At 30.7% G+C, this 143,004-nt stretch overlaps 14 protein-coding genes and 1 non-coding gene across 28 annotated transcripts; 8 read left to right on the top strand and 7 right to left on the bottom strand.

Moving 5' to 3' along the window:
* Window positions 1–4,009: 4,009 nt before the first annotated feature.
* On the bottom strand, window positions 4,010–7,133 carry LOC137807613 (uncharacterized). Of its 3 annotated transcripts, none has more exons than XR_011080560.2 (4): window positions 6,627–7,117; window positions 5,311–6,541; window positions 4,880–4,925; window positions 4,010–4,288 (listed from the first exon to the last, which is right to left on the bottom strand). XR_011080560.2 is itself a non-coding variant. In XM_068608333.2 (2 exons), exon 1 carries the CDS (start codon window positions 7,017–7,019, stop codon window positions 6,699–6,701), a length of 321 nt encoding a protein of 106 aa, XP_068464434.1. In that variant the 5' UTR covers window positions 7,020–7,133; the 3' UTR covers window positions 6,478–6,541; window positions 6,627–6,698. The 3 variants fall into 3 exon arrangements, 1 of the variants encoding a protein (XP_068464434.1); XR_016519091.1 differs by lacking the exon at window positions 6,627–7,117 and adding an exon at window positions 5,120–5,172 and having other exon boundaries at window positions 5,311–6,018; XM_068608333.2 differs by lacking the exons at window positions 4,010–4,288; window positions 4,880–4,925 and having other exon boundaries at window positions 6,478–6,541; window positions 6,627–7,133.
* A 5,550-nt stretch (window positions 7,134–12,683) lies between these two features.
* CRR6 (chlororespiratory reduction 6) lies at window positions 12,684–14,556 on the bottom strand. Of its 3 annotated transcripts, none has more exons than XM_068608339.1 (4): window positions 14,230–14,556; window positions 13,392–13,523; window positions 13,095–13,303; window positions 12,684–13,009 (listed from the first exon to the last, which is right to left on the bottom strand). In XM_068608339.1, exons 1-4 carry the CDS (start codon window positions 14,429–14,431, stop codon window positions 12,803–12,805), a joined length of 750 nt encoding a protein of 249 aa, XP_068464440.1. In that variant the 5' UTR covers window positions 14,432–14,556; the 3' UTR covers window positions 12,684–12,802. The 3 variants fall into 3 exon arrangements, with proteins under 3 accessions (XP_068464440.1, XP_090155579.1, XP_068464441.1); XM_090299453.1 differs by having other exon boundaries at window positions 13,392–13,537; window positions 14,230–14,526; XM_068608340.1 differs by lacking the exon at window positions 13,392–13,523 and having other exon boundaries at window positions 14,230–14,549.
* Window positions 14,557–18,969: 4,413 nt separating this feature from the next.
* LOC137807618 (protein RGF1 INDUCIBLE TRANSCRIPTION FACTOR 1) lies at window positions 18,970–20,734 on the top strand. The gene is made up of 4 exons (XM_068608341.1): window positions 18,970–19,309; window positions 19,437–19,682; window positions 19,811–19,951; window positions 20,230–20,734. The coding sequence occupies exons 1-4, from the start codon at window positions 19,301–19,303 to the stop codon at window positions 20,575–20,577; spliced, it is 744 nt and encodes a 247-aa protein (XP_068464442.1). The 5' UTR covers window positions 18,970–19,300; the 3' UTR covers window positions 20,578–20,734.
* Window positions 20,735–26,359: 5,625 nt separating this feature from the next.
* LOC137807612 (uncharacterized) lies at window positions 26,360–29,495 on the top strand. Its single transcript, XM_068608332.2, has 9 exons — window positions 26,360–26,541; window positions 26,617–26,822; window positions 27,358–27,545; window positions 27,711–27,998; window positions 28,083–28,141; window positions 28,231–28,267; window positions 28,372–28,443; window positions 28,577–28,886; window positions 28,980–29,495. The coding sequence occupies exons 1-9, from the start codon at window positions 26,364–26,366 to the stop codon at window positions 29,319–29,321; spliced, it is 1,680 nt and encodes a 559-aa protein (XP_068464433.1). The 5' UTR covers window positions 26,360–26,363; the 3' UTR covers window positions 29,322–29,495.
* A 10,979-nt stretch (window positions 29,496–40,474) lies between these two features.
* LOC137807616 (uncharacterized) lies at window positions 40,475–42,234 on the top strand. The gene has a single exon (XR_016519095.1). It is a non-coding gene; the product is annotated as an uncharacterized LOC137807616 (transcript).
* Window positions 42,235–56,764: 14,530 nt separating this feature from the next.
* LOC137807610 (protein NUCLEAR FUSION DEFECTIVE 4) lies at window positions 56,765–59,995 on the top strand. The gene is made up of 4 exons (XM_068608329.2): window positions 56,765–56,832; window positions 56,932–57,370; window positions 57,734–58,638; window positions 59,081–59,995. The coding sequence occupies exons 2-4, from the start codon at window positions 57,047–57,049 to the stop codon at window positions 59,565–59,567; spliced, it is 1,716 nt and encodes a 571-aa protein (XP_068464430.1). The 5' UTR covers window positions 56,765–56,832; window positions 56,932–57,046; the 3' UTR covers window positions 59,568–59,995.
* On the bottom strand, window positions 58,957–61,363 carry LOC137807611 (uncharacterized). 2 transcript variants are annotated; one of them, XM_068608330.2, is made up of 2 exons: window positions 60,290–61,363; window positions 58,957–59,778 (listed from the first exon to the last, which is right to left on the bottom strand). In XM_068608330.2, the coding sequence occupies exon 1, from the start codon at window positions 61,165–61,167 to the stop codon at window positions 60,322–60,324; it is 846 nt and encodes a 281-aa protein (XP_068464431.1). In that variant the 5' UTR covers window positions 61,168–61,363; the 3' UTR covers window positions 58,957–59,778; window positions 60,290–60,321. The 2 variants fall into 2 exon arrangements, with proteins under 2 accessions (XP_068464431.1, XP_090155578.1); XM_090299452.1 differs by having other exon boundaries at window positions 58,957–59,732.
* Window positions 61,364–64,151: 2,788 nt separating this feature from the next.
* Window positions 64,152–67,851, top strand: LOC137807608 (calcium uptake protein, mitochondrial-like). Of its 2 annotated transcripts, XM_090299450.1 has the most exons (7): window positions 64,152–64,706; window positions 65,225–65,292; window positions 65,459–65,682; window positions 65,791–65,874; window positions 66,368–66,575; window positions 66,999–67,295; window positions 67,384–67,851. In XM_090299450.1, the coding sequence occupies exons 1-7, from the start codon at window positions 64,379–64,381 to the stop codon at window positions 67,588–67,590; spliced, it is 1,416 nt and encodes a 471-aa protein (XP_090155576.1). In that variant the 5' UTR covers window positions 64,152–64,378; the 3' UTR covers window positions 67,591–67,851. The 2 variants fall into 2 exon arrangements, with proteins under 2 accessions (XP_090155576.1, XP_090155577.1); XM_090299451.1 differs by lacking the exons at window positions 66,999–67,295; window positions 67,384–67,851 and having other exon boundaries at window positions 64,246–64,706; window positions 66,217–66,386.
* An 872-nt stretch (window positions 67,852–68,723) lies between these two features.
* Window positions 68,724–70,203, bottom strand: LOC137807607 (LOW protein: nuclease-like protein). The gene has a single exon (XM_068608327.2). It carries the CDS (start codon window positions 70,143–70,145, stop codon window positions 68,892–68,894), a length of 1,254 nt encoding a protein of 417 aa, XP_068464428.1. The 5' UTR covers window positions 70,146–70,203; the 3' UTR covers window positions 68,724–68,891.
* Window positions 70,204–86,453: 16,250 nt separating this feature from the next.
* ABCI8 (ATP binding cassette protein 1) lies at window positions 86,454–89,216 on the top strand. Its single transcript, XM_068608326.2, has 2 exons — window positions 86,454–88,072; window positions 88,745–89,216. The coding sequence occupies exons 1-2, from the start codon at window positions 86,675–86,677 to the stop codon at window positions 88,961–88,963; spliced, it is 1,617 nt and encodes a 538-aa protein (XP_068464427.1). The 5' UTR covers window positions 86,454–86,674; the 3' UTR covers window positions 88,964–89,216.
* A 6,783-nt stretch (window positions 89,217–95,999) lies between these two features.
* PHOX3 (Octicosapeptide/Phox/Bem1p (PB1) domain-containing protein / tetratricopeptide repeat (TPR)-containing protein) lies at window positions 96,000–100,108 on the top strand. Its single transcript, XM_068608325.2, has 3 exons — window positions 96,000–98,701; window positions 98,814–99,043; window positions 99,715–100,108. Exons 1-2 carry the CDS (start codon window positions 96,679–96,681, stop codon window positions 98,960–98,962), a joined length of 2,172 nt encoding a protein of 723 aa, XP_068464426.1. The 5' UTR covers window positions 96,000–96,678; the 3' UTR covers window positions 98,963–99,043; window positions 99,715–100,108.
* Window positions 100,109–100,698: 590 nt separating this feature from the next.
* On the bottom strand, window positions 100,699–110,583 carry LOC137807604 (uncharacterized). 5 transcript variants are annotated; one of them, XR_016519093.1, is made up of 16 exons: window positions 110,353–110,425; window positions 109,693–109,977; window positions 109,471–109,599; window positions 109,150–109,357; window positions 108,623–108,769; window positions 108,161–108,235; window positions 107,171–107,242; window positions 106,859–106,930; window positions 106,519–106,590; window positions 106,330–106,401; window positions 105,606–105,677; window positions 105,017–105,088; window positions 103,624–104,452; window positions 102,541–102,612; window positions 101,632–101,778; window positions 100,699–101,202 (listed from the first exon to the last, which is right to left on the bottom strand). XR_016519093.1 is itself a non-coding variant. In XM_068608324.2 (16 exons), exons 2-16 carry the CDS (start codon window positions 109,867–109,869, stop codon window positions 101,018–101,020), a joined length of 1,716 nt encoding a protein of 571 aa, XP_068464425.1. In that variant the 5' UTR covers window positions 109,870–109,977; window positions 110,474–110,583; the 3' UTR covers window positions 100,699–101,017. The 5 variants fall into 5 exon arrangements, 4 of the variants coding, with proteins under 4 accessions (XP_068464425.1, XP_090155582.1, XP_090155581.1 ...); XM_068608324.2 differs by lacking the exon at window positions 110,353–110,425 and adding an exon at window positions 110,474–110,583 and having other exon boundaries at window positions 104,309–104,452; XM_090299456.1 differs by lacking the exon at window positions 110,353–110,425 and adding an exon at window positions 110,474–110,525 and having other exon boundaries at window positions 104,309–104,452; window positions 109,057–109,357.
* Window positions 110,584–115,211: 4,628 nt separating this feature from the next.
* TIP1 (Ankyrin repeat family protein with DHHC zinc finger domain-containing protein) lies at window positions 115,212–122,362 on the bottom strand. 3 transcript variants are annotated; one of them, XM_090299454.1, is made up of 13 exons: window positions 121,883–122,362; window positions 121,317–121,457; window positions 121,001–121,113; window positions 120,175–120,254; window positions 119,864–120,027; window positions 119,524–119,662; window positions 119,302–119,401; window positions 117,320–117,377; window positions 117,133–117,210; window positions 116,907–117,005; window positions 116,248–116,326; window positions 116,007–116,155; window positions 115,212–115,926 (listed from the first exon to the last, which is right to left on the bottom strand). In XM_090299454.1, the coding sequence occupies exons 2-13, from the start codon at window positions 121,329–121,331 to the stop codon at window positions 115,477–115,479; spliced, it is 1,524 nt and encodes a 507-aa protein (XP_090155580.1). In that variant the 5' UTR covers window positions 121,332–121,457; window positions 121,883–122,362; the 3' UTR covers window positions 115,212–115,476. The 3 variants fall into 3 exon arrangements, 2 of the variants coding, with proteins under 2 accessions (XP_090155580.1, XP_068464420.1); XM_068608319.2 differs by having other exon boundaries at window positions 121,895–122,362; XR_016519092.1 differs by lacking the exon at window positions 116,248–116,326 and having other exon boundaries at window positions 121,895–122,362.
* Window positions 122,363–122,504: 142 nt separating this feature from the next.
* On the top strand, window positions 122,505–125,392 carry LOC137807603 (uncharacterized). Of its 2 annotated transcripts, XM_068608321.1 has the most exons (4): window positions 123,229–123,510; window positions 123,904–123,978; window positions 124,760–124,815; window positions 124,908–125,392. In XM_068608321.1, exons 1-4 carry the CDS (start codon window positions 123,388–123,390, stop codon window positions 125,242–125,244), a joined length of 591 nt encoding a protein of 196 aa, XP_068464422.1. In that variant the 5' UTR covers window positions 123,229–123,387; the 3' UTR covers window positions 125,245–125,392. The 2 variants fall into 2 exon arrangements, with proteins under 2 accessions (XP_068464423.1, XP_068464422.1); XM_068608322.2 differs by lacking the exon at window positions 123,904–123,978 and having other exon boundaries at window positions 122,505–123,510.
* A 3,433-nt stretch (window positions 125,393–128,825) lies between these two features.
* Window positions 128,826–129,904, bottom strand: LOC137807615 (adenylate cyclase). The gene has a single exon (XM_068608337.2). It carries the CDS (start codon window positions 129,618–129,620, stop codon window positions 129,012–129,014), a length of 609 nt encoding a protein of 202 aa, XP_068464438.1. The 5' UTR covers window positions 129,621–129,904; the 3' UTR covers window positions 128,826–129,011.
* Window positions 129,905–143,004: the final 13,100 nt, after the last annotated feature.

Raw genomic sequence — 143,004 nt, 5'->3', positions numbered from 1 at the left:
AACTTAAACTATAATACTATTTTACTCCCTTTTTATTAGTTGTCTTATGGCACCCCTCAAAGTGCCAACTGCCACCCTATATCAAAGGAAATTGCTAATCATTTCAACCTCCAATTATTTAAGCAAAGGGATAGAAGGTTTTGAAGTTAAATGAAATAGAAAATATTAAGTAATTAAAAAAGGTGCTATAATTTCACTGTTCTTTTTTTTGTATTATATATCAGTTATTACTTGTATTTCTTTTCTCTTTTCTACTTTAGGTGTTAAATAACATGTAACTTTTGGTGCCTTTCAACCTAAAAATGATACATTTACTTTGGGAAACGGCACAGGAAAAAAAATTCACGAACCCCATAATAATAATGTATGTAAGATTGTCTGTTTGTACTGTTCTTTTTCTCTTCTCTACATGAATGCAAGCATCAATGTTTGCAAATTTCTATGATGCCAAACTTTTGTTCTGTCCGGTTCACTTGAGCAACCTGAGTACAACAAGACCACGTTTTCCCAATATTCATTTCGTTGCCTTTAGAATACTGTCTCTTCTAGAACACAACCCTTAACCATTTTCAATATTTTGTTTCTAATATTTAAAGAGATAAATTTTAAGTCTAATTCATATTCTCGGAAGTTTTAGTGGACTTTATAAGCTTTCATTTATAAATGTGTTCCGAGCCGCAAATGCGTTATACTGCTCTGTTTAATAAGTTGACAAGTCTTGACATGAGAAAAGTGTGTTAAAAATTTCACATCAACTAGATAAAGACATTTCATAGTATATAAGTGCAAACTTCACCTTATTGAATAAAAGACATTTTATAATATATAAGTGTAAACTTCACCTTAAAAACAGATTTTATAAAATTGAATCACATTTAAATACATTTTTTAATAAAATCACCAAAAGTTTTTTACTTCCTCTACCTAAGTAGGAAGGAGGAGTCCAATCTCAATCTCAGTCAAGACAGCTTATATATCCTTGCTATATATGTATATCAACACTTCTTCTTGTAGTCCTATCACTTCTTCTTCTATAAATAGTTATATATTATCTTATTTTTGTGAATATTATGAGAAAAAGTGGTCTTGGTTAATTTAGTTTCAACATGGATCCATCACTATTGAATGAAATACCTACCACTGGAAAAAAAATTACAGTTACCTGACTAGTTTGTACTTCTGAGATAATTGAAGTTCCATTCCAACTCTATTTTACAGTGTGTCTCAAATCTCATATGCCACTTGTTAGACCGAGTATTTATTGTTAGACCAAACATATAAATGCCAAGCTACACGCATTTCAGTAGCTTTACATCTGAACCAACGATTGTTATGAATAAAAATGTTTCAAATTTAATTAGAGTTTGATCCTACCATCAAGAGAAATGTCGAATTGAAAACATAAATACGATGGAAGTGTGAAGATTTCACAGTGACAGAGAGAGAGAAATGAGATGATGGACATAAGTAGGTGCTAATTATGGCAACTGGTGCATTGTGCTTCCGCAGTTGCAGCCACTAGGCCATGCAGGAGCATGAATGAGGCAACATTATTGTTCTGAGAGAGGAGGTGAAAGAAAGAAAAGGTTTGAAAGTAAGGGTTTGTGGGGTGATAATATTAATGAAGAGTGATGCATGATGGGAATGGTTACGTAGGTTTTGTCGTTTAGTTGCCTTAGGAAGAGAAGGAAAAGACCAATCCACGTGGAGGTCGACATCTCGGGATGAAGTGGCACACCAGTTACAACGTGGGCACCGCAACTTCACGCACCATGTTGCTCCTGTGGGATGCAACAAACACATTGGTGGTCATGTTTGTCAGAATTTGTCATATGGGATTCCGGAGTCACTTCCTTTTATTCAATTCACTCTTCTTCCTCCTTCAAATCTCTCTTTTTTTTTTCTTTTTTTTTTCTATTTATCTCCATTCTTATGGAAAGTTACTTGTCTGTTCATCACATATCAGTTTCACTCCTCCTTTTTCTCTCCTCTTTCATACACCAGCGCATACAACACTCATGTGAATATAATATATATCGTCTTCTGAATCAACAATCATAATCAGGTAAAGACAAATAAGAAAATTCATCAACATTCACGCATATATCTTGATATGTAGGATGATATATATCATTGATATATTTGATTTATGGTGTGCTCAAAATGATTAATTTTACCAAACTACAAACTAAATGTTTGACATCTACTAAAAAAAATATGATATGAAATAAAGTATATAGTTTGAGATTTTACATCTACTAAAAATATGATTTGAAATAAAGTATATAACTATATAAAACTATTTTAATCCACTAACTCTATTATTAATATAATAATTTTCTTATATTATTTAATTGTTAGTAATCTTATTGTTGAGATTTTGGACAATCTGTCTAGATAATCTGATAAGTTTTAAACAATCTAATGAATAATAGATGGTTTATGAGTTTATGTTGTTACGTTTTGATTATAATAAAAGTTGTTTGAATGATTTATTTGTATATTGAAATATCTAAATAATATTTATATAACTGCAATTCATTAGACGACACAATCTGAGTGTCTACAACATAAATTCATAATAGATTAAATGAGTGTCTATATCATATTCATTATATGACATGATAAGTTTTGTTAAGTGCATAACATAATTCAGACTCAATGTGTTACTTTCTAACAATTATTTATACAACTATAATATAAAGTAGACCCTTGAAGTATCTATAGTTTTGTTCATAATAAACGGTCTGACAACCGTATTAAATGAATACATGTTTTGATTATAACAGTTAAACGAAATCTTTTCAATTCATATATATATATTGAAAACACATTCATTTAAAAAGATTTTATGTCCTAAAACAAAAAGTTTTGAATAAATGCAATGACTTTATTCAACCTTATTTTTCGTGTATATATATATATATATATATATATATATTTAAAATTCATCTTTTTCTAAGGAGATTTGTTCAAATAAATCTTGACAAAATATATTTTTTAAAGTATTGTGAATATCTTCCAATCTTCTTTAAACAAAATATTTGAATAAATTGAAAATATCAGAGTACTCTGTTTTCATATCATGTATTATTTGAAATGAAATGATTTTCTGATTATGTTTTGATTTGTTCTTACTAACCCATATATTTCAAATATTTTTGAAATAGTTTCTTAAACAAATTCAAAACAAAAATAAATTGAAAGATTGCAAATGCGAACTTTTTGTTGATCATCTAGCACGAAACAGATGACGATATTGTAATATCCAAACTTAACCAATTCAGGTGCCCAATACAAAGAGATTCAAAGTGGAGAACAAAGAAAAAAAGGCAAGCCAAACAACAAAAAAGATATACTATAATATTGCTAAAAAATACTAAGAGTTGCACTAAACGTATACTCTAGTATTTAAAACATTTATAATCTTTTGGATTGAGTATGGAACCATTCTAATTATTTACTTTGTGATTGTGTGAGCTTTCTTTGTATTCTCTTTGAGAGTGTTTTTTATTTCTTTTGAGAGTTCTTAATTTCAATGAAGGTTAAGGTATAACTTGAAAAAGTGTTAATACTCGTTGTAACATGAAGGTGAGAATACTTGTTATAATCAGTTGGTTAGCAAAAACTCTTAAACAATTGCTTAAGAAGCCTTAATATAATCCTCATTTGGATGAACCAGGAAAATATATATTGTGTTGATTTCTTATTTACTCTTGCTACTTATGTTGTAATCCACTGTAAAATAACAAACTACAGTGTTGTTGGACCAAAAAAGTGATCTTGGCTCAAAGAAAATTAAAGAATAAAGCAAAATCTCAAATATTTATCACCTGTCTCTAAATATTTGACGATTAAAAGGTTATAAATATTTTTTTATCAATTTATTTTAAAAAAAATCAATATTTTCCTTATAAAAAATTGTTAAATAAGTTTTTTTTGTCTCAATATTTACTCAATTTTTTTCAATGTAATTTTAATATTTTTAAAGTTTTCAATTTAGTCTTCATTTTGATTAAAATGAGTTAATGTAATTTCTTTCGTTGGATTCATGTTAACATTATTAAGAGGGTGGTGGTGTGAGACCACAAATATCCAACGTGGTATTTGGAGTTGCATTCATTTCCATTATGTATTCCAAATGTCACTCACTCTTTGTTCCACCTTGCCTTCAAAGGCACCATTCTCAGTCATTCCCCCAACTTGCAAGCTCCCTCTTACTTCCTTTTACGAATATCAATTTAGTGGTTCAACATATGTAGGCTTAGCTCCAACAGAAAGCCAATACCTATAAAACATAACGGGAATTGATGCTATCAAACAAATGGAGATGGCAGTCCTGTTAAATTCATAAATATAAATATGGGTTGTCATTCATGCAATCAGAAACAATTTATTTTCTTCCTCAAAGACAATTGATATAGGTAATTTAATCCTAATCTTTGAATTAAAGAAATATATGAAATGCAACTTCAATTATTCAATATATCTCATTATACTGCCAATGGCCTTCTGCACAATTGCACAAACCCATTACCACCATGAAAACTTCTACCTAGTAATTTAGCAAAAGTATATGTATAAAGAAAAAAAAATATTTTAAAGACAATTTTATTGTATTAAGGAAATGTCAGGAGAGTAAAATACAAAAAATTGAAAAATTTGGAGCTAAATTATTTTGGTCGGGGAAACAAAAACTATGTGCCAATTTTAGTATTTCATACATGTTTCATCTACCTAGAAGCCTACACGCTACGAGAATTAAGATGACCCCGATAAGGTTCTGCCAAGCAAATAATGAAAGCATGTTCCTGGCAGTAACATTATTTTACCTCGCTGATATACTCACAACTAGACAACATTAGAGAAAGTTACTTACTTCACTCTTTCCAATTTGAGACGCATTTTTTCTTCATCATCCTTGCCTGCAAAAAAGTAATACATTGAAGAAAAAATAGTGCCAATTTCAACCATCCTCCCTCATATTTCTAGTTCCAAACGGGTAAACATTAGACATAACAGTAGCAAATACACATTACATTCGCAGCAGGTTTTCGTATTAATGTAAAACAATGGCTTAACCGTAATTTTAGTTTCTTTTAGGAAAGAAAATGTCTACCTTGTACTGAAGAGCAAATTACAATTTTGAATGGTATAATCCTGTAAATGTTTCTTTTGAAAAAGGAAATTTGAAAACAAACATAGTCAAATATTTGAAAACCAAAAGGAACAAACTACTAAAATTGGGGACAAGAATATTGTTTTCTAAGATTATAATTTATCTTGAACCAAAATCTGATATATAGTTACCTGAGATTCTGGTTGCTTCAGTAGCTGGGTGAATGACATTATATCTGCTAGCATTATCAGTGTGTGCTGTCATGACTTTGATCCATCTTGGCTAATTTGATGCTAGGCATAGGAATCTAGTCCAGTATCAACATTATCATTTTCCTCTTCTCCTTCTTCATTCTGCTCTTTTTCTTCATTATCCTTTGGTTCTGTGGATAGCGGGGGAGTTTACACTGATGCACTTTTTTTCTCTATAGTTATGGTACTGTTTAATGGGATGGCTGATATTTCTATGAATGTAGCAAAGTTTCCTATATTTTACAAGCAAAGGGACCTCCTATTTTACTCTGCATGGGCATATACTATTGCCAACTGGATCCTTAAAATCCCTATTACATTGGCTGGTGTAGTTGTCTGGGTATCTATCACCTACTATGGATTTTCTCTAAACCAATTTGTAAATAACATTATATAATTTTGTAAACTTTTTTTTAACTTAGACTTAAATTAACTTTAGTTTACAGAATTTTTTATTCAATGTTTATGAAAGTTTTGTCCAAACATTAACGGACAAGTTATCATTAACAGTTGAAAGAATGTTTTACCTTTACAAAGAGAAGGTCCATCCAATGATAAATGTGACAATCCCTAAGATAGTCATCAATCCCTTTCCTCAAAGGTCAATATCATGTATTAGAAATATACATCTTAAGATGAACCTGGAAACTGATAATTTACATGGTTCAAATATAGACTAATACCTTTTTCCTTATATATACAGACAAAATTGCTGCTAATTTATCTAACATATAGCCACTTTGTAAATTCAATTGCGTAACCACCTTGATGTATTCAGGTTATTGTAATTATTATGTTGAGCCTTTTCAACCAACCAACTTTCCAAAGAAACATATAAATCCTTATTATGAGCTTAATAACATCAAATATAGTATTTGCAACGTAAAACCATTATAGTTCAATTGTATTCTTCTCCTATTCTCACTAAAATGTATTCTATAATAAATGTGGAGCACGTAAATCAATAATTAACAGAAATTTTCTACGCAATCAAGCTACAGTGATAACAGAAATGGCTAAAATGGCAACCGTTTTTTGTTTTGTAAATTTAAGCAAAAAAGTGTAATAATAGAATGAATTAAAAGAATAAATGAATGAAGAGACTGATTTTTGCGGAAAGGCAAAATGTGACTTCCTTCAACAGCAAGAAGAAGATTCAATCATTTCACGGCTACAAAAACAGGAAGCCTAATCAAGCCCTAGGAAGATTTACAAAACTAAAGAAATAACGCGTAAAATTAAAAACGCAGGTTTACCGAGACGAGAACCGGATTTCGTGATCCAGATCAGGAACCGGTCATCGTCAGATCCGTGATTGGGAAGTGGAATCATACGCCGACGCCGGATCGATAGCGGTAGAGCTTGCCGAACACGTGCAGCGCGGTGACAAAGCCGATGAAGCAGAGGCTCATTACGAGCACCACCGTCGGCGAGATCTTGAGGCCCGGAGCATCGTCGGTGTAGAACCGCAGCATGTTGCTTCCTCCGCTGCCGGAACCGCTTCCTACCGAAGCGGAGCTGCTACCGGCTCCGAGGCGGCGACGGCGCATCCCGGCGGTGGCGGCAGCGGAGCCGCGCGGAGCCATCACGCCCGGTCGCGTGGTGGCCGCGGACGCTGTTGATTGAGATTGCGATGCGCCTCTCGCCATGTCGAAGAAATGTGAAGATCACGAGGGAAGAGAAAGAACCGAGTTGGGAATGGAGATTTGTGAGCGATCGTTACAAGCATAGAATTATTATGTTGCCCAAAAAAATAACATAACAAATTAGATTTACTTAAATATCAGTGGCTTCACTTATCCACTTGTTAATTAATATATTAATAGTAATAAGATGAGATTTATTTAAGGATCAGAAATAGGATCAGCACCTACATAAATTTACAATGGATCTTAATCTTCCACATTCAATTTATAAATAGGTGTATAAGATATTTCTATATATTTTAATTGAAATTGTTGATAAAAGTTCGGGTTACTTTCAGAATGACTTTTGTAGTTTCTCTCTTCTCGTCCTCATAACTCTTGTGTTCAGCGTCTCAAGTCAGTTTGAGTACAATATGTCGATGAATTAAGAGGAGGGAAAGAATACTTTTGACGCTGAGTCTGCTCTAGTATTTATAACTTATGGATCTGCTCTTGAATTTCAGACGATGACCTAATTGTACCTTAATCATAATTTATACCTAAACTGATTTAATTACAATTAATCATATATTTATTGTTTGTTTTTAGATTTATTTAGTTTCGTCGACCATTTTGACTCTGGACCATAGAGTAGAGAAACTAACTTTAATGCATCATTCAAATCTTTCACTCAATCTATGCCCACAATTGAAGATCACTTGTTTTTTCTTCTTAGATGTTCAAAAGGGAGTTTCATTCATTATTAAATAAAGGGTTTGAAAAGATAACTAATTGTTGTGGCAATAGTTTGAATTTGCTTTTAAAAAACAAAAATCCGACATTGGGACGTCACTTTTGAAAGTTGTAGACACCTTTCTTTGTCTCTCTTTCTTTTGTGTTTGATAAAGACCAAAACTTGTACGTAATTTCTGATTACGTGCTTCTTCATAACCAAACAATCCAACTTTCATGATGTTATTCCTTTGTTTATACTCCAATTTTCCACGACAAAACTTAGCTAATTCATCCAATCCTATCATAGTTTCGTTATTAATTTATATATAAATTCCATTTTACATATTATACATTAATTGTTGTTCATTATTTTATGCAGCAAGTAAATAGTATATACTTATCGATATTTGTGTTGTAGTTCCAGATATTCTGGATGTTGATTAATTTATTCATTCCAATGCCCTTTGGACAAACTAGAAGAATATCATTTTCTGCTCTCTCTATATATATTCATGTTTCTTTTTTCTTGGACTTATACGAATTGACCCTTTATTATTAATAAACAAACTCAACATACCAATTTAAAGTTAAACTCCTAATTAGTTTTATATACATCCATATCCAGCCATGGGCTTCTTCTTACAACAATCTCTATCAAAACTCTGTGCCTGCTTCGTGAAGATTAAGGTTTTCTAATAAAAATTGATTAACTGAGTAATTATTGGAGATTTTTTTAATGGATGTTATTATTAAATGAAAGGGACAAGTTCTCCTTCATCCTCCGTAACTTTTTTATAGTAATGGTGAAAAGTGAATTTTAACATTTTTTTAAAAATAATCTTAAATAAGTATATTTTTATTTTTTAAATATGCAACATTTTTATTTTTCTTTCGTGACAACGTCTAATGGACTAGTTATATCATTTGAGTGTGTGCGAGAGAGTTGACAGGAAGATTCACTCTATTTAACATTTCCTAATGTGAAGATAATTTATTTTAGTTTTGTACTCTATTTTTTGCATCTCGTTGATTTTTTTCTGAGTTTTTTGGCTTTAAAAAAAATTAAAAAAGTAAACAACAACCACCACCACTAAAAACACCACAAAACTTGTGCATCGACTATTTTAGCGAAAGTTTGTTAAACTTATCATATCAAATAACCCATGAAAATATAGTCTCTCATACGAGTTGACAACCTCTCGTGTGAGGAGGTGTTGGAGATTTCACATCGCCTAAAGATAAAAACTATTCATATTATATAAGTGGATCCTTATTTTATAAACTTGTTTTAAAAGATCGAGATAAGTTTAAAGTTCACTTCTTAATAAAAAAATTTCTCATCCACCATCACCACAAACAACTACCATCACTTGAAAATGAAAAAAAAAAAATTACGCTTTTCACTATACTAAGAAGAGTATTATTAAAATTAAAAAAAAAAAAATATATGAAAGTGAAAGAAAAAATTGCCAATAAAAGGTGATATGAATATTCATTTGCTAGTTGCTAGAGCCTGTCAAGCTCTATAAATTTGTCAATAACGAATTAACTTATTGGGCTTTTCAGTAGAAGGTTAGAAAATCCAGCTAATTTCAGTATTGGACTTTGTTACACTGAACCCGTTAATTACAGGTCCAATAAGTTTTTTCATTTTAATTAAATATAAAATTGAGACCCAAAAATTAGATGAATAACACAATATATAGTCCATGGGTATTGATAAATTTGGTGTGTTAGTTTCTTATATGGGTTATTCATAATTTATTAATTGGTGTCGAATTTCTTCTAAAGAATCCAACCACAATACAAGTAAGTTTACTTGATTTTAAAATAAATGCTTCTGATAAGGAGAGTGTACCGGTGTTGAAAAAGCTTAATTTTTTTAAGAATCAAACTATACAATCTCCAATATTATAATTTTAATATTTTTTCACATTATTTAATTATAATTTTATTTTTTATTATATATTTATTTATAAATTAAGTACAAAACTATTATTTTAATATTTTTCACATATTATTTAATTAAAAATTTATTTATTATTATATATATATATATTTATTTATAAATTTGTCACATAAAAAATTTATTTACAACTCAAAAGATTATCAAAGTATATTTTTGTATGATAAATTGGTAGGATAGAATCTCACATGACTTGTTCACATCACATCACCACATGCCTCAATCACCGTTCAACAGGGCCCCTCTCACACAACACCCACTGTCCCTAGACATTGCTCTCAACAAACAAAATTAAGTACCTACCAATGTTTCTGGTTAAAGTTTAACACCGAATGAAACAATTTTTCTTATTTACTGTCCTTCCCATTTACCCATCTCAACTCAAATATATATATATATATATATATATATATATTATTTTTTATTTTAGAGTATTGGTTAGGTTTATTAATTTTCCTAATATTTCATATGTTTATCTATCATTTTTTTTAATTTAGTCTCGTCATATCTATATTAACAATTTAATCTTTTGTTAGACAATATTTACAATAACAACATTTTTTAAATAGTTAAAATATTATAAATGATTTTAAGGAGATTTAAAGATTACGTGCTCAGTAATTCTTGCAATATCCTCTTTATGGATTGTTTTAAATAATAATTTCTAAACTATAGGTTAAAAATCCTACATCAATTAGAGATGAAAAATATTCATTTTATATAAATGCGTGTAAACCTTACTTCACAAACTGATTTTGTGGAATTGAGTTAAGGTTAAAGTCTACTATATAATACTATAAGAAAACATAGAATAAGATTTGAATAAAACCTTTTTAATATAAAAAATCAATGGATAATATTTTCATTTAGTTGGTCTCTTCCATATTCATAAATTTTCCTTTTAATTAACAAAAACATTTTAATGATGATTCTTATTTTTATTATGGTTTACACAAATTAGACATGTTTACTTGAAATCTTCATTAGGAAGACTTTCGATAGAAGGATTATTTTATACTGTATTTGTTAAATTAATCATTAAGACAAATCATAAGTTTGATACCACTATTGGAAAACAAATCAAATTATGTAGAGGTGGAAAATTTTCCCTCTATCTATGTAACTTAAAATAGTCTTGCAAGAAATAATAATAGAAAAGACAACATAAACAAACTTTTTAATGTGGAAAACATACTGAAAAAGAAAAACTATAAGAGTTTTACTATAAAAACGAGATATAACACTTACTCACTTTTCTTTGGATGACTTACAATAATCTACTTTTATCTATTTAATTGATTTTAACTTACTACCATTCTTCAATTATAAGTTGAAGTTGACATTCTCTAGTACTCTTGTATCCTTGTACTCCTTCAATACTCCTATTCATAGTAAAAAGTTGAGGTTTTTCCATTGAAAACTAGAAGTAGATATTAAATATACCCCACTTTTTCAAAGATGAATAGATAAGTTAAGAAAATAATTCAAACTAATATTTTTACTTTCCACGCATAGACACTATTCTTCTTAACTAAGGAAGAAGGATATTTCCTATATTCTCTCTGATTTGATATGTTAATATCGTTGATGTGCATTTGTACCTTGATTTGATATGTTAATATCTGTGATGTGTTGTCATGTTTGTTGGATCCCCAGTCGGTTGGGTGCTAAGAATCTTGATTTGAGATTTTTATATAAGGATTGGGTCACCCTTGAAGTGCCTCAGTTTATTTTATTTTATTTATTATTTATTGATTAAAAAATAGTTTGATATTTAAATAATATAGAAACATAAATTTATAATGAATTAGAATGTTTGAGTATGAATTTATAGTTGATTTTAATAAATACAAATATATATATATATATATGATAATGATAAAAATAAAAATATGGATATACAGTAATAATATAAATAAAAAATGTAGATACATGATAATAAATAAATAAAAATACAGATACACAATAATAATAATAAAAAATATAAATACATAATAATAAAAATATAAATATAAATACATAATAATAATAATAATGATAAATATAAATACATAATAATAATAAAAAATATAAATACATAATAATAATAATAAAAAATATAAATACACATTAATAATAAAAATAAAAAATACAAATAGATAATCACTCTCGTGCCTATTTTTTGCTATAGTAAATGATAAAGTTGTTTAATAAAAAAATATCCTTAATGTTGTTAGAACAAGTCTGTCTCCTTTCTATAATAGTATAAATATATTCAAAATTTAAAATATATAATAAAATAATATTAATAATTTAAAATAAAATTTTAATTTTCCTGTACTTAAAAATACAAAGTAAACACTCTTCCTTAGATGCCTCTCCCAACACTCACGTACTAAACTTTCTCTTTCCCATAAACTCATAATCTTACTTTGTTTTTCAGGCTTTTCTATAAAAAATTCCATAAGATTAACATAAACTAGAGAAAGTATGGTGAAGAGAAAGGTTAAAGGGAACACAGAAACAAAGAGAGGAAAAGGGAGAATAAAAAGGGAGAGAGAAAAGAGCATACAAAAGAAGGATATAAAGGCAGGAGAAATCGTTTAATGAGACTTTTCATAGTGTTTTAAGGCTTAATTATTTTAGCAATTATTCTGTTTTTATATGTAGTTATTTTAGTAAGTGATCATGATTAAGAGAAAATGAGGAAAGAAGCTGTGAACTTTCACCAATGAAAAATGAGAGGCTTCATGTTCACTTATCATGAGGATTGTAAGTTGGACAGCTACAATAAAGAGAAACAAAACTTACTTTATGAATTTAAGGAACACAAAGTTTAAAGTAATTCAAGGATAACTTATTTAGACAAAACTAAAATCCTCTTGGTTGTACAAAGAAAAAAATTATCATAATCACAAGAAATCACTAATCTGCCTGTTAAACTTTTACTTAAGTAATTACTCTCTTTTTCTGTACTACAAATATAATCTACAAAAACATATAACACATTTAAAAGTTATAAAGATAAAATTGATTAAATCAACTTCTAACATGATATATTGAATCAAACCAGAAAGAAGAAAATTGTTATTCTCATTCTTGGGGTACTGATTCAGAGTACTGTTTATTAAGATAGATCAAGTGGATGCTTATCAACAAAGTCATATAGTTCATCTCCAATTCTAAATCCAAGCATTCTGGCCATATCATTTGCCTTCAATTTAGGCTTGGGAATGTTGTGATGCTTCAACCAGGAATACACAATGAAAACTTTCTTCATCACAAACAGTTCCAACGCCTCTGGGTTGAAAACAATTCCCATTTTCAAATTCATCTGCACCATAACATATAAATACTGTGTCAGAATCAAAAACATGTTTTCCCTTTTCTACACAAAAACATGCAGTTCTTAACATCACCTGGTGTGGAACCATCATTGCAGCATACCGAGCCAGTTCTCCAGCTCTCCAATCCAACAAAACTGGCAACCATGGATAGGTAGCATCAAGTCTCACAAACCACACTCTAATATCAGGATACTCTGATAATTCTCTAGGATCATGGGGATCTTCTCTTGTATAGTTGATGGTGAAGCCAATTGAGCGCTCAAGAAAATCTTTTGGTTTAACTGCAACATTAACACAAACAGGTAGCATCCAAGTTAACATAAAAAAAGTAGCTAAACAGTTTTGAAGGTTGATAATGAGCATGCCTACCAGATAAAGGGGATTTCATTCCTGTTGCAGCTTGAAAAGGGGACAAATCAAGACGAGTAATAATATCATTGTCAATAACAACCTCAAATCGCCCTTCACTTGGGGGCAGAGGAGGTGCAACTTTTGGTTCATCTGCCAACCAAAGTCTGTTCAAGTGTAGTATAATACATTCCATTAAATGCATGGAGCAAGTTCATTATTATGGTTTTCCTAAGTGAGATGAAATTAGATCTTTGATTTGAAATGGATTTAGGCCCTTTAATTGTACATATCTTCCATTTTCATCATCACAATTTTATATTTTAGTTTAACTTTTATCCACTGTCAGTTCAAAATAATTTACAGTCTCAGTCAATCAGAAACCATTATTAACATGTTTTTTAAATAACTATGGTAAAAGTTAACAAATATATACACTATGGTATGACTTTTTTTCTTACCAAATCTAAGATTCAGAACCTATAATAAATAACCATACATAAATTCATCCCAAGTCTATATATACTAGAGTCAATCAGTTAGAATTTTATTATAATTTTGTTTTATAAGATATCTTTGATAATCAAGGGGTTGAGGGAGATATTTTTTATAATTAAGAAATTAAGGGAAAAAGATGTATTTAAAGCGTTATAAACTATTGAGACTATATGATGTGGGAGTATTGTACAGAAGAAACAGTTTTGAGTCTTTTTATAGCATTGAATTTCATGTGAACTTAGTTGGTTAAAAAGAATCCTAGGAATTAGCTTGTGGTGTATATGTGAATGTGTGTAGATTGCAGTGATAGAGATGAATGAGAAGATGAGTAAAATGGATGTAATGATAGTGTTTGTGTTACCATCATCAGGAAACAAGGAGAGGTCGAAGTTGCCTTGGGGGTTGTAGGCAACAGAGACAGCAGCAGGTCCTCTCTGATGCAGAGGAGGAGGAATTGGAGAAGTAAGGGAAATTGGTTTGGAAGAAAAGCATGAAGTGGATGGTTTTGGCAAAGAAGAAAGTGGAAGCAATGGTTTGCATTTGATTGGGGTAGCAGCCATCATTACTCTGCAATTTCAGAGCTCAAGTGATTGCAGTTGCAGGCAGAGAAGTGCTTAAGCGGTTAATACAGTTTCTATCCACAAAATTCTCTGACCTTACGTTTTCTCCATACTTCTATCCGCTTTTTTAAAACCGGTTTTTCGCCCTTTCAACTTAAACCGTTAAACCGGATCAAGATAGGTAAATAAATTTTAGAATCAACAATATTAAAATATTAAAATATAATTTAGGTAAAGTAGTATAATGAATTATGTATATTAAAATGGGAGAAATTTCTTTTTCTTTCAATACTATCTTAGTAAATTGTCTCTCCAATATTAACATGCTATAATTAATGAGTTCATTTGTCTAATTTCATTTTTCTTTTGTTTCCACATGGTTGTATACAAAGATTATACAATTTAAAAATCCTTTTGAGAACTTAATGTAATTGATGCTTATGTGGTTTGATTCAATTGATATATTTTATGAATAATTTAATTACGTGATGATTTATTTATAATCTTGTTTTAGTTTTATGTGGTAATGTTTCAAGTTTGCCCACAAAGCTAAATATAAGCCCAGAGACAATTTATGTCTCTTTTCACCAAAGTACAATGTTTAGTTGGTGATAGTAACGTATGTTGATAAGAAGATTACCAAAATTTTGCTTCACATAATCTCCATGCAAGGCTGTAACAATTAATATAAAAAAAAAACACTAGCTTGTTAGTGCATTACACATTTGTCAGTGTGGTGGCTCTCACCTTTGACATGTTCTTCCACATGTCTGTGTAACTGTGTTGCACCACTTGATTTTGTATTCATCCACATATCTGTGTCAAGTCTAACAATGACATGTCTGTGTTAGTTATAGGAGAGAGTAAATTGATTATTTCCCAAGACTATGGTTACAAATTTTATTGGTTTCTCTTAAATTTCAAGGTGATTGAAGGGTCTTTTCAGTTGCATGGAGCTATGGAAATTTGACAGAGGAGGAGATTGTAGACATTTGCATAAGGAAGGAGTGGTGAATGGGCCAGATGTAAAGGTTGTGTGTGTAAAGTGCATCATAGATGAGTGTATGGGCATACATCATAATGGTGACAATTGTTATGAAGAACATGATCCACATTGTGCAAATGCGAAATTAGATATTTGGATAGTGTGGGTCATATTAGGATATGCTGATAGCTGAGTAGAAATAGGAGGATCCTTTATGAGGGTTTAGTAGTTTCGTGAAATCGTAAAGGTGATCACGCAACTCAACCGACATGATTTTAACATTGTTTCTTTTAGTGTTGCTGTCCCACATGACATGCTTTCATCAAGAAACCAATCTCATGCTACTACATTGACCTTTATAAAAGTAAGGAGCAATGCCATTGACACAATTATTGCAATCACAAATTCACACCATTTTATACCTCACCTGACTTTCCTGTTTTTAGTTTTAAGTGCTCCTACCCTAATATTTTTCAATAAACTCACGTGCACAACATGTATCTGTACTCTAGTTCAGCAGTGTCTATAGATTTATGCAATCATTCATAACATTATGTTGTACTGCTAGTGATGAAAATGATACTAATCCCTCCCAAAACTGACTTGCCTGTGTGTTGAATCAAACAAAGATGAAGTATGATCTTCATCAGAAAGTTGTGAGTTGTGAAATGTGTGAATGGAGGAAGGTGAAAATGGCACATCGTCCTCTGGTCATTGAAAACGGCTCTGCACGTGAGAAAGGGTTTAAAAAATAAGGGGTGGGAAATAAAATAGAAGATGTGGAAGGGAGTGTGGGATTAAAGAAGGAGGGGAAAGTGAGGGTGAGGTAGAATTGCAGTGGCCTCTGCAGATAGATCCCCTCGTGCGGCTCACCCGCTGACCCACACTTTCTCATTCTAATCTAACCTCATCATCTCTGCCAACTTCTGGATCTTTTGACCTTTGACTGCCACACCATACACACAAACTTTATAACATTGTATTCTATCATGGAAAAGGATCCTCTACACTCTTCAATTTTGGTCCTTGGATCCCTTGCACGTGAGCTCCTTTGCTGATATGATACCATTCTGCTTTTCATGGCACGTGGGGTGGGGGTGACAATTCTTTTCTTCTGTTAACGTATTTCTCAACATTTTGGTATCATACGATATTAACCATGGTGCTCATTTTGTTGAACCTGTTATGCACTAGGTTTGCGTTCATTATCATACAATTTATGCATCATGAATATAGCTATATTATACACGGCTCTGAGTTTCCAAATTGCCTTAGAATAATGGCTAAAAGAGCTTAGGAGCTACATAGAGCTGAAATTTCAAGATAAGTTAAACCAGGAATCAACTTGTTTTACTAGTCTTGTTGGTGAAATTGTTTTTCCAAAAGTGACACCACGGACTGTCAGGTATCACGCCAAGGCTAAGGATCACGTGAAACGGGAATTAGGAAAACCACATAGCAAGGGTAAAGGGTAAAGAAGGAAAACAAAAAAAGAAAGACTTATCTCCTATTCGTTCAAACCCCAAGAATAACTCTTGGTTATGGCCTAAAGGCACAAGAAGCAAGGTCCTCAAAATTAGCACTAAATTAAGCCCATAAATTAATTTGTCGTTAATTTTGCTGGTTAGTGCTTAATGAGTTGTGCCTGTCTGTCAAACGTTTGTTAGAAATTCTGATAATTATTGTAGTGCACAGAAATTGGGTTAGTGGAGTGGTTGATTGGTTAATGTTGCCCATATTTGATTCCCCAAAAAACATGGGATTTCATCGTACATGTCTTGTTTCAGATTTTAGTTGGCTCAGTTTAGGCGATGCTGCCATCTCTGTGAGGCCATATGCACAGCACATAGCACTAGGAACCAATTTTTGCACTGAGTGGATGAATAATTTGGTTTGGAAAGCATGTATCTTCATTGTCATTGTTTTAGTTAGTCAGAAAATGGAGGATGGGAAAGTTTGCACAATAACTATATCATATTCTTTTTAGGATTTGGTTGTCTTATTAAAACACAAAACTAGCCATCATTTTAGTGTTCCTACACATTCTAAGTCACCTGCAGTAGATTTAGAATTTTGGTCTGCAGCAAAAGAGAAAACTGCCAAGCTGGGACAAAGTGCTAATTCCTACTACCCCACTTCCACTGTTCCATAGAATTTCATGGTGTCAAAAATGAAACAGTCAAATTGGTCCCATAGATTAACAAAATCTTTAAATTGTTTGTTGTTAGCAGCAGTAACATTCCTAGCTGGATTTGAGGTTCACAAAACGTGACTTTTTAAGTACATGTCATAATCGTGGCTAGTTACCTAGCTACAAGCCTGCTCAGAATTGTTGCCAAATCAACTCTCCGATTTATGGTCAGAATTCAACATACTGTTCTCAATACTTTAGCCTCTTCAAGCTGCTACACTGGTTATGCATGTGAGTTTATATTCCTTTTAAAAACAAATTCAAGCACTTGATAGGATGGACAATTGGTTTTAGAAGCGTAACCACAAACAATAAATTAAGACACAGGGGAGTGAGTGATCACAAATGTTATACAGGTTTTTTTTGTCCCTTAATATTGTATAAATGATTTTCAATATAAATTAAAAAAGTTTTGTCAAAATTCAAAAGTTGATACATATGCAAAGCAATGTTATTTTTCAATTCATAGATTGAGACATACTTTATTGCTTGAATATCAAATTATTTATAACTAGAATCAAATAAGTTTTTCTGTTTGCATCAGATAAATGTGTGAGGTCAATCCCTATTATAAATTTCCACCTCTGAAACAAGTATGGTCTTGATTTCTGGTACTATGTTTCATGCTTTGTCTTGCTAAGTAGGTTGATGATTGGTGTCTCTATGCTCTCATTGCTTAGCTTTGAAGCCATATAGTAATCTACATTATTAATTATGCAGAAGTCCAACATATATGGCACAAAGGAAACTAAAGAAAGCTTAAAAATAGTGTTTGGAGAAAAGGTGGCTCCAAGTTCTGTTCTGCTTTCTCAACTAAACGCTCTGACCCTTTTCTTTCCCTTTTTCATTCTGTTTTCATTTTTAAACTTCTGCTGAGCAACTGACCGACTTCTCCAAATAATAATAAAAAACAAGGAAGATCTAATTCCATTTGCATTATTACCAAAACTAATGTTATTTCGTGTAGATGTATTATATATATGTCAATTAAATTTACCCTGGTTTTAGTTAAGCATATGCCAGGCACTTTGTTACTAATTTGTCAGCATTCATTGAGAAAAGGTTGAAGAAAGAAGCCAAAAGTCTTATAAAATGAAATTGGAGTGTAAAAATTGAATCAGCAATGACATTTGCACAAAAATAATGAAATATGGCACTCTATTTCAAAGTCCAAAATCAAGTGGCTATTAGCAAGTGGTTGTTTCCTAGATATAGTGAATCAGAGAGAGGTGGAGATTAATATGATATGGAAAAATAATAATAAAAAGTGCAGCGAGTTCAAGGAGAGAGAGAGTAGTTTTGTTTAGCAATAGAGCTCTTAAGCCAAGAAGATGAGCAGAGAATAGTTTAGTTTAGGGGCCTAAGAAGAGAATGGGAGACACAGAAACAGCGCCCACGTTCCCCTCATAGCTTAACTTGTTTCTTTATGGCTTTCGGTTTCTCTCTCTTTTATTTCTCTGTCTATCATATCACAACCCTTCCTCTATACAAAAATTGTTTTCTATCTATTATTATTATTATTACTACTATTATTCAAACAATAAATGTTTATGTTCTCTCCTCACTCCTCTTGTGAACCTCCATAAATACTCTTCTATTTCTCTCTCTGTGTGCTTCTCTCCTTAGTTACTACTCGCCATAACTTGATCACAGCTCGAGGAGAATTCTAAGAGGCTCTCTTGCAAGCTTAATTTCCATGATCATGGTCAATTGAATTCCCTTGATTTCGCTCTCTTTTCTGTTTACATTCTTATTGATGATGATTATGCATGACCCTTTTGGTTGTAGTGATGATTTATCAGCTTTGTTTTGGTGATGATTGATTATTGTAGGGATACCAAAAGCCTGCATGGTTGGAAGCTCTTTACACACAAAAGTTCTTTGTGGGGTGCTCTTACCATGAGAACGCTAAAAAGAATGAGAAGAATGTCTTCTGCTTAGATTGTTGCACCAGTATTTGTCCTCACTGTCTGCCATCTCATCGCTTCCACAGGCTTCTTCAGATTCGCCGTTACGTTTATCATGATGTTGTTAGGATGGAAGATCTTCAGAAACTCATAGACTGCTCCAACGTTCAGGTACACACACATACATAAAGCTAAATAAAGTAACAGTAATACATTGGATTCCAATTCAGCTTTTGTACCATAAGAAAAGCGAAAATTCAATTTGATATGGTTAATTTTCTGATGAATTCTATTGTTAGGCCTATACCATCAATAGTGCCAAGGTGGTGTTCATCAAAAAGAGACCTCAAAACCGGCAATTCAAAGGGTCAGGAAACTACTGCACCTCCTGTGATAGAAGTCTTCAAGAGCCTTTTATCCATTGCTCTCTTGGATGCAAGGTACATACACTTCAAATTTATACTAAACAAGCAAAATTCACTTGTGTGTGTGTCTGGATATGTAGGTTATTGTATAGAAACTGATAGTTTTCTGTCCAATATAGCATAAAAAAATTCCTGTAATTTGCTCATCACTTGTCCAATATAGCATATGTACAATGATTCAAAGATACCAGTGAACTGAAATTGAACTTCCATAAATTAAGTGCATGCATATAAACTTTGGTTGTTGAATTGTTAAAGAGTGGCTAATGTTTCCTCTGTGTGTGGACATGTAGGTTGATTTTGTGCTGAAACACTATAAGGATCTCTCTCCATACTTGAGAACATGCAACTCCCTACAACTAAGTCCTGACTTTCTGATCCCACAAGAGATGGGGGATGAGGAGATGACTCGTTCAACGGTTGTGGATTGTGATGAGCCAATGAGTTCATGTTCAGGGTCATCAGGGTCTGAGAACAACATGAGCATGTCTTGCACAGAGATTGTAAGGAAGAGGAGGAGTGGATGGAGCACTGTGTGTGCAAAATTCATGGCCAATAGCAATAACAAGGTTTCGGATGAAGATATGGCCACCAGCATGAGTAGAAGAAAAGGGATCCCTCATAGATCCCCACTGTGTTAGCTACACTAATGAACAAGCACCACCACCCAAAAAAAAAATAAAAAAAAATAATGGATTATCAGTTTAGTACTTCAATTTTTAATTTTTTAATTACTGTGATATGATATTTTGACTGAGGTGAAATGTTCAAAGTTCTCTTTCTCTTTCTCTCTCGAAATTGAAGATTTTGTTTAATTAATCACTTGGTCGGGGGTTTTGTCTTAATGGCATCACGTGGTTCCCAATTCCAAGTTATGTCTGTACATTGATAAAAGATATTATTATGATCATAATAATTGTGGTTAAATCATAGTCAAGAATCGTGCTTTTGACTAGACAAAATGAATCTAGAAAAGGAACAAAATTGTGAAGCTGTTCATTGATTCACTAGGATGTGCTACATTCTATGTCCATATCTAAACCAACGGTCATTCTACAGTTAAAACATCAAATAATTGTGGTTCCTCATCTTCAGCGTAATTTTAAATTTCAATGTATTTTATTTTCATCCACTTGCATTACGATTAAATTTTAGATTAAAAAGTTTATAATATATAAATGATGTTTTAGATTTGCACAGAATAATTTGGATTTTGACACAAGGTAAACAATTTTAGAAAGATAGGAATTTTAATAATAAAGATAAAGAAAGGTAAAATGAAAGAGACAGAATTAAGAAGGAAAAGTATAGATAAAAAGGTAGTAAAATTGGAGTTTTAGTTAAATTTATTATAACTAAAGAATTGAACACAAGTATATTAATTTAATTTAAGCCAAAACCCTCAATATTATTTCCATATAAGAAAAAACAAAAGTCATCCATATAATTGAAAAGTGAGATGAAATTAACTTATATATAGAGAGATTCAGAAAATATTATCAATATATTTTCTATTTATACTATTATATAAAGATGATATATTATTTGGTAATTTTTTGGCTGTCATTTTTTATTTGGATAATTTTATCTTTTAATAAATTAAAAATTATTTATTTAATAAAATAAATAATTGTATAACTCTTTTTTATTTCAAAATAATTAAATAAATTTTACTTTTTAAAAATAACAGCTACGAAATTTTTTGTAGTAATATTATTATAAAATTATATGTATATTTGTGAGAATTTGTACTATTTTTTATTTTAATTAACTACTCCTACAAAAGATACATCTATTTTGTATATACAATTTCTTACAATTTTACTTTTTAAATAATTAATTTTCAAAATTCAAATAACTAACTACAATAAAAAATTACCTACACAATAAAAAAATACCTACACTAAAATTGAATAAAATTATTTATTTTAATTAATTTTAATAAAATATTCTATAGTTTAATAATATTTTTTTTTGTTTCAATAATTATTATAATAATTTTTTTGTCAAAATAAAAAAGTGGATAATATTTTGATTATTTCCTTTAATAATAAAAATAATTTCTTCAAATAAATAATTGAATAATTTTTTATTTCAAAATAAATAAATAACTTCTCTTTTAAAAATAACGGTTATATATAATTTTATTGAAATAATTTTTTAATTTAATACTATGGTCATTTTTCTAGTGTCATTTTTAATAGAATAATTTTATTTTTTAATAAAAATAATAATTTATTTAATAAAATAAATAAATGAATACTTGATTTTAATTTTAAAAGTAACGGCTATATAATTTTTTAATTTATTTTAAAAAAAACTATATATATGAATTAGTTATACAATTTTTTAAATCTAATAAAAAGGTAAATACATGTGACAACTTTTTGCTAGTTAAATATAATATCATTAATAATTTAAATAAAATTGATTGAAAAACAATAATTTTATATCATCGGAAATTATTATTTATGTTGAATAATAATAATTAAATGATTGAAAACTCAATATTATATTGATTTTTATTTATATAATCAATTTTAAAATAATTTTATTTTAATACATGTCTTTGTAGATGAGAATTTTCAATTTGATGACGAGTTTTGAAAAAACAAATTGAATATCATCCTTTGCTACACTAGTATTTTCATCAATTTAATATAAAGACTTGTTATGGTTTTTTAAAAGGATGAAACCTATTTGAGAACTTAAAAATTAATAATGATTTAATACGACAAATTATACTTATTCTTTTTAGATCCGTTATAAAACCAGGGCATTATCAATTCAAACAACGTGAAAGGTAAAAACGTTTTATATTGATTATTAAAAACTTCATTTTTTTTACATTGTTTATTTGTAAGTAATGAAAAAATATTCAACTTAATTAATATTTATTAACCTCATAACCCATGCTTTACCTCGATTTTGAAATCGTATTAATTATTGGGTCCAAAACCTTCTTCAAAACCCCTTTTTAATTAATACTAAACTTTCGGTACTATAAAATCAAATGCAATCTTTGCCTTCCACTTGGCTTTTGTTCTTGAGTGACGAAAATGAAAGAGTCAATAAAGAAAGAAAAAGTAAAAAAAAAAGAGAGAGTGAGAAGTGAGATAAATTAATTATTTTATTTTATTTCTATATAAATTATTTATATTATAATAAAATTATAAATATTAATAAATACAATCGATTATTTAATTTATTTTTTATTTGAAAAATTTAAAACTATAATAAATTTCTTAATTTTAATAAAACATTTTTAAAAAAATCATTTACATAAAAAAAATAAGTATATATGTAAGTAATTAAGATTAAGTCAAATGTAAGATTACTGATAACAGTTAGATAACAGAGAGTAACAAATGTTATTTTCAGGTTTAGAAATAATAGTTAAATAAAAATTAAATAATATTTAAAAATGTGATACTAAAAAAAGTACTAAGAGCAATAAATTATTAATAATATAATCTATTACTTAAAATATAATTAATATTTTTTGTTTTCCTTCTATTTTTTTAAGAGAAATATGTAACGTCTTTCTCACTCTTTTTTCCGTAAGTTGCATTTTTTCATGCCCATTCTCCTATTTTCAGAAACAAATAGTTATGGTTTTGAAACCCACTCTCATTAATTACTTTACCACGGGTATGGGGAAGTATACACGATTTAACTATTTTATAAGTAACTACGATACTATTGAGTCAATTACCTTCACACATATAATTATTACTGAAGGAATTAAATTTTTTGAAGTAGATAACTTCAAATACTTAAAATTTCAGAATGTAAGACACATTTTTTTGAGAAAACTTGTGACAATAACTTTAAATTAATAACATGTATATTGAAGTTATATCTATCAATTTGTCTCAACTCATATGGGTCGCGAAAAAATAATGTTTACTTGACCAAAAAAACTCAAATAAGAAGTTCGTAAAGCTAAAATGCTAACAAAAGTCCTATGGGTAAGGATCAACCCACCCATGAATCATTTTTTAAATTTTAAAACTTATTTAAAAATGAAAAAATAAAAATAAAAAAAATTATATACAAATAAAAAATATTTATCCAATAAATTATCAAACTTAATATCAAACACGTAAAACTTATGTCAAGTTAAACTAGATTGACATCATCTCAAGTTGGTTAATACGGGTCAAGTTCACATCAGATTCGTGTCACGTTGAATCGAGTTATATTTGAGTCGTGTCAATTTCACATCAATTTGAGTAAAATTGGTTTTATTTATGGATAAGTCGAGTCAGACCAAGACAAATCTAACCCATGTTGGACCAATTTCAAAATCACATAATGTTAATTCAAGTTGAGATAGGATCAACCAAGTTAGATCCATGTCACACAAGTTAGACCCATGTCACACAATATCGTGTTAGTTTGAACTCAAATTGGATTAGTTCGATCTAGTTGGACAAGTTGAATTGAACTATAACCTTCTAATTAAGTTGAAAATAGTAAATATTAATTGAAAACCAATTTATAATTAATATAAAGTATTTAGGAGTCAATTTATCATTTATAATATTTTAAGAACTCGTGTAATCATATAAAATATTCAACGATTAAATGAAGTCTTACTTTGACCTTCACCCAACCCACTTTATGGGGGAGGGGTCACTTTGAGGATTGAACCAAACCCATCCAACAAAAATTAAAATATTAGACCATTTTATTTACGATTTTCATTTTTAAATTTTAATTTATTTATTGTATGCTCCACTTTATCACATCATTTTTATTTTTATTTTATATGTTTTATTCTAACATAAAAAAAAATCTTATAAGAATTATACTCTAATATTTCGTTTGAGTGTTGACACAAATATATGTTTCTAAGATAGAATTTTTATTTTATTTTAATGAGTTAAGACCCTGTTTAGCACCTAAGATGTTAAACTTTACAATATATCAATATATTTCAATGGTGAGGTTTTACAATAGTTATATCTTAAGTTATAAAGATTACCAACCAAAATATAACAATTGTATTCCTAAAATATTGTTAAGTAACAATTATTAATGGTGATAAATGTAGCATTCATTTTATCAAACACTTCCACAACATCTCATATATATCTTTATTGAATGGGTATTATAAATGTATTAGGTGTACAGTTATTTATTTTTCCAACCATTAATTATATACCATAAATCAAATGAACATCATAATTGCCAACTAATTTTTAAAAGATTTTTTATTTTTATTTGTAAAGTTCAAATTATATTTATTAATTATATTCTTATGAGTATATTTTAAATTTCAAATATTTTATACATTATATACATTAAATAAAAAAATTAAAGAATAACAAAATCATGAGTCCAACTTGTTTTGATCTATCTCTTTATTGATTCGTAAAAGATACATCAAATCAGATTGATTTATTATAGTTAGAATAGACTAAGAACCTTAACTCATACTTATAGAGGGCGAATTTGGTCTTTTTTTTATATATTTTAATTTATATTTTTAACTTTTAAAATATGTACATTTAATTATATTAATATTTTTTAAGATTTTAAGTTTAGAATGGATTAGTCAATATATCTAATTATATAAATTGTGAGAATTATTTTTATATGTTAAATTATTCTATTATAATTAATAATTATAACTTAATTTTTAGTTTTTGATGCTTTAAGTTATAATAATACTACTGCATGTTTATATATTTCAAATAATATAATAAAAATTTATTTATTTTTTAAATATTTTAATTTTAATTAAAAAATGGGTGAATGGATTAATTTACCACACCTCTAATAGGATGAGTTGACTTGCTAGATGGGATGGTGAAAAACAAATTGAAAATATAAACTCATCTTGTTGTAAATTTAGTATTGATTGATATTCACAGATGTTTTAATTACTTGCTTAATAAAATTAAAAAATATTTTACTAAACTAAGAAAGTTATTATCTTAATTATTGGAAAACCACCTTAAAATTTAATAAAAAAATGAAAAAAACTATTAATTTTAAAACTATTAACAAAAAAAAAGATTAAAAATTTCCGGTTAATGTATAAATTGAAATTATTATAAATATGTTTTTTTTATATATAATTTTAATAAAATAACCTCTCATTCTCTTAATAAATATATTACATTTATTTCACTCACTCATTAATTATTAAGGTGATTTTTGTGAGAGCAAATTAAGACTATAATATTTCCTTTTAATAAAATGTCATATTTAAAAAAAAACGTTTTTTTTTCATTTAAAGATAATATTAATTACTTTTTATTCATTTATATTCTTATTATTTTACATTTTTTTTAATTGGTTGAAGAAAGAATTTTACTTTTCCTATTTTTGAGAATAAAACAATAGTGAAAAAATAATAATGAATAGATTGGATGAATAAAAGAGAAAGATGTAGTGGTATTTTGGTTTTGCAAGCATGTTGATTGTCAGTAGCAGAAGCCACACGCATGCACGCCATAGCCATAACCATAACCTTAATCTCGTTACAATCATGCTCCGCTTCACATCAAACTCCAATCACTCTTTCTTCCTTCTCTTCTTCTGCCTCTTTCTCGTTCTCTTTCTCTTTTCCGCTTCTGCAGCAACACCTTCAGGTTATTTTTCTTCTTTCTTTAATTCTCATTGCTATTATTTTCATTATGTCAATTCAAGATTCTTATTCTTTTCAGATGGCATTGAAGTTGTTGCCCAGGAGCTTTACGAGGAGGTGGTGCTGTTGCCGCCATGGACGGCGAGGAGATCAACGGCGGAAGGTGCAAGTCCAAGGAATGGGACTCTGGTGCTTGCTAAGGAGAGAACTCGCCGGAAAGATTGGTTTAACGGTTTTAACCGTTACACCGGTGGTTGGAATATCAGCAACGTCTATTATATAACGGTTAGTCTCTTCTTCTTGCAATGCAATTACAACATTCCTCCATTGATTACTCTAATTAGGCTCTCCAATTAGTTTCATCTTCTCTGGTATTTGCGTCACGCGCTTTTGCCATGTGTTCTCCATGCTTCTCAACTCAATGACGCGTTCGAGCTCCTATTGGTTATTTCAAGTTTTTCAATTTAGAGAAAGAGTGTACATCACTAATTAGTGCTATTTTGAGATAACTTGAATTACCTTGTGATAATTTCCACTTAGTTAAGGTGTGAAACTTCTGAATCACTGATTAAGGATTTTTTCTTGGAATATTATATATAACATTAAATGTAACCATTTTTTTCTGCATTTTTTTTATTCAAATTCCAATTTCAAATTGAGAACTTGATTTTAATGTTGACCTTTATTTCACTGTGTTATATAATTTTAGTAAAATTAATTACATATTTTTTTATTGTTGTTTCTCTCGTTTTCTTAGCTGAGAGAAATATTGATGCATAATTTAATTTGCTTACGTGGAATTGTTCTTGCGACGGTGCAGTCAGTTATGTGTACTGCGATTCCTTTTTTCGCTGCGGCTTTAGCCTGGTTCGTGATTTTTGGAGTCCTTTTACTTATCAGCTGTGGGTGTTACTGCTGTTGTTGTAACGGAGGAGAACCAAGCGACTATTCTAAATTAGTCCATTATTTGTCATTGTTCTTGCTTATCCTCAGCACCGTTCTCACAGTGTATCCTCTCTCCCTTTTCATTCAACCACTCTTTTTTGTTTTTCTAATTTTGTAGTTTTCAATCGATTTCAATTAACACTGAAAATTGTTGTTATAATCTCTCTTAGAACAAATATAGACGTCTTGATGTGTCATAACCAAGAACATTTATTTTTTTACGATTAGAGGTGGATGCGCTCAGTTGTACTCTGCCCAGGGGAAGATCGGTGGAAGTACTTCCAACACACTTGATTACGTTTTGAATCAGGCTCAATTCGTATCTGAAAACCTCAACACCATGTCAACTTATTTTGATTCGGCTAAGCAGATTGTGAGTGGGAATGCTCTGCCACTACACATAGATCTCGGCTCGGAGCTTGATGACATCAAGTTCAAAATCGTTCGTGCTGCTGATTCTCTCTCCGACAAGGTTAAAACAAACTCGAAGACCATACACAAAGTCATAGATGGAGTGTGAGTACATAAACTAAGATTTCATTTGTTTATTTTGAAATATTTCTTTTGCTAACCATCAATATTTGCTGTGTTAATCTGCAGAAGACTGGCGCTTATTATTGTTGCTGTTGTTTTGTTCTTTGTTGCATTTCTCCGACTCTGTATGTTTGAGTTTGTCTTATTCGATCTGGACTCTATGCTAAGTGTTTATCAGATTATATGATCTCATTTTGGTTTCGTGTGTATGCAGTCTTTTCTTTCCTTGGGTGGCGGTGTCCCGTGTACTCGTAAGTTTAATCCATTTATTTTTCTTCAGGATGTTTAAATCACTGGTGGATTTGTCTCTGGTTAAAGTTTCTGTTCAGTAAACAGTGTTTTCTTGTGGCTGCAGCTTGGTAGTTACTGGATGGATTCTTGTCACTTGTACCTTGTTACTCTGTGCTGCATTTCTTTTTGTTCATAAGTAAGTTTATCCTCATGAACTTGTTATGATTGTTAATATATTTCAACCAACGAAAAAGCATGTATTAAAAAAGAGTGAGTTAAAAATTGTACTCCTTTAACATTTCTCATGCATGTATGTTCTTTTGTAACAGTGTGACTGGAGATACATGTGTTGCGATGGATGAGTGGGTTGTGAACCCCACTGCCCACACTGCATTGGATGACATTCTTCCATGCGTGGAGAAAGCAGCTGTTCTGGAAACATATTTACAAAGCAAGGTCCTCACATATAACATCATTAAAGCATTTGACCAAGTCATCTCCAACTTCACAAACGCAAATACCCCAGCAAACTACAATCAATCAGGTCCCCTCGTCCCTCTTCTCTGCAATCCATTTAATTCAGACCTAACACCTCGCAACTGCGCCTCAGGGGAAGTCACATTCCAAAACGCCACCCAGGTATGAACCACAAAACATTCATCCATTCATATATTTACACCATGTTGAATTGAAGGCATATGTATGCAACTAGTTAACATTTGGAATTTTCAGGTTTGGAGAAATTATAAGTGCAAGGTTTCGTTGGCTGAACAATGTACGAGTGCAGGTCGTTTGACACCGATCATTTACACGAAACTGGGAGATGCAGTAAATGTGACGCATGGTTTATATGAGTATGGACCATTTTTTACTGAGTTAGTTGATTGCGCTTTTGTTCGGAAAACGTTCAATGACATTAGCAGCACTTATTGTCCACCTCTGCGAAGATATAGTGAACAAGTTTATTTGGGATCAGTTGTGGTTTCTGCAGCAGTTATGATCTCTTTGATATCTTCCGTCGTCTTTGTCAGAGAGCAGTGGATGTTTCTTCACAGCCATGGTGTGAGGTCTTAGAATTGTTGTGAGGTCTTGAATCATTCATCTTCTTGAACTTCTGTTTGTCATGTTCAAGCTCGTAAATGCATTAAATGATGTTCATGTAGTATTAAATGTGTATATTTCCTTTACGCAAATACCTTATTTCCAAATTTGAGTAAAGTATAGGACAAAATGCAACTAATTGTCTTTGTAGAATTAGAAAGTTATTTTCATGGAGCATTTGAGCATGTTTTTCAAGAAATATTTGATAAAAATGCTTTATTGAGATGTTACTGTAATAACTTACAAAGAGACTAACATTCTCTACAATCACAAACTATTCAATATATACTATGAATGTTTCAGGCTTTGTATTTACATCATTTATCCAAATAAAAACTTATCATATCAAATATATAAACAAAAAATTTACCTATCTTTACACAAAATTATAACAAAAACATTGGCATTTATTTGACAAGACAAAACATTTGCATCTATTGAAACCTGATACTTGTAAAATTATGTGTTGGAGATCCCACATCGAATAAAGATGAGAGCTTTTCATAGTATATAAGTGGGTGCAAACCTCATTCCATTGAGCTGGTTTTATGGGGTTGAGTTAGGCTTAAAGTTCACTTTGTAATAGTATATTTTATATTTCATTATTAAGTAAAAAATCAAAAGTGATGAATATTTTTTCTATAACAAGATTAATTTATATTTAGGTAGGATGGATGGATAACTAGTGATGAATATTTTATACATTCTCTTGTTTTTTTATTTACAATTAACTGCTGTTTTTTTTTATCTTCGTACTACTTGTGTGTCATTGAGGAATGGACCACTCTTAACCTCTAAAAAATACCTCTTACTATCATGACAAGTTCATTGTTATAACATGATTTCAAATCTTTTGATTCTTAAATATTTATATACGCTATAAGTTTGTTTTCGTACATAGAAGGGAAGTAACACTGTAAGGATCTAAAAAAATTTTTTTTTTAGAAAAAAATATAAAACAATAGTTTTTTTCCTTTTCCTTTATTCCAATTGTTGATGGTAAAATAGATTTTAGATTTTTTTTTATTTACTAAATTTGAAACTCTAAGCACACAAGTTCAGTCATTCAAAAGTGCAGGCAATACTTCACTATTTAGATGAAATTTCAAGAAATTTTCTATGATTTTTTTTAGTTTCGATAACTAATGCGAAGTGTCATATATTTTCAAAAAAGGTAAAAATAATAATTTCGTCTACTATTTATTTATTATCTGTGCATGATTTCTTGGGTCACGGAGCCTTTTTGTTTTATAGCATCACCTCTTTTTTTGGTGATGTATGGGTTTGGTCCAACCATGATTTTAGAAAAGGTAAAAGAAAGGCAATTGCTTCCTGCACCCAACACAACACTTTTGAAACTGCATTCCAACACAATTTCAAAATTTTTGAAAATACCTTTTATATCGGAAATAAAAATCCAGAATTAAAAATATACATTCTGAAAAAGTAGATACAGAAAAGATTATTGTGTTCCGAATATAAAAATTCGAAAACAAAAAATTTAAATTCCATTCTGGATAAAAATGTCCTGAAAATAATACATTCTAGAAAAATTTATCCAAATAGATTATTGTATTCCGAAAAAAAAAAGTTTGGAATGTAATTTTATTTGTACCCATTTTTTAATGGTATTTTTGTCTTTTCCCCTTGTAATTGGGTACAGTGCTACGGTGCAGAATGCCTAAAAGAAATACCGCGGGCCTTCTGTGCGCACCACATAACTTCCACTGGCATCCCATACTTCTTAAAATATTAAAAATATTTTTTATTCTATTGATTTTTTTTTCATTTTCAGAATGTATTTTTTAAGAAAAAAAGATTTTTGAAATTACAAAATTAAGAAGATATTTCTGAATCCAAAAATATATTTTAAATTATAAAATTCAAAAATATTTTTTAAGTTTTAAATGTATTTTCTTTTAAGAAAATGTTTTTTTTGCCTTAAATGTGTGAGCTAGCCGCCTTCTGTACGTGACTTGATGCATACCCTTAATACGACCAATGGCTTGTTTGCGTGGATATCTATATTGTCTCTCCTTTACTTACAACAATATTATCCTGTAATACTATGATTAAATATTCTTTTTTCAATTTAGTTTCGTGCTCTTGTTTTTTTAAATACAGTTTCTTTCATCAAATTAATGAAACCACGTTATATAATACATAGTATAGTGTGAATGTCAATCTAATAACATCGTCGTCATACATTTAACACAAAAAATACATTAACACATTTGTTAAAAGATAAAACTAAAATTATTCAAATAGATTAAATTGAAAAAACACTTACAAAAATTAGTTTTGTCCAGTTAGAAAAATAGGTAGAAACAGTAAAAAGTTGTGGAAGTTATTTGGACCTGTTCTTCATCTTCTACTGCAAGAAAGGTTAGTCAACTGAATTTGACCAAAAAGTCCTCTACATTGGATACTTAATGATTGGACCATCCACCATTGCTTCCTAAGTCTACGTTCAACGAATGACTTGTTCAACTAAACAAAAGATAACACACTTCACTTCAAACACTCATTTTTCCTTCCAAAATTATCTTTCTCTTGTAAACTTCTTTTCACACCTCACCAAATCATTTTCTAATATAAGATTGTGACTCCGATTGTTGCAAATTAAAGAAAATAAGTTTATTAAAAGGTAATACTATAGTATTTATTCTTTTGAGGTTTTAAAGAAATAGAAGAAATCTCCTTGTTTGTAAAAACTGTCGATTTTGATGAGAAGCTACTGAATTAAGAATGGGTGAAGGAAATAAGAGTCTCCATCCAAATAGAAGGCCATAAAAGAGTTTACCTATTAAAATAACACCACCCACTCTATTAAGCAACCCTTCCTTTGCCCTTAAAACCATTCACAACATTGTTCAATGGCAACAAAAAGTGTACTGACATCAGGTAACCAATTTGATGGGATGTTTAATGGTTTTCACTATTATAATTTAGATTAGAATCATAAATTCTAAGATATTATGATGTGGGGCAATTTTATTTAACTAAAAATGTATAAAAACTATAACTTACATTTGAAAATATTGATCAAGAGACATGTTGTTTGAATTTAAAATTATGTATATGTGAATGGTAGAATTTTGGCAATTAAATTACTTTGAAATTTTATGGATTGATTATTACGTGACAGTCTTATGAATTGATTTTAAATTTAAATTCATAAAAGTTTAATTGATATGCATCCAAAAATAGTTGATAGTATTGTCAAATTGTTAAAGATTTATTATAATAATTTTATACTTGTCTTTTTTTCTAAGAAGGATGAGTATTTTAAATATGTTAAGCATATTAAATTCGTTAAAGAAGAAGTTCAAAAATATAGAGTATCAATAGAACATATTAACATTGATTTTATGATTGTTGACCCTTTAACAAAATTGTTACAATCCAAAGTATTTGAATAAAAAATACGCATTATGTCTAAGAAATGTAGAATGTTAATGTTGTTATTAATGCGTATTTGACATAATGAACTCTTCAATGTACAAGTTCATGAAGTCTGTGTTTTTTATTTATGCATGTAAATTATGCAAAATAAAAATAAAAATGATATTATGTTTGAATTCATGATGAAATTAGAAAGTTTAGTGGTATATAAAAGAAAATATGTTGATTGAATGATATCTAATCATCATGAATCTTATTATCTTATTACTTTTCTATCAATAATTACTTTCGTATTAACATGGCTATAGTTGTAATTTTGTACCTAATACCAGAACTATACCGTATCCAATCAAAATACGTAGGTTGAGATTAAGCCCAACGGTTTTCCATTTTGTCTTTTCCACAAAAATCTTTCCAATACGATTGTCCAATCTGTTTAATTATTGCTACCGAGATTGGAAATTTAACAATGCAATGAAACCCTGGTTTTTCAATGAACGAAAAACCGTAGTTAAGGAAACAGAAACAAAAGAAGAGCAGAAAAAAACAGAACAGTGACCACAGTTGGCAGGGATATCTATATTTATTAAAATCGGTTTAAATAGGTAATATCGTGGTGGATAAGATCATGATTAGTATTAAATTGGACTGATGAGCTAACATTATTGGTGAAACTTGAAACCTAATTCACTTTCTTCAACACACAATAAATATCACTTCTTGGGACGGTGACTTAGCCCTGTTAAATCCAAATATCTTCACATCAAAATCAAAATCAAACACAAGCAAATGCAGGCCAATGTTATTTACAAAGATTAGATAAGACCAAGGACATTAATATATATATATATATATATAACTATTATATATGTCAATTTGCACTCACTTTTGTGAAGTTTTTATTCATTGGTGTCCACTGAAATGAGAGACTTTCATTTCATATGTTTCAAGAAGTTTCACAATTAGCCAGTGAAAATAGTAAAATTGATTAAACTGGTGGTTGAGAAATAAGTTCACATAGATGAATGAAGAGTAGGTACAAGAGTATAAGAAATTGGTGAATTAAGGTATTAAAATATTCTTAAACTAGAATAGTTATTTAAATTAAAAAGCATCACTATTTCACACACTTGAGCATATCAGCATGTAAATTGATAAACAAAAAATTGATAGCAATGCATATTACGGATACTTCTAAATTTATTATTATTAATTAAGTTTATTAATGAACTAATTATTTGTTTTTTTTATGAAAAACAGGTAGAATTAAATTTTATATTACGAAAAAGTACAAAAAAGTGGGGAAAATGAAAAAAAAAAAACAGGTCAAATAAAAAAAAGGAGATTTCTAAAACTAAAAAAAAAGTTGTACAAGCACAAATACTCCCCTTAACTTATTAAAAAAATAGTGTTAAAAATGAGCAATGAGATACTTTAATAAATATTAAGTATTAATAAAATTGAAAAGTATTTGAGTTGAATTTTTCTTTCTCATGGATGAAGTTTGAACACGAGTAGGTTGACCTTGAGCTGGGAAAAGATGACTGCTAGCCGCAACATAACTCTCTACGCCAATAATTGGAACCAAAAAGTTCCAAATTTCTTGCATCTGTCACGCCACGCCACCATTGTTGAAAACAACACCACACGATTCTATACTATTACCAATATTATTGCTATCAATTAGCTACCACAGATTCTTGTTGCCCAATTATATGATTTACAGAAAAAAAAAAAGACAGTAAAAAAAATAATTAAAGTGAAATTATGTCGGAAATAACGATGGTGCATTTTGCTTAAGCCTGAGTATGAATAAGTAGTGATGGTTCATGCTAATGACTAATGCTGCGAATCTTCTTACACAACACTAAGATCTTTACCTTCAGATTTGTTGAATACTTGCTCGTTGGTAGTTGCTGTGGACATTTCTACGCGTTAGTCAATGTTTTATTGAAGAATTCTTAGGAGAAATAGTGTGACATACCATTCTTTCATTTCATGCTTCCTTCAGACAAAGAAGATGGGTTTTGCCACTTTGTCTTCTCCGTACTATATTTCGGGAGTGAAAAGAAAAGACATGATAGAATAGAATGTCTCTTTAATATTCATGTCCCTGTCATTTTACCCATGATTTATTTTTCTATCGTCATTCTTCAACATAAAGCAAAAATAAAGAAGTAATTTTCCAGTTTGATTAAATTCTGAGAATTAATATTTAATAAAATTATTAAAAATGTAAGGTTCTGTTGAACAGTAACAGTGATTTGCGAAACCATGGTGGGGTGAATGTGAAGTGGATTCCAGCCGTGTGAACTGTGTTCTGATAAAATATTAGAACAACAGAAATGAAGAAGATTTGCAGAGATGGCGTAGATCAATAACAGTGTGTGTGTTTCAGATAAGCGTTGACCCTCTGCCACAGTTACAAGTCGTATTGTTTAAGATAACCATTTGTGTTTTCTTTCTCATCCTTCATAATCCACTATTAATGTCTATCTCAAACTACAACACTACCTAGCTAACCTATTTGCCAATTCGAATACGGAAGATTATAAAGCATACTATTTATCATCATCATATTATTAACAATTAAAAATTAATTTAATTTTATGGATAAGAAGTGCTTAAATGTATTATTAATTAAACATCTTTGAATACTCCGTATTTATTTATAATAAAAAGATAATGTATAATAGCTGGTTTTTAAATTAATGATGAAACTCAGAAATCGTCCACGTAACACGTTTTATCTTTGGATTGGAGACCACAATTTTAAAAGGTTTTTGCTTCACGACATTTTTTCTACTCAAAACTAAAAATCGAGCAATTTTGGTGCTGAAAGGCATCCACATGAATAGGAAAATTCAGTGTTCCCATTGAGTAGTTGTGGATATTTGTGTGTTATAGTATTTTTTGTTTGAGAATCTTCCGAAATGAAAAATAGGGCACAAGATATAAGTTTCAGTGTCATGCAGCTGGCTAGTGTGGATATGAATAATTTCTCCCTCTTTAACCAACTCCAACATGCCTTTCAGCAATTTGCATAACGATCAACAAATTTCAAATTTCATAAATAAGAGTAGCCATGACCCATGTGTCCACAATATCAAAACCCTATTTTAGTGGAGGACGTTTGCCTTTGCCTTTAGAGGGTCCTACTTTGGTTTATGTGCTCACAATTCTTCAACACAAACGCCTATTTCCATTGGTCCAATTAATTCTTGGAACTTTAACTCAATCCAAATTTGAGAACTCAAAAAATCCACAATTTTTCAAAATCCACAATTTTTCACTAAAAATACATCAAGATAGTGGTGTAGACTTACACGAATAGGGATATCTAGATACGTAACATCCTTAATTAGGGAGCTTTCTTCACCTTGCGCAGGTTTTACTCTGCTAACAAAAAGCTTTCCCTACTTACGCCTAATGTTCTAGATTAATTCATTGCGTAAAAATGCAAGAAAACAAATGTTTAAGACCCAAAAAAATATACCATGAATCAATCATAAACTCTCTTAAATAATCATGCTTACTAAAAACACTTATAAATCAAGTTTTCTTGTGAGTGTAATTTTGAAGATAAATTATCGAAATAGGTAAGTTTTTAAAAGTTTACTCATGTAAACATGTTTTTATTGTGAAAATGGTAAAGTAGACATAACTTTGATTAATTCATAATTTTTTATTATTATTTTAAATTAAGAGATGGTTCACACAATTTCAGTATATTTTAAATTATTACGCTTAACATAATTTTAGCTTATATCATCATACGTTAAAGTTATGTCAATTTTCCACAATTTTATTAAAATAAAATACAACTACAAACAAAATTACGTGTGATCAAAATTGTGTTTAACCTATGGTAATTTATATTTAAAAATACCCTAAACAAATCCTATAATTCTTACAATTTAAAAAGCATCATATCAATATGATTACATATATGGTATTTTTCATATAATATAAGTAAAGTATATAAATATAAAATAAAAACCTAAATGAAGGGTAATAATAACTTTATTTGTGGAAGAAATTATTATCCCGAAATAACAATTGCAAAATAATTAAATTTTAAAGACCCTTCTTGACTATATTTTAATTCAATGTCTTAGATAAAGATGGTATAAAAAGGATATTCATTTTTATCAACACGGAATTTCAATAATAGTTATTTTCATAAAGGTTACATTCAAATTTTGGGACAACTTATAGTTAAATAAAATTTCAATCAACTAATAATATTATCATATATGGACATACATTAATATTAATTTAAATATACAATTATTTTTTTTTTTAAAAAAACTTATTAAATCAATTTTCTATAAATTTTATAAAGTCTTACAAAATATTTACAGAAAAAATAATTAAAATAAAATATTTTTAATAATATATTATCATTATGATATTTTTGTGTTGATTGTCTATGGTTCAATTTTACACCATCTTAAAACTTTACATATATAAGAAGTAATACTAGTACAGTCATTTGTGAAAAGAATGACTTGTTCATAAAATAATCACATATATACAATATAAGTGATTTATCTCATTATCTAAAACAAACTATTTAAATATATAAAAAGTCAAAGCCAGTTAATTTGTAAACATTAGATTTGGAACAACAAAATTGGTATTTTATTTTGACATTTGTTTGTGATTGGACATATTATGCTCAAAATGAACTTTTTTTTAAAAGGATGTAATAGTAGATTTTCCAATTTTTTATTAAATTAACACTTTTTTTTATCATTTACTTCCTCCAGTAATATATTATATATATTTATCTAAATAATATATTATACCAAATAATTATTTAAATAATATGATTTACTTAAAATCTGGTTCCATTTCGAACTTAGATTTACTTTTTACTTAAAAAAATTGGTTTAGAAAATAAATTCTGAAAAATTATTTAAAAATAATAATTATATATAATATAAAAAGTTAGAAAAATAATTTATTTAAAAAACACATATTTTAAGCAATCATTATTTAAAAAACATATATTTTAAGCAATCATTATTTAAAAAACATGTAAATAAGAAAATTTGTTAACAAAATTAACATTTATAATTGTGAAATAGTTTATTTTTTAAATTTTGCTTTGCAAAAATTATAGAAAGAAAAGAAAGACAAATTTAGAAATACTGGAAACTGTTTTATATATTTTAAATTATTGATTTGTGAATAATAAATATAATATTATTTTTATAAAATAATTATTCAAAGAAAAGTAACAATTTATATATGAATATTTTCTATAAAGAACATTATTTCTTAATTTGTATCGTATCATAATTATCACTAAAAAAAATTATGAAATAAAAATTAATTTTTAGATATCAAAATAATTAGTTGTAATAGTAATTAAATTAGACAACATTTTAGAAATTAAAAATAATGATTTCTAAATTAATTTCTATTATTGTTAAATAGTTTCTGAATTGGTATCTAATTAGCAACCAAGGTTTTAACTACCAATTATTTAGTTTCTAAATTTGGTATAAAAAACCTTGGTTGCTAATTATATACAAATTTAGAAACTATTTAATAATAATAAAAACTAATTTAGAAACCATTTTTTTTAGTTTCTAAAATGGTTTCTAATTTAGTTACTATTGCAACTAATTATTTTGGTCTCTAAAAATTTGTTTCTATTTCATGATTTTCTTGTAGTGTATATTTTTTTTTATAAAAATATTTTCAAGTTAATCATTATTATGCAACTTGATATATCAAATCAAATAGGGCTGACACTTCAAGTAACAACAATCATATATGTCATTCCATGAAAAAATATTATTAAAAAATAAAAAAGAAAGAAAATACAAAAATATTAATTATGTATATTATTAAAAACAAATTTTATAAATTTATAGATAAAAATTGAAAATTTATTTAGAATTTTTTTTTCGCATTTTTTACATTTACATCTACTTAATTCGTATTTTATTTATAAATAAATAACTATTTTAATAATATATTTTTTATATCAATACAAAAGTAAATAATAATTTATTTAAATATTAAATTTTCTAAAAAATTAAATTTGCACATCTTCAAGTTTTCTTAAAATAATTAATTTTCTAAAGAATTTTTTTTTAAATAATTATTTATTAATATAATTAATTTTCTAAATTATTATTTTTAAATATTTTGTTTCCAAAATATTATTCTTCAGTATAATTATCTTTCTAAACATGTATCTTTTTTTATAATTTTATTCAAAAATAATTAATACTTCCCTTTCTTTATTTTTAAATAAAAAAAACAAAAAAAGTCAAGTTTATAATGAGAAATGTTCCAATGAACAAAGTCAGGTAATTATTTGACACAATGCTATTTTGGTAAATATTTTAGGATATTGGGAAAATACTAAATGTTTTATTTTGTTCAACATTTTCTAGATTTTCATGTTATGATTCTTTTCATATTTACTTTAACTTTTTTGTTTTATTTGTTGAACTTTTTTTAAAATATTTTGTAGCTTTTCACTTTAGTATTTTTTAATAAAATTTATATTTTATTTAATTATTCTTATAAATATATTTTAAAGATAAAGTGATGATTTTTTATTTTTATCAAAATTCTTAGTTTTTTTATGTTAACATATTTCAATGAGAATATATTATAGAATTCAGGTTTTAATTAAGATGTGTATAACTTGTATAATTAAGATGTTTTAAATAATAGTTTTAACTTGTATACTTTTAAATTGATTCAAAAACACTTCCAAATTTAAAATAAGTACAAGTTCTAATATAATAGAAAGAGAAAACGAGAAAATAATAGTTATGTTTAAAAAAAAGTTAGAATTAAGTGACTCAGAGAGTATGTAAAAAAAATAAGTTCAAACTATCTATACGTAAATTTTTTGAATAAATTAATCATTCTCAAGAGTCTAAAAATATTAAACCATTTTTTAGATTTAAACAAAAATCTGTTTCGAAGTCAGACCCTCCAAATTTATTATTTATGAAATTATCATGGTAAAAAAAAAGGTGGACAGTTAATTAAATAGTTTGAGTTATTTTTTACACTTGAAAGAAAAAAAAAATGAAAAGGGTAATTTGGTGATTTAGTAGAAGTGAGAGAGTGGAATAAGTTAGAGTAGTACGTGGAAGAAGGATAGGGAATTAGGAGGGGAAACGTAGAAGAGGTGTCAGTGGAATTAAAACTGTTCAATATTTTTTTGTCGTCTTTTATTATTATAGGCAGTGCTGCCCATAGCTTTGTGAAACTCAAAATCTCAATTCCGAGGGCTCCTCAACACTTTTGGTTAACTAACCCAACCCCATCACCACTTTTGGTTAACCGCTCTCCTACACTCTTCTTCACTTTTGCTGTTCCATCCTCCTACTTTATATTCATTTCAATATGTCCCCACAAACCACTTTTCTTTTCTTTTCCTTTTTCATTCAAATTTTAAACTACTATTTCTTATTTTTCTAATTATAACCATTCCATTATTTTAATAAATTTAAAGCAAATTTTACCTTTTTAAATTAACCTCGTCTTTTTCAGCATTAATCTCAATTAATAAGTGTCTAGAAAGAAATATTCACTTCAATGGCAAGAGACACGCAACCAGGGGCACCAATACAATTCCGCAAAGTAAATGCCCCAAACAGAAAATATAGCGAATATTTGGCTACTCCAAACACATTCATGCATACCCATTGCTCTTCTTGAAAATTCTATATATACATCCCTCGAGTAAAGCTAGGTTTGCCAAACCGAAGAGCCGAACACGGCCTTAGGGAGAAAAAAAATCCTGCTCCTTCCTTCTTCACTTTATTTTTTCCCTCTCTTGCGAATTCTCTCCAACAGAGAAAAAAAAAATGGCGGCAGCTTCTAGAAAACCAAGAAGTGCAGTAATTGGATCCCTCTCCTCTACCCCTAGATTCTACAACTCTCACTTTCGCTCTCACACTTCATCTTCCTCTTCTTCATCCTCAGCTTTTGCCTCTTCCACTTCTAGCTTCTCAAGTTCAACCACCTTTTTCCACCGCTCTTCCTCTCCCACACGTGTCAACCTCTGCGGTTCCTCCGCCGCTCCCTCTGTGCGCTTCTCCCTTGATCGCTCCGTCTCCCCGAACCGCTCTATCGCCGCCGCGTCCAGGCAGGGAAGTATTAAGCCGCACCAGCCGAAGCGTACATGCATGTGCTCTCCTACGACGCACCCTGGCTCCTTCCGCTGCAGCCTCCACAAGAAGAGCCACGCGCCGGCGCCGTACTCGCCAAACCGACTCAACGCGCGCAGATCCGCGATGACGAACTCGCTCGTGAGAATTCGCGGCGTCGAGGGAGATCTCGTCAAGCGTGCTCTAGCAGCGTTGATTCGACCTTCCTCGCACCAGCAGAAACGGCGCGGAGACTTTCACCCGAGGCCCAGCCGGCTCTCCGTTATGACTAAAGCAGAGGACCTTTGAATTCAACCACGCTTTGGTTACCTTCCTTGTTCCCGGCCACAGCAGTCGGCAGCGACCGGCGGATCCTGCCGTTCTGGCTTGGGATCTGACGTATTTCAGAATCTAACGAAAATTGATTATGTGATTTGTCTGTGTGCGTGGGTATCTGCGTGTATATAATACAGAACTTATATGAATCAGTTGCAGCCATTGATGGCCATTCATGGAGCTTCTGGACCTAATTTTATGAAAATCGATTTTGATTCAAAATTTAAAACAAACAAGCAATCCTAAATTAAAATTCAATACTAGATCCAGTTTAAATTTTTGTTCATAACAAACCCTCTTTGTCTTTGAATTTTTTTCTCTGTTCAGTATAGCTTCTCTATTTTTTTATTTTTTTTCTTTTTGTTAAGTTTTTGTCATAAACCGTGGTATTTTCATTTCTCACTTCTTCGTCTTAACTTTATGTGTTTTTGAAACTGTTTGTTTTCTCTCTCTTTTTTGTTATATTATGTATTCGCTTGCTTTGCTGGATGTGAATACGTATTCTTCTTGCACGTATTAATTATTTTCTGTTATGAATTTATTTATATTAATTATTTTTCTGTTATGAATTTATTTATATTAATTGTTGTGTTATGAATTGATTTATTTATATTTATGTTGTTTCTATGCTTGGTGGTTTGATATTAATTAATTGTTTGTTTTGCAGGGAATATTTTTTGGGTGGCGAGTGGGGGAGGCAACATGGAACAAGATAACACATAACGGGATTGGGTTGGGTCCAAGAAGATGATAAAGTTATGTTGAGAGTGTGATGTGATTGTAAAACACATAATCTTTATCCTGAATAGAATGATTGACGCACTGTATATCATTTCATGCCGGTGCCTGGATGAAACCATGAATGCCAGTGTGAAATCCGGCACAAGAATTGGAGTAGAAAATGACTTGACCCTCAAAAGAAGAAAAACATCATGGGATCATTATTTCTCATGCTAAAGGAAAAATATAATTCTTTAAATAAAAAAGAAGAAGAAAAAGTATGTGATTTTAAAGTGTTTAAGGCTATACAACTTTAAAATTTAATGTTTTGAAGTGGAATACTATTTGATTTTTTTTTAAGATAAATTTTAAATATATAAAAATTAAAAGTTTATAAATAGAAACTAAATATTTATTTAAAAATTATGTCTTTTAAAAAATCTATTTAGACTTTTTTCTAAGACAATATAAGACTTTCCTAATTATTTATTTGAGTAATTATATTCTTTTACCAAGGTTTTAATTTTTATTTTATTTTGAGTGATTTATTTAGAATGGGTCTTGGTACAATGATTTGATTTTTACCAACTTATCTAGATTTGATTTAATATCTAGAACTTTTGAGAAAAACTCAGGATATATTGAGTTTAAAAGGTTGAAATAATTATTTTTTTATTAAGAAACTTTAATGAAAGAGATAATTTAAAGCTATTTTGAAATGATTTAAAGTTATGAAGCTTGTCGATAGATATTCAATACGTCTATGTCATCTAATAGTTGTTCAAGTGATAGATTCAGCTTTGGAATAAGGAAAAAGGAAAGTATTAGTTTACTCTTTTAATGAATCTTATTATGAGATGAAATATATATGTGAGATTGTATCTTTATGTTGTTGGAGTGGTGTGACTTATGTAATAAGTGATTACTGTGATGTTAACTTGTTAAATAGAGAAACTATTCAATTCAATTCAGATTTAAATATAAGTAAATGTATAAAAACCTACAACAAGTGTCAGTCTCTAACTAGTGAGACAAAATATTAATATGACTAAGGATTTTAGTAACTTAGTGACAAAGTTTTAATTGAGACTATTTATTGGGGAATATGTGTTGCTAAATCATGAGTTATGAAAGGTATATAATAATATTTATGAGTTGTTATATATGATGTATGAAATTTTAATTATATCATTATTATCTTTCAAAAATCACTTGTTTGGTATTTGGAAATTAATTTATTTCAAATGACTATAGTGTATTTGTTCAAAACAAAAGTTTATGTTTTAATATATAATAATTTATTTTTAAAAAACTGTTATAATTCAAAACTTAAAAATAATTACAACATTATTTTTACAAAATTAAATTAAAAATATAAAATATGAAGTTGTACTTAAAATAAAATTTTTATATAAAATTTTGTTTGTGAAATGAGGAGTAAAGAATCACTTAACAAATAAGAGAGAGTCAAGTCTCATTATGTGTTTTTCTCCTTTTTCGACTAGTGTATTGACTCTCTGGTCTGTATGAGAATGGTTTATTGATGTTTCTTCCACATATTTGTTCTTGTAGGTGGAAATGTATTTAGATATTTCTTTTCAACTTAACTAAAAATGAATTTTTTTGTTACATACATGAATAGTTGAAGGAAACTCTCCAATCCTCTAGGTCCTATAGGTCCAATCAATTGAGTTTTTTAATTTATTTTTGTAAAAATAATGTTGTAATCTCCAAAATAGATACATAACAAGAAATAGTTTAGGGTTTGAATATTTTTTATAAGGATTGAATCACCTCTTAAATGGTTCACATTTATTTAGTTTTTAAAGGATAACATGGTTCACTGATTATGAGTCAATACCGATTAACACTCCAAAATAGATACATCACAAGAAATAGTAAGTAACATATATACTCTCACTTCATGTTCACATAATTCTTAATTTTTTTAAAAATATATACTCCACTAGTTTTAAAAAAAATTAAGGAAAATGAGAAAAGAAACAGTGGAAAAATAATAACTCAGATCATATCTGTAGTGTGAAATCCCATGCTTTAGAACAATAGTAAAATTTACTACCACCAATAATAAATTTCATTTGTATTAATTATAATGTGTGATTGATAGAAATGATAATATTAAATGTTAAATTATTGATCATAATTTATCTATTACGTGCTGGCTTTCATATTAATAAAAATATATTAGGACCATCAATAATTAAAAAAAGTTCATTACAAATACATAGAAATATATTCTAAACTGTATACTAAAAACTTTATTATTCTTCAGTATTGTTTAAATTAAATACATTTCCAGTAACTTATTTGTTGATATCTAATTTCATTTTTATATAACTTATGATGTTTTTGTTTAGGATGGAGAGTTTGGAACAAGAAATATATTAACAAATTATTTATATTGAGATTTTAAAGTAAAAAAGTATTATTATTATTATTACAAGGTTATTGAAAAATAATTTATAAAAAAAATTAAAATAACAAAATCTAAATGCATATTAGTATAATTTTTAAATTGTATAATTTTTGTATGTCAACAATCTAATAAGCAAATATTCAGCTCATTTTACTTTTTTTATGCATTTATTACAAACAATTAAACGAAATATTTGAAATCATACTTATTATACAAAAACTATAGAAAATATTTATATTGTTTTATCCCTATATTAATCTCCAATATTTTTTAGTTTATTATTATTATTATATATATACATATTTATATCATTATTATATCTACGAGACTAAAATAACTAATAATATATCACAAATTTCACACAAAAAAAAGTATTTTTTTTATACAAAGTTTAAGAAACAGTTAAATTATGAATATTACAAATAGGAGGTAACATAATAAGTGTTTTCCAGAATCCTTTTAAGAAAAAATGCATTACATATTTGTTTCTCTATAAACAAAAATAGAGACAAGTGAGAAGAAGTATAAACTAAAGAAAATGAAATAGTTGGATATTAGTCATCAACAAACCTAGATTATGAATATATTTTAAAACATTATATATTATCATGAACAGAAGAAGGGTTGAAATTATTAATGTCTCAAAATTTGCAATTTAATAGTAGCTATAAGCTTCTATACAACTGTGTATATAATATAAAGACATAGAGTTGAATTTAGTGCATAGTTGAAATACCACTTAAATTGCTAATAAAAAAATACCATCATATTCATGTAATGATAACATTTTTTATTCTAAAAAAAATACGAATCCTTTCAAAATAAAAAATATTACGAAATTTTCAATCAATACTTATTGAAGAGAAAAAATGAAACTTATTTATATATAAATTAAAATTAAGAATGTAGATACCATGTGAGAGAATTTCTACTAATTCACTTATACATAATGTTATTTTATTTTTCTTGTGTTTTTTTTATAGAATTGCTTACTGAAAGTTTCTCTAAACATAAATAAATATGAAATTGATCATAAAAAAAAAAGATGAAGTCAGAGTGATTAATATACTGAAATGAAATAAAAATGGTGAGTGTTGGTTTAAGTTGAGAAGATTGAAGAAGAATCACTAGAATTGGAAGTTTGAAAGGGTGAGGGGAAATAAGCCCTTGAGATACTGAAGGGGCCATTAATTGGAAGAGAAATATTGTCTTTAAGTTTTAAAATTATATATATATATATATATATATATATATATATATATGTAGGTTTGAAATAAGTAAGTGGGAGTTGCAAAATGGTAGAAAAAGGATATAATAGTGACGCAGATTTGGTGCAGGAGTCAGCAACGGCAAATTGAAGCCATTGATTCATGAAACTAAATAAAGTCAGTGGTCATTGCTCCAATCTCTCTTTCAATTACAAATGCATTCCTTGTCATGACTTTTTTCTTCAATTTTTTCAATAATATATTCTTTTCTCTCAATGATATTTTGCATAATTTCATGTCACTTGTAATAATATTTTTTCAAGCTAATTATTTTTCTCATTTTCATAATTTTGTTTACAAAGATCTCATGTTTACTTAACAACATTTAATAATAAATAAATAGATGCAAATTTCGTCTTATGAGTCGGTTTTATAAGATTTAGTTAAAGTCCACTTCTTAATATATGTATTGGTCGGTATCGGACGACGAGCCTGGCACCGACAGTCCGAAACAAGTAACAACGTAAAGAGCATCATAAGTAACGGAAGTTAGTGACAGTTACCGTTAGCATTGAATAACTAATGAGCATCATTGATAGCCATCATGAGCGTTAAATGAATAACGAATATCATAAATAGTGATCATTAACATTAAATAAGCTGAAATGCAGTATCTCCAAAAGGTAACGGACGAAGACAGGAAACAAACTCATACAAAGGGGGTTCAAAAAAGGGAAAATGTACGTTTTCAGATCCCACCACAATATATCTCTGGTTGGAGTATAATTGCATGTACTCCAACCAATCGATTACCAATGTTGGGAGAAGGAGACTTGTGGACGTTCGAGCATCGCCAACAATCCTACGACAAGTTAAAGGTAGTGTCGGGGCTTCTTATTGTCCATACAGGTACAACATGGTAAAAAAAAAAGTTTGTTAGGTTTATTATGTCACTCGCTATCAAACTACTCGTAAATATATAGTCTTACATCATTTATAATCTATTTAACAAGAATTTGTTGAACTTGACAATTTACCCCTATCAAACCATTCATAAATATATATAATATATAAACGTAAATATATATAATATATAAACGTAAAAGAGGGTTCACATGTCAACTCTACTAAAAATTATATAAGATTAAGGGTATACTTTTTTAACATTTCTCTGGTTTGTTTGGATACTTTGCTCTTTCCTTCCTTTTTTATTACATATCTGGTTTGTTTGGATACTTTTTTGCTCTTTCCTTCCTTTTTTTTTACATGTGATCATTTGTAAAAATATATTGGAATTGTGTTTCTAGATGTACGTACATCAAATGCATGTTGTTAAATGTCTATTCATTTACTTTTATTCGTAAAATATTTTATAATTAGTTAGCTAATGTTTGTTAAGGGTTGTTTAGTAAAGTGTAATGATGATTAAAGTGTGCATAATAATGGAAACTAAACTAGTATTTGGAATTTAAACGGGTATATCAATATGAATGAGGAGCAAATTTTTTTTATCTTTTTCTGTAATTAATAATTATTCACTTCCGGTTCTTTTTTAGTAATGTTTTCTCATTATAGAAAAAATATAATTTAAAAAAAATGACCATACACATCAATCATCTTAATTTAAGAAGAAAGAAAATACATAGATATTATAGAAGTACCACTTTGTTTGTGTTACTTTACTAATAACGTAAAAAAGTGTTTTTAGTTTTTTTTTTATCGATAATAAAAATTGAATTAAATATAAATTACTTAAGGGTGGTTAAACCCTTATACATAAACATAATCTTTAACCTCTTTTATTAGACAAACTCTCAAATATACCTAACAGAATACTCTTAACTGAATCCAGGAAGAATTACTTAAGGCGTTTAAGTCTACATCTAAAAAAGATACATGAAACCATTTTTATAAAAAAAACTAAGAATGTGATTTGTTTTTAGTAATAAAAAGTAAGTAACTTTAACATTAATTAATCTACCATATTGTAAGAGATTAACTCTTTCTCATAAATTCTACACCCACTACTCATTTCGGTGTGTAGATATAAGCATATTATTTTTATTTTTATTTGTTTTTAAATTTGAAAAGGATTGTTTGTAAATGCCTTAATATTCTGTGAGTATTTTTTAGTATTTTATGAAATAAATTGTTTAAGACATCACTAAATTTTTAAGTATAATTAGTAACTAGTTTTATCAAGAAAAATCGCATATATATTCAAGTATTGATTGTCAGCTTTATTTTAGTTTAATAAAAGATATAATTTAATAACTGTAATATTCTTAATTATAATAGTTTGTTTTATTTTTTCAATATAGACATTGTTGACTAATCTTATAAACAGTTTACTTTAATTCACTACTACCAATAATTAATTTAGTTAGTCTTGCAGAATTATTTTAAAATTTTGATTAGTTCTATTTAGTTTTTTTTTTCTTTTAAACAATGAACAACCAATATTGGGACCACGACCCTACTTTTGAATTAAAAAAAAACTATTGAGATTTTCAATATCTCCTAAGGAGCCAAACTAATATTCTTTATCTAACTCATTAATTTTCCATTGACAAAACATATTTACTAAATTAGATCATTTATATAAATTAATTAAAATTAAAAAAAGTGTTATGAAAACAATTTTAAATAACTTGAACCATAAATTAAGTGTTGTAAACGTCAAATCAAATAGTGAGCATGGATTTACAAAACGGTGTTAGAAGTTGCTGGTTTTCAAAAGAAAACAAAAGGGAGGGTCCCCATTATTGATTCATTGAACTGGGCATGCATGGCATAATAAAAGTTGCAGGGGAAGAAGATGATCTGGAACAAACAAAAGTGGATAAGCAGATAAGGTTGAACCTCTCGAATACGACGTGTCTTTATGGACAAAGCTTTTGTTTCCTTATATGGATATCTATCGTTTCTGCTATTTCTCTTTCTGTTTCTACGTCTCCTCAATCTGTATGGAATGATTTCATAAGTAAAATCTAAACAAGTGTTGGATCATAACATATAAGTAATATCAGATAATGATAAGAATGTTATAATGAAAATAAAAATAACAAAACAATCACTATATTATATTCGTACAGAAAATGACAAAAGAAAAACCATCACTATAACTTCTTGTAATTGCGCAACGAAGATAGAGTTGTTAGAAAAAAAAATCTTTATATACAATATTGGATTATTTATTCTAAAAATTATAGATATTAACAAAAAAATAACAAGTTTGAAAGTTTGAATCACTTTTTACTTCAATAATAAAAATAAATAAATATGAATTATTTTAGGAGTGATTCAACCCTTAGGCATAAATCTAACCATAACTTTCTTATTAAACGTTATATATAACTTTCCTAACTAATCTGAAAAAAATATCTTAAACAAACAATCATACAATTTAAATGAATAAATTATATAAAAAAATAAGATAATGGAAAAAAAGAAATCATGAGGATGAGGATGGTGTTGTAGAAGTAAATAATTGAGAGTACATGAGATGCTTCCCGATATGATTCATCCTCTGCAGAGCAATTGATTCGACACCAGCATAATTAACAAACTATTTGTCGTTCTATGCTTAGAATGGAAGCCTAAAACTCAATTTCCTATGTGGTCGTGTCGTCGAATTTCAGTATACGTGGTAATGTTTGTTTTTTTGCATTTCAAAATGGAAACCGTTTGGTGGGAAAACTTTACAAATGAAAGACGGGGCAATATATGACCCACTTCTTCAACAAACTCACTAATAACTCACTCATTTGCATATCTATTCTTTTTTTAGTACTTTTTTTCGTATAATTTCGTTACTCACTCTTTTCGACTCTATCTTCTTATTATAGATGAAGATATTTTTTATTCAATCTTTTTAATATATAGTGATACTCTTTTTCTTTTGATAAATTTTTGTGAACTTCTAAAAATATTGTCCAACAACACTTATATTATTCTTTTCTACATAAGGAAATATATGATTCCAGAATTATATAGTAATTACTTAGTGTTAAAAAATTACCTCCTTTTTTTTTTGTTGGCAGTTGGGTGGGTATTTACTTCCTGCACTCCCACAATTTCTCGATGCACCTCCACAATTTTCAAAATGATCTTTTACTCTCTTTTTTTAAGTGACTTTCGGACTATTTAATCTATAAATTTTCCAGAACTTGCTTTTTGGGATTCTAGCACATCATTTAGTTCTAGATAGACCAATTAGAAATCTAAACCCAGAACATTCAAGGTAATCAAGAACAAGTGTGTTCTTAACCTAATTTGTGATCTGTCTATATGTGAGATTTTACCTAATATATATAGAGTAAGTCTTAACCCTTTGTCTGCCGCTATGATTCTCTCTTTACTGCCTGGTTAATATTAATTAATATAAATCTTCATCCTATTCTATTTTCTTTACATTATTCATTTACATCGATCTCCTACTTAAATGAGAAAAGGTTGGCCAATACCCATAACCCAACAATTTTCAAAACAAAATTTTGAACGGGTTTTCTAGAATAAGATTTTCGTAACAGATTTTCCGAATACATAAAATACATTCTAAAACAATATTTCTAAAATAAGCTTTGTGACACTTATATAATAATTTATGGAATACGTTTCCTCAGATGAATTTTTTCTAAACGAGCTTTCTCTCTCCTTCTTTCTCTGCGGCGTTCTCGTTCTCTTCTTTTTTTTCTTCTTCTGCAGCGGCGATGATGCAGTAACGACAATGATAACGGCAGAAGTGATGCAGTGAGGATTTTAATCGTTTTTTGTTAATGGTGGGGGTGCAGGAAGCAAAAACTGGTTGGGTGTGGTAGGATGAAAGGCCCATGGGGCCCAATTAGTGTTAAGACCCAACTTGTTTTTTTACGAATGTATATTTCTAACTCTTTGACAATCTCATAATATAACAAAAACAATTTTGTATCGTCTTAAATTACTTTTTTAATTGATATTGAATCAATTACGATGAAATCACTCTTATTGATAATAATTAAGCTAATCATTATATAATTTAATTGTAATTAAATTATCTATTAGCAGCAGCAGCAAAAACAATACAGCTTAAACTAAAACTCCATCAAATATTGGCTTCACAACATTTACTATATAAAGGGTCCCTTTAACTGCACGTAATGTATAGTTTTAAAATTATGAAATGGTCACTTACATGCACGATATGATTTAGGGTAGGGAGTCACTTTAAAATAATACTAGAAGATTCTTTCGATTTTTTTAATTGTTCTCAAATTTTAAGAATTGTAATTTAAAAAAATTAAAATAACTATCAAATAATTGGCCTTAGAAGCTCACACTCCAAGGTGACAAAATTGGGTAATTGTGTGTGTGGTGGGTCCAATTTTCTTACCGGTTGTTGCCCTGAAAAAGCAGTGTATATGTTCACATTTAGGCAATTGCTTCCTGCACAATAGGACTGCATCCAAATTACAGGAGTAAAGACGAAAATACCCTTAAAAATGGGATACATTCTGGATTTTTTTTTATAACACAATAATTTCTTTCAGATAAATTTTTTTGGAATGTATTATTTTCAATTTTGGATTTTTTTTTTCTGGATTTTTATATCTGGAACACAATAATATGCATTATTTTCAATTCTGAATTTTCATTTCCGGAATAAAGGGTATTTTTTCGGAATTTTTTGAAATTGTGTTGGGTGCAGTTTTAAAAGTGTTGGGTGGAGGAAGCAATTGGCTCATATTTATTTAGAAAACCCTGATACTAATGGGCCATTGCACATAAATCTTACCGAACTTTTTGGTGGCCCAAGATTGCATTTGGATTTAGGGTTTTAAAGCATAAACATGGGCAATTGCTTTCTTCATTCCTGCAAATTTAAACCTTCACCTCCTCAAAGGTGTAAAATATAATAATTAACCTTATGCTGTTTTCAAATTTAACCCTAATTTTTTTCTCCCTTCTTTCTTCCCCTGGTTTCCCCCACGCTTCTGAATTCTCCCTGCGTTTTTATCCCAATTTCTCCCTTCTCTGTTTGTTGTCCTTGCGATTCTGCCCCTCTCTCTGACTTTGACAATCTACCACAACCTCCATCAACGCTTGCCGGAATCATTTCTCCTCCTTACAGCAACCACCAGAATGCACCGTTTCCATGAACGACACCAGTTTCAAATACAAGTCGCAGGGGCAAAATTAGAATTCCAAAAAACTGAGAGTGCAGGTCAAAATTAATAGGGTGCAGGAAGTAATTTCTATAAACATGTTTTATTCAAAACCCAACTTTTAACTGTCTAAACCAACCAACCCTACATACTATTGTAAGAAAAACCACATATTTGAAACCAAGGGCTGTTCACCTTCAACTGTGTTTTGAAATATTAATAATTTATTATATTTGATTAGTCCCAAAAACCATAAAAGTTGATTTGAAAAAAAAAAGGTAAGAAAGTAAAAGAAAACTTTAAGTTAAAACTGAATAATTTGTTTAAACATAAAAAAAAAATAAAAAAATCAGTTTTTAGCATATCTGTGAAAATTTGTTTAAAACAATATTTCTTTGAATTTTTTATAGTGAGTTTGGCAGAGTGAAAAAAGAGGGAGAGTGAAAGGAAGAAAGTGAAAGCTAATAATTTTCTTTGTTTTTCCATAAAAGTTAAATATAGGTCATAAATTTTACCATAACTTGTTTTCTGGATTGAACTAGACTCCCTCGTTGACAAGTGAGAGGGTTGGAAGGTAAAAGTGGAAAAATAAAAAGAGGAAAAGTTTTCCATGTAAAGAAAACACTAAAAATTGTTGACATTTAAAAGAAATATTTTCTCTTGAAAACAATTGATTATAATAAAATAATGAATAACAAATAAATAAAAATGAATAACAACTAAAGAGTTGGTGGTTCCCGTGACGGTGGTTTCCAGTGTAGGTCTGAACCAGAACGAGTTGCATGTAAATTTTGGACTATCTCTGGTTGAAAAAGACTGAAATCTACTCACAATAAATAAAAATATTCAAAACTTCATATAATGTGTTAATATATTTATCTCTAATAAATTACTGAGTTATGTATTAATATTCAAAGAAATTTGAAAAAAATAATTAAAACTATCGGTAAAATACAATTTTATATTGTTAAATCTAGCCTAATCTCCATAAAATTTTCCTGTGCATCAAAATGAGTAAACTTCAACGCTTTAAATACCTAATGATAACAATATCTAACCCCATATATTTTCTGTGAGGTTTTCCAATGAAAGGCCCTGATAATTATTCCATATATATTATACCATTCAAATATTTGATAATTTCGAAAGTTTCAATTTCTATTGACGGTGATAAATGTATATTTTAATTGTAAATGTTCTTCTTTCAATAGTTCTTTTTTTAATATGTATAGTTTCTGCGCATGCATACTATTTTATGAGCGACAGTCTTTGAAAAATGTATCAGAGTTAAAAAAATATATGTATATAAACTAATTTTATTCTTGTCTCCTAAGAGTGATGTGTAAAAAGTTTTCTTAGGATATTTTTATTATTAAGAATACCTCATAGGATTAAAGAAGAAAAAAACGTGTATTATATATATATATATATATATATAATTTTATTATTTGTTCTAGGTAGAGATCCCCTTCCATATCAATAACAAAGTGCTTTCTAAATAACTGAATTTTTTCTTTTATTACACGTGAAATATTTTCTAATTTTTCTGGATAATATCTTAATGTTTCGAGATTCTCGAAACTTATGCGAATTATTATGACAAAAATATAGTTTAACTGATAATTTTTTATGGGTTAAAAACCGAACTCGACCATTTTTTTTCCCACGTTTATTGGCTTATTAAGCATAAAATGGGTCTGATTTATATAGTTATTTTTGTTGAACTGTTAGGTCTTATCGTACACTTAAATTTAAATTGACCATGACGGACATAAACCCAACTAGCCAAGGGTCATAGGTCATCCTCGAACCGATCATAATAAACGTATATTAACCGATTCTAGGAATTGTCTTCAAGTCACGTGAAATAAATAATTATTTTATAAATTTTACGATTATTCCATAATTGAATATGAAATATTTTAATCGTTATTGATAACATTATCGTCACAAAGACGCAAATGATTTGGTGATCTCAATTTTTCTTAGTCACTTCCAGAACTTAATTCACTTAAAGGGAAATAATTTAAGGTGGAGGTGGCTAAAAGTAATATAGAAAAATGACGAAACTATAGATGAAAAAAAGTTAACTCAAAATGTGAAGAAATACAATGTTTTAGGAAGTTTTGAAGATTTTTTATCTATTTATCAAATATCCAATTAATTTATCTAAATTTTATGTTTTTAATCAAATATGTATGTAGAAAGATTCTTTTATTTTTCATTGAAGACTTTAAAAAAATGGTGTTCATTTCATACACACTCTTAAGAAGTTAGCTCAAGAAAACTATTGTTATTTATTTATTAGGATATTCACTTGAGGTATAACTTTTTTTTGTCCGATTTATGTAACTAATATAATCTCACATTTCCAATATATTGATCGATAATGAAAATGATTACTCAAATAACAAACTTTATTTATTTTTATATAAAATGTTTAGAAAACTCTAATTAACAATTATTTGGAAAAAATGATTTCAAGACGAAAGTCGTGAAGTCTTTTATTTAGGAGTTTGTGAAGGATATTTGATTAAAGGTGTAAAGAATGTCTATTTATTATCATTATTATTATTTTAATTAATATTATTTTTTATAATTTTATTATTATTTTAAATATTATTATTTTAATATTTATATTTAAATTATTATTTAATTTTAATAAATATATAAATTAATTAATTAGTTTTTTTAAAATATAAAAATAATTTTAATATTTTATTAATTAAAAAAAAAATTCAATCACACTTATCACATTAATTACAAACTTATTATATTTATATGAAAAAATTTCATGTTTCCAGAATGATAAGAAACTCGTATTCTTTTAAAAAATAATTATTCAACCATATTTAAAATAATTAAAAAAAATTAATTAACTCAAATTTATACAAAAATATTTTATATTTTATTATTTAAATATTTTTAAAGACAAAGATAAATTTATAAACTTACATTTTATATTTTTAAAAATATTTAAAATTTTCTCACATCCATCTCATAATTCACAACCTTTAATAAACTTTTCTCACACATTTACTCTAACATACCTTACTCCAAACACACTCACTTTCTTCACATTTTTCTCTCAAATATTTATCCATCCAATTTCTCAAATCTCCTCTCCAATTCAAACACATCCTTAGTTATTCCTAAAAGAATAAGATAATAAATTGTTCATATTTAAATAAATTATTGTAATTTTGAAATTTTTTTAGTTATTTCTTATAAGAAATTGTTGATGCTTGAGTAAATTAACCAATGTTAGATTTATGAATGGTAGTTTTAAATACGATCTTAAAGAAAAAAAAAATATTTTTATTGAGTTATAAGAGAATGTGATAGAAATATCAAAGCGAGTGTTGAATTAAACATCTATTTAAAAAAAATCGAGATGTTTTGTAAGAAATACACAATTAAAATTCAATTATATGTATTGTTACTAATACTAATCTAAACAGAATAAAATATTTATCCTTCTTGTATATATCTTAAAAGACATGCCAGTCACAAGACTCGTGATTATGATACTAATATTTTTATTTTATAATAATATATACTAAAATGAAAATATTATTTTAATAATAATAATAATACTTAATTACCCCTTTAGCCCTGTATTATTAATATGTCAACTAGTTATAAATTATTTGTACTCATGATATTTGAGTCTGAATTCTCCAGTAACAAAAATTATTAATGTTTCAGAATTTAGAATCTAATTTAGATTTTTTTAAATATAATCACCAAATAATTCCCGAGTAGTAATGGATATAATTATACATATACATTTATATATATAATTATAATATATTTATACATTTATATATATATTTATATAATTATCATATATTTCCTAAAAGACGAAATATTTTATGGTTTCAAGTTATTATTATACTAAATGGTTCCATTTTTTATAAGTTTTTTTAGAATTTAAAAAACATATTTTTTTTATTATATCCTGGAGTCATTATACTGATTTTTACTTGCGTTTATCATCACAAATGAAGAGAGAACTAGGTAAAATAAAAAACATATAACTCTATTATTCGAATTAATAAAATTTATTGTACTTCTTGTTTCTTAAAAAATATATTGGTTTTAAGATTCTTTTCATTTAAGGAAAACATTTAATTATTTTATTTTTTTATTCAGCTTTAAATAAGTTACGTGTTATACACTTATTTATTTATTTTCGCTTTATTGTCATACTCAATTTTTATTTTTTTATTTAATTAAATTAAAAGTGTAATTCAAAAAGATTATTTTAAAATTTCAAAATGATCAATAAAAAGAATATTTTTTATTAAAAATCCACTATTGAAAAAAGAAGTGAATGCCATATTCATTATTACGAGCCAATGAAAATCATGTAAGGTGTTGTGGTGTGTATTAACAATTTATTTTTTATAAATACTCAAAGATAGTACTTGAAAAACTTAATTTGTGTAATTAAAATAGAAAATGAAATCTTATGATAATTGAGTTAAAAAAATATGAAAATAAAAGTTGATGTTCTTTTTTGTATTGGAAATATCAAAAGGGTGATTGAAGCACTTGACTCATTCCATTGAAATGTCATACTCATCAATTTTCTGTGGATTCAGGCTGTTAAATCCAAATTCAACCCCATTCATTCAGATTTAGCTTCTACCATCTATTTCTCATTTCTCTCAATTTTTCAAAATCGACGACCTAACTATTTTATTTTGCTGTTGAATATCAAAACCAGTACATAATTCCAGCAACATGGCTATGGTTTTATGTAAAATGATAATTATAGAAAAATGAAAACAATATATTGAAATTTATGTAACTTTGAGTTATTTTAAAGAAAAAACACTTTTGTGACCAGCCATCTTATACGAATAGGAAAGATCCTAAAATCACTTTACACATAGCTTGGGACAGGTTAGTATTTTGCCCAAAAAACAAACAATCCAAACTAAGCGTAGGAAAAACAGCTTTCAAGGAAGGTGCATCTCACCAACATCAGCACAACCATATTTAAAACACTTTTGTACCCAACCCAATTACTTACTACAGACACGGTCTCTTCACGGAAGTGTTGAGGAATATAATAAATCATCATTTTCCTCAAAAGTAAATTCATCACAAACCTTTGCTCCAAACAAATTGTATAATATTATTTTTTTACTTCTGTACTGAACTTTTGGTCCTTTTCCATTGTGACCCCCACAGGTTTATTTTCGATTTATTCTCACCATATGCTTTCTTTTGGTTCTCCATTTTGGGAAGGAACGGTCTTTGGTGTTTTGTGTTCAGTGTGTGCTACTGTTGAGCAGAAGTGAGGGAAATGTTGAGAGTGAAGGGAGGGAAAAGGCCACCTTGGGTGGGACTTGGAGCTGCAGTGTGGGTTCAGATTTGTTCAGGAAATGGCTACACTTTTCCTCTCTACTCTCATTCCTTGAAATCCGTTTTGGGTTTCAACCAGAGCCAAATCACCCTGCTTGGTGTTGCCAATGATATTGGTGAGAATGTTGGCATTCTTCCGGGTCTTGCCTGCAACAAGTTCCCCCCTTGGCTCATTCTTCTCATCGGCGGTCTCTTATCATTCCTTGGTTTTGGTTTTCTCTGGCTTGCTATTTCTAAAACATTTGATTCCGTTCCTTTCATACTGGTAACTATCTTCATATCTTTTTAACTTTATGTAAAAAATATTCTGTTTTTTCTTTTCTGTGAGTCAGTTCTGTTTTATTGCCTTATTGATTGTTGGGTATTTAATATCTATATACAAACTTGATCTGAGAAATGAAAGGAATTATGTAGGATAGAAAAACATAGTATCAAACATTTTATAGTTTGTTTGAAATTGAGATTCCATGTTTGCTTGAAATTGAGATTCCATGTTTGTTCTTTTTTATTTCTAGTTCATTGTATTATTATTTAATAATTGTTATAAATAGAAAATTGTTTGTTAGGCTGTGCATGCTATTGAAATGGCCTAGTTCATTATCACCTCTTTTTATCTATGGTGTTGCAGCTATGGCTTGCACTTGCTGTAGCTACCAACAGCTGTGCATGGTTATCTACTGCTGTTCTAGTCACCAACATGAGAAATTTTCCTGTCAGTAGAGGCACAGTTGCAGGAGTCCTGAAAGGTTATTCGGGACTCAGTGCTGCAGTTTTTACGGAAATTTACAGCATGGGTTTTCATAATTCTTCACCCAACTTCCTGTTGTTCCTTGCCATTGGTATTCCTGTTTTATGCTTCAGTACCATGGTTCTTGTTCGGCCTTGCACTCCGGCTTCTGGTGAAGATTCTTCTGAAAACAGGCATTTTCTGTTCATCCAAGGTTTTAGTGCAGCCTTGGGTTTATACTTACTTGCAACAACAATACTTGACAACTTTGTCTCCACGAGTGATACGGTATCATATGTTATACTGGCTGTGATGATTCTCCTTCTCTTGGCTCCTCTTGCTATCCCTATAAAGATGACACTGTGTCCCAGAAAAGCATCTATATCAGAAACACCAGAGCAACATGTTGAATCTTCCGACTTTCTGGTTGTCGATGGCAAGGTGGACAACATAGAGCCCTTGCTATCATCTTCATCAACCAGTGGCCTTGAAGGTTTTAACGATGTGGATGGTTCAGCGGAGGTGGCCATGCTTCTTGCTGAGGGTGAGGGGGCAGTGAGGAAGAAGAGAAGGCCCAAGAGAGGGGAAGATTTTAAGTTCACTGAGGCTCTCGTAAAGGCAGATTTCTGGCTACTGTTTTTTGTTTACTTTGTTGGTGTTGGAACCGGGGTTACTGTTCTGAATAATTTGGCTCAAATAGGCATTGCACAAGGTATTGAAGATACCACAATTTTGCTGTCACTATTCAGCTTTTTCAATTTTGTGGGTCGGCTGGGTGGAGGAGTTGTTTCAGAACATTTTGTCAGGTAAGTAATTATTCTCAGTTAAGATTTTACTCAACCATATCAGTTAAGAGATCACTTTGTAAAAATTTCAGATAATTAGATGCCGTGCTACTTTTGACTAGCACCATTTATCTGCAGTTTTGTCCACCACAAGTAGGTAGCAATTGTGTTGTTGAAGTGTATGTTTATTTTTAGAGGCTATAGAGTAGACTTTTCTAATTTGTGAAAGTAAATGTAGGTAGTGATTATGTTGAGTTGAAGTGGATGTTTATTTTTAGAATTTAATAGTTATATATCAGTCATTCATAAATTGTTATAATATACTTTTTAAGACAATTATTATAAAACTAAATAAATATATAATTTACAGTAACTTTTTCTATACACATGTATTCATTTTTTTTGTCATCTAAAAATCAGTGACGACCCATGAATAAAGTATGATTATTTTGACAACTTTCAGGACAAAAACTATTCCAAGGACAATTTGGATGACATGCACGCAGATGATTATGATGTTCTTGTACCTTGTGTTTGCCTATGCTATCAATGGAACCCTTTATCCTGCAATTGCAGTTCTTGGTATCTGCTATGGCGTGCAATTTTCCATAGTGATTCCCACTGTTTCGGAGCTTTTTGGTTTGAAACACTTCGGTTTGTTGAGCAACTTCATGGGATTGGGGAATCCACTTGGTGCATTACTTTTCTCGGCTCTTCTAGCAGGACACATATATGATAATGAGGCAGCAAAACAACATGGTGAAGGTCTCATTGCTTCAAGTGTTGCATGTATGGGTCCAAGTTGTTTTCAGCTAACCTTTTTTACTCTGGCTGGTGTGTGTGTTGTGGGTACCCTCTCCAGTATTATCTTGACTATAAGAATTAAGCCCGTTTACCAAATGCTTTATTCCGGGGGTTCTTTCAAGCTACCTCAAACTCCAGGCCACTAAAAAGTACTGAACTTGAAAACAAATAAAGCACACCACAGTTTATTTTATAGACAAACCTGTGTTGTGTAGCTGCTTTTTCCTGGTCTGCCATTACATGCTCAACATGTCCAACATGCCAAGAAATGTTGGCTTCAAACGTGTGACCGACCATGTTGGGATATGATGCTGGCCAGTCAGAATTGTAAAGGAAAAAGCATGTGTGATACGTGATCTGTATACACATGGTTGTAGGGTAATTAATCTATCAGATATGCTTGGAACAATAATTTATTTATGTGATGATAGTTATACAAAGAAGGAGCTTAACATGTGTTAGTTATTATTAAATGTAACATGGTAGCTTTTACTTTTAGTTTGGTGTCCCTGAAAGTGATATTTGGACTTTAGCCTTAATTCCTTTGAAGGAAGATTACGTTATCTTATCTCAATGTGTGTCTGTGAAGATAAATTTTTTCCTATTTATATATTTGCCCAAAGGTAAAACCCATAACATAAATAAACTTAAATGTTGGTTGTCTACATCTAGGAGTTACCTTGTAGTATGAAATGACGACCTTAATAACAATGTATTAACAAGTGGTCGGAGAAGCAGGGACGAGGAATAAAAGAAAGCGTTGTGACAAAAACATGAGACTTCATATGATAATTGGTGGTTGTTAAGTTTGTATCATGATATACCTATGAAAGAAAAAGAATAGAATAATAACGTAAGCTGCACTCACCATCGACGAAAAAAGGAATGGCAAAAACAAAATCAAGTTGGTTTCAGATCTTGAAACAGTGAAGGCCAGAGTGTGTGATCATCATCATAATCAAAATCAGCTTTGGGCTTGTTATAAGGACTGTAAGACACTGGGCTTTCAATGTCAGCCCTTGTGAAATCGGAAGGCCTTGGCAGTCTTGGGCTTTTGATCTCAGCAGCCATGAGTCTTGGATCCAGAGGCCCTGAGACTCTTGGACTCTTTGTTGTGGCTACAAATCTTGCATCCAAAGGCCTAGGTATTAAAGGGCTTCTATTAGAGTTGATGATCATTCTCTCATGCATTCTTCCATCAAGTGGTCCAGATAGCTTCAAGGCCTTGTTGTGGAGCATTTTGTCTTGCATGATTCTACTGCCATCCAAAGGTCCTGAAAGTGCTATGGTTCTGCTTCTGTACACGGGGGGCACAGGCAGAGGCTTCTCTTCCTTACCATCTTCACTCCCTTCTTGTTGCTTCCTCACAACCGTTGACCCTCTCAGTTTCCCTTCATACCAATTAATCTCAGGTGGTGCCATTGACACATGCGTCAAGGAGGGCACGCCTTTCACTACATGATCATCATCACGAGAAACAAACTTGTTCATGCACTTCCTAAGGCACTTCTTGATGACCCCAGAGAGCTTCTTCGGACGTCCTCCTCCTCCTCCTCCTTCCTTCTTCACAAGCTTCAGAATCTCTAGCCTGTGCTTGGCAATTGAGATGCCCATGCTCTGAAGAAACTCGTGGTTAAAGTAGCAAGCATCTTCCAATTGAAGCTCATTGCGTGCAAAGGTGAGGCCATAGTCGTAGATTAAAGAAGGCTCAAGAGTGGTTCTGGATAGCCAGGAGAACCAGTCCATGGGTTATGATGGTGATGGAGTAGTGCCAAAAGGGTAGGATATGCTAAGGTTTGAGGTGGGCATCGCGATATATAAGGAATATAGATATAGATAGATAAGGAGGGGTGGAGTGTGGAAAATTGAGATATGAGAATCAGTGTATAAATGATAAATGTGGTCGGTATAAGGCTATTTATTTTGGTTTTTCAGACCATTTGCTTCCACTACCTGCTTTTTTGCTTTTTTTTATGATGATGAAATTTGGATGGTAGTTGACATTGAGAGTGACAACAGCCAATAATTTCGACTGTAGAATTTTTTGACATATTATCGTAAGGAAGGTTCACGGGCATTAGAGTGTAGGGGTTATGAGAATATTACAAAAGGTCCTAATCCTCAAAGTTAGATCCTATTGCAGCCATATTATGCAGGTAACAACTACCACCCACTTAGAACTAGGAACTAGGAAGTGAACATGAACATGAACTGGGTTAAAAATATCCAATAATAGTGTATCTTTGTGGTGCTTAGTCACTTAGATTAAGACAGTGCTTGGCTTAAGATTTGAGTAACATGGGGTTAAAAGTTAAATTAAAGGCATGAAAGGGCCCATGAAATGGAAAGTAGTTAAGGCAAATCAATTTGGTAAACCTACTACCTATTTTGGCGAAGAAAAAGTCCAAAGACCCACTAATTAGCACATACCTGCCACTTTAATTAGATAGCAGTAGTGTATACAAGAAAAACAGTAGGGGAAGAGGAGCCATATAAATTGACTAGGAATAATAACTATCTTGGTAAGCATCCCATGTCAGTCTTCTCTATGATGCAATGAAGTAATGGGTTCAATGAAGTCACAGTTGGTGGGGCAATGTCCTTCCACCACATAATTTGATGGCAGAAGATAGGGTGCTGAAACCACTGTAGTAGCAAACCAATGGCATCAAATCATTTCAGAAGCCCAAGAACACGGCAACTTACCTGCTAAGTGTGCAGTTACATCCCCTGGTTTGGTCCAAATCAAAATGCCCTGCTGCACAAGCCACCGTCCTTGACAATTGATATGACATCTTGTTAACATACAAAAAAAAATTGTAATTCCATGAAGTTTTCATAGATAAAAAGTTCATCCTCACAAATTTTAGTATATGTGTTATAGCTAAAATGATTTGTCATTGGTCCAATTGCTGTATGACTTAACAGCTTATGAGAATAATCTGAACTGAACTCAACAAAGTATGGGTTATGACTAAACAAATTATGAAAAGAAATTGAATTTCATTACAAATTATCATTTTCTTTAATCATCCATCACCCTTGCCACCTAAACATAAACATCATTTACTTTGTTTGATTTCCTTCAATCAAAGCTTGTAGCCATGGTTGGTCTATGATCTTGATTTGTAAATTTTATGGCTTAGCTGGGGTTGACAGAGAACTCAGAATCCAACCCATATCATGTGAGATATTAATGGTGAATTGATTGTTTAGAGAAATGGACCAAAACTATGAAAGGGAAGGGGGCACACCACTACTACTTCCTTAATGTAGACCTATACTTCTCTGCATATCTACTATCTCAAAATTTGTGCATTATTAATGTCATCTAAAATCAATACTAGATGCATCACCCTCAACATAGATTAAAAGTATTCAATTCCAACTTTAAGGTTAAATTAGTTTAAAATATTAAAGAATCATAATTAATTTTTTTATCATTTAAACTGAATAAGTGAAAAATATCACTTTGTCATCTCAAATAATGTAATTCAAATTTGGTTAATCTTTTTATATGGATTCACATTTCAATAATTGTTTATTCAGTTGTAATATAATATTTTTTTTAGTTGTAATATAGCTCTGGAGTCAACATATAAATAATCTTTTGCTTAACTGAAACCAAATAATTTATGATTGGGATTTAATTATTTTTTTTTGAAGATTTTAAAATTACAATTATAGACTTGTATGAAAAAAATATTAACTTAAATTATTTTTTTAATATACACTACAACAAGAAAATCATTATTGAATAGAAATCAATTTTAGAAAAAAAAATTATTACATTAACTAAATTAGAGATATTGTAGAGATTAAAAAAATTATTGATTTTTAAATTAGTTTCTATTATTAATAAATAATTTTTAAATTGACATTTAATTAGGTGTTAAGGTTTTTTTTATCAAATTTAAAATTTAAATAATTGGTAGTTAAAATCTTGGTTGCTAATTAGATACTAATTTAAAATTATTTATCAATAATAAAAATTAATTTAAAAATCAATAAATTTTTTTAATTTTTAAAATAATTTTTAATTTAATTATTATAATAATTAATATTTTTTATCTTTAAAATTATTTTTTATTTAATGATTTTCTTGTAGTTACGTGTATTATTGTCATGTGTAACTATACAATACTAGTTGCATGCAAAACATATAACTATGTAATAATATATTGACATTTTTATCAGTTTCATAAATAACTCCGAGTGGTTGTAAATGGTATGAATTATTTTCTAGCTTTTAAGAGAAGGAAACAAGGTTCACCCACACAAGATAAATTAATATAAGAAAGTGTAAGTGAGATATTGTTTCAAGGTTTATTTCATGTGAGTACCATTCCTGTTTAAGGAGTTTTATTTATTAGTATCCTATGGTATGGAGAAGAAATTCAATGACGTTTCTTACAAGGAAATTTATATCACATCAACAACTCATGATTTTGGAGAATTGTAAACTTTAAGAACTATAAGTTTTAGCATTGTCTAAACTATGTTTGCTTGGTTAAAAATATTTATATTTTTTAATAAAAGCGTAAATTACTGTTTTCCCTAAAACTTGAATTCTTTATGATATAAAATTATAATGAAAAAGCAACATAATATTTGAAATATTATGAAATTAGAAGAGGGAGCAATTTATTAAAAATGATGAATTGTGGATGTCCATGCATGATGGGAGAAATGGTGAACATTAATGAACAATGCAACATAGAATCCGAGTCAAAGGACCACACATTTCGCGTTCCACCCGTACAAACATAGAATCCTGGTTGAATCAACAACAACTGTTCCTTTCCAACGTTTTTTCTCATTGTTCCCTCAAATTCCTCTGCGCGACATAACATCGGATCCCTGCATGCACATACTTCTACCACGGTTCACTCTCCATAGATTCTGTCTTGTTGTCGTCGTCCCAATTTCACATTAGTCTCAACTGATCAACGTTAGCATGTTTTCTTTGGGTAGAAAATTTCAACTTTCTCTGCGGCATAACGTAAGGTCGTTCTGCAGCCAATCACAAGGCTCCACCTCATCATCTTCTTCTTTCAGCTCCTTTGTTGGGCCTACGCATGGTGAGGAGAGGATCAGAGACTTTGATACCTTTCTTAAAGCAATCACTTCTGGGATGGTGGTTGTTGGCTCCACCTTAGGCTTTTGGTATTGGTCCTCTTTGTCTTCTCCTGGTGCCAATTCTCTTCAGTCATTTTCTGATTTTGCCAATCAGGATCAGCTCCAACAAAAGCGTCAGAGCAAACCCTCCAGGTTTCTCTTTAACGGTACCCACCTAATCATCAATGTTTTACATTGCAGATTGTATCTTTATTACATTTTTTTGTTCTGATTTTCCTATTTTAAATTTCAATTTGCAATGTCACGAAACCATGTTCAGTTGGTGAAGCAAGATGTCTAGTGACATGTATTGATTTCCTGATAAATTTGCAAAGCTGAATGTTTTCTTTTCTTCTTGATTTTGATATCGAAACTTTTATATATATATATATATATATATATATAAAATTATTATTATGATGAGATATATATGAATTTTATAAGAAAAACATATAACACTGGTAACTTCTTTGTATCTTAAATTTTAAATATTATATTAAATAAATGGTTATTTAATAGTTTTATTGTAATTGGGATATGTATTATTGTGTTCAGTAATCATTATTTCCAAACTCATATCTACAGTCAAGTCTAATAAATAGAGATAGGATTTTTGTAGTTTATTTCTTAATTTATTTGCTTTGTTGCAAATATTTAGATTTGTTATGCTTCTGATTTGATGCAGATAACTATAGAAGAAGAGTATTCTTTAATTATGAAAAACGCATTCGCATGCTGAGCCCACCTGAAAAGGTAAACAATCTTGTCATGACGTGTTTGTATAATGATAAGCCATGATGTTGTTGTTGTTTTTCTTTCTTTAGCTTAAAAGGCAGCGAATTGTTGCTATGGCATATTTCATTTAGGAAAATATCTTTGATAAACTTTCGAGTTATATGAGACACCGTGTTAAGTGCAGGTTTTCGAGTACTTTGCATCTGTTCGATCCCCTGGTGGTGAGGTTTTTATGACACCTGCAGATTTGATGCGTGCCATTGTTCCAGTCTTTCCACCTTCTGAATCAACCCGTGTTAGAGAGGGTTTTCTAAGAGGGGAGCAGGTTCCTGGAGAGTTGCAGTGTGAACCTTCACAGTTTTTTATGCTCTTTGACACCAACAATGATGGACTCATTTCCTTTGCGGAGTGAGTATTTGTTGTCTTTTTTGTTTGCTTGAAACTTCTGTCATAACAACTGCTCAGTACTGATGCTATGTAATTTGGATAACAAAAGTTCTTCTTTCTTGAGACCAGGTATATATTTTTTGTTACTCTCCTCAGCATACCAGAGTCCAGCTTTTCAGTGGCTTTTAAAATGTTTGACATAGATAACAACGGGTAAGAACTTCTCCTTTCCTTCCAAATGTCGTAAGCTGTATTTACAAATTACATGAAGCTGTACCATCAATGATTCTTTTTACGGTATATGCGCACACGCTAGTGAAACTATCCATAATTTAGATATGGATATTTTTACTATGTAGAGTCCACTATCCCTTGGTTGAAGAAATCAAAATGCAAACTTCCATCTTTTGATTACACCATTAGTGTTTTGGATTGCTCAGAATCTAAAACTCAATCGTATTACTGTTAAGGAAACTCTAATATAACATTCTCTGTATAGCACTAAGCACGTAACATATCGAGTCTACTATATAATTAAGATATAAATTGAAACAGGCATGAAGACAGACAACAGTAGACAAGATTTAGTTACATCTTACAATGTCAAACGGATTGGGATTACTAGTCAGATCTGTCTGAATAAGAATTTGGATTTTTGTTTTAAGTTTTGGATATCTGAACATTTTTAAGAGGAGTTTGTCAACAGTGAAATAGACAGGCGAGAATTCAAGAAAGTGATGGCCTTGATGCGGTCACGAAACAGACAAGGGGCAAATCACAGAGATGGACGACGCCTTGGCAGTAAAGATTCGGTAGAAAACGGGGGTCTCTTGGAGTATTTTTTTGGTAAACATGGAAATTCATGCTTACAACATGAAAGATTTGTTCAATTCTTAAGACAGCTGCATGATGAGGTATGTGAGTTTACGGTTTGCTACTTTGCTATCTTTGGAATGTCTCATTGCTATGGTAAGTGTTGGAGTGGTAAATGTGGGTGAAGAAGTCTTACACTGAGAATAAACATGTTGTGCAATATATGATGAAGAAATAACGAGTTTTAAGTTTTTGATTTATATGATGATGTGTCAGATTCTTTTGTACGAACTATTTACTTGTTTCATTGATCGCGATCTCTGTTTTATATTCCATAACAATAAGACTCAACCATCTTGTTAGCAACTAGAACGTCCGCTGAAAAATTGAACTCAACTTCACCAAAATATGTTGATAAACTTGATGAAAACTCTAGTTTTTGAATCAGCGTGACTGTGCATCCTTAAAGATTGCAGAAATATTTCATGATTAACATTGCACTGCTCTTCTAATTTAATTTACAGATCTTGAGGTTAGAGTTTTCCCATTATGACTACAATAAAAGAGGAAGCATTTCAGCCAAAGATTTTGCCCTGTCCTTGGTTGCATCTGCAGACGTCAATCACATAAGCAAACTGCTGGATAGGGTCGAAGAATTAAACAGGGACCAGCAACTAAGAGACTTAAGGCTTACATATAGGGAGTTTCAAGATTTTGCAGAATTGCGCAAGAAGTTGCAATCCTTTTCTCTGGCCATATTCAGTTATGGAAAAGTTAATGGGGTGTTGACAAAAACTGATTTTCAGAGAGCAGCGTCTAACGTACTAATATCTCCCTATGCCAAACTAAATCAAAACCATTTTGAATTCACGAATAACTTCTTACGTGTTATATGTTCTATTTATGCAGGTTTGTGGTGTCTGTATTACGGATAAAGTGGTTGACATAATTTTTCATGTGTTTGATGCTAACCGTGACGGAAACCTAAGTGTAAGTGAGTTTGTGAGAGTTTTACAAAGAAGGGAGGATATTTCATCAGGTTCTGGCTTCAAGGGTTTAATAACTTGCTGGTTGAAGTGTGTAAAGAACTGTCCAACTACTAACCTTCAACTATGATGGAACACGTTCGCACGTATCCATCTTGTTACTGTAATGAATTCAACCATATGCAGCATCATTTAGGGAATCTGGTAGTAGATTGATTCCCGTAGAAATGGAGATTTGCCGACGCTGACACACCATAACCGGCTGCTATCTACTCACAAAATGTACAGTGTTAGATATTTTTTGGCCAATATTTGGTGCCCAAGCTTCGTGTATTTGTACATACTCTCTCCAGCTACCCCTTAAATATTAACTATTGCCTTTCAGTGTTAATGCTAGTAAGAGTTAACACTAAATGAGTAAAACAGCAAATTCATTACAAATTTTTGGAAAGAAAATACATTAAGAAGAAAGTTTTAATTATTTAAGGACCACTAGTATTAAGATCTGGATAAATTTACATTATTTCTACAACCACGACAATAAAGTTTAACGTAAGACTTCACCTAAATTATTTAAAATTTTACCAACCCTGGTGGGTGCTCGCTTACTACTACACTGATCCATCGCAAAATTGCACTTGGCAATAAGTTTTTCATAATTAATTCCGAGGGTGGTTTTGACGTCTTTCAAAGGTTAGGACAATAACTTGCATGAACTTGAATTGACAACTAACATGACAAAACCGAGCCTTTGGATCTTTCTGATAACAAATTTAGGAGGAGTCCCTCCTCAACTTCCTAGATTAGGCACCCGGAAGTATTAAATGTAGCACACAAGTGATACAACCACTTGTCAGGTTCAACGCCCTTTTCTTTGTGGACCTCTACAGCAGAAAAGTTGTATTGCTTTTCTTTAGTAACCACCCGTGTCCTTTACCACTGACGAGTATGATGGGAAAAAAGGGAGGCTGATCTCATGAAAGTTTTTATGTGAGCTTTGCACTGTTTTTATAGGTTAACATAAATGTAATTGCAGCAGTTCTACACATTTTTAATAGTGATAAGTACCGAACTTGGTTTTACCACTTCATCGAAGACAATTCTGGAAGCACCTGAGAAGTACAATTTGAATGATTGTTTGCTAATCAGGTTAAAAATAAATAAATAAATAGTGTCTGTCACTAAAAAGATTTTATGCTTTGTACTAACCATGGTTCCACTAGCAAACCCAGAAATTAAATTCTAATTGGGTTCCACACAATCGGAGAGAATTTTGTGCCAATTTTTTAAAACAGCTCATCAATACTACACAAGAAGGCAATGAATGAAATATAATGGAACTGATGCCATACATGGTTTCCAAACTGCAAGTGACACTTGCCAGCAATTCCCAAAAACACATTAACCAATCAAAATACGTATACCATATATTCATTTTCTGGAACTCATCCTACTCAAATGCATAGCAAGTGCATCCCTCACCCTCACTGCATTCTCCTCTCCCACCCCATCAAAAGCAGGAAAACCCTCTTCCTTTTCCATGCAACCCTTTCCCACCCCTTCATCCGGCATTTCCTCATTGCACTTGACAACAAAATTATGCAACAGACAGCCAGCAACAACCACAAACGACAAATGCTCAATACACTCTAGCTTCCACTTCCTCGAGGCCGCAAGAAGCTGCCACCTGGAACGAAGCCTCCCAAACGCATCACCAACCAACTCCATTGCATCGCGATGAGCACAATTGAAAGCCCTCTCCGCCGAACCAAAACTATCCTCCTCATTCACTCTGTTATAAGGCGTCAAAAGCCATGGCAAAAGGGGACAACAGGATTCTCCCAGAATATACGGAGGAATCAAATTACCGTCGTTCAGATTATAACACGGTCCGTTCAACAATTCCTTGGATTCCTCAACCTCGTGATAAATCTTACTTTCACGCAAAATGGTTTCGGGTTTCATGGTACTTGGCCACCCAGCTGAGACATCCAAGAACCTCCCTTCCGAGTCCACCAACGCTTGAACCATCAAGCACCCATTTTCACCCAACAACGAAGCGTCAATTCTGAACCTAGCGAACCCTAAGACCCCGAAACAATTCGGGAGAGAACTCCAGCCGAACCCCACCACAACCCTCTCGGAATCGGTGCGAAGCTCGAAGAGGTGTCCCAGGTTGCCGACGACCGCCTTACAGACCGCGAAGAAGGCGCGGCATGCCTCCGACGGCGCGATACCGAAGCGTCGGGCGAGGGCGGCGTAGGGGGCGGCGTGGGCGAGGCGGAAGAGAGCGGCGGCGAGGACGCAGTCTGGGGCGATGTGGGGGAAGGATGGGGCGAGGGAGGGGGAGAGGAGGTGGAGGAGGTGGGAGAAGGAGGGCTTGGACATGCGAAAGGCGTGTAGCCATCTGGAATCGGAGAGGGAGCAGAAGCGGCGGAACCAGCAGTCGCGGTGGGGCGGAGAGAGAAGGGGTGAGAGTTTGGGGTGTGGAGAGAGGGAAATGAGGGATGATATTAGGGATTCGAGACGGAGGGATTGGGAAGGGAGGAGAACGACGTCGTTGTGGGATAGGAAGGAGTGCGATGCGTGTGTTACTTGGGAGATTAAAGCGGCGAGGTTTTGGGTTTGGAAATGGTGGTGGTGTTTTACATTCAGGGCTTTCTTCGCCTTCCGCTTTTTGGCCATCACTCACCACTTCTTCTCTTCCTGATTTCTTCAATGTTAATTTTTAGTCCTCACTACCACTTTTTTAGCAACTTCTCATCAATATTTACCTTCACAAATATTTAAATAATAAATAATAATATCTCATTGTTAAAATCAATTTCACTGTCATTCCCAACATCATATACAACACATTAACCAACAACAACTATCATTAAAATCAAACTTAAGACAAATCCTTTAGCTCAGCTGGTATAAAACCTAAAGAATTTTTTCAAGTAGAGTTTGCAACTTAACTTTCATAAATTTGGAGAGGTTGTTACCTTATCATTTTAGTTCTTTCTACCAAGAACAAAATGATCCACTAAAATCTTTCTACCAAGAACAAAATGATCCACTAAATCTTTCTTCGCATTTATCTCATAAATATACCAAAATGATAAAACTAAATTTTGTCCAAAATTAAATCGTTCTTAAACTATTTACTTTGATATGACAACAATAAATTCTCTTTCAGTCTTCAATTGTTATTTACCAAGGCTATTCAGTTTTTAAGCAAAAACACTTCGACAAGTAAGTTGAATATTAAAAGTGTCATAAATGAAATTCATCTATCTATTCACTTCATTACCTATTTATACAATTACACAACGAGTTTTGTTAGTTTTATTGGGCCAGCTATTTATAGTATGAGTGTTTCTTTCTACACTCCTATATTTTCTTCCTTCATTCTTATGTTTTCTAAAATACCTAAATTACCCTTGATAGTTTTGGGTGATTTTGGAATACCCGTAAGTAAAAGTTGTTTCCGGAATAGGAAATCCGAAAGACAAAAAAACCATCCTAGAATACTCTTTCTAAAACACATTTTTTGACTTTCGAAATGGTAAATTTGAAGTTCATAAAATGTGTTCCGAAAAGGGTTTTCTGGAATGGTTACAAAATGTCCTTTCTGAAAATAGGTTACAAATTGTTCTTTCCAAAATACAATATGCATGCACTCCCCCATTTCATTTAGGATTTCTCATTTTCACAAATATTATGGATGATCAATTGCAGAAGCAAAATAAAAAACAAATATTATCTTTCTTCTTCGACTAACAACCCTTCCAAAACCAACCACTAACCACCGCAATACCGTCAAAAAACACACATGTTTATTTTTGTTCACTGAGAACGCACTAAAATCACCAAAACACCGAGAATACTCACTCACGTTTGCTCTGAACAGTGACAACAAAAACGACAAAGAAGAATGAGACGTTGTGCTTAGATTTTGAAACCTTCTAAATTAATTTTTTCAATTCACATTTTGGATGGGTGCAAGAAGAAAAACTTAGAGTACATGAAGAAATATCATTATAGTATTTATATGACTAGGTCAAAACTTTATTCTTATTAATTTATAATTAATTAATAAATAATTCATATTTAATTTTATTCTTACTACACTAATTTAAACCATTTCAAGTCAACATTATAAAGGCTACCTTAATGAACATCCAATAGGTTGTTAAGTCAATATGTTACCTTAAAATAAATTAATGATGAAGAGGTCGAGAACTAGTCAAAAATCATCTTTTAAACCCCTCCCATATAGTCAAATTTTCAGCGTATTTCCTGCTATGGAAAAGAGATGAGTATTCGATTTTCGAAATTCTTACTTGACTTTTTTATTTTTTATAAAAAGAAGGTCAAGAATAAAAAAATTATAATACAGAAAAGTAATTAAAAAATAATTAAAAATGTTAAAATTAATTTTAGTTTGGTTTAAAGGAGAGAACAAAATAAAAAAGAATTTAAGTATAGCAAAATTTAGAAAAAAAATATAATTTCAACTTTGATTTTGTAATTTAATCGAGAATATAATTTTCTATTATTATAATAGTTTTTATAAAAATTCAATGAAAGATTAAAAAAATTAAAAAAAAAATTATAATAATAATAATATCATTATTTTTGTTATTATAGTTATTTATATAATTTAAAAAAAATCAAAATACAATAATAAATATAAAATAGTTAAAATATAAAATATAATTTTAAAATTTATATTTTATTTTTTTGTTTAATTATGAAGTGGACAAATTTAAATATTTATAAATATAATTAACATAAAAAAAGTAATAAATTAAAAATATTTTATTAAGGCATTATTATGATTTATTAAATTGTTTAAAATAATGGTATATAATCAAGTGATGTAATGATAGTTAATACTAAGGATGAATTTAGAATTAAAAAGTTAATATTGATTTAGTTTGGTGGGAAAACATATTTGAATATTTTAAATTTTATTTGAAACTAAATTAAAAATAAAAACATTAAAATGGAATATTTATCATTAATAAGTTGATTTTTTTTATAAAACAATTATATTATAATGGCAACACTTGTTTATGTAACGGTGACTAATTTAACCGTGAATATCATTTAATTGCATTGTGTCATGGTGATTGTGGTTGTTGTTATAGTGGATGGTCATTAGAATCAAAGTATGGTGGTTGTAATGTGATATGGAACGAAATTAAGAATCTTTCCATTTGATTATCAAAGTGTATTGGGTGTATAGACCGTCTATAAACATTGGTAAAAGGTATTGTTGTAAGATCTACTACGAACAAATTAGAGAAGAAATAAGTTAAACTAAATGTAAATGATTATTTTATATTGTTTATAGTAGGGTGTGCTGTAAACATCATGAACCATTCAACTATGAAGAATGCTACTAAAGGTCCTCATTTCACATACAAAAATTCTTTCATTTCGTTCCAAGTTTTATCGATTTATTTGACGCGTTTTCTTTCACTATTTTGTATAAAAATATAATTTACCTAATTCAATATATATATATAAGTGTAAATGTAAATAAGAAATTAAATGAAAAAATTACAAAGAAATATTAATATATAAGAAATAAACATAAGCATATTTGAATAAATAAAAAAACTAAACATACTAAAATTAATATAAACAATGCATACATATAAATAATATACGTAGATAAATAAATTGTTTAATATCAACAAACTGACATAAAATTTGAGGAAAATAAATAACAATAAATAGTTATGTAAAAAATAAGATTAATCCCAAAAGGCGAATTTCATTATTTGGTATTTTAACCTCTCATTCAAAAACAATCTTATCGCCTTCTTTGAAATCATTTCAATAATTTCACATGCTTAAATCCTTCCATCCCGCTCCAAGTTTTATTGATTTATTTGACGCATTTTCTTCACTATTTTGTATAAAAATATAATTTATACAGTTATATATATATATATAAATGTAAATGTAAATAAGAAAAAAAATTAAATATTAATATATAAGAAGTAAACATTAACATATATGAATAAATAAATAAAACTAAACATACTAAATTTAATATAAACAATGCATAAAGATAAATAATACACGTAAATAAATAAATTGTTTAAGTATCAACAAACTGACACAAATTTTGACCAAAGTAAGTAACAATACACAGTCATGTAAAAAATCCTAAAAGGTGAATAACTCGAATTTTATGATTTGGTATGTTAACCTCCGTTTCAAAAATAATACTATTGCCTTCTTTGAAATCATTTCACATGCTTAAATTATTTCATCATCCTTCAGGTTTTGTTGATTTATTTGGCATATTTTCTTTACCATTTTGTATAAAAACATAATTTATATAATTATACATATATAAATGTAAATGTATATAAAAAAAATTACAAATTAAATATTAATATATAAGAAATAAATATCAACATATATGAATAAATAAATTCACCTAAAATATTAATATATAAGAAATAAACATTAACATAGACAAATAAATAAAAAAAACTAAACATAATACAATTAATATAAACAATACATAAAAATAAATAATACACGTAAATAAATAAATTGTTCAAATATCAATAAATTGACACAAATTTTGAGGAAAGTAAGTAACAATAAACAGTTATATAAAAAAATGATTCATCCTAAAAGACGAATAACTCGAATTTCATTATTTGGTATGTTAAGCTCTACTTAAAAATCAATTTTATCATCTTCTTTGAAGTCATTTAACTTACAAAATTTTTTTCATCCCGCTCCAAGTTTTGTTGATTTAATTGACACGTTTTCCTTTACTATTATATATAAAAATATAATTTATATAATTAAATATATATATATATGTAAATTTAAATGAAAAAATAAATAAAAATTACAAAACAAATATTAATATATGAGAAATAAACATTAGCATATGCGAATAAATAAATAAAAAATACACTAAAATTAATATAAACAATGCATGAATATAGCTTGTAAAGAAAATATATATAAATGTAAATGTAAGTAAAGAAAATAAATAAAAGAATTACAAAGCAGATATTAATATATAAGAAATAAACATCAACATATACGAATAAATAAAAAAACTAAACATATTAAAATTAATATATACAATGCATAAAGATAAATAATACACATAAATAAATTGTTCAAGTATCAACAAACTGACACAAATTTTATGGAAAATAAGTAACAATAAACAATTATGTAAAAAAATGATTCATTCATCATAAAAGGCCAATAACTCGAATTTTATTATTGGGTATATTAACCTCTATTTAAAAAACAATTTTATCGCCTTCTTTGAAATCATTTCACATATTTAAATTTTTCCATCCCGCTCCAAGTTTTGTTTATTTATTTGGCGCGTTTTCTTCACTATTTTTGTATAAAAATATAATTTATATAATTATATATATATATATATATATAAATGTAAATGTAAAAGATGTGTATTTATTTTGGATTTTGAATAACTTAAAAGTTTTATTTATTTCACATTTTTACTTAAGTAGAACATTAAATAATTTAGCATTTGTATTTTTTAGAGGTTTGAAAAATTTAGAAATTTTATTTATTGTAAATTTTTATTTAAATAGCACATTAAATAATTTAGATTTGTATTTATTTAATATTTTGAATAATTTAAGAATTTTATTTTCCTGAAATTTTTATTTGCGTATGACATTAAATAATTTAGGGTATGTATTTATTTAGGATTTTGAATAATTTTTTAATTTAATTTACTTCAATTTTTCTTTTAGGTGAAACATTAAATAATTTAGGTTTTGTATTTATTTAGGATTTTGAAAATTTTAGAAAATTTATTTCTTTGAGATTATTATTTAAGTAAGAAATCAAATAATTTAGGATTTGTATTTATTTAAGATTTTGGAAAACATAGTCAAGTTGAGGCAAACAAACAAATTCTTGTAATGGCCACCCATTTGCCATTAATAACTCTTGCACTTTTAATAGGCAAAGATAATGTAATTGCTTCTCCTCGTGTTGAAGACCTAGCATTTGTTTCAAAACATGCATCACATTCATAATTTATAGTGAAAATATGTAATTAAATATAGCATTTTAAAAATTATATATCTAAATGTAAATGTAAAATATTTGTATTTATTTTAGATTTTGAATAACTTAGAAATTTTATTTATTTCACATTTTTACTTCAGTACAACATTAAATAATTTAGCGTTTTTATTTTTCTAGAGGTTTGAATAATTTAGATATTTAAGTAGGACATTAAATAATTTAGATTTTTATTTATTTAATATTTTAAATAATTTAAGAATTTAATTTATTTCAAATTTTTATTTAAGTAGAACATTAAAATAAATAATTTAGGTTTTGTATTTATTTAGAATTTTGAAAATTTTATAAATTTTATTTCTTTGAGATTATTATTTAAGTAAGAAATCAAATAATTTAGGATTTGTATTTGTTTAGAATTTTGGAAAACATAGAAATTTTATTAAGTTTATATTTTTATCTAAAAATGATAATAAATAATTTCAGAAATGGATTTATTTAGAATTTAAATTAATTTAGGAGTTTTATTGATTTTCTATTTTTATTTAAGAATGACATTAAATTTTTTTGGATCTTTATTTATTTAGGATTTTCAAAAACTTAAAAATGTTATTTATTTTAAAATTTATTATTTAAGTAGAAAATAAATAATTTATGATTTTGTATTTATTTAAGATTTTTAAAAATTTTGAAATTTTATTTATGTATGACATAAAATAAGTTAGGATTTGTGTTTATTAAGGATTTTGGATATTTTATAAATTTTATTTATTTCAAATATTCATTTGAGTAGGACATTAAATAATTTAGAATTACTAATAATTTTATTTATTTCATATACTTTATTTAAGTAGGACATTAAATAATTTAGGATTTGTATTTGTTTAAAATTTTGAATAATTTAGAAATTTTATTTAATGTAAATTTTTATTTATGACATTCAATAATTTAGCATTTGTATTTATTTATAATTTTAAATAATTTACGATTTGTATTTATTTAGGATTTTGAATAATTTAGAAATTTAATTTAATTCAAATTTTTATTTGTGTAAAACATTAAATCATTTAGATTTTGTATTTATTTAGGATTTTAATTTCTTTAAAAATATTATTTATTTTAGATTATTATTTAAGTAAGAAATAAAATGATTTAGGATTTGTGTTTATTTAATTAATTTAGATTTTTATTTAAGTAGAACATTAAATCATTAGATTTTTTATTTATTTTAGAATATTATTTAAGAAGGAAATAAAATAATTTAGGATTATTATTTATTTAAAACTTTGAAAAACTTAGAAATTTAATTAATTAAGATTTTTAGTTATGTATTTGTTTAGAATTTTGAATAATTTAAGAATTTTATTGATTTCCAATTTTTATTTAAGAATGACATTAAAACTTTTTGAATTTTGTTTTGATTTAGGATTTTGAATAATTTAAAAATTGAATCTATTTTATATTTTTATTTATGTAGAACATATAATCATTTAGAGTTTGTATTTATTTTAGGTTATTATTTAAGTAGGAAATAAAATAATTTAGGATTTGTATTTATTTAGGATTTTGAAAAATTTAGAAATTTTATTAATTTTAGATTTTTCGTTAATAATGACATTAAATAATTTAGGATATGAGTTTATTTAGAATTTTGAATAATTTAGAAATTATATTGATTTTCTATTTTTATTTAGGAATGACATTAAAACTTTTTGGATTTTATATGTAGGATTTTGAATAATTTAGAAATTTAAATTATTTCATATTTTTATTTAAGTATCATTTAGATTTTGTATTTATTTTAGATTATTATTTTTAAGTATGAAATAAAATTATTTAGGATTTGTATTTATTTAGGATTTTTAAAAACTTAGAAATTTTATTATGTGCAGATTATGAAAAATAACTTTATCTTAATTAGACTAATTAAGCAAAATTGGGATTATACAAAATCTGAGTTTACATAGATAAAGACTTGCATCCGAGATGGAGATTGATCACACTATACAAAATGTGTATTTACATAATTACATATTTGTTTCATCCCGTATCAATTCTACAAATATAAAATTTAATACGCAATGACTACAAAGTGTTCTTCAGATATAGCCTACACATAACAAAGTAGTTTTAGTTAGAATAATCTAAAAACCATATGAAAACTAAACAACATGAACATCCATATGAAATTAGTGCAAAATACATGTGATAGAATTATTATCAATCTAAAAACCATAATATGCACATAATCTAAAGTGCATAATCCAATAGAAGCAAAACAATTAGGAAGAACAAATATATGAAATGCATGATGGAAAATTTAATACAATAACAATAATATCTCATCAAAAGCAATACGCAGCGGATAACAATTTCCCCAACTTGCAAGAATCTGTGAGGAGCAATAGCAAATAATGACAGCAACACAAAACACACTTCAAGAAGACTTTTTAATGTGGAAAACCTTCTCAATGTGAGAAGTAAAAACCACGGGCACAAGCCAGTCAATCAAGGTTCCACTATGATAAAAAATATGGTTACAAGAGACTCAAATCACAGCACAAATTGTGCTCAATGACCAGCCAAATACTAATACAACAGAGATGAAAACAGAGAACAAGGAACCTGAAAAATTCACAAACTGCAGTTACCGTACACGGCGTATATGTCACTGTTCCAGTGACTTTTGAACAATCCTAACAGTCAAACTGAAGAACCACAAGGTATGAACCTGCTGACAAAATTTCAGCCCGATCCAACGGTGGACGAAACCACAACAGCAATCTGAAAATTCCCATTCTCAAAAGAAACGCTGAAAAATGCTGCTGCAGTGTGAGATGAATTTCTCTCTGCTCAAACACCTTCTGCAAGATCCGAACGGTCAGATTGAAGTTACACACAGTATGAACCTGCTGACAAAGTTTCAGCCAGATCCAACGGTGAACAAATTGGCGGCGGTAGTCGGAAGTTTCTGACGAAACTTTCTCCTTTTCTCTGCTTCACTATCACCCTCTATTTCACTCTCTATATCACTCTCTATGGATGGCACACTGTTGGCTCTCTCCAAGAGTTTCTGGATGGCTCTCTCTGCTCTCTCTCTTGCACCTTGACAACACTCACTCATCCATTGAAAGAATGAAAACCAAAAGGGATCTAACATAATTTCACTGTGGGCTGGGCCTCCACATAGGAAGTGAGCCCAAACCCAACAATACAGTGCAGAGATACAAACTAAAGAGAATGAAAATCCATATTTCAAGAACAATTTACCAAGAACAATGGATGAAGTTCTGTTGTTTTTATTTTGAAATGGATTATGCACAAAAGAAATACTTTTATATTTTTGCTACTTTAGAAATTAAGGATCAAAAGATACAAACCTTTAAAATAGCAATGCACAACTATAGAATGCAATACATAATATGTCATTCATAAGAGTAATCATTAATAAATAACATCAATATATAAGTACAATAATATAAAAAGAAGTATAATATATTGCAGAATAGTTCAAATCTACTGCAATATATTATACTGTTGTTTCTATCTTGAAATAGATTATGCACATAACAAATACTTTTATACTTATACTAGTTGAGAAATATGATTAGATGGAGTTTATTAACCTTCAAAAGAGATAATGATTGACTGCAATACTACTATTTTGTATAACTCATCTTAAGTTCAGTTATGAATCTATACTTAGAAATATTTTCCATATTACTATTTGGTATAACTGCAATACTACTATTTATTATTCATTAATTCTCAGGCCTTCTAATTTATTCAATGTTCATAAAATGATTTAAATAATATTGAATGAAAATCAATGTCATTATATTTTTATTTTTATATAATCTAAATGTAATGTTATGTTATTAACATGTTGTGGTTTCCAAAACACAATGCAATAGAAAATAGTTTTCTAACAATCTCAAAATATTCATATCTATACACAAAACAAAGGAAATGACCTTGGATATAATCTAAATAGTTTACATCAAAATTTAATTTTACATTCATATAGATTTCTTTCATCAAAGTATACAAAATGTCTTTTTACATTGATATAGACTTCTTTCATCAGAGTATAAAAAATATGTCTTTAAACAATTACAGAATTCTTTGATCCTTGTATCTATCCTACATCTGAAAGTTCTTTGATCCTACACATTGATCTTCAAATGCAGCCTACACAATAAGCAGCAACATGTTCTTCAAACTGATCTTCAGACTTTTCTTCTTCAAATGCAGCCTACACAATAAAGTCTAATAAACCAATATAAAACAATATCTAAATATAAGCAGTAACCAATATGAAAAATGTCAAAACCAATAACAATAGACAATTCAAATTCAAAAAGAAATTACTTTGATCAGAAACAGAGAGAACCAAAAACAAATTGAGAAAAAACATGAAAGGATGGCAGAGAAGAACTTTGATAAAAAGAACAAAGAACAGAAACAAAAATCAATTTAAGAAAACTTTTGCATGTTAGAAAGAAAGTTTTTTTTTTATCAGAAAAAGAGAACCAAAGACCACAAAATATTGAGAAAAAGCATGAGAAAACATATTGACAAACAAAAAATGAAAGGATGGCAAAGAAGATCAAAGTTTGCAACTTGATAAAAAAAAACAGAGAACAAAACAAAAAAAAATGAAAAAAACTTTTGCATGTCAAAAAGTAAACTAATAGAATAGAAAAAAAGGGAATAGAATACAACCAGAACAGTTGCAGGGCCTGTTTGAATGCATGGAGGAACTGTTTGCCATCTTTGAACTCAACAGTAATGATGAAAAAACAAACACACTGAATAAGTTGGATGAGATGAACAAAAAGCCAAAAATGAGAAATAAGATGAACACATGCTTACAAACTTGGAACACAAACTCAACAAAAAGGAGGTAAAATACACTGAAAAAGTTGATGAGATGAACAAATCAAAATAACAAAATATCAAAAAGGCAAAAATAAAGAGAAATGAAATGAACACATGCTTACAACCCTAAAACACGAACTCAACCCTAGAAACGGTATAAAGATTACATCGTTCGATGTCAAATGAAAAGAACAAAACCGAAGAAAAATGAAATAATGGCTTTATACAACAATGTATATATAGTGAAAAATAATGGTGTTTTTGGGAAAAAAAATGCTTTCAAATACGACATCTTTGAATTTGCCGAATTGGTGAAAATGAGTATAGGAGAGTAATTAGGTTTTAGAGACAGAGAGAATGGGGAAAGCGGAAAAAATGCTAGAAAGCGGAAATTCAAATTCAAAAACCATTACCTGAAGGGTGCTCTGTCATTGTTATGCAACACCTGTTGGAATCGACATTTGCACAGCCATACATGCTTTTAGAAAAGCCATAGGCACACAGAATACACATTCAAAAACCCTAATTTTTCCTCCACCTATGCATATTGGGCATGCTCACTCATTTTGGGCCAGCAGAATCATGGGCTCATTTTCTTCCCAGCTAAAGCCTCACAATCTGCCACGTGTAAAACATTCTTCTTCTGGTAAATTTCATTTTTTGTTTACTTTTAAAAAAATTCATGAGAGCGACACGTGTAGAAAGTTGTCTGTTTGTGCTCGCTCAAATGTTATAAGTATATATTTCACTTTGTGTTTTTTTAGTCAATTTTCACTTTGTTATTCACGTAAGTCAATTTTGTGGGGTTTGTCCAAGTTTCTAGGTGAGAAAGAGACTTCATCAAATTATGAGGTTTCTAAAATCACGTAGTGCAACATATTCAATAATTTACTCCTAAAAACAAAAATATTACCTAACGAGTTACCTTAATGAAAAGTCAAGATGGTTACAAACCTACAAATGTTGCAACATACTAGAAGTACTACAATATGAAAACTATTATCGTCGAGAAGAGCTCGGTCAAAATCTGGGTGGGCTCCGAGTAGTCCCCTTCAAGATCTAGTGATTCAGTTTCCAGGGAACGAGGGGATTCCACTTGCAGAAAATACTCTGACGCTCAAGTCAGTAAGAGCATCAAATTTTGTGTATATAGTGGATATAGTGCTAACATTCGAGTTCAGATACACTTTGTGAGTCGTCATTTATTTATAAGTCTTCTTGGGTTTGGATCTTTGACACTGGTTTCTCCAGGTTTTAAAATGGCATACTATAGTATCTTTTCATAAAATCTGAATATCATGTATATAAATTAGAGTATTTTGTAATATAGTCGGAGCATTTATGTAATATAATAAAGTATATTGCGTAAGTAGATAAGAGCATTTATGCAATATAATCAGGGACATCGTGAAGGTAAATCAGAGTATTCAAAGAGATCGGAATACTGTGCATTAATATCACGTTAATTGTGCATTAATAAGATTGATTCCCATAATATATTTATCTAAATTAATATTATTGCACTAACGTAATTATGTGGGGGTTTATAATAATAGTCCCAAAAATAATGGTCAATTTTACTTCGTCATGGGCTTTCTCACAATTTAGGACGAAATGGAATACATTCGACTTAGGCTTGATCGGTATATGTTCGATAAAATTCGGAACGCTACTCAACCCCCTAGCCTTAAGCCGAGCGAGCGAGGCGAAAAGGCTTGTCGAAAACATCTCCAAAAAGACTTGTACATGCCCCGAAAGCTTTTTTCATAGAAACAAATGGCCTTGTGTTGCCAAAGTTGTTTACGGAAAAATCTAATCATTCAATACATCTATTTTAAAGAGTAATATAAATTTTATGCAATAATAATCAAGTTAAAGTCGAACCTGATCAACACATGGTGTAGGTAGTTGTCGAAGTTGTTTGCTGCTAAGTTTGATCGCTTGTTAGATTTATCTTTATTAAAAAAATATATATTTTCAAGTAATAATCAACTATAAAGTCAAACTTGTTCCGTACACGGCTCTTGTCATTTCGTTGAAGTCTTTTGTAGTTAGTTAGGTCTTGTTGGATCCATCTTTGAAAACACAATATATTTTTAAGTAATAAATCAAGTTTAAAGTCAAACCTTTTAGGCCTGCATATTTGATCTGAGTTAGTTTTCGGGCCCGAGTGGAGACAATCAGATTCAAAACTCTAAGTTGTTTTTGATCGAACTACCCAAGTCCGAAATAATGGCAACTAGATTCAAAACTCCATGTTGTTTTTGATCGAACTACTCAAGTTTGAAGTAATGACAACCATATTCAAAACTCGTTTTTGATCACGGACTCCTCGTGTACGAATGGGGACAACCATATTCAAAACTCTAGGTTGTTTTTTTATCAAACTACTCAGGTCTGAGAACCAGATTCAAAACTCTAAGTTGTTGTTGATCGCGACTCCTTGTGTCTGAATGGAGACAACCATATTCAAAACTCTAGGTTGTTTTTTTATCGAACTACTGAGGTCCGAAGTAATGACAACCATATTCAAAACTCTGAGTTGTTGTTGATCGCGCAGTCCTCGTGTCCGAATGAAGACAACGAAAGTCAAAAGGTTGTTTTTGATCGAACTACTCAGGTCCAAAGTAATGACAACCAGATTCAAAACTCTGAGTTATTGTTGATTGCGGACTCTCGTGTCCGAATGAAAACAACCAAATTCAATTCTAGATTTTTTTATCGAACTACTCGGATACGAAATAAAGGCAAGCAGATCCAAAACTCCGAATTGTTGTTGATCGCGTATTCTTCATGTCCAAATAAAGACAACCAACTAATTACCTTTAGATGAAATTATATATGTAATGACATAATTTTGTACGTAAGATATAAAATATTTTAAGACGAGACGTTTAATAATCATAACAAATATTTATTTCTTTGAGATTTTTTCATATGAATGATTATGATCTTTGAAACATTATGATTTTTATAATTTGTTGTTCTATAAAATTAAAGTATCTTTTTATTTTATTCACGTATAAATATAAAAGACTAATGATTTATATCACTAAAATATCTAATTTTCTTCTCTTCAGGTATTGAACCACTAATCATATTAAAAATCATATCCACATTCAAAATTGAGTTTTCTAATATTTTTTTCTTAATTATCTTTCAAACATAGATTAAATGTTTAAATAAAACTTATTTTGATAAAACAATATATAATGGGATGAAAGTAAATAAAGACATTCCTAATTAATATAAGCTGATTAGAAATAGAAAGACATCATATCACATAATTGAAAATATTACCCATTAATTACGAACCAATACGTAGGAGTTAAGGTCTTTTAAATTATTCTCATAAATTCTAAAGTTAAACTAATGACATAAAGACTCATGTGATAAATAAACAACGTTTTCTCTAAGTGACAATTTTTCACAATATATTTACTATAAGAAAAAATAATAATTTGATTGTAGGGCATGAATATAGCTTAATAGAATAAAGTTAAGACATAATAAAAATGCATACTTTTTTGTAATTAATTTTTTTTCTCTAATCGTATTTTAAATACTTAAAAAAAAAACTCATCCCTCACACCTCAAATCTCAAACAAACACCAGGACAATTTCCTATAATTCACACACAATGATACGGTGTCGTTCGTCCTTTTATTTCTTTTTCGTAGGAATTAAAAATAGTGATTTTTAATTCTAGAAGAAAAATATTTTTAAAGATGTCAAAATCAAAAGTCTTTTAAGTTTTTAAATTTTATTTTGATTATATCATAGCAGTACTGACTAGAAAAACATAATATTAATTCAAGAAAAATATTAATTAAATTTGCAAGTATCTTTCTAAAATTCAAAATAAAAAACTAACAAGTTTACGTCTCATATTTTTCTCGATCTACTTTCGTGAGTGAATAAGTTTTCTACAAACCTCACTTTTTTATGGAAGAGTTTTAAAAAGTTTATCTTTGCCCAAATCTTCACAAAATGTAACTTTGCATTACTCTAGTTTAAACTTTGAAATTATTCCGAGAAAACCTGATGAAATTATTTATGTCTTTCAAGATAGTACTTAATCCACATGACATAAAGAGATCCACACTTAAGTAAACATGTACCAGTTTCATTAAATTATAGCCATATTTTATTAGTCTTATGCTCATTCTTTTTGTTCACCATTAACTCTCAAATAAATTAAAATTCAATTACTTGTTATTAAATATTAACTTTTTCTTTATTAAGTATAAGGCTATATATATATATTATTTATATATGTTGTTTTCCAAATATTATTATGTAAATGTATTATTATACTTCAATAAATACATAGAATAGTCTTTATATTAAATGACTATTCCATGAAAATCACAAATAATTTGTTATTTTTTAATTATATATTTCAATTTTAACCTTATAATTATTATTAATCACTTTTAACTTTTATCACTAAATTTATAAAATAAAAAAAAGTTTAATAATCATTTGAAATAATTTTACCTTCCGAATGTATTATAAAAAAAATTTAAAAATTCCTTTATTTTTTTTTTCATTAGTAAAAAAAAAGTAATTATTATCATAGATAATTAAAAAAATTTAAATTAAAAAATATTTTATATTTATTTTATACAATTCAAAATAATATTTATTTTATTTAAACCACTGTAATTATTTTATTTTTTCATAAGTTCAAAATTAAAATTATACTTTCTATTATAAATTTTATATTCATTATTTTTAAAATGTTGCCTTCATTTAAAAAAAGTTACAAAATAAAATAGAAAAATTAGACCAAAATTACATGCCTTGAAATTCGAGCCTTATTTTATAGAATTTGAGTCGATTATGAAATTAAAATTATTATTCATTGTTAAATTTAGAATTTTGTTACAATTTTATTCTTGAATTTTTTCATAAATTAAAAGAAATATATGTATTTAAAATATTATTAACTTAAATCCTAAATGAATTGTGATTGTTAAGTATATCGTCTCATAACCTCATACTTGTAGGAAAAGTGTATTATGTTTTAAATACATGTAATTTCACCGCCGTCTGCTCATTTTTTTTCTTTTAAAATATTTTATTTTAAACCTTTTATTTTTGTGGAAGAAACTCTCATCTTCTAACTCTTCGCAATTCTCGTCCACATCTCCATGAATTTCTTCTTTTGTAAGAAAATATGTGCAGCTTTTGCATTGAAGATTTTGCCGTAAAAATTTAAATAAAATGATTATCTCCACCAACAAGAAAAACAACACACTATCGTAAAACTACTACATCTTAAGAGTATTTTTAAAACAAATAAAAAGATACCTTTTATGGATGGACCTAGGTAATATTTATCCACTGATACACGATTCGTTGTTGGTAGTATCTTAAACCTTCGAAACTTTTTCTCTCGCTGTGTGCTCCGTCAGTCGGATACCTGCGATTACACTCTGACACTCAAGTCAGTGCTAGTATAGTGGGTGTATTCTCTTAGGATCTGAAGAACGTATCTTTTTCCTCTTTAGAAATTCTATTTATAGGTTGACTTGGACTTTCACTTATGTGAACTAGATAATCAGTTCACCAAAACGTATATAATGGTCCTCAGAATGTGTGTAATGACTTCCTGATATTATAAGAGTGTATCTTGAAGAATGTTTTTAACTTAGCAGTTAGAATTGATTCTTTACTATTAGAATTGATTTTTTACTATGCATTTGTTTATTATAAACGTAATTTTACTCGGTCGTCCGATCTGACTGATAAAAAAATACATTCAGAATATTAAGGTTAAATATGTCCAATAAACTTATAGCTCAAAATGCAACAAAACTCATAACTCACTGTTTCTTTATCATTCAGCAAAAGGCAAAAGAAGGTGAAACCATGGACCAAATAGAGTTTCAAATGTGACCACTGTCTAAAAGTTGTCTGCAACAAGAACAAGCAATTTCTGCTTCTAAATGATAGTAACATAGATATTTTGAATTATTTTCTCTATTCCTTAACCATCGATCAATTAAAACTCATTTTAGTATAATTTTGAATATATCTATTATAAAAAAAATAACAATCTTTGGCTAGCACTTATAGTTGTATGCGTGGCGCTCACAAGACAGAAAAAGAGTGAATGGCAAAAAATTTGGAAATTGGAAAATTATGATTTTAGAAAATGGAAAATAATGATTTTGGAAAAGGAAAGCGCACGCTGAGAACACACGACACACGATACCCACAAGTAGGGAAGGAAGCAAATTCCAAATTTCCTTTGATTATCTGTGCGAAACGAAACCTCATCCATGGCTTCTCTTCTCCGCTGCAACGGCCTCTCCCTCTCTCCCTTACCTCCGCAACCCACGCGCCACCCCAAATTCATTCTCCCCCCAACCCTAAACATCAAACCCCCAAAACCTTCACGCCACTTCACGGTGCGCGCCGAGGTTAAAGAGACCGCCGCAACCGCCACAACCTCCGACGAGAAGATCCGCGAAATCCTCCGCAATCGCGACTACGACAAGAAGTTCGGATTCAGCGTGGATATCGACTCCTTCTCGATCCCCAAAGGCCTGTCGAAAGAAACCATCCGTGTTATCTCATCCCTCAAAGAGGAACCGCAATGGATGCTGGAATTCCGCTTGAAGGCATTTGAGAAATTCCTCTCCATGAAACTCCCTACCTGGTCCGACAACACCTACCCTCCAATCGATTTCCAGAATATCTGCTACTACTCCGCTCCCAAGAAGAAACCCTCTCTGCAATCCCTCGACGAAGCCGATCCCGAACTCCTCCGCTACTTTGACAAGCTAGGCGTTCCTCTCAACGAGCAGAAGCGTCTCGCCAACGTCGCCGTCGACGCCGTCCTCGACAGCGTCTCCATCGCCACCACCCACCGCAAAACCCTCGAGAAGGCCGGCGTCATCTTCTGCTCCATCTCCGAGGCCATTAAGGAGTACCCTGAGTTAGTCCGCAAGTACTTAGGAAGGGTCGTGCCCTCCGATGACAACTACTACGCCGCGTTGAATTCCGCCGTCTTCAGCGACGGGTCGTTCTGCTACATCCCCAAAGACACCAAGTGCCCGATGCAGATCTCCACCTACTTCAGAATCAACGCGTTGGAAACGGGGCAGTTTGAGCGGACTTTGATCGTGGCCGACGACAGGAGCGCTGTGGAGTATCTGGAAGGGTGCACTGCGCCGTCTTATGACCGGAACCAGCTCCACGCGGCGGTGGTGGAGTTGTACTGTGGGGAGGGGGCGGAGATAAAGTACTCCACGGTGCAGAATTGGTACGCTGGGGATGAGAACGGGAAAGGTGGGGTTTACAATTTCGTGACGAAGAGAGGGGTGTGTGACGGGGCGCGGTCGAAGATATCGTGGACGCAGGTGGAGACGGGTTCTGCGATCACGTGGAAGTATCCAAGTGTTGTGTTGGAGGGGGATGATAGCGTTGGAGAGTTTTATTCTGTTGCTTTGACGAATAACTATCAGCAGGCTGATACGGGAACCAAGATGATACACAAAGGGAAGAACACAAGGAGTAGGATTATCTCCAAGGGTATATCGGTTGGACATTCCAGGAACTGTTATAGAGGGCTGGTTCAGGTTCTTTCCAAGGCGGACAATGCGCGAAACTCATCGCAGTGTGACTCCATGCTTATTGGGGACAATGCAGCTGCCAATACCTATCCTTACATCCAGGTGTGTACAGGCCTTTTTGCTTTTCTTGTGTGTTTTGTTTATCTTTCTGGAATGATTTTAGGTACTTTGTTTTGATAACCAAAGTGGTATTCTGTGATTTATGTAGCTGACTTTACCTACTGGAATAGGCTTTTGTTGTAGCTGTTGGTTGGAATCAGAGAAAATGTTTTTTTTTTTACATATAATAGGAAGGGGTGAATGCAAGAGGATAAACACTAGTCTAGAACTAAGGAAATCATTATTTTGGACTTAAGAATTTAAGATAGGATTCGGCCTAGATGGTATTAGTGTTTATACTAAGATTGTTGTTCAATCCATCGTATACCGTTAGCAGAACCCACACTAATGGTCTTGTGAAATGTCACATTCAAAAAATGTTGAATCCTCAATGAGAGGGATGTGCCGGAGATTTGATATAATCAAATTACAGTAGAGAGAGGTTTTGTAAGCCGAGTTTTGGTGTATCTCTTTGTTGTTGGTTTGAATATCAAACAACAGGTCATCGGTTTTTTTTGGAGTTATTCTTGTCTTTTTAAAAGCATTATTATGCAGTTTCCCTGCGTCACCTAACCCGCATTACTTCCCATTTTCTTTTCTTTCTTTATTTTCTCCCTGTTTCCATGTCTGCCGTGATACTTTTCTTTTGCTAAAGAAATCACCATTATTTTGCAGGTGAAAAATCCAACGGCAAGAATTGAACATGAAGCCAGTACATCCAAAATTGGAGAAGATCAACTGTTCTATTTTCAACAAAGGGGAATAGACTATGAAAAAGCAATGGCCGCAATGATCTCTGGATTTTGCCGTGATGTCTTTAATGAGCTTCCTGATGAATTTGGTTCTGAGGTGAACCAACTCATGAGCTTGAAGCTTGAGGGCTCAGTAGGTTAAACAGTTTGTTAAGCATATTATTTGGAATTTGCACGGGCCATTTGTTCTTGAAGTTGTACAAGGTCTTAGAGGTGTTGTATTCCGAAGGATGTGTACATGCTGTATATAGATGTTGTCTTCAAGTGTACCACAAAAGATCAAGCATTACCAATTTTCAACCTTAATAATAAGTAATCACTGTAATCCTATTATTTTGTTTGTGGATTCACTCTGGATTACCAGTTATTTAGTGGAATTCATTGTTTTAGAGGTATTGACAGTATCTGTTAGTATCATGGCTTCAGAAGGTACTGGTAGTACATAGTTACTTTAACGAGGAAAAGACATATCCATAAGAAGTTAATAATATCCCTTGTAATCTATTTCTAGTTTCAGAGCCTGACTGTTCCAGTGTTCAGCAATTCTGTCAAACCTTAATATCAGAACTAGTTCTAACAAATTATACACAAATACAAATAGGTAACAAGATGATACAATGGTAAAATCAAAATATTGGTGCCACCTCTGGCGTTAGCAAAATTCTAGTATAAATAACATAAAAATGCTCCTTACTATCAATTTGTTTACATCTAGTTGAACAATTTCTGGGTATTTATCTTTAAAGGACCGAACTGATGAGTTATGACAATGGTATCTTTTTGGAAGATCAAAATGGATGTTTACTGCTGTATTTAAAGTGATAAATACTAGAGATTATAGTTTCCATACACAGATAACAAGAAACCAATTTCGGTGGTCAAATCTGATTTTAATTATACAAGTGCAATCAATGTCGCCATAAAGACTTGCACTGTAGTGCCCCAAGATTTTTAGGGAAGAAACTATACAAAATATGTCTTATAAAAGTAAGGATAACATTTCCTTTTGTTTTTGTTCGTTAGGTTGAAATACGAATCCTAGTTAGGTTGGTGCTTCTTTTTCAGATATTTGGTAGAAATATTGTGCATTTGAATTCATTGGGATCAGGTCAATCTGTGTCGTTCTACGAGCAACACAATTTCAGGACCGGGTGTGGAAACTCGTCCATTTCGTTTTCTACATTCTTACTTCGCAGAAAACAAATTGTCATCATTTAATGCGTTCAATTTTTCTGACAAGGTAGCTTTAAGTGTCTCATTACTTAATAAAGTTTTACTTAAGCTCTTTCCCAGTGTTTTCTCATTTGAATTTAGTAGCAAATAGTTTTCCCCATTGTTGTTGAGGATGTTAAAGCAATAAGTAAAGATATCGAGAGAACTTATAGGCCATGAAAATGTAATTTAGCTTTGTAATGCTTTTGAGGATGACGATTCATATGTCTACATAGTTAGCGAGTAAGTTGCTATTGTTTGTACTCTTTTTTTTATACTGTTTCGTTATACTCACGATTTAAGTATCACTTAATTGCAACACACTCTGGATATATCTTTTGGGAGTTTATTTCTACTATTCCTTTATATAACATCTATGTTATTATTCCAGTGAACTTGGTGACAATTTACCTTCTTAGGTTCCTATTGATCTTGAATGTGGTTATGTTCTATCCCTGGTTAAGTGGCTTTTAGGGTTTATACGGTCCTTAAAATTCAGAACCAAGATTGCTAATGACCACACAAAAATTTGTGTTTAGCAATATATTTTTCTTCTACTGAAAAACTTTTACTCTTTTTGCCTTCATATTTATCAGGAAGGGTAATTGCAAAGTTTTATTTTCAAATCAACAAAAGAAAATTCGCCCTTAAAGGCTACTGACTTTGCCAAGATGGAGAAAACATATTAGAAATTAAGGACCTACGTGATGGTTGTCCCTCTTATTGAGGTAAAATAGATTATAATGGCTGGATTTGGATACTTCCATGTGCAATAATAGACACACTTTCTTCTCACCATTTGTTTAAATATTTTGTAGCCATGATTGGAGATGTTAAAATCAAATGTCTATTTTTGGATTTGTGAGTATCTTTCATTGGGATTTTATTATGCCTCCTAACACCCTTTTCTTATTTAATCCACCCTTCATTAATTCACCTTTACAGCACCCTAAACACACATTTAACCACAAACACTTACAAAGTTCTTCTTGCACCCGTCAAAGTTCTTCCTGCAACCATCAAATAGATAAAATGACAAAAATGACCCCATTTAATTTGACCTTATTCCGGAAAGTTCTATATATATTCTAAGAAAGTTATTCATATTCCAAGAAAGCTATTCTGGAAAACAAATTTCGGAATTTATTATACATATTCCAGAAATCTTATTCTGAAAAATATTTTCTGAAAATTTTGAAAAACATTATTTTTCAGAATACACTTATAAATTCTATTCTAAAAAGGATGTTCAGAAAATTTCTGAAAAAACTTATTCAGAAGTTATTTGAAAAAGGGATAAAATCGTATTTTTAAATATTGATGGGTGCAAAAAGAAATAGCCAACAAACAAAAGAAGATTCACTACTAACAAAAGATTTGAAAATTAGAGACACAAAAAATAACCTCAATTGTGAAACTCGTTGAATGATCAATCTTTCATTTTCAAACATTTTTTGTTACTTTTTTTATTTTTTTAATTAGTTTTTTTCTTTCTTTTATATTCCGCATTTCATTAAAAAGTATAAAAATGGCATATTATTTGAGCATGAAAATTTTAAGAATTGTGAATGCATTTCTCAAAAATTAATTTGAAGCGTGTCTTTCTTTATGATTAATGGATGTGAGTATTTTTTAGAAATTAAGCTCTTAAAATATAGTCAAAGTTTAGTAATTCTATACTTAAGTATTGAGATTGTTTGTTAAATAAATGATTTTGCTTCAATCTCTTTATTTTGTTTGAGGAAAGCATCAAAACATTTTTGTTTTCAGTTATAACTACTAAACTAAAAAGTCAACCTAACATAAATTATCCTTTATTATCCATTTGAACCAAACAAAACATTTTTGTTTTAGGACCTTTAAGTCAATTGAAAAATAAGTGTTTTCCACACATTGCTAAACAAGGAAACATAAGTGAAAATAGTGTGTATTATATTCACCAATAAAAGAAAATGTTAGTATCTCTAACACTGGAGAGAGATTAACATTATTATCCTATAGATAATTAAAAAAATTGTTCAAGGTAGTTAAAATATTAGAAATAAAAAAATTCTAGAATAAGTATACATAAAGTATGCTTTGAGAAAAAAATTAAGAGAAACATTAATGCTCTCTCGTTTTCAAATGGTGCAGTTGATTATAAAAAAGAATATTATTTGTTAAATTAAACATGATAAATCCAGAAAGATATTGATGGTCCTTGCATAAAATTGTTGTTTTGAGATGAAGGATTTTTTTTTTTTTATGTAAAAAATGTTCTTTTTCATTGAGGGCAAGCAAAATTTTTATGTTTAGGATATTTGATTGTTGTGTGCACATATTATTTTAGTTTTTATGTTTGTTATTAAATAGAGTAATTTTGATGGTTGGTTGAGAGAGAGAGATAAAATAGTTAAAATTAGGTCCAGAAAAAAATTGATTAAATAAAATTAAAAAAATATTTGCTTAAAACATAGATTTTCTTACGAAAACAAGCATAATTTGATAAGATATGAAACATTATCTTCGTCTAAGTAAAGTTGATTGCTTAAGTGATGGACTGCAAAAATAAAAAAACCCATAAATATCTTTTATTTGGATCCATTTAAATTATTATAACTTTGAGCATGAAAAATAAATTTATAAATTTTAGTGAAATGATTGACAACCATATACTTTAGTGAGAATATGAGTCATTACTATACCTTTGTTATAATTAGATGTAACCATATTCAACACATGAAAATTTTGAAATCTAAAAAATATTTATTTTAATTATATTGACGACTTCTTACTTGATTAATTATAATTTGATTGATATTTAACCATGTTTTTAAACCTAAAATTTTAAGAAAACTTAATTAAAGTTAATGGAGCAAAAATTAATTTTAATTAGACATTTTAAAACTCTTTATGTAACGTTGTATTGGTTAATTATTATTATTATTACTAAAATTGAAATTATCATTGAGGGAATTAAAATTTGAAATAAATCTAACATGTTAAAAAAAATTGATGTAAAGAGAAAAGTAAAATTGAACTTAATCTACAGGAGATAGTTGATACTAATGGCAGACTTCGTTTGTCAAACTGATAAGTAAAGAGGTTAAAATCTTAAAGAAAAAAGAAAGGAACTTCCAACAAAGATTATGATTCTTTTAAAATAAAACTTCAGTAGCTCAATTCCTATTTATATACTATTTTCATTTTAATAATAAAATATTTATCTACCATTTTAATTAAAAAAATTATAATTTTGTTCTTATACTTAAATTCTTATTAGGTAGGTAGTAGCTGCATTTTAGCTTCTATATAAAACTGTTATAAAATGGTTCCAAACATTTACTAAAGTTATAACGGTAATGAAGTTTTTTTTTCTTGTGCTAACAAACTAGCACCGAAGAACATAATATTTTTTGAAACTAAAATCATATTTAATCTTCTTTGTGAGGAAGAAAATATGTTTTGAGAGCCCAAATATTTATGTGTTTATATTTTATTTATTTACATGTCATCATAGTTTTATCTGTCAAAACTCGATATTATAGTTAATTATAAAAAATAATTATTAAAACTATACAAGTGATTTTTTTAAAGATTCATTATATTTTTTTAAAACTAAAGTAAAAATATATTTTTTAGAATTGATTCAATATGAACTAAATTTGATATGTTATTAGCTTGTAATTTGAATAATCCATATATAACTAATTCAATAAACTAAATAATTGAATATAAATTATGAAATATTAAATTTGAACTATATTGATTATGTTAGAGTGAGACCTAACTTAATCCGATACTTTGTAGTTTGTTTCTTTTTTATCTTTTACTTCTCCAAAACTTAATAAATTATGAAATATTTTGACAGACAACGGGTGAATTTAAAATCCATGTTACCAACTACGATAAAGGGCAATATTAAATTATTCCCATCTTTAATAAGAGAAGCATAGTTTAAACTCTAAAAAGAAGGAAAGAACAACATATTTAACTTCGACAGAGAACAAATTGCAAAGTCCTCATAATTATTTAAAAGGAAAAAAAGGCACAAAGATTAGTTGAAGGCATAATAAACCTAATTGATATTAGTTTGGCCATGAGTGCAATTCATTTTGCCTGCAACGTTCGGAGATGACGAAGTAGTAGTTTGAGACTAATGCTCCTTTTCATGATATTTAGTTTTGTTTGATGTTTGACCTATTGTGTAGATAGAGAATCTAGGCCAAAGAAAAAAAAGAAGCGATCTCACTCTAATAAATAAAAACCCTAGATCAAGTTATTAAGTCACATGATGCTTTTGAATGAACACAGTAATATACTAATATACCTTTCTCATTCTTTCTTTCTTTTTTTCTTTGTGCAGAAACAAGTTGGAAGATGTAGAGCTGTCAAGAATGACGTAGATGAAGATTTGTCTTATTTTATATTTAAGTTTTATGAATAAAAGAATGAAGTTATTACTTTAGGAGCAAGCAAACATTGCCACACACACAAATGCACAACACATCAACGCCGACATAGTTACCAGTATTTCTTTTTCTTTTTCAGCTTCTACAGATTTTTATTATGTAGTTTTGCTAAGTTTACTGCTTCCGACTGAGATCGGTTGAAATGCCTGCACCTCTTTTTGAATCCTGAAACGAAGCAACTAAGGAAGAAGGAGGTAGTCCCACGGTACGATTTGCTAGCAATTCGAAGAAATACTGATATCCCCGCACAGTTGAAGTTTGACATAGTTTGAAGAGGGCTTCTTTGTGAAAGTCTTTACGAAACGAACCTCGAAGGCAAGCGAGAGTTTCTCCTTCCATGGAGAAAGAAACTAATTGAAGCCGTTGATCATTCGGAGTGCGGTGGTAGTCAAAGAATTGCTTGATTTTGAAAATCCATGCCAATGGTTTAGACCCATCAAAACGGGGCATATCCAGTTTCAAGGACCTTCGAGTAAAATATTGAAGGGTGTTCTTTGCAGTTTTTCCTACTTGTGCTATCTGAGTTTCCAAATTGGTCATACGAATATTCATTGCTTCTTGGAAGGTTCTTTGGCTCTGCAATAACCGCAAAATAAAATCTATTTTCTCTTCACTCTTTGAAGTAGGCATGACATCTCTCAATCTCAATGAAAACACCAAAATGCAATACACTTACACCCAAAAGCAGAAATAAAGAGTATAGGAATCACTATATATAGTGGTTCTAGGAGACAACAATAATAAATATAATTAATGGTAATTAACCTTCCATTGATTGTGGTAATTAACCTCCCATGGATTGCAATTGATTGTGACAATTAACCTTCCATTGATTGTGGCAATTATCCTCCCTTTAATAACAATTAATTGTCAAATAGTAAGTAACCTCCCATTTATGCCAAGATAATGAGTCATAACTCACATCTATGTTATTATTACTCTCAAAGTTTTCATATATATAGCCAAAAAACAGCAAATACCATCTCAACAAAACAGAATAAGGATATGCCTCAACAGAAAACAAATTTATGGAATCCTAACAACTTGAGAAAATACTATTCTGTCTAATCTTCAAAATACTTAGACTTGGTGGTTTCTCTTTCGGCCTCCTTGCTATTGGGCTACTTATTGGTGTTTCATCATGATTTTCTTATCCCTCCTCTTGGGCCATAACACTTTTTCTACCGCATACTATTTATCCTTCTTCTGCTAGCTACTTATCTAGATGTGACAAATTGAGTGTTTAGTTAAATGATGTTGTGATCATATTTTTGTCCGAAAATCATACCAAAATTAGATGAGAACCACGTGAAATCATTATTGCAGATTAAATTGGATGAGGAAAAGAACAATCGTATACTTTATGTGCTTCCCATGATTATGAAGGTGGTCAATTAATGGTTAATTCATTAGCAACACAAGAATATAGAATGGACCCACCATATTAAAAAAATAAAGAAAAAAGAAAAATACTTTGCCATGTGATATCAGATTCTGAGTTCAGTTAAGAAGCTCACGTTATGTGATTTTCTTTTGTCAAATGCTTTTGTGGCGTTAACGTGAAGGCTATGAAAAACCATTCTTCCACATTACAAAAGAACAGCAACAACACGACTTCGTTTTCTTCCATTTCAAACTTCCTTGCTGTTTCATTGTGTTTTGGTTTTCCTTGCAGCTGCAAAGTTCGAAGCTTTTTCCCATAACTCGTCACCCAGATAAGTTTATTTCTCTTCCCAAATTCTGGGTTTTGTTTCACCTTTTCTGAAGTCTCTCTGAAATAGGATTTGCATTAGCTCAAACAAATAATAATTTAGAGAGAAGGATACGTCTGTGGTGAATTTTTGTGTCACTTGAACCATTTTGGTAAGAGGACAACCCAGTCAATCTTCACGGACACCACTTTGAGATTTTGAACTTGTTCCAATTAAAGATTTTTTTCTTCAACTTTCACACGGGCTTCACATAGGAGGCTATGTTCCATGAGCCTGGTCACCTTGGTTATGATAAAATGCTTGTTTGTTGTTATCTTGTCCACCATTTCCTTGGCTTTTGGATGATGCCATGTTAATTATATCCGAAGGTCTTTCATGTTAGATTGCCTTTATATTTATTTTCTTTTTGGAAGGCCTTGTTATTGGTTTTATTGTGTTCTTGGTTTGACTGGAATAAATTAGTGTGGTGTAAGAGTGGGAAAATGAGAAAGAAAATGAAGCAAATAGGAGAAATAAGGGAGGATAGTAAAATGGGAGATAGCAGCCCCAAAGCATATGATAATGATACTATGGTGTTTATATCCATGTCTCAAGAATTGAAGAATGAGGGGAACGAGCTGTTCCAAAAGAGGGATCTAGAAGGAGCTATACTCAAATATGAGAAAGCCCTCAAGTTACTTCCGGGAAATCATATTGATGTGTCCTATCTGCGGAGCAACATGGCTGCATGTTATATGCAGAAGGGGGTCAGTGAGTTCCCAAGGGCTATTCATGAGTGTGATTTGGCTCTTGAAGTGACACCCAAATATGGTAAAGCACTGTTGAAGAGAGCAAGGTGCTATGAGGCTTTAAATAGGCTGGATTTAGCTCTAAGAGATGTCAATACTGTTCTGAAGATGGAACCAAATAATGTCATGGCATTAGAGATCTCAGAAAAAGTGAAAAATGCACTTGAGGAGAAAGGATTGAGAGTTAATGATACAGTAATTGAGTTGCCTCCAGATTATGTCGAACCTCCTAGTGCTTTGACTCCAGAAAAGGTAGTGAAAGAGAAAATGCGCAAGAAGAAGGGCTATAAAGAGGAAAAGAAGGCTCCTGATGACAAAATTCTAGAAAGGCAAACCGAGGAGAAATCTGAGGAGAAGGCTGAGGGCAGTATTGTGGTCGTTGAGAAGAAGATCAAGGGATCCAAGAAGAAGAAGGCCAAGGAAAAAATTGATGAGAAGAAGGCTGATATAAAGGAAGTTATAGAGGAAAGAAGTAATGGTAGAAGGGAACACGTTGCTAACAAAACAGTTAAACTTATTTTTGGTGATGATATAAGATGTGCTGAACTGCCTATCAATTATAGCCTCTTCCAGTTAAGAGAAGTTATTCAAGACCGATTTTCGAGCCTAGGAGCTGTTCTAGTCAAATACAGGGACCAAGAAGGTGATTTAGTCACAATCACTTCTGATGATGAATTAAGATGGGCTGAAACAGGATCTCATAGTTCTATACGACTGTACATAGTAGAAGCCACTCCTGAGCAGGATCCACTTTTTGAGAAATTTAAAGTGAAGGAGGCGGAAGTGGTTGGCATTAACATTGCACATGAGAATGGTTGTGTGGGAAAAGCAAATGGAATTGTTAGGTCTTCTTGCATTGAGGATTGGATAATTCAGTTTGCCAAATTGTTCAAGAACCTAGTTGGTTTTGAATCTGACATATATTTGGATTTTCACGAACATGGTATGAAGCTCTATTCCGAGGCTCTGGAGGAGACTGTTACAAGCGAAGAAGCACAAGGCCTATTTGACATGGCAGGAGATAAGTTCCAAGAGATGACTGCCCTTGCATTGTTCAACTGGGGAAATGTGCATATGTCTAAGGCAAGGAAAAAGGTATATAAAACAGAAGACTCTTCTAAAGAGCATCTATGCGAACTGATAAAAAGTTCATATGAATGGGCACTGGAAGAGTATTTAAAGGCAGGAGAAAAATATGATTCGGCCATTAAAATGAAGTCAGATTTTCACGAAGGCTTCTTGGCGCTGGGGCTGCAGCAGTTTGAGCAAGCAAAACTTTCGTGGTATCATGCACTCAGTAGTAATGCAGACTTATTAACATGGCCTTCCGCTGAGGTTCTTCATCTTTACAACAATGCTGAAGAAAATATTGAGAGAGGAATGCAGATATGGGAAGAATCTGAAAAGCAGAACTTGAGTAAAACGTCTAATTCAAACTGTGCTATATTGGATTTGCAGAACATGGGGTTGGATGGGCTTTTTAAAACTATGTCCTTAGATGAACTTGCAGTACAGGAGGCACATATGAGGTCTCAAATAAATCTCCTATGGGGTACCATTCTATATGAACGCTCAATTGTGGAGTTCAAATCAGGGCTACCTATGTGGCATGAAACTCTTGCGGTTTCAGTTGAGAAATTTGAATTTGCAGGAGCTTCTCCAACAGATATAGCTGTAATTTTGAAGAACCACTGTTCAAATAAGACTGCAGTAGATGGTATGTTTTCAAGATACTTGGAAACTTTTTCAATGGCAGGTCTCGTCTTTGAAATTGATATAGCTACTTAGATATAATGATGTATCATATATGTTAACTTTTTCACTGGCAGGTCTTGCCTTCAAAATTGATGAAATAGTACAGGCATGGAATGAGATGTACAAAGCTAAAATGTGGAAGAGTGGAGTTCTATCATTTCGTTTGGAACCCTTATTTAGAAGGCGAGTTTCAAAAACTGATCATGCCTTTGAGCTTGCATGAGTTGAATATGTTTCTTCAAGTACTTGAAGAGTTACACGACCAACGCTGCTTCTGTGCCAGAAATGCTATTGTCATCAGAAGGTAACTGAGAATCTGACGCCCATACTAACAGCATTCGTTTTATCCATGTCTGCTTCATTAATTACTTATATGTTATGACTGCATCTTTCAAAAGTGTCTTACAGATTTGAGCATTCATAAGTAGCTGTAGAAAACATTTGCACCTACATGAAGTTTTTGCTGTTAATGGTTTGAATTTTTACTTGCGTAAACTTTACTGGAGCAGTTTCTTTTGCAAATACATTTCACAGCACATAAGCTCCTCAGGGTATCCATGCTTGGTAGCAGTAGAAAATGGTTGAAAAAGGGTTTAAAAGGTTTTAGATGATATTTCTGATAAATATGTTCTTCACGCAAAATAAAAGTCTAGATAAATACTGTTATCATATACACTGTCAATTTGTACTGTTGTCATTGCTTATGACCCTGTTTGTCGTAGTAGATGGACCAATTATTAAAGGACTATATACATTGAAGTTCTCCAATCTGGTCCTAGAATCACATCATGTTTGTAAAAATGATGTTTTCTGTTCCACTGCAAGTTAATGCTCACAGAGAAAGCTTTACTTCTGTACATGTTTGTCATAGCTTAATTATATTATTTATCCTCCTTGAGTTCTTTTTCTGCTTACCCTGTTGATAATATCATTATAGCCATCTTTGATGACAACCTTGGTTTGTCTATGCTGCAGGTTATTCATGCTACTGTTAAGAATGTGGGTTCACCAATATACTAGAAATATTCTTTTAATGGTCTTTACATTTCCAAGAAACAAGGGTCTACAAGTTTTCTTTACACTTTGGGAAGAAGGCTTAGCAGGAATTACCTTTTACTTAGTTTCTGCTTTTGCTCATTTCACCTTCCCTTCAATTAGTTATTAGATTTTTAAGATGATAAATTTGTTACAAAATCAAGCAACGGGAGATGCATGCTCCTTTTTATTCTGTTATTTATCGATGTGTAATCTACTCTTTGATCTTTGCTGAGGTAGTCTCTTTCTCAGTTTTCCTTCTAGTGTGTTAAACTTACCGGTTGCAGTGCCTTTTCTACTTAAATACATATGTTTCAAATTTCTTCAAGGGTGATTTTAATTATGATTTATCCATGGTTATTTATAAAGATATTCTTTAAATATTAATCTGATTCTTTCCCTAAAGTATGTTATTTATCATTTTAACTTGTTATTTTCAAAAAAAAATTTACTTTTTACGTGTACTTTTAATATTAAAAAATGATAAAATTCGCGATTTTTTGTTATCAGTAGTATTAAATTATAATATTACATTTTTTTGTTGTTTTATCTATAATCTAACTATTAGTATTATCAATACATCAGTTCGATACTGATTTTCAAAACATAAGTTTTACCCAAAGAGTCTAGGCCTCTGAGTTCACACTTCGAAACAAAATTATCCACTTACTGGTCCACAGTTGTGCAACTAAGTGACATGCAACTTGATTCCCTCATCAGTAAGTATGCGTGCTAAAAGACTAGCATCGAATAACTGATTTTGACTGGGTTAAGTTGACAACACGAGCCTCGTAACAAGCAGAATTCTCTTTTTGCTCAGTGGTAATTCCAACATTGCTATGCTCGCGGCCTGAGACATGGTATGACGATGAAACAATAAAATGAATCATAAAATATGGAATGCATCCCACAAACATTAGCCAGTAACTAAAAGCCAGTTACAGTTCGTTACTTTACGGATATAGTAACTGGTCCAAACATACACATGCGTGAGAATGTTATCATATTATACACAGACAACATAGATAGCCCCATCAGGCATATAAATCCAGGTGAGAAAGGGGGAAAGAAAGATATATGTACAATTATTCTTAGACGGGAACATACTAGCATGCAAAATAGAGTATAATTACATTCTTGCATGCCAATTTTATGTACATTTTTCTTAACTATTGGAACACTGGCCATAAATATGTACAGAAAGTTGTTCACCAGATAGATAACAGAATTTTCTCCTCCTGGTTTATTCTGGCCGAAAGCTTATTAAATTTGGAAGATCAGTGGACTGAAGCTTCTTAATTTCAGAAGCAGTAACCTTGCAAGACTCCAAGGTAAGAGTGCGTAAATTCTTTAAAGGCTTCAGATACCGTAGTCCTTCATTGGTTATACGAGAATTTGAAACATTTAGCGACCTCAGTGCTGTCATGCCTGTATTCAGATATAAAGAAACATAAGATAGATGTGTTAACAAAGCAAGACAAATTTGTATTTGATCTAATTACAGGGCAAGGGGAGGAATTAAAAACCAATAGAGACAATATTCCCCATCTAATTTTCTCTTTTTTCATTTTCATACTTAATTATGATTATCCGGGCACTCAGTTGCCAATGATAAATGGTATGAATTAGGTGTTCCAGTAGTGCTTAGAGCTAACAACAGTTCTGCACAAAAATTGAGCGAATCGTGCCAATTGCACGCTACATGTGGTGCTTAATTAAAATCCAAATTAAACTTGCAAGAGGTAATATATCATTGACTAGCCATTCAAGTTACAGCTGTGTCTGTATCCGCCAAACAATTATTTTTGGAAGAAGTTTTATGGGGTATATAAAGTAATGAAGGGAAGCAGAAAATACCAGATATCAATTCCAAAGTTTTATCTGTCAAGTTGCAATTCTGGGACAGGTTTAGCTGTGTCAGGGAGACAATTTCTCTTATATTTTTTACGCCATCATCAGTTAATCTTCCACCGCATATTTCAAGGGATTGCAAGTTCTTGAATGCTGCAAGATGGAGAACAAAAGAGGAACTAAAATTTAAGCCAGCAAGATAACCAGTAATCTTAGTCACAGGGTCATAAACCCGTATTTTCCCATTATTTTTAATCAGTGCTCATTTCTTACGATACACAGAAACAAATGAAAAAAAGAGTGAGTTGGTGTTGAATGGTGTTGCCAAGTAGTACTGCCTCCATTTATTGGTGTTTTGTATTGGGTCATTACACTGTTTGCTCAAAGTACAGGCAAAAAGAAATAAACACGGACTTATTGCAGATTCCACTAAGTCCTTATGCTAGCTAAAAGAAGAGAAATTAATATATATACACACACATATAAAGAAACCAATCAGTGTTCTATTTTACATTAATTCTAGAGGGGTCAGATAAAATAAGGTTGCCATCAAAGTCTACACGCAGAGAAAAGATTCAACATCAAATTTGTAAGTGTAAGTGAAAACGTCATAAAAAATAAACCACTTGCACTAGATAGCTAGAATTTGCACCACTCGTTTCTCCAGTTAAACAAATTTAAATTTATTTTCTGGACTGATTATAACATTTCCATGAAAAATTCAAAGTTTGTAGCCCAATACCTACGTGATAAGCATAAGATTTCCTAAAAAGAAAATGGCAAGAAAACCCCTATTATTATCGATGCACTTCCATTTCAAATGTAGACTACTAAGTTATAAAGATAGTTAACAAAGTCAACTAGCAATAAGGTAGATTAGAGAACTATACTGTTAGGAATGGCATACAGTCGTACATCGTAAATATGCAGTTCCCTGGTCTGAAATGTGTGCTCCAAAGAGATCCAATGTTACCAATCCACTCAGACCTGTTAAATACAAGACCAATGAGACAGCTAGAATTGAAGCAATCGGTACAAGAAAAATTAATCATAGCTTCCACAGAAATTAATTACATAGCAGTATGGACAATCAAACAGTAAATATACACATAGCCCCCAAATACAAAAGGATCAATACATGATTGGTTTCAGAGACGGGACATCCCCCCCTACTTTTTTCAGATTTTATTTTAATATAACATACTATAACATAATATATAATATAGTAATTTAGTTTTAAGATAATTAGTTTATTAATTTTCTTTTTATAGTTTAAATAAAACACAATAACATTCTTTGTTTTAACCAAATATTCTACTTTTTATACTTTTTGTGAAGATAATTTTGTTCTTTAATATTTTAGATGAACTATTTGAGAATTACTCATTTTTATTTTTAATGTTTTTCTTTATAAATAGTTATTGAAATATACCAAAATTTTGACAAAATTTGCTTTCAAGACACTGACAACATTACTTTTTTCTCATTTTCCAAAAATTCAAAAGAAAATTATTCTTAAATGTATGATAAGTAAAATAACATATTGTGATTTATTATATTTTTTTGAACCATAATTATTATATCTCTTTTTAGAAGAAAAAAATAGTAGCATATAACTCTAATTATTAACATTTATAATCTTATTATTTCAAAACATGTAATCTTATGTATAAGTGTATATATTTTATTTTAATAAATTACTAATGTAGTTGATGTTTTAATTATATCTATAAAAATATTGTATTAAATTTTTGTGTATATATATTTATTACTTTAAACTTTTTTGGTTGCCCCCGTACTACTCTAGGCTGGTTCCGTCCCCACTTGGTTTGATACAGTTTTGAATTGTATTCATTGTATACAGGGTAGTGTCAAAATTAAAACCTCTATTTCAATCAACAATCTAAACCATAGATCTAATGTTCACTTGCAATATGTGCCCGGGCAAGGTGATTAAACTGTAGAGATTGGTAATAGGTTTAAGTAGAAGAATCACACCTTGGCAATATTTAACATTGATGATTACTCACAATTAGGAGCTAGTACCCTCTATAAATACGCAAAACTGTTCATATGACAAAACAAATGATTTAAAAAACTTATCTCGGGTGAAGCCGCATAAAAAGGGGACTAAAAAATATTAGTTGCACTTACTTTTTAGTTCCTCTACTATAGCTAATGTATGGTTTTGGTCCTCAAATAAGTTTTAGAGTGAATTTAATTTCCCAATTTTTGTAATTACGTCAATTAAGTTCCTCTGTCAATTTCCTTTTACTTAAAATTTTCAAACTCTTTACAAGTTGAATCAAATAAATCATTTCCAATATTTTTGGCTCCACACTCAGCCAACTAAAATATAAAATTTAACCAAAAACAAAAAGAAATCCAAAATCTTCCTTTTCTTCAAACCCTAATATCCCCTTACTAGTCCTTATATGTTTATCAAATTTCCTCTATATTCTGACATCAAAAGCTTTAAATATAAAATATCCTAAATCCGTCAAATATCCCAACTGTTTTAATAGAAAATAAGATTTTGAGGATTTTAGGTTTTAAAATTAGAGGGACCAGATTTGCTTGGAAAAGTCCTGGGAAACTAAAATCACAATCTAAACTAGATGGATAAGGGTGTACTAGAACCCAAAGAAAAAAGAAGTGGATAAATGAATGTAAAAATGCTTACTGATAAGATTTGAAAGTCCTTTGTCGGTAATCAGTCGGGTGTCCAGATTAAGTGACTTAAGTTGTGTCAATCTTGACAGCCTTTTCAGGCCACTATCGGTTACTGTAGTAAATGAAAGATTTAAATCTTCGAGTTTATTTAAACCTGGATAAAAGCAAGAACCACATAATCAATACATGCGTCAGTAAAGATCTCCAACGGCACACTAGTGTAAGTGTGCATTTGTAGATGTAACTACAAAACACTACACAAACAGATAAATTTCATATTTTGACAATGTTTAGTTTTAATGAAAGAAGTCCTGAAACCACATAATGTTTTGAATCAAATTAAAATCTCATAAACAGCAACCTCATCCTAGCACTGCCGGGCCAGATTGATAACACTTATGATTTAAATTAAGAAAAAATGACTCATATTTGGGTAAATACAATAGTCTATGATGATTTAATGCAAAAAATGGTAAAAAAGCAAACAATTTCAATTTTCTTACTAATATCTGACATCCACAAACTAAATAAGGAGCTATGATATATAGAATACCTCATAGACATAGCCTTAGCAAGCCAATATTTTCTAACCATGAAGCATAACCAACAAATATAGTAACATACCAATAATCTAATTTGAATTTGGTCTGCCAAAAAACTCAAAAATAAAGTTTATATTTTTATTTAAAAACCATATATACAGGTATGTATAACCAACCTGATATATAACGCAGCCCGCTATTCCCAATGTCAGTGTCAGACAACAGCAGACTTTTCAAGAGTGTGAGGCCTGAAAGAACAAATAACTATAATTTCACACCATAGGTGATACTTCAAATGAAATTATTTAATTCCTAAAATCTCATTTTCTTCCACCTTCAGAAAGCATTTTGATAGAACAAATTAAGGAAATTTAAAAATATTATATACGCAAAACTGAATTAAAGCCACCAGTGACCAAGACCAAGAACGTATATATATACATTCCAAACACACTGTCAAGGCTAAATGCTTGCTTAAATCCCCACGACAATTTTATAAGTGCAATTCAGATATTCAAGTTGGAATGAGCCAAGTTTCACATGGCTCTGTTCCATCTCAATTTTTATTGTCTTAAGAATCATGACATTCAACATTCAGCTAAAAATGGCATAAAGGCAAATAAAACCTCAATGCCTCGTGTCAAATCGCCAGGCACAGATCAATAAAACTTTTAACTAGTGTGAAAAATCTATTCAAACTTTGAACAATGTAATGACCATTTAAATCTAACAAAAGGAAAATGGTTACTTAAATATAGTGCAAACCTGTCAAATTAGCAAGCCCATCATCACCTATCCTGCAGGAATCCAGATTCAAATACTCCAAATTTGTTAAGCCTGTAAAAAGAAAAAAATATTTAGTGATAGTGAACAAGTCGTATAAATGATGATTGATGATAGTCAACATCCCAGTAGCAATAATGACCCGAACTTGTAGAATATAAAAACTAGTTGTTGTAATTCCACAAGCACTTAAACATGTTAAAAGTTGGTGGGCTTTAGGGACCAGATGGGCAATTTATTTTAAGCATATAAATATTATGCACCTGATAATTTCTAGGTTCTTTCCAATTTTTCAGTTTCGTGTGCCCTTTTATATGAGTAATTTCTATGAGTAATGAAAAGAGATATTAAGATTGGACTTTCATACATCCTTTATTTCCAATACGTTTACTTCAAAAATTGAATTAGTTCATTAGACATGTCAGCGTCTAAGGAAGGACTCTTCAGGAAAATTTATAATGTAGAAGTGGTTTCTCACCTCTCCTTTTAGTTTGTAACAATCAGGACATTTTGCAGATAGAAAAGCATGAAAATCACGTTATGATGTTCATGTAAAACTATTGAAAGTAAAAGGAATTAAAACACAAAGGGAAAAGTCTGCAGAATTAGTAAAAACAGCAAAAAAAAAACAAGAGTTTCTATTAATTTAGGAAAGCAGCATGTGAATAAAATAGTCAGTCTTATGAGATATTGATGTTTTAAGTACCTTTCAGATGAACTAAAGATGCATCAGTGATTCTGTTAAATGTCAGGCTTAACCTCTTCAAGCTTTTAAGACCTGCAGGAAAGAACATGCTGTAAAACCAAGAATCCAATGATTTGCCATCCTTAGAGCAAGAAGTAAGAACATGACACTCTTAAGTCCTCAAACTGGGTCATTTTATATCAAAATTACCAGCGATTTTCTCAAATCCATCATCGGAGATACCACATCTGTTGAGATTTAAGCATGCCAAAGAAGCCAAGGCTGTATAAAAAAAATGTGTTAAAGAACTAACTAGGAGAATTTAACCATTGGAATTCTAAGAAAATGAGTTTCCAAGTTAAAACATAGCCTTTGCCCACTTTAGCAGCAGTTGATTGCATGCCGGACTAGTCAAATCCTTAATTATCCAAATAAAAATGATAGGAAGCTCATGAATTGCAGAGTAACTTCCAGAAAACATAACAGCTGTCTAAAATTGAAAAATAAAATGAAATGGCACTAAAAAGATAAGTTCAGAATTGATTTTTACCATGAATAGACTCCAAACATGCAGCAGTAATATTGCATCCTTCCACATTTAATGTGGTAAGCTTCCCCAAACCTGTAAGCCAGAAAGAAATACCCAGGCAATGTATAATGGGGAAAACAGAATTAACCTAGAGCAAACAAAGTTATGAACTTATTCAATATACTGAAACCCTATTTTGATGATAGTAATTATATGATACTTTTATTTGACAATGGATATTGACCAATAGAGATATGGCATGTGTGCAAAATAGCAGCAACAGTTATAGAGTCTTAAGACACTTGTAATGGATGCCAAACACTGGAAATATACCTCTTAAATAGGCAATCCCAATATCAGTAATACTGCTGTTGGAAATGTGTAACTCCTTCAAATTTATAAGCTCTGAAACGTTATATGCCAACAGTCAGCTCAAAAATATTAAGACCTAGCTTCCTGATTCTAGAAGTAAAAAGAACTGATGATAAATGCAGCAATTGATTTAAGTTGCAAAACCACATGTTCCAGTATAAACTCACGGGTGTATTTTGCAAGTAACTGTTGGGTTTGGGTGCAATTGTCATCCCTATTCGGAAGTTATGCATTGGTGAAGGATAGTATTTTTCAGAAGATAGTTTCACATGCATCCCCAATAACCAAAGACAAAACAAAGTTTCTAGAAGTTTTTTTTATAAAAAAACTCACCCTCCAACCCAAGACAGGCAAGCTTCCTAACTCAGCACTTGCAAAGATTTACAAGTACCTCAACCCAAGGAGACAAGTGGATGCTTAAGCCAGGAACTAGTCAAATGCAAAACCTCGTGCTGTCCCATTCAACCAACCCGTCAGAGTTAAAGTTTCTAGAAGTCTAGACCAAAGATTTCCGAAGAAAAATTGCGGCATGTGCAGTTTAAAAGTTTGTCTGGTGTATTTGTTAAAGCAAAATACTCATATTTATGTGTACATTTCTTAATCACACAAAAAGGCAGACACATAATAGATAGGTTTTTGTGTAAGGCTACTCTTTAAGGGGGGTTATTAGTAGAGTGAGTGGAGAGCCTGAGAAAGAAAGCAAAAAACAAAAAATTAGAAAGTCAAATTTGGAGAACAGTGTTGCCCCCACCCAGTTTTTTGTTATTTGCTAACTAGGAATAAGAATAAATGCAACACACTAGATTACAATGTCATAAAAAAGCTGATCTCAGATAACTAACAAATGAATGAGACACAATGCAGAGACACAGTAATACTGCCTTTGTACAACATAAATAAACCTGAAATGCAATAACTACGATAAAAACCATATCATCTTATGATCAATACCTGAGATAGACTTCATGTCTGAATCCGTAACACATTTACAGAATCCAATATTGAGGTACTCAAGCTTTTTCAAACCTGTATTATTGAGACAAAAATTAAATCTATAACCTAGTAATTTCATAATTATGCTGTATAAAAGAGCACCCTAAGCAGGATAATATCTAAATAATGAGCCCCTTAAAGAAGCTAATGAAGGCTGGGAGGACTGGTAGGATCAATTAGCCTTCTTGACTCGAAGGTCCAGGGATCAATTCCTGTTGGTAGTCCTCCATTGGCAACCCCTAATTTATCATTACCATTAAGCACAGGCAACAGCAACCACCCCCCATTAACCAATAATGATGAAAATCCATAATCACATTAACTTTAAAGTCGTGTGAGATTGGTTATAAAATATCAATTACATTAGAAATAAGTTAACTTCTTGCATATAAATGAGCAAGAATGAAGGATAGCAGCAACCTTTAAGATGAACAAATCCACCATGAATTTCTGAACACCTCTCAAGGTCCAACTTCTCCAGATTAAATAAGTTGGAGAAAGCACGCATTCCATCAGGCTTGACACTGCTGCTCTTCCTGATAGTCAAGGAATCCAAGTTTGAAAGACCTACAGAAACAAATTGGGTTCTTAATTGTTTATGTTAATCTGACAGAACTCTTTCACCTTTAGCAAGTAAACCTAACCCATTTGCTACCATAAGATTCAGAACAAATAATATTGTTATTCAAAAACCATAGCTCGTAATTCCAATTTTACATAATGTTCAGTTAGGATTTCTTTTCATTATTTATATTTCTTTTAGAGCAACAATAAGGAAAAACAACCTTAATCTAAGAATAATTCTGCACTGTATACCACAAGCAAAGACACAAAATAAAAGACAGAAAACTTACATAACTAATTTCAATCATTTGTATGTTCTTCCTATGTTCATAAACTAGACGTGTTCTGGTCAGAAAAACTGATCATAAGAATTGTAACTCTACCACTAATGTGCTTGAGCCCATATTCTGAAAATTGATCACAGTAATTGAGAGTCAATGCTTGAAGATTTGAGCAATCCTTTAGGAGTCGTAGTCCATTATCTGTCACCTGAGAACCAGAAACATCAACTGAAAGTAAAGACAACCCTTGGGAAGAGATGACATCCATCCAGTTATCATGCACTCCACCATATTCACCCAGGTCAATATCCTGCCATGCAGAACAAAAAACATAAGTAGGGTCATCTTTGTAACAGAAATTCGTAAGAAGAAAATTAGGATCAAGGCAACGCTTCCAATTTCACCAAGCATCTAAAACAGTACCTGAAGAGCACAATCTCGGAAAGCTTCGAGAGAAGCTTCTGTTAGGCAGTGAGAATCGACGAATTCATTGAAGATCTGCTGGCTAATGTCTCTCGGAAGAATAGAAAAGGAATTGTATTTGTGAAAATCCTGTTATAACTCAAAACATGTGAATCAAGCAACCATGTAAGGGAAAAAAAATAACAAAAATCAAAAGCAAACAAGGTGACAAGATGCATGCACCTCGCGTATCCTATTTATGCACAAATCCATGAGGGAGGGACAGGTTCCCCGTCCGGGACATTGATTGGACTTGGAACGTAAATTTCTGCCACTTCTAAAATATCTTCCCGAGATTCCTCTCTGTAAATCATCTTCCACCACGTGTTGATCTCTCTTCCTAGAGGAGATACCTCCCATCACTCAATTGCCTATAGATACCCTTTGATCACATACGCATATGAAATATGCCAAAGAAACTCAAGCTCCCATCCCACTTCAACGATTTTCTGGTGTTGTTGGACTGAACTGCATGAAGAAACGAATAAAGTAAACAAAACAAACTCTGTCAAACTAACCACAGTTCAAGTTTTGTGGGAAAAAGATCATCGCAGAATTATTCATATTGATGAGTGATCATGATCAAGCAACCATCACACAATTAATATCAACCAAACAGAATAACAGCAAACTCACAAAACACTAATAGCAACAACAAAAAAAGCACGTCGATCAACTTTTATGGCAATTCAAAAAATAATTCATACGGTACTACTTCAGTGACCACCACCACGAAGAGAAAAAACCTAAGTCTTCAAACGATCAAGATTACTCCTCCGTTTAGATTGTTTCTATTATTATTATTATTTGATTATTGTTATTGTACAGAAGCAGAGACTGTACCTCTCTTCCAGGAGAAGAGAAAGCGATTGTAAGGTTTATTGATTAATGAAGCGTTCTTGAAAGCAGGAAATACAAAAAAAAAAAAAAAGTGATGTTGTTGTGTTAGGTTTTGATGAGGAACCTTTGAAACAGAAAAACAGAGAGCAGAGGAGAAGGGAAGAGAAGAAAAGAGAAGAAAAGCGTGCGGAAGTGAAGCAGGAGAAAAAGGGGTGATGGAAGACACGTGGCAGTAAGAGCGGAGTGAGAGAGTGTAGAGATAAGAATAGACGAGAAGAGTGGGGTCATACTCGTGCATGCGGGTCCCACGTCCACCCCTTCCGCTCTCTCACTCTCTTTCTTCCTTTTTTTTTTTTATTAACCCCACTACATTATTCACGTAATTTTCCTAAATCTTAAGAGAATAGTAAAATGTTTATTATCATAAGTAATTCTCAGAGAAAAAATATGACCAATACTGATAATAATATTTGAGTTATTAAAAAAATTTAGAAGAATAATTTAAGCTCACACTATTATTTTATATCTTAAAAATAAGTTATTTGACTTTTATATTTGTTTATCGAAAAATCATTTAAAATATTCATAATAAATTAGTTTGTTACCACATTAGTTAGGTTCGGTCAAACTCGTCATCTTATTTTTTTTAATTGGATTAAGTTAAATTTTATTTTATTTTTTATTATACTTAATCCAACTCCGTTTATCCTTTATCAAACTCCGATTGTGTTGGATCATTAGTTTTAATTTTATACCATTTTTTTATTAAAAAAATTAAATCTCTTTTTCTAAATAGATTATTATTTAAATAATTTAATATTTAAAAAATATACATTTAATTAATATAATAATTGATTAAATTAAATAAGAACTATATTAATATAATTAATATTAATAGAAATATTTTTTTATCATATTAAATATATATCTTATATTAAAAATTTATATGTTGTTACTTAAGTTATACAGGATTGAATTGTATTAAGTTTAATTGAGTTTAACTCAATAAAAAAGACAATTTTTATTTAAATTAAATTGAGTTTACAATTTATTTCACTCTCTTCGTTATAATGTATTATTTATTATAACTATTATCTTATTTATAGTAATTATTTTATTAATTTAATATTGTATTTTAAGAGAATGATAACTATAGATTCATTTTGTTTATTTCAAATGATTTTATGTTTAAATTTTTATTTTAAGCAATACACTAATTACTGCAACAACATAATAATATCTACATAGATATACATTATTTATTCTTAATTTTAATCTTGATTCAAAATATTCTAGGATATAATATAAGATGAATTCTAAAATATACAATTTGAAAAAAATACAGAAAATTATATCCAAATCACCATGATCTTCCCTATTTTTTTGGCATGCCTAAAATGTTTCATTTCCATGTAAAAATAGTTACCCCATGTTAAAAAGAAAAAAACATATTCTCTACATTTAATTACTAGAAATTGTGATATATATTTAAGGATACACCATTCAACATATAATAGTTCCTTCTATAAATAGATTTATTAACACAATAGGTTTACCAACACCAAAAATATAAATTTAATAGTATTTATCATCTGTAATAATCAAATGCTAAGTATGAATCAAAATATCTTTTGTACTATGCTACTTCGATCAATAATTAAACATGTATTAAATATTTGGGAGCCTGAAAAATACTAGTAATGTGCACACAAAATCTTATCACCTATAAAAAACCGTATATATCTTATATTTAATTATTAAAATAATTATTCTAAAATATTTTTCAAAGAATCTTATAAGTTTTTTATTGATCATTAGTTAAACAACAACTTAATTAGTGTTTAAAATATTATTGATGGTTTTAGATGTTACTATCATTGTATTATTAAAAAAAATGTTAATAAGTTATATATGAATCTTGATACATGTGGTGCGCCACCTTTAATCCTTCATCCTATTTTGGTATTGGTAAAGTGTGTATTATTTTTTCTGTAACAATTAACAGATCTCCCCCAATTGAAGAAATATGGACCAAAGTTATATGTAGTTCTATACATATTTTTCATATTAACAATATAAATTGATCTTAGTGTATTTTTTTATTAAGCATGATATCAAAATCAATGTCTAATTTTAATTCATGAATGCACCAAAAATATTCATGTCATTTTCATCTTAATATGCTCAAAATATCTTTATAAAAACAATGACAGCTTACCTCCCATTCATTGTCTTTTCCATCTGTCTCTTCACACATTAAATGTCCTATATCATTATCCTTTTCTTCAGATAAAATCAAATGTTAATTTGTCAAAAATATTTAAACTTTTAAAAAAATTACCTGGGAAAAACTCATTTAAAATTTGTTTGAACACTTTTTTATAAGGATTTAAAAACAAAAATTGATTTTTCTAGAAGTTGAAATTATCCTATAAACAAATTAAAAATAAAAATTTAAAGAAACTATATAATAAAACTTGTACAAATTTTTTATAAAAAATAATTTTATTTCACAAAGAAATTAATTTGACTTTTTATATTTTTTCTTATAAAAAAGTTGAAAAATAAAACTATTGAGTTAATTTCTTAATAGATCATTATAGTTAACCTAAACTTTCTTAAGAAAACTATTTTTATGAATACAAAAATACAATAATGTTGTTATCATGTTAGATCATAAGGATAAAACTTTATCTTTTTTAAAACTGAATAATAATTGAATATGCTTTTACAATTTACATCTATTTATAAATGAAAATTCATAACTTGTGGGACACATATCTAGTGTAAAAACATATACATACTATAATTTTATTTTTAATAAGAAAATGGATTTAAGGTATATAATATGATCAAAATTTAACGTGATTATATAATAATAATCATGCAATTATTATATGTAAAGTATATAAAGTGCATTAGTTACCTAATCATTTAAAATATCACATTTATCACTTGTATATAAACAAAGCAAATTAAAAAAATATAATAAATTTAGTTTGTTAAACTAAAACAGAATAATTCTAACATGAGTTTTGTTTGTATATACAATATAATTATAATTATAAGAGGTTAACACATAAATAACAAATACAAAATACAAATATAAATTTCTAAAAGAATATTAAAAAGTTATAAATTTTAAATTTCTAAAAGAACATATTTCGAAAGCTTTGTGTTAAACATTCTCAACTCAAGATTTAACACCTGACACATTTTAATACTTTCATATATGCAGATATCGACTAGATGAATCAAGACAAGTTTAAGATACATCCATATCTTGACCTTAATATGTATTCTAATTCACTCTTTAAACCCTTACATGTGTTCTAACAATACAATAAATTCTCTTTCAAATTCTCACAACTTGATGTTTTAGTTTACGTGACTTAGACCATAAGTGAAATTAAAGAATTTCTAGATTTTTTCTTAAACCATGTTTCATTCATGATTAACATATCATCCTAGATTTGTGACCTCAATTCACACGTATACATGTCAACATTCAAATTATATGTGTACACTATAATTCACTTAACTAAAACAATAAATCTTTCAAACATACAATTCAATAATTTTTGCATACAAACATACATATATGTAACATAAACATTAAACAATATCTCTATTTGAACGAAAATAGTTCTACTAAATGATGATATCAGATAATACACTCATTGGAGTGACTTAGACGATATCTTCGCTTAGGCGCGTTTGCTTTTGCAAAGTAGACTGAGCGAAGATATCCTACGAAACAAATCCTAAAGTGACTCAAACGAAACCCGCACTTAACCAAATATGTTTTCGCTTAATGAAGATAACAAACAAAACACTTACTATAGTGACTCAAAGAATAATTCTATAAACAAAATTATCTTCGTTACTTCAAAACACGTTCCTATCCCACTCTTTTAGACACAACATTAAATTTCTTACTTATAAGACTAAAATAAAATGAAAACTACAATTAAACATATAAAGAAGAACCTTAGTTCAACATATAAAACAATGATCGAAACTCAACATGCATATAAGGAACATCAAACTTACATATCCAACAAAAATACTTCAAATTATGCACGCACGAAAGAACACCATACACAAATGCAACAAAAGTATTTCAGATTCTGATAAAATAAAAAAAATTATAGACATGTAAAACAACATTAGTTTACTGAAACTTTCACTCATAAAAAAATAGGCATATTTCATATTCATCAACTAAGATCATCCAAAATAGTATTCCTTACCTAGAAAACCCATTGTCATTGGCTCAAAGAGAGCTCAAATCTGTCCACAAGGAACTCTAATCATCAAGCAGAATATAATACTACAACCAAGAAGTAGTAGAGATTCATCTTTGTTAGTCAAATACATGCAAAAATCCAACAAACAAATATTCCAAAAAAAAGACAAAGAAAGTTTCTAATCACTTGATCATCCTCTCCTCCTTGCTAACATCCTTGTAACAAATTCAGATCTAGAAAATTATAAACAATTAACTTAAAATCTTAAGAGAAAAGGTATAAAAAATTTGGTTTAAAAGAAATATTCTTAAGAAATAAAATTTAAATTGTTAATTTTTCTTTTCATAAACTTTTAACTAATAAAATATTCGTACTTCTTTAAACCTCTTATTCTTAAATCAAATTACTCGGTGCTAACAGTATATACATAGTTTTAATTCAATCATTCAATATTTTACATTACCTTCTATATATTAAATCTTTAATTATTTTAAATTGTATATAAAATTACAAAACAAAATTGGCTCTATGAAATTTTAACTAATCAGTTGAATTAATAAAGTAGATATGTAAGGTTATCGAAAAGAACAACTTTTCTCATAACATTTGCAATTTAAGAGAGGTTAAAACCTCTGGCAAATACATTCAAATTTCATTCATATATAGCTTTCAAGGCGATACTTATCAGCTTTTAAATTAGATACAGAAGTAGAAAAGAAAAATGAATAGGATGACTAAATGTAATAGCACAAAAATTGCAGGGGGTGTGGTAGACAAGAGCCACAAATAGATTGAATTACCGTAAACATACCAACCAACCAACCCAGACACGTGCCTATAATACATTACAGGTTAGGTTCACCATGAAATGAAAATATCAAGACGAGGATGTCACAGATCTGCTGTTCCGTCCAAGTCCAAGACCTAAGCCCAAGGGAGCACTGTCGTTTCTGGTTTTGCCATGGTTATTATGACTACAATGAGAAGAATGAACATGACCATTATGTGTTTTGGAATTTGTACTGTTGGAATTCACATTAATGACATATTGTCCATTTCCATGGCCCCTTGCATATTCACCACGGGTATGCGAGTCTCCATTTGCTAAGTTTGAGCTTCTTCCAATGTTCATCATTCCTACACCTTCCTCTGTCCGACCTAATTCTTCAATGCACTCCACATCTTCATTGTAACCATTGATCAAAAAATCCGAACAGTTTTTCTTGATCCCATGATCATATGGGTTTCTAAATCTACCACCCGAACCTCTGAGATAACTATAACGCATTGCATTTGCCATCTCATTTGTTGTAATATTGCGAGATATCTAGGTCACGAATGAAAACATATGAATAAAGACGTGCATAGGATCAGGAGAAAATTGTACACACAAAAAATAAGACGTACCTGACTAGCCTGCACAACAGTCAAAGCAAACACACCGAAGAAGAGGAAAAAATCGGCTATTAGAAATGATATTGCACCAGTGTGATTCTTACCAACATACTGAATCCAAGCCCCAAATGAATGAGGTGCAAGTGGATCAGTTAACACTCCTGCCCACACAAATTTAGTTTTCATCAGCAGTTTAAAGAGCAGTTGAATGAACTGCATAACTCAGTAACTCAATTTCAGTGCAGACACATACTTGTAAGACAAACTCCACCAGTAACCAACATAGCTGAAACTTCAAGAATAAGAAAAGCAAAGAAATCCCACTTGTTCTTCTGAAGTAATAATTGTAACAAAATCAGATCAAATCAGATTATTTCAACCAGCCAGAAAAAAAAAAAGAATAATTGCTCAATCAAAATTAAAGATAATGAGAAGAACAAAAAAAAAAATCGTCGCAGTGAGTAGGATTAGTAATCATCATAGCTCTAGCAACAAAGTTAGACAATATTAATAGTATAACCTATCCAACACTTATTATTTACTGAATATAAATGGCATACTTTGATTTTTATGAACAGACTCAAATAAAGTAGAAACAATTTTATTTGTAGCTATATCGCAAGATTTAAACTAAACAATCACTAGAAGATTAACTGTCCGCACTATAAAAATCCCCATACGTAATGTAGATCACCAAATAAGGAGTGTCCCTTGATATCAAAAGGTGCATTTATTAAAAAATGGCATGCCACATGCTAGAGGTTCACTAGGTGTGCTCCATACCAAAGGTAGAGGACAGAATTTAACAAATTGTCCCAGATTGTTTAAGTAAATGATACATTGAAAAAGCTTAAAATATTCAATTAGCAGTCAAATGCAATGCATGTAAAACAAAAATGCATCCAGAAGTACCTTGCCAATGCAATTAGACACCCAGGGACAATGATGATCAAACTGTTCCACACAACGATCACAGGTAGAACAGTGTTTTGCTCGAAGAGGCCTGACAATCTAAAGAAAAGGCAACATGAAATTGTTAGAAACCATTCAATGCAAAGAAGCATGGGCACTTGTAGTCTATGATTGCAAGACATTTATAGACTTCAGAGTAAGACAATCAAAAGAAAGCAAAGAGAACCTTGCAAGTTGCACAAAGCTGGGACCAGTTTCCAGCAAGTAAAGCAGGATTATTTATCTCAATCTTCAAAAGAGGCTCCTGTCACAATCATCCAATCTTTTAAGACAATGCCATATACTATACTGTATAAAATCTGAGGGAGAAGTTGACAAAATTGAAGTAGATATTAGGTGAAAAAAAAACTCACATCATCTTTTGTCTCATGAGTGTCATGCATATTCATTCTGATATAACCAGGATCCTTACTGCAAGAGGGGGGGAATGAGATATTAAGAAAACAAAAAATAAAATAACACTATAAAACAAATGAAAGAGAGCTTCAATATAGAATGCGGCAGGCATCTACAAACAATTTGAAACGGGATATTCACTGAATCAGCAAGTGAAAATTAAATATGATATATAGAATGTCTATTTCTGGATTGATACCACCCTAGATTGAATGTCGTTGATTTGTTATCTATAGAGGTCAAACAAAAAGGTTACGAAAAGAGTTGTTGAGAAGCTCTACTAGACACTTACCATATATTTATCAAACATTTTAACAATGAAATGTTGAAGATACCACACCAACTAGAAGAAGTATAAACAAATTACAATGTACAAGTAGCGCAAATTTCACCTTACAAGCCGGTTTTATATGATTGAATTATGCCTAAATCAACTTTCTAACTAGTAAGGTTAGTTAGACTACTTGCTATCTAACCGTTATCAGACCACACACAAATATCTAGTTTCAGGCTTAAGGTGTTCAGTCCTCAACATGAGGGAGTTGTTGGAATTCCCACTAGAAATAGTGCTCATAGTGTATAAGTGGGTGCAAACCTCACCTTAGAGTCAATCTTGTAAAGTTGAGTTAGGCCTAAATCTACTAAGATGCTATCAAATCATATCCTAACAATGTTTATTGGATTTATCATGTCACTCGATATCGCTATCGGACCACTACAAGACAACCTACAAAGATCTAGTCAAACGCTTGAGATGTCTAGTACTTAAGTGAGAATATATGTTAAAGATCCCACATCAATTAGAGATAGTCAAAATACAATATATATATATATAAGCAAGGGCAGACCTCACTTTCTAAGATGGTATTAAAGTCTAATACCACCCACAAATATCTAATATCGTGCTCAAGATGTTCAGTCATCAGCGTTAATTGTGTTGTTGAGTCCTACATATAAGTGAGGACTAACCTCACCTTATAAGTTGATTTTATAATTGAGTTAGACTAAATTTACTTTCAAAGACAAGCTACTAAGGATATACACCCAGAAGTTGGCATCAGTGAATAGAAATGTTGTAAATATACAGGTTTCAGTCATACTTGTGAGACCCATGACCGTATTATCTAGCAATCCTAGGTAGCAAGGAAAGAGATTCTTAGATTAGACTTGGTTGTACCATAAAATAACACATAATAGTCTTTATTAATCTGGATTTTGGTAACAGAAACCAAGACTTTTCTCAGAAACCAGTTTCTGCAACATGATTCAAACAATGCCAAAAAGTTTTGATGTCTACAGTGTATGGACAAACTATTGACATATAATTTTTTTATCTCATTCTGCCTCAAGCATCAGAACTACCCTTCATCCAATCAATGCTCTATTTTCCTAACTAGGGAGCTACGAGTCTACTCCACATATATCAAAACCACCTAAGGCAAGATTTTATTCTTTCCCAATCCTATATTATCATGTATGTCCACTCACTCAATGCAACATTATGATCTCTACCACAATGATTTTTTTCTGGTGTTGTCTTGTTACCACCCACCCAATATTATACCACATTGCAGGTCTTATAATTGTACTTGTACCTTAATGTCACAGTCAGAGATAACACCTGAAAACTCTTCTTTGCATACATCCCTCTCAAATCCTATGGTTTACACTTCAATTTCCCACTACTTCTCTAAACAATTTGTATAGAAAAGAGGATTAGAACCATCAAAGCAATTGTGGACAACACATTGCAAAATTTACATATTGCTAGAGAACAAGAGATTCAAACCACCAATAATCCTGATCCAAATACAGAGATTTTACATAACAGCAGTAAGAAAATCCTAGAGAGGTCTCTTCAAGAAAGATCTTGTTCTTGTATGTAATGGCGTAGAGGGTATTCTCAAGAAGTTGTAAAATTTAAGACCACATCACTTACCAGCTACACTTGTAAAACATAACCAAACCAACAGTTGCAAGCAAAACTCCAAACCATGCAAGAAGACCAGCTGCAGCTGTAAGCCTTGGCATTTTTGTTGCTACAGGAAAAGTTAAGATACAAATGATAGTGAGACAACCATCAAAGCAAAAAATAAATTATGCATGCAAGTGCTCACATGCAGACATAATTGATTCCATATGTGGAAGCCAAGATAGATACCCAAGATGACCGAATGAATATAAGTAACCAAGAGCACAAAAATTATGCACCAAAGGATGGGCGCAAGTCCTAATTTGGAAATTCTTCCAAGTCGGCTGTTCCCATCACAGCGTTTGTCAAGCAGCCTTCGGGCATTTCCCTAGATGATATCCATAAATGGTTAAGATATAAAAATACATAGTCCAAGCACCTATCCTATAAATTCAATGAACACAAATGCTTTTCAGGAAAATAAGCCAGAGCCAGTCCAATTTTCAAATGACAAGGGGTGGGAATATTTTGAAAAGATGGAAAGCAAACTACTAATCAAATCAAACTGTGTTGATTATAAAACACCTACAAGGAAAAAAGCAACTTGTCTGTGATTTTTATCAGAAGCAAGTTGTGCTGGTGTAAGGCCTGTATTATCTGCCACCATCAGATCGTCCTTCTTGCCAGCCTGCACTAACACAGTACAAGCCTCCAGGTTGCCCCTAATAGCAGCCCAATGAAGAGGAGTGCAACCTGAAAAAATTTTAAAAAAATAATAATAATAATAATAATAAAAAAAACTATAATAATGCTTTGAAAATCAAAAGATAAATTCATCATTTAATGAATGGATAGTTAGAGGAGAATAAAAGGAGTTCGGGATAGAGCATTAAAACATACCCTCTTTATCTTGACGTCCCCTATGTGCATCGAGAAATAATAAAAGACGTATACAATCGGCAAAACCTTTGTAAGCAGCCCTAAAATTCAAGTGAGAAAGGAAGCATAAAGTATAGCACTAAAATATTGAAGAATTATATAAAAATTTCACTGAAGCGGAACAATTCAAAATTTATTTAGAAGGGAAATACGAATGTGCAACCCAACAAATAGCACGGAGGAAACTAATTCAGTAACACTGCAACTTTGTATGCCGAGAAACAAAAAAAATTGGATGAAAATATGACCAATGTATTATTGAGAGAATTCCAAGGATAAATGTAATGAACATGCTTACAAATGTAACAGAAATGAAGTAGTCCATCTATTGGCCTTTAAATTCCAAAATAATCCTTCATACTGGGTTATTTTACATGGAAAATGTGCCAAGAGAAATTTCACAATGTTCATAAGAAGCATTTACTTATTAGAACAATTAATTAAGACCCTCTAGGCTAAAAAGATTTTTCAACTTGGGCTAATTGGGCACAGCTCTCTACATAGTGTTCTGACTTAACTCTACCAAATACACTTTTAGGTTTATGGTCTGCTTTAAAATAACAAACCAACAACACTGCCAGTTTACTTGACGAAATACGTAAAAATAGGTAAACATTGGGCATCATAAATAGGTAAAAATAGTGTCAAAGGACACATTCAACAAATAATATGTCAGAGAATCAGTTCACGTATTGGCCGCCTGATTACAGAGAAATGAGGAACAAATAGAAAAGGGAAAACATCCATTTCAATAGAAAGAAAGGTTGAACGGTGGATCTTTTATTACCAATGCAAGGGGCTTCTTCCATCATTATCAGGGACATCAGGGTCAGCATTCCATTTTGAAACAACGTGGTAAAGGAAAGATGTCTGACCATATTGTGCAGCAACATGCGTTGTCTGAGTCCAAGCACATCACAATTAGTAAACAACATTTACAGCTGCACGCATGTGCTTCGAGTAAAACAAGAACCCTAAACTACCAATTTCGCAGATGTAACCAGATGCAGACAACCAGGTATAAGAGCTAAAAACATACTTCAATTGCCTTACCCCACCAGCAATCACTTTAATAAAGATTAAAACATCAAGATCAATCTAACCTGATAACCATTCATATCGGCAGCACTCACTCGAGCACCCTCCTGAAGTAAAAGCTCCGCAGCCTGGATAGCACCCCGAACTGCACACCAATGTAGGGCCGTCTGGCCAGTATGATCCGTTGCATTCACATCTCCCCCATGCTGCCAACCACAAACCAACCACTCAATTTCGTACGCCACATCAACAGAAAGAAAAAAGGTCTAATTCCACACGATTTATGAAGCCAAATTTCCATTCATGCATGCAGTTCCACCACAAACAAGCGAAGCCATTTCATAACATAAACATAACCAACAAGCCAAGACGAGCTGCGCTAAGCTACTTTGAAAAATTCAAGCCAAAAGCATGACCCTCATCCTCATCATCAAATCATCTTCTCTTCTACATCTACACCCCTCCTTAACCAACAACAACGAGTAACTAACTCCTACATTTTATTTTCTTTTGTTGGAGTAAAAAACACTAATTCAGTAAATGCCAAAACAACGGATGCATAAAGGACACAAAGGGTGAAACCAATGGACAAGCTCAAGAAGCAAAAGTAAGCAAACGCAATTCAACAAACCGATCAAAGAACCTCAATGATGTACTGAGCAGCGGCAGTGCGATTGTTAAGTGCAGCCCACTGAAGCGCGTAGTAACCCAACCCATCGGGCTCGGTGACGGGGCAACCCTCTTGCTCCACCAATCTCTGCAGCTTCTCCAAATCCCCGTACGCCGCCGCCGTGTACACGTCGTTACGGAGGCTCTCCTCCGGCACGCCATCACCGACGCCCGCCGCCGGCGATTGCTCATCGCGCGACACCTCCTCGACGACCTCGATCTCGGACGACATAGATCGAGATTTTGGAATGCAAATTGAGGGGTTCCCGCGTTGACTTGGAGGAGGGGTTGGCGATTGAAGCAAAATAATACAATAAATGAAAATCGGGGAATGGAGAATAGAGGATTGGCTGGTTAATTTCTAGGGTTTTTCTGCGAAGGCTAAGAAGAGCGAAGGAGAGAGAAAGAGAGGGTTTGGGTCATGGCCGTCCCTGTTGACCCTCTCAGGACGATACAAAGAGGAATCGAAGAGACAATAGCAATTCAGATTTGTTGAGAGCGAAGAGTCTATTGATAGATATGATTATACCAGGCCACGCCACCTGGTTTGATTGTGACTCGATTCTCTTCCCTCGATTCTTAACTTTATTCACCCTTCCTTTCCCTCTATTCCCATTTTTCTCTCTAACCAAACTCTTTCATTTCATGCATCTTACTTTACATTCATCAACCCTCTTTTTTTCATTAATCATCAACATATTTTTAGTAACCATTATATTCAAATTAGCCATAAGTTTATTTAAACTTTTCTTTTTCTATAAATACTTTCAATATCACTTTCACTACAATCTAAATTTAGTTTCCGTATAATTTCTTTATGAAAATTATTTTTTTTGCACCAAAATAATAAAGGTAAAATATGTTATTCATACATTAAAATAGTGGATAGTGCTCTGTACTTTTAAATATGGTAGATTTCATACAAAGAAACAAAATTTTCCATTGTTATTAAATAGAGACCAAAATCAAAGGAAAGCAAATACATTTTCTCCTTATATAAAGAACTTCTTTTATTATTGTTTTTTTTTTTACCAAGGATCGTGCTGTTTAATTAATATTAGTTTATCAATTAATATTCTTTATATGTACATATATAAAGATGCATTTCAGTTCCTCACAGTATGCGAATTAATTGATATAATTGAATTTGGAATTTTAATAATTATATTATATTAAATTTAAATACCTAAAAAGTTTATTTTTCTCGTATAATAAAATAACCCTAGCCAATTATTATTTTATTTAACATTGGGGGTGACATAAGCAATTTTTGTAATAAAAAACCCTAACTGGACCAACTAAGGGTTTATCCTAACCGGACCGAACTCCTTTCCCCACTTCGAGTCTCTCACTTTCAGAGTCAGACACTCCAACGTAACCTCGTCCATTCTCATCACTCTCTCTCAGATTGTTCTTCTCTCTGTGCGTTTTCATTCCTTTTTATTTCTGAATATTTAGTTTACAACTATGGAGGAGTTATCTTCTCTCATCACGGTGGAGAAGAGTACGCGCACCGCCTCTGCCGTGGAGGCCATAGCGGTGGACACAATTCTTGTCGCCGCCAAATCTCTCCTTTGCTTTCTTATTCTGGTATTCCTTTCAAACCCTCTCCTTTTAATTTTAAGTCTTATAATGCCCAATCCGTGTTGTGTAATTATCGTTAACACCGTGAACAATTGGTATTTCTATTCAATAATTCGCATCCTCTTTCATATTTCTTTTGGTTTCATCAAAAGTTTTTCTACTGGCATGACTTTTAACATCTATTTCGTTCATTTACTTTTTGTCTTCAGAGGAATTTAGGGATTTTTTTTTCTGAAGTCATACCGTTATATGTTGTGGTCAAAGTCAATGGGAGCTTATAGTGATTTTTTTTTTTCATTCGGGTAGGGGGAAAGCGTGTAAAGTACCTTTTTTTGTGCGGATTGGGGGTTGATTTGGTTGTAGCTAAACCCTATTCATAATTGTTGTTCCTTGATGCAGCTAGACTGCTGGTTGTGTTTGGTTACAGCGGTTGTTCAGTTTATTTGTGTTCAGAAACCAAAAAAAATTAGTCAGGTGCGAAAGAATGACAGTTTATTTGTTGTTTCGTGTAAGCCAATGCTGTTTATTGTTAATACGGAGTGCTTAAAATATCATCTTTGTCATTTATTTGTTCAGATCAAATTAAAAGCAATCGGTTTATTATTAATTGATTAAGATAGTTTTTTACGTTAAACATGTCTTATGCATTGGTTATTTTTTTGCTGGATTGGCTTTAAGTGTTCCGTGCCTTTGTCTGTGTGTAAAGCCTTACTTATTTCTATCATGCTCACCGATACCTTAGAACCTGATGTTCCATATAAACATCACATGGACTATACATTTCCTTCATAAAATTAACCAATGATTCTAGCAATACGTTTACAAAGCTTAACAACAGTAGGACAGTTTGTTAATGTGGGGTTTCATGTGAGGTGTGCCTACACTAGTTATATTTTTCTGTTTTGAAATTTCTTCTCCTTTAATTGTGCTAAATTTATATTCTGCATTCTGTGCGTGAAAATAGACATGGATATTTTACTGTATTTGTCTTTGTATGACCATGATTTGTGTCCAGTAGGGAACTGTGATATCCGGAGCTCAGTTTGCATCATGACTGCTTGCTTGGGAAGCTACTGATAAAGCTTCTTATTGTAATAATAAGTCCATACAATAATTAGGCCACAGGTTATGATTTGTGTATGTCATGAGCTTGGTTTGTGTTCTACCTTTGGGTTCATTTTTATGGGACACATTAGTGTAGTTCAAGCTTTCATATAGTAGTGGGTACAAATGATTATGTCTTTTTGTTTACCAGACCGCCGAATCTCTGCTGACTGACATCACCCCAGAATTGACCCCAATAGATGGAAGGTGAAAATAAGTTTAAGCAACACTTTGGAAAATATAGTTATGCTTTATGTCTGGAAACATTTGCAGTTCTGATGTATGCCGATTCTTCTCAGGTTTCCTTTTGGTGATCTTTACAAGGGAAAACACACTTACCTTTTGAACAAGGATGCTAGTGATTCAGATGAAGACGAGGAGGAGGAAGAAGATGATGACGACGCAAATGATCAGGACGATGAGGAAGGAGACGAAGACTTATCAGGTGAAGGTGAGGAAGAGGCTGAGCCTGAGGATGATCCTGAGGCCAATGGTGCAGGTGGAAGTGATGGTGAAGATGATGAGGATGATGATGATGGTGATGAAGATAATGAAGAAGATGAGGATGAGGAAGAGGATGAAGATGAAGAAGATGAAGAAGAGGTTCCACAGCCACCTGCTAAGAAGAGGAAGTAAAATTGTAGATGGTACAGTGTTTTCTTTTTCTGCCATATAATGTCCTAGCCAATCTTAGTTCTCGGAACAAAAGTTTCTTTCAACTTTCAAGTGGAGCCGTCTCCACATATAAAAGTTCAATTTATGTATTGTCTGTTATTTGAGTTAATTTTTGCCTACATCATTTAGTGGTATCATAGTTATTATTATTGAAACCCAATTGTATAAAAAGTAAAACCAGATGAATATTGAGGGAGTATTCTACTATCCAACTTCCTCATGAGTCCATATGCTTAAAATTTTGTTAGAGCATATGAACCGGATTTAAATAATCTGGACAAAAGAGCTACAGAAGAAATAAATTATCTAACAAAAAAAAAGTACAATCAAATTTTAAACAATGAAAAGTCAAAAGAAAATTACAAGAAAGAAAATTAATGGTATAGGATTGAATTTGAAGTAATTAAGTTAAGTATTTTACCAATTTCATTATTGAAATGTTTTTAAATTTATGTGATATATACATAGAGTAATTTATGAATGTTTTGAAGTAATGTGATAATTTGAGAAGCACTTTCGTTTCAACTTTTAATATCATTATTAATGCTATTTTAAATTAATAAGTTCATTATTTGTATTAGAATGTTATTTCTTTGGTTTAATAATAGATTTAGCATAACAGTCTCACTTATTTGATGTTTTGAAGAAAAAAAAACGTAAATTCTATAATATAGTATAAAGCATTTGTCCAGTTAGCCTAAAATATAAAGAAACCAAATGGAATAACGATTTTTTAATATTTTATTACAATAAATTATTATGTAAAAAAAATCTAATACTTTTTTTTGTATATATATGTTGTGTTCCTTCAATTATAAATTCTTTTAACTATTATATTATTTAAACTTATATATTAAGTTCCTGCTGTAGTAATGAGAATCAATATAAAAATTATTAAATGAGAGGAAAGAGAAGAAAAAATTAAGAAAGTTTTGTGTCTTTATTGTATGCTTAATATATACTATTTCCAAAATTGTGAATATCTATTTATCAAAATTTTATATTGTAATATTTCCTATTTTTTATATAATTCAATAATTAAATTTTAAAAAAATACAAGTTACTTAACGAAAAATAATTTATATATTATATATATAAAAATTATATAAAAATAAATAATTTAAATATTAATAAATTTAAAAGAGTTAATTAAAAATTCTTTTTTAAATATTAATAAATTTAAAATTTTAATTAAATTTTTATATTAAATAAAAAATTCATAAAAAATTAATGCTGAGCTGACTTTTTTTTTTATTCTCTTCATTTAAATAAGAAATAAGAAATATACCTTCATAAAATCAAACAGGTCTTAAGGTAAGCCCATAATACATAGTTTTAAAAAGTAAAAGTAAAAGAATGAACAAAGTAACACCAATGCTAGCTAGAATCATAAAACTAGATTCACTCACCCCCCCCCCCCCCCCCAAAAAAAAAGTATCATGTGTTTAAGAATATTTTCACACTTAAAAAACTTAAAATTAATTTTTACAACAAAAACTAAATGATAAAATTAAAAACTCTTACCATGAAATTATGAAACATAATATTAAGAAAATGGTGGAAACTTTTTCCCGGAAAACTACCGGAAGATTAAACTCATAGCAATATGAAACTGCAATTTTGAGAAGTACTAATAATGATTAGAAAATGGTGGAAACTTGTCCACAATAGTTTGGTTATGAAGAAAATTAAGTATCCAACTAGAAAAATATCAAATAAAAATAATTTGATTGCAACATATTTATTGAAAAGGTGTTTAGGTAAAAACCATCAAAAGAATATTTGCTTAAATTATCTTAATCGTTTCCATATGTTGAGATGAATCCCAATACAGTCATTTTATTCATGAAAAATCACCTCCCTAAAATAAGTCATGCAGAACATACACATGGAAGGAGCAGAATAGATTTTCTCCTTACCCAATATCCCTAAATTTGTGATGGATAATTCACTGAAGATATTTTGTTATGGACTCCTTTTTTTTATCACCAAGCAAAAGATATATCATTAAATGGTTCAAGAAGAACTATAAGCACATAATACATAAAGCCAAGAAAGGATTACTTTTGGATAAACAAAACTCCTTAGCTATAGATCTAAATTGTCTGACACTCCCCTTTCAACCCCTCAGTATCTTTATACTTACATGCTTACACAGACTATCTACTAAGTTTGAATAATCCTAACATTATAATATCAGTAACCGCTAATATTGCATAACCATAAGTTTGGATACTACAAACACTGAAAAACTTATTGGCGTGACACAAGCAGGCTATATTGAATATGATATGTTATGTCCTCAACCTCAAATGGAAAAACACTTTGTCAACAGTAGCAGAGCAGCTACAAAACCCCACCCAATTGATATTCTTCACTGCCTACTGGACCATAAAAACAAGAAAAAGAACATGGTCTCATAGTTGCTCACCACGGACTAAATGTGCATGCATTTCCTTACAAATACTTCTCTGCCACACATTGTCAAACACATTATTCGTACTGATATTATAAACCCAGCTTAGTAGATAAGAATAGCTTGTGCAGAGCAGTTTCTCATAGGCTCAGAACAATCTCGAATCCTATTACATTCTTTTTCCATTCCGTCCTCCTGCATTGATCAGCAAAATTAACTCCTCTGTTGTCTCCCTCTTGCCCTTACCTCTTCTGACTAGGACACTGAGGCAAAGCTCTGAAACAGAGAAAGAAAAGACAGAAGTAACAAATTGTCCTGGTTTAGAGCTATGCATAGAAGCATCCATCGCTAATATAGCATAATCAAGGGTCTTTTCCTTAGTTGCGGCAATGATAAACCCAAGGATTAAGCATTGTTTCACAAGACGAAAACAGAAGGACCATGCATCTTCTCAGTTTGTGTTTGCCTTCAAAAATTAAGCAAAATAATTGTATAGTCTTATTTAACCATTCTCAATCCTAAATACATAATGGTAAATTAGTTTATTTTCATAATGAACACTTAACAATATAATTTGTTTATCACATCCCTCGGTAGTCTATGTAACAATAACATGATTTTACACAAAAATTATCTTACAAGTTATTCGAGTTCTACTCCTATTTAGTGAATCTCTTCTATTACTCCTTAGTATGACTAAGGTAAATTTGACGCCAATGGCAAGCATGTTTTGTTAGCATTAGCTGCTTGTTATTAATCTGATCCCCTAAGACAAGTCACATCACAGAAGCACAATACTAATAGCTCTTCTCCTCCTGTTACTATCAAGATCATGATCTTTACTTAGATGGGCAATGAAAGACTATATCCTAGGATTGAGCATTAAGTTTGCCTTTAAACATTAAGCAAAATAATTGTATTAACTTGCATTTAACCATTCTAAATCCCAAATACATAATGGTAAATTAGTTTATTTTCCCTCTAGCCTTCTATCTTTTTCTTAGAACTACGCAGTACATACATAAACACAGTCTTCAACTCAACAACAAAAGGAGAAGATTTGTCTTAACATAAATTGCGGTAATGATGCGTATCAAAATTACTAGTTACGTAAGAGTTAGCATCATTTTAGAACCAATGAAAGACCAATCTAATTGCAATATAAAAACAATAAATCAAACATCCATAAACAAAAGAACTAGGCACTTCAAATTCATAACATTAGCAACTCAGAAGACACGAGTTTGCTTTATTCTTAACCTCTTTAACAGCAAGAGCATGGAATAACTCAGAAGAAAACAAATTTTACTGACTAAGGCAGTTTCCCAGATCGAAAGATGGCGAATTTGGAGACTGTAGAGTAAGAATAATCAATTTCGTTCTCCTTCAAGAACTCCTCAAGGAGCCGTTTAGCTCCTTCAGGATCAGCACTCTCACATTCGATCTCGTAGAGAATTCCAGAGTCAAACTTAGTTTCATCCACCTCCAATTTCAATCCCTTCCAATCATACACATTCCTCACATTCCCAAACCCTCCCAACCCTACAAACCCTACAAACCCCTTTTCAGTTCCAAACTCCTCCTTCACCCTCCGCAAAACCCTGGACTCCACCGATCCCAACTTCCCAGGCTCCGCAACGCATTTGAGCCCGACCCGCGGGTCCATATCCTCCTCGTCCTCCTCCACGCGACTCACGCCGTCCACCAGCACCGCCCGCGCCTTTAGCGAAACGACGCACCGCTCGTTGTCACCGTAGAAGCGGAGGCGCAGCACAGCGCGGCGTGCGGAGAGCTCGGACCCAGCGCCGTCGAAGAAGAGGTTCTGCTGGAGGTGGGTGACAACGTGGAAGGGGGAGAGCAGGGTGGTAACGCGGCGGTGGGCGTTGGCGTCCGCGAGGCGCAGCTTCACTTCGATCTCCATTGGGGAAGAAAGGAGAGAGACTGAGGTTAGGGTTTTACGAAGAGAGGCCGATGCGATGCGCCTTGGAAGAGGGATCTTCGCCGCCGCGGTCCAGCTGACGGAGGAGAGAGGAGGTGCCAGGAGGAGCGGTAGTGGTGGCAGTGGTGAGGGAAGCGCTGCGGCGACGAGCTTCCTCGAGTTCTTCTTTGTCTTCGATCTTGACTTCGATTTTTGTTGGCTTTCTTCTCAGCATTTTCTAACTTGCAAAACGCTCTATCTCGTTCTCTTTCTCCGCCGTTTAAGTAAACTAGGCCCTGTTCTTATTAGCCTTCACAGTCGGGTCGGGTCACGTCTGGGTAGTAATAATAATGAAAAAAAGTTAAATATGTTTTCGTAGGAATTTTTTATATAATAAACGAATTTTTAAAATAATTGTATTATAATATTATATCATTTATATGAATTTAGTTTTAACATATTTTATTATAAAAAATAAAAAATAAATTATTTTAATAGTTTTTTAATATAAATATTAAAAAAATTAAATTTTGGACTAAGGAAATTATAGAAATATAAAAAAAAATATTTAATCGTAATAAAATTATATGTTTTATATTTTTTAAAGTATTTTAGTTATTAAAGGGAAATGTTAAGGAAATTGAGTAAATAGATGTATGATAAAAAATAGTATACGTAATAGAGGTGTAACATCAGATTTTTACTAATTTCGTGCAATTTTATTTATTAATTATTGAAATGGGTAAATCTTTTAAAAATTATTAAAATGGATAAGTTGTGACACGATTTTAGTTAAAATTTAATTATATTAAAATCGTATCAGTTTGAATACACTAAAATCATATCATATAGATACTACTTTATTGTGAAGAAGTCTAACTTATCCATTTTGATAATTTAAAAAAAAAAATACATGTGGAATTTGATTACTGGATAATATAACTTTAATATATCAGAGTCTACAAAGTAAACATATCTAAAACCTCCATAAACACATTTTTAAAGGCATGTGAATAAAGGAGCTATTATAAAAAAAAATAACTGAGATGAACAAAAAGAGAAAAAAAGACAAATAATATGAGAATGAATATTTCTTTTCCTTACTTAAAAGAAAGCAGAGATTTTGAATATATATAAGCAATACACTCTTCCTAAGTCTAGCTAAAGAAACAAAATGTAAAACAAAGAGTCAATAAAGGCTAAAATAAGAAAAGGACAAAATTAATATTAACTTCCTTCTATAAGTCTTGTATCTATATCATTTGTTATCCCGGAAGCTAGGGAACAAATATTGATTAGACCCAACTTGGAACAAATACTCTTGAAAGATTGAGGACTCAATACTTTGATATAAATGTTAGTTGGTTGCTCTGTGGTAGAAATGGGAAGCAAAAGTATGAGAACCTTCTTCATTTTTTCTCTAAAAATGTGACAATCTATTTCTATGTGTTTTGTACACTCATGAACCACTAGATTTGTTGCAATTTTTTCTTGTTGAGTCATTGTCACGGTATAAAAGAGATGATTGCTTAAAAGGAACTTTGAAATCTTGAAGAAGATAAGTTAGCCATTGAATTTCACATGTAACAGTGACAATTGTCATGTATTCAACTTCACATGAACTCTTTGATATTGTTCCTTGCTTCTTTGATTTTTAGGATATGAGAGAATTTCCAAGTTACACACTAAAAATAATCATTGATTGGCTTACAGGTTCCCCAATCACTATCACAAAAGGCTTTTAAATGAGAGTGTTGGAAGAGAAAAATAAACCAAGACTCAGAGCTTCTTTAATTTATTTGAGTATTCTAATTGTTGCATTATATTGAGCAATTGTAGGTTTAACAAGAAATTGAGGAAATTATTGCACAAAAAATGTTATGTCATGTCGGATATTAGTGAGATACATGAGCCTTCAAGTCAATCTTTTGTAGGCTTGAACATCTGTGAAAAGAACACTTCCAATAGAATATGATTTTTCATGATTATCAATTGGAGAAAGTGCAGGTTTGCAGGCGAAAAGACTTGTCCCGATTAACCATTCCAGTGCATATCTCCTTTGATTCATCATTATCCCTTTCTTATTTCTTGTTATTTCAAGACCAAGAAAATATCTTAAATCCCTAAGATCCTTAATCTTGAATGTCTGATTCAAGACTTGTTTGATTCGCCCAATATCCTCTTTATCATTTTCTGCCAATATTATATCATCCACATACACCAATAATGTTGTAAAAGATCCTTCAGAAGAATGAACAAGAAATGATCATTTGTAGATTGAGTATATCCCATAGAAAGCAAAAAAGATAACTCTTTGACAAACCACTCTCTTTTGGCTTGCTTAAGGCCATATGAAATCTTTTTTAATTTATAAACTTGTCCTAGTTGAATAGAAGTCAATCTAGGAGGAGCAACCATCTTTTTGAACTTTCCATGTAAAAAAACATTGTTTATGTCTAATTGTTTTTATTCCCAATTATAGATATAAGCCAGAGAAAGAAACAACCTTATGGTGGTCATCCTTGCTACTGAAAGAAGATTAAAAGTGAAACAAGGAATATACAGAACATTGTCTATGACATGATTTTGATTGAGAAAAACATCCAAAATAATTGGCAATGACTTTATTTTCATATGATAATTTGACATAAATATGATTAATTTGATGATATGAAGTGAAATGAGTTAAGGATGAACAAATATAGTCGGTAGCACCACTGTCAAGAATCCAATAACTGAAGGAAAAAATAATTTTATTACCAGATTGTGTTGTCATGTTGGAAGAAATACTAGAGACTTGATTAGAAAGATTGTCATTGGATTTGGATTGTTGTAAAAGAGCTAACAATGTTTGATACTGCTCAAGAGTAAAACCAATTTGTTGAGACTGCACTTTGGTTTTTGAACCTTCATGATTTTGCTCATCATTATTAGAATATTGTTTGAAAGAAGAAATCATTTCCTAACGATAAAAAACATGAATAATTTCTCCTTGTGAGAATCTCTCCCTTCAATCATTCAATACAAATGATGCTCTATATGATGGGTGGAGAGACAACCTTGAGCATCCAAGAAACAACCAACATATTGACTCTTTGCCATGCTGGAAACAATAAGCTGGTATGAGTGAGAGCTTTTATGATTCCATCAATTAAACATATCTTGTTCTTTGAAATGAAACTTATTTGAAATAAATGAAAGCAATGATGATAGTTTGGTCCCTCAAGAATAATAGGGACAATGAGAAAGGAAATATTATCAAATGAATTAACATGGTAAGGAGACCAAAATTTTTATGAGGGATCAAGAACTTCACTCATGAGTAAATGTAGCATCCAGAGCTCTGATATCATATTATAAAAAAAAAACTGAGATGAACAAAAAAGAAAAAAAGAATGCAAAGAATATGAGAAAGAATATTTCTTCTATTTTCTTTTCCTTACTTAAATAAAAGCAGAGAGTCTGAATATATACAAGTAGTACACTCATCATATGTCTAGCCAAAGAGACCGAACATACAACAAAGAGTCAATAAATGCTAGAATAAGAAAAGACAAAATTAATATTAACTTCCTCCTAAGAGGCTTGTATCCATATCATTTGTTAGAGGTCACTCACACCTCCTCGTTTAATTAAGCTAATCATTTTTAAACTAACTCGACATTTTTCGTCTCTACTACAATGTTATGTGTTACGTTCAATTATATCACTATTAAGAACAAGAAATCTATAAGCAACATTATGTTCCCCATAGCATAAGAACATACCATCAAAAGTTTTAGAACCTATTTTTCTTTTCTTAGGATCAGGTAACATCACTTTAGCTAAGCACCCTCACACTCTTGGGTATTTAAGATTAGGTTGATAACCTTTCCACAACTCATAGGTTGTTTTACCAGTTTTCTTATATGGTATCCTATTTTGCAAAAAACATGTTGTAATTATATATTCACCCCAAGGGTTATTAGGAACATTAGAACTAATAAGCATCGCATTCATCATTTCTTTAAGAGTCAATTTTTTTTCTTCCAGCTACTCCATTAGATTCAAGTGAATATGACATGGTTACTTCATGAATAATGCCTTATTTAACACAATAATCATTAAACAAAACATATTCATCACCTCTATCTGACCTAGTCCTTTTAATTTTCCTATTCCATTTGATTTTCTACTTTTGCCCTATAAATTAAGAACATATCAAAAGGTTCATCCTTATGTTTATTTAAATACACATTGGTGTATCTTGAAAAATCATCTAAAAAAGTTACAGAGTAACTTTTACCACCCTTAGACATGGTTTGTTTTAAATTAGCACGTTCCGTATAAATGAAACTAAGACATTGAGTTTGACATTCTATAGAATGATATGTTTTCTTTATTATTTTGGATTTTACACATATATCACATTTATTACTTTGTTTGTCATCCAAGTTGATTAATCCTACGTTGCAATTTCTTAACATACAAATAATTCACATGTCATAATCTAGCATGTCACATATCATATGAAATCAACAATATAAGCATAAGACCCCATATTCATTAATAACTTCATAAATGTTTAATACAAAAAGACCTTGATCACAATATCCCTTTCTCATAAAAACATTATTTTCTTATCATAACAATCTTGTCAGATTCAAATGACATTTTAACCCCAACTTTGCCCAAGAATGCTACATAGATCAAATTAACTCTAATCGATGACACATGTAGCACATCACTTAAAGCCAAAGTTTTACCAAAAGTGAGCTTTAGAAGAACCTTTCTTTTTCCTAGGACAGGAATTGTCATAGAATCACCTAGATAAACTTGTTTTTCTCCATTCCCCACACTTGTGTAGGAGGTAAATACATTTATGTTTGCACAAATGTGTCTGGTAGCCCCAGAGTCTGCCACCCATTTTACTCACACTGGTCACAAGGTTTACTTGTGAAACGACTGCAACAATGATATCTTCCCCTTCAGTTATATTTGTCTTAGAAGGATTGTCGTTTTTGGCCCTATGTCTACACTGAGGTGCATGATGACCTAGCTTTCCACATATAAAGTAATTTCTCTTATTCTTGAAGGTGGGGGGTAGTTCCATTGGGATGAAAATATTTATTATTAGATTTCTTTTTGTGATCATTTTTTTCTAGTACCTTTGTAGAGTTGGTTTGTCTTCTACCATGTTTACCTTGGCATACAAGGCTTTGGCCCATTGCAGCAACACACTCCTCCTTTATGTTGGTGTCTTCAATGATGATGTCAGTGATCAAATCTGGCAGTGACATTTTTTTGTGCCTATGCTTCAGTTGTTATTTGAAGTTAGGTCAAGATTGCAGAAGTTTTTCTATCAGCAGTTCATACACGAATTCATCAGACAAGGTTATGCTCTCTACTTTGATATTTTCAAGCAACTTGTGGTATTTGTTTATCTGAATTTTGATGTTATCGTATTCAATCACGAACCTTTGTCCAACTACGTCTTCAACGTTGTATTTGGGAATAAGGGAATCACAAATATCTTTTTGCTTCCTTGTAAGAGCAATAAACATCTAACAAATCGTATAATACATTGAGTAAGGTGTGACAACATACTTTATTCGCATGAGTTCAAACATCAATTTGTTTCACAAGTGTGCTTGAGTCGGGTTTAGAAATCGTAAGTGCAAAAGTGACTCCATACATGTCCGACAAGGTGGACACGTGTTCTTTCCAGTGTCAAAAATTATGACCAGTTAAAACTTCAATTTTTGAGACGTTCATAACTGTTTCGCAAAAATAGTATGAGTTGTAGAAACATTGTTTTGACGTCTCCGGTGTAGAGTTGTTGTAATTAAGTTCCTGCGATTGTAGTAAATAAAAGTTAAAAACGCGAACATGATTGATTTCTTGAGGCTTGAGTGATCACTGTCCGTAAGAACTTATCGGCAGTGTATTGCGAGGTCCCTAAGATACAACAATAAATTTTCAAAAAATACTAAGGATAAGAAAACTAGCAAGCAACTCTTAAAATAGTAAGAACTCAAAATAGCGAAAAAAATAGAAAGGAAAAGAGAAAGAAAAATAAGAGAAAAATAGGAAGAGGTCGTGAGTGTTGATGTTTCTCTAGAGCAAAAGAGACGTATATTTATAGATGGAGAAACAGTGAAACTGCTCCACAGATTTAAGCGTTGTCCTGCTAGAAATGGAGGAGGCCGCTGGAAAGGAGGAAACTGCAAACCCTTGTTGAGCGGAACCCCATTCTCCTTGCTAAACTGTTGCGGGATAAAGGAGACAATCATCTGATACTATACTTCTGCAACTTTCCACAAACAACACCGAATTTTCTACAACATCTTCAACATTTCGAGATCTCCAGATCTAGAGTTGAACTGAAGCGGAACGAAAAAACCCACACACCAGATATAAGAAAATGATATATAAGAGAATGGTGAGAAAAAGAGATATTTCTTATTCTCTTATGTGTGTTTACATCACTTCATGTATAGGAAATATATACAAGTATAGAAAGACTTTCTCTCTCCAAATTACAAGCTAATTAGGTAGAGATCCATTAATCATGGGATAACTATAGTGAGAAAAAAAAAACGTTTTCCAAAATGAGTTGGGGTTTTATGAGGATCCCAAATGTCACAATGCAATAGATTAAATGAAGAATGAGATTTTATTGTGCTTAAAGGAAATGGTAGTCTTGTTTGTTTAGCTTTAGGACAAATACTACAATTATTATGAATGGGAATGATATTTTTACTAATAGGTAGTAAGGAAGATGCAAGTTGTAGACACGCATAAATTAGGGTCGGTCGAAATTTGAGATGCGTGGGCTTGGTTTGGAAGAGGGGACATGTAGTATAATGCAAGTTGTAGACACGCATAAATTAGGGTCGGTCGAAATTTGAGATGCGTGAGCTTAGTTTGGAAGAGGGGACATGTAGTATAAGTTTGTGTGTTGTTTACTCGAGTCAATCATCCTCTTCGTAGCCAAGTCCTGCAAAACGCAACCATATGGAGTAAAAACGACACAACAATCCTCTACTTTATTTTAACCCGTTCCATTAGTTATTATATTTTTCTTAAACCATACATCTCTTTATTTATATGATATTTTTTGTATTTGAGTGTAAGAAAAAAATGTGACTGAATTAAAATATTTCAAATAGAGATTTTGATTCAACTTTTTACCTAATATATTTAAAAATTTATGAGATTCTATCATTATTAAATTAATTGCGTACAATAACCCACGACCACGTGGTTAAAAGCCACGCGCTCTACCACTGAGCTAAGAAGGCTTTGTTAAAAATTTGTTAAACGAAAGAATTTGAGATTGAGGTTAACCCTCTTACCTTAATAAAGTAAATGTTGTTCTTAAGAAGAGAAAATCATATCTATAGAGTCATACTTAAGAAGAATAGGAATAATTAATGGAATGAGACTAAATGATTAAAAATTTAAATAACTAAGAAAGGAAGAGAAGAGAACTACACTACCCTCAACCACGTGGTTAAAAGCCACACGCTCTACCACGTTACTACACTACCCTCAACCACGTGTGGTTAAAAAACACGCGCTCTACCACGTTACTACACACTACCTCAACCACGTGGTTAAAAGCCACGCGCTCTACCACACTGAGCTAACAAGGCTTTGTCAAAAATTTAATTTGTTAAAAGAAAGAATTCGAGATTGAGGTTAACCCTCTTACCTTTGTTATAATGAAATGTACAAGGAAATATGTGAAATGAAGTAGAAAATATAGTTATGCAATTATTGTACGATATTGTACACAATTATACGCAATTAATTTAATAACGATAGAATTTCATAATTAGCATAATTAGCTTGTGATTAGCATGACTAATATATATTTCGTATACATGGAGTATGGAGTGATGTAAATACACACAAGAGAATAAAAAAAACATCTTTTTTCTTCTTACTACCATCATCTTACATACAATTTTCTTATATGGTATTAGAGCACCAGATCGGTGCTCTCTGACAACCTCTCTAATTTTTATCCGTTAAGTAAGAGATCATGTCTGGCAAAGAAGACACCAACGAGTCTGATAGAAACCTTGTACAAGGCTTTACTGTTGAGCAAATTCAGCAATTGACAAAGACTATTTACTCACCCAACAATAACCGTAAAAATGACACGTTAGTGCTGCAAGTCTGCTTTCCCATAACTCATCTATTAATTCTGCTTTTACGAAACCATGGATTTTGGATAGCAGAGCAGCCAATCATATTGCATCTGATTCACAATTTTTCACACACACTTCATCATCATTTATTCCAAGTATTAATGTGCCCACAGTCTCAACTGTGTCCATCTCATCTACGGGCACAATTAAATTCAATGATAATATCACTCTCAAATATGTTCTTTGTGTTCCTTCCTTTAATCTAAATCTCATGTTTGTTAGTAAGATAACCAGTTCACTAAATTGTTGTGTCGTCTTTTTCCACATGGTTGCGCGTTTTACAATACTTGGCTACGGGGAGGATGATTGGCTCGGGTAAACAACATGCATCTCAAACCAAGCCCACACATCTCAAATTTCGACCGACCCTGATTTATGACACAAGCGCCTCGGACATCCTTCTCCGGCGCATCTACAACTTGCATCTTCATTACTACCTATCAATCAAAATCTCATTTCCATTCATAATAATTGTAGGATTTGTCCCAAAGGTAAACAAACAAGGCTACTCTTTCCTTTAAACACAATAAAATCTCATTCTCCATTCAATCTATTGCATTGTGACATTTGGGGTCCTCATAAAACCCCAACTCATTTTGGAAATCGTTTTTTTCTTACTATAGTTGATGAGTATACTATATGTAGTTGGTTATTTCTTATGACTCACAAGTCTTCCGAAACCCAACATTTATTAGAATCATTCATTACTTTTACACAAAATCAATTTCAAGCATTTATTAAAACCATCTTGACAACGTATTGAAATTTATTTCAATGCGTAATTTTTTTCTCAAAAAAGGTATTGAATGTCAACGCACTTATGTATATACTCCTCAACAAAATGGAGTAGTAAAACACAAACATAGACACATTTTAAATCCAACACAAACCCTCCTATTTCAGTCTCATTTATCATTATAATTTTGGGGGCAATGCGTTTTAACCGCCACATATATAATTAATTGCTTGTCATCACTTTACTAAAAAATAAATCATTTGAGATGCTATATAATCTTCCACATTCACTTTCTCACCTAAACACTTTTGGTTGCCTATGTTACGCAACTGCTGTTTCACCTAAGCAAAAATTTGATTCGCATGTTCGACAATGCATCTTCATTGGTTATCCTCTCAATAAAAAAAAGATACAAATTATTTGATATAGATGCAGACACTATTTTTACAAGTCGGTATGTCACCTTGCATGAAGGTGTTTTCCCATTTTGCCAATAGTCCCAAACGCAATCCTCGCCTCCATTACAAGGTATTTTGTCCTAACATTGACTTACCACTCCTGTCCAACATTCACTCGATCAACCTCCAACAAACCAACCTTCTTCTCCTACTCGTCACAAAGCATCTGAACCTCCAACAAACCAACCTTCTTCTCCTACTCGTCACAATGCACCTAAACCTCAAGCAGACCAGCCTTCTTCTCCAACGTCAGAAAGTCTAGCACCCATTATTGAACCTTCTCCAACCACCCTTCCTATTCGACGATCCAGTCGCACATCAACCCCACATTCTTGGCTTCAAGACTACGTAACGGGATCCCAATCCAATCATTCGACCACTGCCCAAGACTGGCTGAATGGAACCAGGTATCCTATGCACAATTTTCTTTCTAATTCACAATTTTCTTCTACACATAGTGCATATCTTGCTAATATCACAACCACCAAAGAACCTCACACTTATGCTCAAGCTATCATTGATCCAAATTTGCGAAAAGCAATGGACGAAGAGCTTTCCGCCTTGCAGCTAAATCAAACGTGGACCTTGACACTATTACCCGCTGGGCAGAAACCCATCGGATGCAAATGGGTCTATAAAATAAAGTACAACTCAAATAGCAGCGTCAACAGATATAAGGCGCGCCTGCAAATGGGTCTATAAAATAAAGTACAACTCAAATAGCAGCGTCGACAGATATAAGGCGCGCCTTGTCGCAAAGAGATACACTCAGATGGAAGATGTTGACTATTGTGAAACTTTTTAACCAACAGTAAAATTAAAACAACTTTGAGGTGTCTCCTGACTATTGCAGCAGCCAGAAATTGGTTTATTCACCAGCTAGATGTGCAAAATGCCTTCTTACATGGCACATTGCATGAAATTATCTACATGGACTTGCCACCTGGGCATCATCGACAGGGGAGAACATTGTATGTCGACTCAACAAATTCCTTTATGGTCTCAAACAGTATCCCAAACATGGTTTTCATCATTTTCTCATGTGATTAAATCTGCAGGATTTCAATCGTCCAAGACAGACTACTCTCTATTCACAGGACATAATAACTCATCATTTACTGCCTTTTTGATTTTTGTGGATGATATGCTTTTGTTAGGAAATTATTTGACAGAAATTCAGCATGTTAAAGATTGTCTATTACAACAATTTCTCATTAAAGATCTTGGATTCTAGGGATTGAATTTTACCGTTCCAAAGCTGGTATTTACATGTCACAAAGAAAATATGCGTTTGATATTTTGCAAGATACAAGACTCACAACAAGTACTCGTCCAGACAAATTTCCAATGGAGCAATACCTAAAACTCACACCACACGGAGAGTTATTAAAGGATCCAGTCAAATACAGGCGACTCATGAGACCACTGATATACCTCACAGTTACTCGGTCTGACATAGTATTTTCGGTTCAGACCCTAAGTCAATATATACAGGCTCCACATAAACCTTATTGGGATGCCACAATTTGAGTCCTAAAGTACATCAAAGGATCACCGGGACAAAGATTGTTATTGTCATCCGTCGAGAACAATCTGACATTGACAATTTATTGTGACTTAGACCGGGAAGGTTGTCAGACAACTCGGAGATCAATATCTGGGTATTGCATTTTTTTTGTCCTTCTATTATCTCATGGAAGTCAAAAAAACAGACAAACGTATCAAGATCATCAGTGAAAGCAGAATACCGCGCGATGACCAATACTTGTTTGGATTGGAGATAGTTTGGTTGCGATATTGGTTGCAGGACTTAAATGTGACATGTAACTTGCTAACTCAAATTTTCTGTGACAATCAAGCGGCATTACATATAGCAACAAACTCAGTATTTCATGAACGCACAAAACAACATTGAGATAGTTAATACCAACTCGCAAATACTTTTATTGTACGATATTGTATACAATTAACTTAATACTGATGAAATCCCTACGTAATTAGCTTGTAATTTTGAGAAAGAAAGTCTCACTACATTGTATCAATAAAAGTTATAAAACACAAATCGTGGTTAAAAGTCACGCGTTTTACCACTGAGCTAAGAAGGCTTTGTCAAACAAAATTTAAAAAAAAGAGTTCGAGATTGAGGTTAACCCTCTTACCTTAATAAAGTAAATGTTACTTTAAGATTGAAAGCTCAAAATAATGTATTTTTTCTATTTAAGTTGTCCAACGATAAGCTTTAAAAAAAGAAAAAATCATATTTATAGAGTCAAACTTAAAGAAGAATATAAATAATTAATGAAATGAAACTAGATGACTAAGAATTTAAATAACTAAAAGAAGAAGATAAGAGGAGAGGAGAAAAAAAACTTACCTTACACATTTCTTTCTCTGGAAATTGTGAGGAAGGTGTGAGAGATGTTATTGTGTTTATAGGCAAAATTTTGCATAAAAGGACAAAGATAATTTGTAAAAGAAATAATTATATTTGGAAGGTTGTAATTGAAATAGAAGAAGAAAAATCTTCTCCAAATTATCCTTTACATTAAACTTAAATATTCTTAGTTTGTTCTTATGAAGGGTGTACAAAATTTGCGAGAAATCACTTGTTTCTATTATTTTCAATTGGAACCAAACAATTCATGGATTTGCAATACACAATTATCCTATTTTAACCCTTATTAAACCCAAAATTATGTATTTCAATTAAAAAACATTTCAAATAATTTTTAATGTATTCTAACATCTATTTATATGGATTATTGATAGTATATTTTTTATTATCCGTTTTCTAGATGGAATCCAAAATCAGTATGAAATTTAGTTGAGATATTTGTATTAATTATATTCATACTGGAAATCATTATGAAACAAAGTTTTATTTTAAATTTAATAGTTGTAACTCAAATAAATAATTGAAGTTTAAAAGTGTTTATTAGAATCAATTTAATTAGCTCATTACCAACCTTAGTGAAATTATTAAAACTTCAATTAGACCAGACTGCAACTATTAAAGTATTAAAGGACTAAGTTGAAAATAATAAGAACAAAGTAAGGACCAATTTTTAGTTATTAAAAAATATTTAGAGGTTGATTTTGTAATTTTAAGAATTTTTAGGGACTTATTTGCAGTTATGAAAAATATTTTTGGAGTTAACAAGTTTATGCTCTTGAACGATGTAAAGTAAAGAAGAAAGTTATGGATAAAAACGGCAAATACTGTTGTATTTTTTAGTAGGTTGTAGGTTGATTTGGTTGCAAACAAAATTTACAAAATTTGAGGTGTTTCTTTATATGATATTCCACATGTTAAAAGAGATAAAATTGACAAGGTTGAATATAAAGTTTTTATTGGCTACAACAACATTTTCAAAATATACAAAATTTCTAAATGACAAAAAAAAAAAGTTATTGTGAGTAAAGATGTTAAAATTCATAAAAAATCAACAATAAAATTAGGAGCAACAAATAAGGAAGTAATGCCCAAAAAAAAATCACATTTTCTTGATGGTGATTTAAATGGCCTTCTATTAAGAGACAACAGATTTTTTTCTCTCTAAAATTTATTATATTGACTTATACACAAGTTTACAGTAGGCTCAAATTCTAAAATATTATGTGTAAGTATTTAAAGTGTAACAATATTTAAGTGAATAATACAAAGAATGAAAGTAACTTTAAGTCATGCAAAAAAGAAGAGTAAATAAATAAAATAACAAACCGTGAAATTAGTAAAAAATATTTTTTCTCAAAGTGTAACATGAATAAATTTATGATGAAACGTGTGAAGTGAATTAGAAAATATACTCAAATAATTTTATTTTTATCAATAAAAAGGAATTTAAAATTAACAAACTTTAAATTTAGTGATTCCATATTTTTTCCAGTTTATTTAGTCTTTTTTAACACTTCTTTATTTTAACTTATGGAAATATAGTATAAAAAAAAAAAACAAATGTTATTGTAATTGTAATATATTAATTTTGTTATTTGTT

This window comes from Phaseolus vulgaris, chromosome 3 (genome assembly GCF_051622355.1).
Source record: "Phaseolus vulgaris cultivar YP4 chromosome 3, ASM5162235v1, whole genome shotgun sequence".
Lineage (NCBI taxonomy): Eukaryota > Viridiplantae > Streptophyta > Magnoliopsida > Fabales > Fabaceae > Phaseolus > Phaseolus vulgaris.
Note: the sequence above shows the minus strand (reverse complement) of the source record. Positions and strands in the feature narration are given on the sequence as shown.

Excerpts from the sequence above, each read along its gene's own strand:
- LOC137807613 (XM_068608333.2), bottom strand. The coding sequence starts at position 7,019 with ATGGCGAGAGGCGCATCGCAATCTCAATCAACAGCGTCCGCGGCCACC.
- CRR6 (XM_068608339.1), bottom strand. The coding sequence starts at position 14,431 with ATGATGGCTGCTACCCCAATCAAATGCAAACCATTGCTTCCACTTTCT. Across the intron at positions 13,524-14,229 it reads CTCCTTGTTTCCTGATGATG|ATGAACCAAAAGTTGCACCT; the intron begins GTAACACAAACA and ends TTTGGTTGGCAG. Across the intron at positions 13,304-13,391 it reads AATGAAATCCCCTTTATCTG|TTAAACCAAAAGATTTTCTT; the intron begins GTAGGCATGCTC and ends TTAATGTTGCAG.
- LOC137807618 (XM_068608341.1), top strand. Across the intron at positions 19,683-19,810 it reads TAGACTGCTCCAACGTTCAG|GCCTATACCATCAATAGTGC; the intron begins GTACACACACAT and ends TTCTATTGTTAG. Across the intron at positions 19,952-20,229 it reads ATTGCTCTCTTGGATGCAAG|GTTGATTTTGTGCTGAAACA; the intron begins GTACATACACTT and ends GTGGACATGTAG.
- LOC137807612 (XM_068608332.2), top strand. The coding sequence starts at position 26,364 with ATGTTGATTGTCAGTAGCAGAAGCCACACGCATGCACGCCATAGCCAT. Across the intron at positions 26,542-26,616 it reads TTCTGCAGCAACACCTTCAG|ATGGCATTGAAGTTGTTGCC; the intron begins GTTATTTTTCTT and ends TATTCTTTTCAG. Across the intron at positions 28,268-28,371 it reads TGGCGGTGTCCCGTGTACTC|CTTGGTAGTTACTGGATGGA; the intron begins GTAAGTTTAATC and ends TTGTGGCTGCAG.
- LOC137807610 (XM_068608329.2), top strand. The coding sequence starts at position 57,047 with ATGTTGAGAGTGAAGGGAGGGAAAAGGCCACCTTGGGTGGGACTTGGA. Across the intron at positions 57,371-57,733 it reads ATTCCGTTCCTTTCATACTG|CTATGGCTTGCACTTGCTGT; the intron begins GTAACTATCTTC and ends ATGGTGTTGCAG. Across the intron at positions 58,639-59,080 it reads GTTTCAGAACATTTTGTCAG|GACAAAAACTATTCCAAGGA; the intron begins GTAAGTAATTAT and ends GACAACTTTCAG.
- LOC137807611 (XM_068608330.2), bottom strand. The coding sequence starts at position 61,167 with ATGGACTGGTTCTCCTGGCTATCCAGAACCACTCTTGAGCCTTCTTTA.
- LOC137807608 (XM_090299450.1), top strand. The coding sequence starts at position 64,379 with ATGTTTTCTTTGGGTAGAAAATTTCAACTTTCTCTGCGGCATAACGTA. Across the intron at positions 64,707-65,224 it reads CTCCAGGTTTCTCTTTAACG|ATAACTATAGAAGAAGAGTA; the intron begins GTACCCACCTAA and ends GATTTGATGCAG. Across the intron at positions 65,875-66,367 it reads TTTGACATAGATAACAACGG|TGAAATAGACAGGCGAGAAT; the intron begins GTAAGAACTTCT and ends GTTTGTCAACAG.
- LOC137807607 (XM_068608327.2), bottom strand. The coding sequence starts at position 70,145 with ATGGCCAAAAAGCGGAAGGCGAAGAAAGCCCTGAATGTAAAACACCAC.
- ABCI8 (XM_068608326.2), top strand. The coding sequence starts at position 86,675 with ATGGCTTCTCTTCTCCGCTGCAACGGCCTCTCCCTCTCTCCCTTACCT. Across the intron at positions 88,073-88,744 it reads ATACCTATCCTTACATCCAG|GTGAAAAATCCAACGGCAAG; the intron begins GTGTGTACAGGC and ends ATTATTTTGCAG.
- PHOX3 (XM_068608325.2), top strand. The coding sequence starts at position 96,679 with ATGAGAAAGAAAATGAAGCAAATAGGAGAAATAAGGGAGGATAGTAAA. Across the intron at positions 98,702-98,813 it reads AAATAAGACTGCAGTAGATG|GTCTTGCCTTCAAAATTGAT; the intron begins GTATGTTTTCAA and ends TTTCACTGGCAG.
- LOC137807604 (XM_068608324.2), bottom strand. The coding sequence starts at position 109,869 with ATGGGAGGTATCTCCTCTAGGAAGAGAGATCAACACGTGGTGGAAGAT. Across the intron at positions 109,600-109,692 it reads GCATAAATAGGATACGCGAG|GATTTTCACAAATACAATTC; the intron begins GTGCATGCATCT and ends GAGTTATAACAG. Across the intron at positions 106,931-107,170 it reads TGGGATTGCCTATTTAAGAG|GTTTGGGGAAGCTTACCACA; the intron begins GTATATTTCCAG and ends TCTGGCTTACAG.
- TIP1 (XM_068608319.2), bottom strand. The coding sequence starts at position 122,152 with ATGTCGTCCGAGATCGAGGTCGTCGAGGAGGTGTCGCGCGATGAGCAA. Across the intron at positions 121,458-121,894 it reads CTGCTCAGTACATCATTGAG|CATGGGGGAGATGTGAATGC; the intron begins GTTCTTTGATCG and ends TGTGGTTGGCAG. Across the intron at positions 121,114-121,316 it reads CCGATATGAATGGTTATCAG|ACAACGCATGTTGCTGCACA; the intron begins GTTAGATTGATC and ends GCTTGGACTCAG.
- LOC137807603 (XM_068608321.1), top strand. The coding sequence starts at position 123,388 with ATGGAGGAGTTATCTTCTCTCATCACGGTGGAGAAGAGTACGCGCACC. Across the intron at positions 123,511-123,903 it reads TCCTTTGCTTTCTTATTCTG|CTAGACTGCTGGTTGTGTTT; the intron begins GTATTCCTTTCA and ends TCCTTGATGCAG. Across the intron at positions 124,816-124,907 it reads TTGACCCCAATAGATGGAAG|GTTTCCTTTTGGTGATCTTT; the intron begins GTGAAAATAAGT and ends GATTCTTCTCAG.
- LOC137807615 (XM_068608337.2), bottom strand. The coding sequence starts at position 129,620 with ATGGAGATCGAAGTGAAGCTGCGCCTCGCGGACGCCAACGCCCACCGC.